This window comes from Globicephala melas, chromosome 2 (assembly GCF_963455315.2).
Source record: "Globicephala melas chromosome 2, mGloMel1.2, whole genome shotgun sequence".
NCBI lineage: Eukaryota > Metazoa > Chordata > Mammalia > Artiodactyla > Delphinidae > Globicephala > Globicephala melas.
In genome coordinates this window covers 12,904,117-13,048,295 of record NC_083315.2, presented here as the reverse complement: position 1 = coordinate 13,048,295, position 144,179 = coordinate 12,904,117, and the positions used below count along the sequence as shown (strand labels likewise).

Below are 144,179 nucleotides of genomic sequence, written 5' to 3'. Positions count from 1 at the left end.
GATTATATAACTATAACTAACCATAATTAAATATATGTATTCCTGCATTCAAAGAGCTTATAATTCAGTTGAGGATATAAGATCTAAACAGCAGACAAAATTTTAAATGAAATTAAAAGAAAAACTGTACATTATAAATGCAACGGAGGTTGAGAAAAGAAAGCAGTTAATAGGTGCTGGTGTATTCAAGTAAAATTAAAAGGAGAGGGCAAACTTTAAGCAGGCAGTTAGGAGATAACAGGATTTCAGCAAGAGACTTAAGAGTAGCAGGCTTCCCTGGTGGCGCAGTGGTTAAGAATCTGCCTGCCAATGCAGGGGATACGGGTTCGAGCCCTGGTCTGGGAAGATCCCACATGCCACGGAGCAACTAAGCCTATGAGCTGCAACTACCGAGCCTGCGTGTCTGGAGCCTGTGCTCCTCAATGGGAGAGGCCGTGACAGTGAGAGGCCCACGCACCGTGATGAAGAGTGGACCCCGCTCTCCACAACTGGAGAAAGCCGTCGCACAGAAACGAAGACCCGACACAGCCAAAAATAAATAAATAACTTAATTTAAAAAAAAAAGTAGCAAGTGGTCTCAGCTGGAGGAAGAGAATAAACCAAATAACAGAAGTGGAAGTTAACAGGGTTTGTTTCACCGGCATTAAGGAGTTTATCCTGGGAAGAGTAAAGGCTCATTTTGGGAGTGGTGGGAATTACATTTCAATAAACTATTGATACATTAGTTATCCAAATGAAGGAATCTACTGAAAAACAAGTCAGAGGAGTTCAGATTTGACACACAAAAAGTAGGAGCCCACTACAGGTTCCTGAACAAAAGACTAGGGATAAGAGTATATTTTTAGGAAGCTTTTCATCAATGACTTAAATCAAAATATAATTAATTAAATCAGTATGAGCCTCTACCTTTGCAAAGATGATGTTAAAAGATGACAGAAAGGAAGCAAGAACCTCTTAAATTCCCTTTGCTGAGGTTCAGTTATACTGTCTTTACTCCACCAGAAAGAATAAAAATTAGAAAGAAAACATTAGGAGAGTGAGTCCAAAACAGGTGGGAAGAGAGTAGGAAGCAGCTACTTTCACAATTTAATATGAAAAAGATATAGTGATTGAGTGCCTCCTATTTGCAAAATACTTTATACGAAGCAGCCAAACGTCAGTAAGATCCAATTCATGTGACCAAAAAGTTTACAAGATAGTAGAAGTGTTAAGGAATGTGCATAGACAGTTTAATAAATGTCATAACAGTCAGAGGTGCAGATAAATCCCGTGAATGTTCACAGAAGGGTGAATTCACCTGTCAGGTACATGAGTCAGAGTGGCTTTCATGAGAAGAGGCCACATGTGTTGTAAATCTCAAAATGAGTATGTTGTCAGAAGAAATGGCAAGAGAGGCTCAGAAAGGCAATGTTTTTCCTGGGTGGTCTTGTGTCTGCTAAAAATCAGAAGTTACTGTAGAAGAGCAGGGAGAATGGATTTTGGAGCCAATACATGGTTTGTATAGAGATTGTAGCAGGAAGATGACATCTGGCTAATACCCAGAATATATGTGTGTCCTGCTGCCCAAACTGGTTTGGAGTATGTGATTCCTTAGCAGGAGTGTTCTGGCTAACGTATTAAAGAAGTTGCTCAAGTGGGAGAGTATGATGGATGAGTTATGAGGTTACCAAGATGGAGAGAGATGAGAAGAACAATTTATCTTCTGAAGAAGGGCAGAACATATTGTGTGAGCACACCGCAACATTTTCCATTCTTGGCTTTGCCCTTTAGGGTACCCATCCTCTTTTCATATTCAGCCCTGAATGCTATAATCCTCATTTCCTCATTCCCTTTGCTATCTTTGTATCTTCTTCCGTAGAAATTAAAACTCAAACTTCAGGCTTGGCCATACTTTTGCTCCAAACCTTCTATTATCCAGCTGCAGTGTTGACATACTTAATCTCCTTTATGTGACAAGTAACAAACTCAACTAGCTGGAAAACTTCAACGCAAAGAGAACAGACAACTCTTAAACGATACAAACCACAGACATTTCCTTTGATTCCCATTATTCCTTCAGTAAAGACCTTCCCTGTCCCCAAATATCAGTTGGTTTCTCACTAAAACCGACCACAGAGCAATCTCACTTTATGCATATTTACTTAACAAAACATTAACATCTAATTCATTGGGTTGAGAGTTTAATTTGCATACTCTCAAGCAACAATTTATTATTATTAAAAACCACTCGACCTTCTAGAGTGGGCTACGAAGACTTCCCTAAAAGTCATTTCGTTTTGCAACTGATTTTCTGAATATTTAATAGCACTCAAACAGGGTACTAAATGGGCTATTTGTTTGTAAAAAGAAACAATGCCACTTTATACACTGCTGTCAAAGTTTTGATAAACAAGTATAATATGGTCTTGAGAAACACATGAATCTCATTTATAGCAAAATAAGATTTTCTTGTGCCTCTTCCAAACAATGGCAGTGATTTTCCACTGAATTTCCTCCTGATGCTTTTCTCAGTCTCCTCCATCGCTTCCTCCTTATCTCCCTGAGCTCTAAATGTTGATGTATCCCACGCCTAGTTTCTAGTAAGTGTTCAATAGATAAAAGTTGAATGAATAAATAGGTAAACAGTGAGCATTTATGGCTAGCTAGGGCAAAAGCATAATTAACGAGGATGCTTTCACGAAGGATAGACTCAGGGGAAGCCACCATGCCTTTCCCCTCTTTGTGGTCCCAGCATCTTTACAGAGTGTCTGTTATATTAAAGGTATTCCATAAATACTACCTGAATATTTATTAGAGAGCACAGGCTGAAGCTGGATTGCCTGTGTTCAAATCCCAGCTCTTCAACTTACCAGCTCCGTAACCAAGGGAAAAGCATTTAACTTCTCTGTGCTTAGTATCTTCATAAAATAAGAATAATAAGTATAATAGTACAGGCATATCTCAGAGATACTGCAAGTTTAGTCCCAGACCACTGCAATAAAGCAAATATAAAGTGAGTCACATGAGGGACTTCCCTGGTGGCACAGTGGTTAAGAATCCACCTGCCAATGCAGGGGACATGGGTTCAATCCCTGGTCTGGGAAGATCTCACATGCCCCGGAGCAACTAAGCCCATGCACCACAACTACTGAGCCTGCACTCTAGAGCCTGTGAGCCACAACTACTGAACCCGTGTGCCACAAGTACTGAAACCCACGCACCTAGAGCCCATGCTCCGCAACAAGAGAAGCCACCGCAGTGAGAAGCCCGCACACCCCAATGAAGAGTAGCCCCTGCTCACCGCAACTAGAGAAAGCCCGCGCGCAGCAACGAAGACCCAATGCAGCCAAAAATAAATTAATTAATTAAAAAAAAAAGAAAACCACAACCTTTCTTAAAAAAAATAATAAAGTCACATGAATTTTTTGGTTTCCCAGTGCCTATAAAATTTATGTTTACACTATACTGTAGTCTATTGTGTGCAACAGCATTATGTCTAAAAAAATGTACATGCCTTAATTTAAAACTATAAGTGTTAATTTAAGGCTAAAAAAGGCTAACCATCATCTGAGCCTTAAGCAAGTCATAGCAGTAACATCAAAGATCACTGATGACAGATCACCATAACAAATGTAATAATGATGAAAAAGTTTGAAATATTGCAAGAATTACCAAAATGTGACACAGAGACATGAAGTGAGCAAATGCTGTTGGAAAAATGGTGCCAATAGACTTTCTTGAGGCAGGGTTGTTACAAATCTTCACTTTGTGAAAAATGCAGTATTCACTAAGTGCAACAAAGTGAAGCACCATAAAGTGAGATATGCCTGTAATTTTATATGGGTTTAAATGAGTAAATATTTTTAAAGCATAGTAACCATTAGATGAAGGTGGTGATGGTGGTCCTATGAAACTCAAAATGAAATAAGAATATTCCGAATGAGCTAAAACCACCTAAGCTTTTTAAATGTAAAAAAGTTACATGAATTTGATCAAATAAGCAAATTACAGCATGTCACTCCCCAACTGAAAAATCCATAAATAACTACTACAACCTCCATGATAAAATCCAAACTTCTAGCATTCAAGGCTTACAATTTGTATCCAAAATTTAACTTGAAAGTCAAAAAGATTTCTTTTCAAAGAACAAGGTAAGGAATTTTTCAGAAATGTATGATGATAAATAATGCCTCCTATTTTTATAGCACTATATGATTTTCAAAGAGCTTTTACATAGCTGACTTGTTTATAACCATGGCCATATTAAAAAAGAAGCCGAGACAGGCATTATTACCTTCATTTTGGAGATAAGGAAGGTAAGATTCAAAGAGAAAAAGTGATTTGTTTGAGGTTTCATAGCTGACAATTGGTGTAACCAGGACTAGCAAACTGAATCCCCTGATACTGAATTCAGGATTGCTTTCACCACAACCCTCTATTGATAAACACTGAATTTAATGAGTGAGTTTTGCATCCCTTCTAGTGTTTATCACATGCTAGGTATATGATAGGTGTTTAATCCATATTTACTAATTGCTTAAGGTAAAAAATAAATATATTTATTCTTTTGCTCCAACTTACCAGAACCGTCATAGAAAAAAGATAATTCGTACCATTTAGCAGAAAGTAAACAAAGCCCCAAATCTTGCTAACTTTTATAAAAATTGCTTCAGTACTTTTCTAAGGTACAAAAGCTACTGTAATGGGCCCATGATTTCTATCGATATTCATATTTACTATTTGTCTTTCAAACAGGAAGACACCTGATCAATCTCCCAGGAGTTCTGCAAGATTATTGCTTGGATTTTGTGACCTGAGTCATTTTCTTTTGAACCAAAGAATAAATCATCAGATCTTATAAAATCTGTGTTTCCTCTGTATATACTATTCCAGCCCCTCTTCTGTATTTGAAGGGTCAGAGAGATTTGACTTTAAACTGGCTTACAAAGGAGTTTAAAATCTTATGCTTTAACATTCCATTGCTACTCCTAACATGTTCTAGGTAGCATATAGAAACTACAAACTATAAAAATATAGGAAAGAGTACGATATTTATATTCAAGACCTTATGTTTGAAAATAGTCACGTTTCTAACTGAGCTATGAACAACAGCCTTCGAAGAATTTGGCACATACTGTAGATTTTTATCTTTTCTATTTCAACCACACCAAGAAGTAGTTTCTCTAAAGCTTAGAAACACCCAGAGAATCTCTTGTTTTTCTAAGCCTGATATGAAGAGGCATCACGAACAAAAACTTTTGGGGGAAAAAAGTAAACAAAAGAAATTTAGCCTTTTGGCCCTTTGGATAATTTAAAGGAGCAAGCACAATCTTTTGTGAGTCACTTGTCTGCTGTGGTTGATCTCGCCAAAGGGGTGGAGATATTTCCTCTGGTTGTGCCACAGCCTTGCTGACACTCCTATGATGATCATGCCTCGTAGAGGGAGCTGCCCCAGTGAAATTAACCAGCAGGTTTTAAAACATTAAAAACCAGGAAGGCCACTTTCTTCAGCCTCTTCTCCCTGACCTCCATCAAGAACATAGGATGAAAACCGTGATCCAGTAAAGGGGGGGGGCACACCCAGTGTCCACGTTTAGTGGACACCACGTCTAAAACATTGGGCAGAGAGTACATTTATATCGTGGTACAGGCTGCTCGTGTAAACTGTTATTCTCTGGCACCTACACACTAGGGCGGGAGTCCAAACTTGTGAATGGGCAGAGAGCCATGCCAACAGATGGGCCCAGCGATGACAGCCAAGGGACTATGTATGTGCATCAAGTATAGGTGTTGAGAACAGGAATTCCAACTGAGAAGATCAAAATGACTCCCTGTCCCAAGCTTATGGTTAGGAGCTTGTCAATTCATGCCTTGTTTAATATAAATGGACTGGAATTCCAGAGAATTGACAGATTTTGAGGAAAGCTTCCATTTATTTTTTTTTTGTAAAAATATAAATATAAAAATCACTTGGACATTTGCAGGAAATGGTTTGGTGGCATTTTGTGAGCAGAAAATGTTTCAACTTCTCCAGAAGTTTTCATGATTTTTCAAGTTTCTCTTAAAGAAATATAGAATTGGACACTTTGATAGAAGTAGCTCATTAGTTTCTCATACACTATTAAACTCTTTAAGTGCATTCAGCTCTGTAATTTCAATGTCTCGTATAATCCTTTAGGAAATTTATCCTAACAGATCAATGAAATCGAATTTCCTAATTTAATCATCTGTTAAACCTCAAAAATGCCTGAGATCTACTCTACTTTGTTTTTGACATAGGAAAGATCATTCAGAGGGGATACTTTCTTGGTGTTTTAAGTTTTGCTTTCTAAAACTAATTTCAAAATCTTAAATCCTAAAGTTATATGATTCAAATCATAAATGGGTGGAGAGGAGATTCAGAATCCCTTAGATGGCTCACATGAGCAGAGAAGGGAACATGTGGCCTGTATTACTTCTCTATGCTTTTTCCTAAGTAATAAAATTAGGGAATCGGACTAGACCATCTCTCAGGTCCTCTCCAGCTACAAAATTCTCTGTTTCTAATAGGAACAAATGAAATGGTGCTGTTCTTTCGAAACAGGAATCAAACTTTTGAGTAGAAGTTTCACTTGGTGGCTGTTATGACCCCAAAAAGAGGGCACAATGATTCCCCTACACAGCCCAAGTTGCCCTGGATTCCTAAGCATTTTAGAGGCAAGGAAGTCTAGATTCATCCTCACTCTTTCAAAGACCCTCAGAAACAGGTTTCCCTGATCATCCCAAACTTCTCCATAAGAATAAATGTTGTTGTTTGAGAGAGCATACTATATGGTTTTAGAATCTCTGAAAACACCTCTGATTCAGAGAGGAACAGTTTGCAAGCCAGGGATTTAAATAACCAGCTGTAGGTTATAAAGCACTTCTTACCGAATCAACTGGTCATCAATTAGTAAGAACTCAACAAAACATGACCTTGTAAACTATTTTTTTCTTTATGCATTCCATTAAAATTTTTTTAGGGACTTCCCTGGTGGCACAGTGGTTAAGAATCCACCTGCCATTGCAGGGGACACGGGTTCAATCCCTGGTCCGGGAAGATCCCACATGCCGTGGAGCAACTAAGCCCGTGCACCACAGCTACTCAGCCAAAAAGTTAAAAAAAAAATAAAAATTAAAAAAAAAATTTTAAAACAATTCTTAAGAAATTAAGTTTGAATGATTTTCATGCACTGGACATTTCTTAATAAATTACACTCCTATATCTGTAAAAAATATTTTAAAATTTTGTACTGAGGAATAATGTAACAGAAAAGGCCATGTATCATAAAAGTATGGTTCATGAACTTTCATCATGAACTGAATACACCAGTGAAAACAGCAACAGATGAAGAAACAGAACATCATCACAGCCCATGAGGCACCACTATCTTCCAGTCACTACCTCCTCATCCCCAACCACTGTGAGGAATTCTATCAACATAGGTTAGCTTTGACTGTCTTTTAAACTTTATTTAAATGGAATCATACAGCACTCTTTTTGTGTCTGGCTTCTTTCACTCAATATTATGTCCATGAGATTCATCCATATTATTGAAGGTAGTTTTATTTATTTAAATTTATTTTTTATTAATTTATTTTTGGCTACGTTGGGTCTTCGTTGCTGCACGTGGGCTTTCCCTAGTTGCGGCGAGCAGGGGTCTACTCTTTGTTGCGGTGCGCAGGCTTCTCATTGCAGTGGCTTCTCTCGTTGCGGAGCACGGGCCCTAGATGCGTGGGCTTCAGTAGTTGTGGTGCACAGGCTCAGTAGTTGTGGCTCGCAGGCTCTAGAGTGCAGGCTCAGTAGTTGTGGTGCACGGGCTTAGTTGCTCTGTGGCATGTGGGATCTTTCCGGACCAGGGCTCGAACCCGTGTCCCCTGCAATGGCAGGCGGATTCTTAACCACTGCGCCACCAGGGAAGTCCCAGCATGTAGTTTTAGAATGTGCATTCTCACTGCTGTAGAGTAATCCATTTATCTACATGACTGTTGATAGGCGTTTGGCTAGTTTCCAGATTTGGGCTATTACAAATAGTATTCCTACAGATATTTGAATGCGTGTCTTTTAATGAACATGTGTATGCATTTCTTTGAGGTGTATACTGAAAGGAAGATTTGCTGGGTCATAGGGTGTGCAGATGGTTCAGCTCTAGCAGGTATCACCAATTTTCTCAAATAATTGCAACCAGTGTATATATCCACCATTCTATGAGAGTTCCTGTTGCTCCACATCCCTGACAGGACTTAGTACTTATGTCTTTTTCAGTTTTGCTCTTCTGGTGGTTATACTTCTGTGTGTGTGTTTAACATTTTTTTAAATTGAGGTGAACTTCACATAACATAAAATTAACCTTTTAAAAGTGAACAATTAAGTAGCATTTAGTACATTCACAATGTCCTGCAATCACCATTTCTATCTAGCTCTAAAACATGTCATTACCCCAAAAGAAAATTCTGTACCCATTAACTATTCACTCTTATTCCCTGATTCCCCCCCACCTGACATGGTTGTCCATGACAACCACCAACCTGCATCCTGTCTCTACGGATTTACATATCCTGAATACTTCATACAAATTGAGTCATACCGTATGTGACCTTTTTCTTCTGGCTTCTTTCACTTAGCATAATGTTTTCAAGGTTCGTTCACATTGTATGAGCACTTCATTCTTTCTATAGTGCAATAATATTCCATGGTATATATATACCACAACTTGTTTATCCATGCATCCATGGATGGACATTTGGTTTTTTTCCCAAATTGTGAATAGTGCTGCTATGAATATGTATGTACATATATTTGGTTGAATACCACTTTTCAGTTCTTTTGGATAGGTATATATAATACCTAGGAGTGGAATGTCTGTGTCACATGGTAATTCTGTTTAGCTTATTAGGGGACTGCCAAACTTTCCATTTTAGATTCCTACCAGCAATGTACCAGGGCTCCAATTTTTCCACATCCTTGGGAGAAAAATAACACTTCTCATATTCTGGATTTTTAAAATAATTATTATTATAGCCATAGCCATCCTCGTGGGTATAAAGTGGTACCTCATTGTGGTTTTGATTTACATTTTCCTAATGATTAATGATGTTGAGCCTCTTTTCATGTGCTCCATTGCCATTTACATATCTTCTTTGGAGAAGTGTCTATTCAAGCCCTTTGCCCATATTTTAATTGGATTTTTTTTGTCTTTTTGTTGTTGAGTTGTAAGAGTTCTTTATATATTCTGGATATTAGGCCCTTATCACATATATGAGTTGTGAAATTTTCTCCAATTCTATAGGTTATCTTTTCACTTTCTTGATAGTGTCCTTGGACATTAGCACAAAAGCTTTTAATTTTAATGAAGTCCAATTTATTTTTCTTCTTTTGTTGCTTGTACTTTTCATGTCATATCTAAGAATCTATTTTAAATCTAAGGCTATAGAGATTTACCATTATGTTTTTTTGGGTTTTTTTCTGTGGTACGCGGGCCTCTCACTGTTGCGGCCTCTCCCGTTGCGCAGCACAGGCTCCAGACGCGCAGGCTCAGTGGCCATGGCTCACGGGCCTAGCCGCTCCGCGGCATGTGGGATCTTCCCGAACCGGGGCACGAACCCGTGTCCCCTGCATTGGCAGGCAGGCTCTCAACCACTGCGCCACCAGGGAAGCCCTTACCATTATGTTTTATTCTAAGAGTTTTATGATCTTAGCTCTATATTTATATTATTGATCCATTTTGAATTAATTTTTATATATAGTGTGAAGTAGGGATCCAGTTTATTTCTTTGCATGTGGACCAGTTATGCCAGAAGAATATGCCATTTGTTGAAGTTATTCCATTTGTTGAAGAGCATGTCCTTTCCCCATTGAATGGTCTTAGCACCCTTGTTAAAAATCAGTTGACCATAGATGTATGGGTTTATTTCTCAATTTTATTACATTGGTATATGTCTATCCTTATGTCAGTACCACTCTGTTTTGGTTACTGTAGCTTTGTAGTAAGTTTTGAAATTGGGATGTGTGAGTCCTTCAACTCTGTTCTTTTAAAATATGTATATATATATCTTTTATTTTTTTGTCTTTTAACAGCCCCTTGCAATTCCATATAAGTTGGAGAACCAGATTTCCCATTTCTGCAAAAATTATCATTGGAATGTTGATAGAGATTGCATTGAATCTGTAAATCACTTTGGGCAGTGTTGCCATCTTAACAATATTAAGTCTTCCATTCAATGAATGTGGGCTGTCTTTCCTTTTATTTACAACTTCTTTAACTTCTTTAAGCAATGCTCTGTAGTTTTCAGTGTACAAGTCTTTCACCTCCTTGGTTAAGTTTATTCTAAATACTTTATCCTTTTGGATGCTCTTGAGAATGGAACTGTTTTCTTAATTTCCTTGTCCAGTTGTTCATTGCTGATGTATAGAAACACAAATGTTCATATGTGTGTGTGTGCACGTGTGTGTGTGTTGACCTCACACTTTTACAACTTTTCTGAAATTTGTCTGTTGGCTCTAGTTTCTTTTTTCTTTTCTTTTTGGTACAGTCTTTGAGATTTTTTATATATAGGATCATGTCATTGTAAATAGAGGTAGTTTTACTTCTTCCTTTCCAACTTGGATGCCTTTTTTTTCTTTTTCTTGCCTAATTGCTCTGGCTAGAACTTCCAGCACATTGTTGAAGAGTAGCAGTTAAAACAGTCATCCTCAAATAAATAAATAAACTTATTTTTTTAAAAAAACAGTCATCCTCATTTTGTTACTGATCTTCTGGGGAAAGTTTTCAGTCTTTCACCATTGAATACGATGCTAGCAATGGGTTCTTCACAAGTGCCCTTTATCATGTTGAGAAAGTTCCCTTCTGTTCCTAGTTTTTTGAGTATTTTTATCATGAAAGTGTTTTAGATTTTGCCAAATGCCTTCTCTGTATCAATTGAGATGATCATGTAGAGTTTCACCTTCATCCTATTAAAGTGGTATGTTTTGTTGATTCATTTTCTTATGTTGAACCACCCTTGCATTCCTGGGATACTTCCCACGTTGTCATAGTGTATAATCCTTTTAATACGCTGTTGGATTTGGTTTGCTAGTATTTTGTTGAGGATTTTTGAATCTATATTTATAAGGAATATTTGTCTGTAGTTTTCTTTGTGGTATCTTTGTGCAGCTTTAATATCAGAGTAATACTTGCTTATTGTATGAGTTAGTAAATGTTTCGTCTTCTATTTTTCAGAAGAGTTTGAAAACAATTGGTATTATTTCTTTAAATGTGTGGTAGAAACAATGTGGTTTTAATTGTATTTCCCTATTGTTTAAAGATGTTGAGCATCTTTTCATAGGTTTATTGGCCATTTTTACATCGTCTTTTGTGAAAGTCTGGTTAAGGTTTTTGTCCATTTTCCTGTTGGTATTCTGTCCTTTTCTTTAATTAATTAATTAATTAATTAATTTTTGGTCACGTTGGGTCTTCGTTGCTGCATGTGGGCTTTCTCTAGTTGAGGCGAGTGGGGGGGTACTCTTTGTTGTGGTGCGCGGGCTTCTCATTGCGGAGCATGGGCTCTAGGCACATGGGCTTCAGTAGTTGTGGCATGCAGGCTTCAGTAGTTGTGGCTCATGGGCTCCAGAGTGCAGGCTCAGTAGTTGTGGTGCACAGGCTTAATTGCTCAGCGGCATGTGGAAATCTTCCTGGACCAGGGATCAAACCCGTGTCCCCTGTATTGGCAGGCAGATTCTTAACCACTGTGCCACCAGGGAAGTCCCTGTCCTTTTTTGAGTTGTAGTTTTTATATGTTCTGGATGAGTCCTTTGTCAACATGTGTATTGTTATATCTTCTCCCACTCTATAGTTTGCCTTCTCATTGTCTTAAGAGTATCTTTTGGTGAACAAAATTCTTAATTTAATATAGTCTTATTTGTCATTTTTTTCTTTTTTGGTTAGCCCTATTTGTGTTGTGGTTAAGCCATCTTTGCCTACTCCAATGTCATGAATATTTCTCCTGTGCTTTCTTCTGAAAGCTCTGTAATTTTACCTTTAACATGCAACCTACCTGTACCTTATTTTTGTGTAAGGTGTGAGACAAGGGTTAAGATAGTTTTTTTTCCACTTAGATATCCAATTGACCCAGCACCAATCCTTTTCCTACTGGCCTGCAGTGTCCACCTTGGTCAAAAATTAGGTAATTGTACATGTATGGGTCTTTTTCTGGATTCTTCATTCTGTTCTATGTGGTGGTTTGTCTATCTATGCAGGAATACCACATTGTCCTAATTACTATAGCTTTGTAATATAAATCCTAGTATTTGAAAATGAAACCTTCTTCCTCCTCCAACCTTGTTCTTTAAGATTGCCTTGGGTATTGCTCACTCTTTGCATTTCCGTATTAATTTTAGAATCAGCTTCTCAATTTCTACAAAGCAAAAAGTCAAAGCTAAATGGGATTTTGATTGGGAGTGTGCTGTTCATAGGGCTTTGGAAGCTGAAGAAAAAGAAAGGACACATCTAGAATTTAAGAAGAAGATCAGAAGAAACATTGTGTGTTCAGTTAATATTTGTTCAGTGCCTGATTTTGGCCATGCCCTCTGTGAGGTGTGGTGGTGTGTGGAGAGACACTGATAAACAAGACACCACCTACACTTAAGGGGCATTCTAGTGGATCTCTGAATTCCTCACTGAGACTCTCCATAGAATTGATGCAGTCTGTGTGTTGCTTCTTAATCATGACAGTTTTATAATGGGTGAGACCAGACACCTGCTGAGGCATTTTATGATCATTTGTAAATGTCTTCCTGATGAAACTGAGAGCTTTTCAAGTCCTCATGAGGTTCACTTAGGAAATAGAAGCTCAGAGTTTACTGAATTCTTAATATGTGCCACTGAGTATCTTATAGATTTTATTTAATTCTCATGACAACATCACCCAACAATGAGGTAAATATTATTATCCCCATTTATACAGATGAAGAAACTGAGTCTTAAAGGGGTTGAGTACTTTCCCCAAGATCATACAACAAGTATATTACAGATCTAGGGTTGAAACCCAGATCTTCCTGATTCCAAAGCCAGTGCTCTTAACCACTATAAATCAAAAGTAGAAATGATATAAAATGACTTATCCCTATGATTTAATTCCTTGCAGCAGATCTGCATGTGCAATGTTATAATAGAAGAGCCATGATATGAATGGAATCTTCAACAAAGATAGACATATATGAATTTGTTGGTGTTTCTACAGTACTTTGGGGGTGGGGTGGGTGGGGTAGGGGGAGACAAAGTATCCAGAGTGATAGGGAAACTAGGATCAGTTATCTGGCCAGGTTGGCACTGAATGGAGTAAAAATCCAAGCAGTTTTGAAGGATGGGACATTGGTATTACATGGTGCAGGTAACTATGGTCACCTGGCATAAAGTGCTCTTTCATACAAGGCACTGAGAAACCCAAGCCCTATTCGCAATAAACAGCATAAAAGATGTGAAGGATTCAAAGACTGCAGGGCAGGATAGGTGCTTCTAAGGGTATTGGAGAGCTTAAAGAAAGAAAATGGATTTTATCAAGGACTCAAACTAGGGACTTTCTATGATTTTCCTTAAAGAATCTCTTATCTATCGTGTAGCAGGGCTGATAGACCTCAAAACAAATGCTGAGACTACTGAAAATTGAACATCCACTTAGATCTTGTGAGTTGTCTAATTTCAGTACCAGGTGAAGTACCAGCCTCACCAGATCCCTCATGTTCAAGTTAAGATGCTGAGTAAGAAAGTGTAGGACTTGAGAACTGAAGTATGAATACATGGGAGGATTAGAAAAACTCAGAATAAACTGAAACTCCAACCCCATGGAGCTTCCCTTGCCGACCGAAGCGGATGACTCTTCTTGCCTTGCTTGAAGACTCTGTAAAGATCTGATCTGAGAAATATTTTCTTCATGCCTTACCTCCTCCACCCATCATTGTGTCTGTCTCTATGTCTATCTAGCTATATGGTTACATATATATGTATGTGTGCTTACGGGTGTGTATATATAACTATCTATAGTCACACATACATATATAACTACACACATGTATACATATGTAACTATATGTAGTTATGTAAACATATATAATTATATACACATATATACATAAGTAACTATATATGTCATATATGAAATACACATATTAGTATATAGAATATATATAGTATGTAATAACATGTATTATATACATCCTATCATGCCTTGGAGGAGATAGGCTATAATAACAAAATCCAATAAAAGAAATACCAACTATACATCAAAAGAATTGTAGGATTATGCTAATTTATATTGGTAAACTTTGGAAATGGATTCTGAGGGTGTTAGGCTAAGACTAAGGGACAGAATTTTAGGTCAGACTGAATTTATTGGGTGTATTGACACCAGCAGCTGGGAATGGGTCTAATGGTTTTCCCAGTTGGTTGACTGAAACCTGGCTAAGTAAAGTTGAGCCACCAGAAATTCCTTGATATGATGTCAAGGAAAAATACGAATAGCAGAGAGAGAAAAATGTTGGAGTGGATTAATGATGCAGAGGCTGCTCTCATAACACCTGTGTCCCCTTAGTGGGTCCAGAGATACACCTTGGTGAGGGGGATACCAACATCGAAGAACAAGTGAATGAACATTGTACTGGCTGTTTGATGTAGCCTGGGCATGTGTTGGTTGAAATGGGCTCCTGATTTCATTCCCCGATGAACTCACAATGGGAGTCCCAAGGTCCCAGGGTAGTATCACCAGGGCAAGGTGTGTGTGGCAGCAGAATGGGAGTGGTAAATAGAGTGAACCCTACAAGGATTTTTGCTAGTGGCTATTTCAGTATCCAGTCCCTAGAACCAAAATAGGTAGTTGGCCCACGAAGGGCCTATCTGATCTAAATAACAAACATCTTCCGAGTCTGGTGTAAGAGACATGCTCTGAGGCTTGGCGGTGGGATTTCAGAGCCACTCACCTGATTCCTGAACCTGAGTTGGTTCAGTGACCCAGAGTGTCTGCACTGAAGGGGGAGTGAGGACCCATGGAGGAAAAACGTGCCACAACGACACACGTATGTACTGTGAATCTTCATCCTGGACTTTCCCAAAAGTACCTGCGGGTCATTGATCAGGGAAAGAGTACACTGTAAAGGCAAATACCTAGATGCTTGGGGGATTATTGGAAACTGGCTCAGAACTAACTCTAATTCCTGAATGAAATTGTGGTTTACAGGATAGAAAGAGATTGTTCCCTTACTTCCTTTAATCTTAGCTGGAATACAGCCTTCCCTGGCCACTCTATTTAAGAGTGCAAACACCTCCCCATCTAGAACTCCCTATCCCGCTTCCTTGACTTATATTTTGCTCCATAGAATTTGTTGCCTTCTAAGGTACTATATTATTTAGTTAGTTTATTGTCTGTTACTTCCTTTTAGAACATAAGCTCCATGAAGGCAAGGATTTTTTTCTGTTTTGTTTCTTGCTGTGTCCCATGCAGCTAGAACAATGTGTTGCATAGAATCGACACCTACAATGCAGTTATTGAATAAATTAAAATGAGAAATAAAGTTCTGATCTGTGTTTGTCTCACATAAGCCCAGTAGGACCCTGATTTCATTCATCTGTTGCTAAGTGCATAAAGGAATAGATGAACTGAAAGACGGAAAGAGTGACTCCTTTTCATAGCAAGCAGGAAGGGCCACATTCAGATCCCTTGGAGCATTCCCTGTTTGTCCCTCTACACCAACAAGTCACCAAAGAGCAATTCCCCATACCTGAGGGGTCACAGAGATAAAGGCCGTCATAACAAACCTAACAGATGCAGGGATATGATTCTTTTCACTTCACCATTTAAGTCACCTGTACAGTCAGTGAAGCTGATAGACATTTGAAAAAGACAGCATATTATCAAATATGTAATTCAATCAAAAATTTGGAGAAGTAGACAGTGAACTGATATCCATGGGATTCACTGATGCCTCACTCAGAAGTAGCTGGCCTTATGGAATGGTGGAATGATGATACGTGTTCTTGACAGATTGGTCTGTTCTCTTATGGGATGCAGCAAATGTTCTTAACCAGCAACCAATTCCCCCACAACCAAAGGGGTGAAATACACAACTGGGCAGATGCTTGTTACTCTTTTTTGCTACTCAATATCTGAACTCTTTCTCTGTATTTGTAGAACTCTTCACTTTATGACCACCTTTTAAGCTGAAAATGTGAAACACTTCTTTTTTTTCAGATTCTGTGCACCTAAGTGAGAGCTATCAGTCAGATGCATCTACCAGTTCAAAGTCTTGGGAACCAGCAACACAAAAGACACAAGGGTCGTGGTGCTCTGGTAACAGATGCCAACTGTGGCTGTTTCCTGAACCAACAAAGGGCACTAGTTCCAGCAGGACCCTCCTGTGGCCAGTCAGTGACAGGATCTGCACGCAGCTATCCTGTGTGCAGTGCTGTCCTCCATGGAGCAGTGCTGTGGGTGATTTGGGGTGGTGTTTCCTGGCTGGGTGGCCACCATGCAGTGGTGTGCTGAAGCCAGCTTTCCCCACTTGTAAAAGGTGATTGCTAAATTTTCAGGAATTTTGTGAGCCAGTCATTAAATGTAATATTAAATTATATAAACTTACAATTAAATAAATTATATATAAAAAGATAATAAACTCAAAACTCATCCTTTTCTAATTATTTTACTATATTTTACTGTTATCTATGGACTTTAAGCTTATTTACATCTATTGCATCTGTATCATACATTTCTTCCCGATTCCATGCTCACTGACATCACACTGGGAGCTTGGGCATCAGCCATCTTGGGAGTATTTACACTATGGAAACTGGCACGCACCAGAAATCAAGGCTTGATTTGTTATTTTGTTGTCTAGAATTTGATTGTCTAGAATTTAAGTGATGGAAAAATGTTAATACAAATCAAAAGTGTGTCATGTTTATAACCATTAATTGTAAATAACAGAGAAATTAAGAAAACATGTTTTTTTCCCAGAGAGCTGGTTTCACTCCCCAAAAGCCTCATTCTCTGATCTTCCCAGAGATTCTGAGAGCAATCTACTATCCTTTAAAAAAAATCTTTTTCTGAAGAAATCAGAGTATGTTTCTAGAGACTAAGAAAACTGATGAATACACTATCTGTAACAGGATAGCACCTTTTCAGTAGCATGTAACAAAAATCTCTACCATGAGCCTACAGTGTTCAAGGGAAGGCAGGACTCTGCCACTGAGCCTCAGCTTGTAACAGGAACATTCCAATCCTTTGAACAGTAGTTCAATTCCTGTTTAAAACTGTTCATCTTTCTATACATCCCAATTTAGCGGCAACATCTCTTCCGCATCTTATAACATACACCTAGTGTCCCCAAACGCAAGTTTGTATTTTGATGTAGGACTATTTTACATATTTTTGAGGAATTTAGCTACTCTATTAAAAGTCACAAACATTTATTGAGTGCCTACTACTTACTGTGGCAGCAGCTGTTGAAGAATAAAGAGAAGTTTCGTGTGGTCCTTGAAGAACTTTATCATTCAGTACTAGAGATGACACATACACAACGGCTGTAATTCAAAATGAAACGTTAGGAAACATAAAAGGGGTTCAAATTTCTGTGAAACCTAATTTCAGCAAGATAACAACTAAGCAATCGTACCATCTATAACAATAAGCCAAGCTTGATAATGTGTCATCCAAATAAAAGTCTTAATTGTTTTTTTCAACGTGAAAGAGAGGAGCCGGACAGACCTGGGCTTGAGAAGCTCCCCGGCAATTTGCTTGCTCTATGTACCAGTTAATAGTCCAACCAGGGAAGCAGGACCGCTAGGAGTGATATGGACTAAGGGGTTCATCACAGGGATTAGACATTATACGACTGTGGGAGAAGATGTGATAGCAGAGGTCTGTGAAGGACGGGGAAGGTGGAGGATCAGATAAAGTCACTAACCTGTGAACATGAATGGGAGTCTCTCGAGGGCTCTCCGGAAGGCCAACTCCTCTGCTGCTGGCCCCGAAGCCACCTGCCTGCAGACTGGCAAGACAGGCTGTGGGGAAGGAAAGCTGGAGGCAGACTGGTGGGAGACAAGCACACCTGCTTGTAGTAACACAGTGTGTTGGCTTTATACATGTCTCTCGCTGCATCTAATCTGGCCCAGGATCGAGAGCACCTGAAGGAGGAGATTGGCCGCTGCTGAGGGAGCTGCTGCCTCAAGCCAACGAGGTGAGCCAACGAGGACATCAGCAGCAGCCTGCTTTGAGGGTAATGCTGCCGCTTCATCCTGCATTTCGAATGTTGCACAGATTTCTCCTGGGGCCAACTTTAGACAGGAACCATACGAGTCAAGGAATTTGGAGAAACCTAACTGCAGTTTAGCTAAACTGACACAGTATCAAGCCACCATTCTATGTTACCTCAAGTAAAACCACCTTAGCGTCGGTTTCCTCATTTGGGAAAAGGAAATAATTGGGGATAGTGTAACAACTGGGAGAGTTGTTGTGAGGCTGCATATCTCAAGGCATAGTTCATAGTATCTAGTATGTAGTCGATGATTTATCTTATGAAGCAGATCATTTTAAGGCCTTTAATGCCAGTTTTATAGTATTTCCCTCTATATTTCAAATTACCCTCTTTTGATGAAATTATCACGATGATTTGCTTTCTTTTTTAAAAGAAATTACGTTTAATTTTCTTGAAATATATTTCAAAATTGTATGTCATTTTCCTCTGGATAGAAATGATTTTTAATTTTATTGAGAGTAAAATTCATATGCAGTTAACATTTATATTTATGGCCCCAAACTTGAAAATAAGTATATGATTTAGCCACCAACAGCCTGGTCTTCAACCTATACTGATAAGAATTTTTAGATCCCTCCAAAATAATTGTGATCCTCTCTGATCTATAAATTCCAATTAGTATAGGCTGAATACCAGGCTGTTGAGACAAACTTATGCCAAAAAACAACAACAAAAATATTCCTTATTCATCAGAAATTCTCATTTAACTGAGCATCCTATATTTTATATGGCAACCCTCTCTGATTCTCCATTCTTCTAAGGAACCCTGATCTCACTAATCCAAAAATCTCTTCTACTGTTCTACCCTCTCATACTATTTTTGCTGTCAATTCCCATAGCAATTCACTTCACACTCAATATATCCCAAGATGAAGCATGACCTTAACCTCTAAAAGGGCTACCTTTTCCATCATGTCACATCTGTCTGCACTCTTGACATTCTTCTCATCTCTTCAGATAGAATCTTGGGTTCATTTGTGAGTACCTCTCTCCATCTTTACCAACTTCCAGCCAGACACGACTAAGTTCTGTCAATTCCTTCTTTAAAGTGACTTCCAAGTGCTCCTTTCCTCTTCCTTTTTACTGCCACCACCCCTCCCCTGACTGTCATCTGCTAAACAGTCCCTTTAAGCCCAGTCTCCTTTTTTGATCCTGTCTGAATCCTACTCATCTTCCTTAAACACTGCTGTCTCACTGTTCTCTGCTGCTCAAGAACTACAGCTGCTTGCTCTTGTCTATTGTATTAAGTACTGTAACTAATGTAAAATGTTTTGCTCTTTGAAGAACAATGTTAAGAAAATAAAAAGACAAGTGGCAATTCTCTCAAGAAAAAAATACGTAAACTAAATAGTATTACATCACCTTAAAAAATAAATGTATAGCTAAAGACCTTAAAACAAAGAAAACTGCAGGCCCAGATGGCTTCCCTGGTGAAATCTACTACATATTTATGGAAAAAATAATACTAATTCTACACAAACTTTTCCAGGAAATAAAAGAGGATGGAAGTCAGTATTACCCTGATACCAAAAGGAGACTAAGATATTAGAAAAAAAGAAAACTAAAGACCAATATGTCTCATGAACATACACACAAAATCCTCAACAAAATATTAGCAAATCATACCCAGCAATATATAAAAGGGATAATACAACAAGACCAAGTAGGCTTTACGCCACAAATGAAAGTTAGTTCCAAATTTTAAAAATCAATCAATGTAATTTACCATATTAAGACTAGAGGAGAAAGACTGTATGGTTATCTCAACAGATACAGAAAAAGGCTTTGAAAAAATTCAGCATCTATTCATGATTTAAAAAAAAATCCTCTCAGCAAACTTGGTTTATAAGGGATGTTCTTATGTTCCTCAACCTAAGAAAATATACCTATAAAAAACTTACAACTAACATCATAGTTAATGATGAAAGACCAAAGGCTTTCCCTAAAGATGAAGAGCAAGGGAAGGATATCCACTTTCACCAATCCTATTCAACATCATACTGGAGGTCCTAGTCAGTGCATAAGGCACGAAAATAAATTAAACACATACAGATTGGGAAGGAAGAAATAAAATGATCTCTATTAACAGAAGACAGGCTTGTCTACACAGAAAAAAAATCCCAAATGGAATCTATAAAAAGCTACTAGTACTAATAAGTGAGTTTAGCAAGGTCATAGGCTATAAGGTCAAAACCAATTGTATTTTTTTTTTTTTTTTTTTTTTGCGGTACGCGGGCCTCTCACTGTTGTGGCCTCTCCCGTTGCAGAGCACAGGCTCCGGCCGCGCAGGCTCAGTGGCCATGGCTCACGGGCCCAGCTGCTCCGCGGCATGCGGGATCCTCCTGGACCAGGGCACGCACCCGTGTTCCCTGTATTGGCAGGCGGACTCTCAACCACTGCGCCACCAGGGAAGCCCTGTATTTTTATATACTTGCAATGGATACTTAGAAAAATGAAATTTTAAAAGGTATCATTTAAAATAGCACCAAAAGCATAAAATATTTAGGCATTAATCTAACAAAATATGTACAAAATCTGCATGCCCAACTGTGAAGCACTGATGAGAGAAATCAAAGGAGACATATATATAAAAGTAGAGACATACCATTATCAAGGATTGGAAAACTCAATATTATCATTTCTTCTCTAAGTTGATCTACACGTTCGATGTGATCCCAACCAAAATCCCAGCAGTCCTTTCTGTAGAAGTCAACAAACAGATTCTAAAATTTATGTGGAGAAAGCAAACAAAATAGAACTGCCAAAACAATTTTGAAAAAAAAAAAAAAAGAAGTTGGAAGACTCACACTACCTGCTTTTAAGACTTGCATAAAGCTACAGTAATTAATACTGTGTCAGTATTGGCAAAAGGATAGACACACAGATCAATGTGTCAGAAAATACAGAAATAGACCCACATATATATAGTCAACTGAATTTTCACAAAAGTGGAAAGGTAATTCAATGAAGACCGGATAGTTTTCCAACAAATGGGACAAAATAATTGAATATCCACATGCAAGAAAACCCCAACTTAATTCATATATCACACAATATATAAAAATTGACTCAAAATGGATCACAAACTCCTAAATGTGACATCTAAAACTGTAAAACTTCTAGAAGAAAACCTAGGTGAGAAAGCTTTGTGACCTTGGTTAAGGAACGGTTTCTTAGCCACAACACCAAAAGTACAATCCATAAAAGAAAAAAATGGGACTTAATCAAAAATTAAATCTTCTGCTCTTTGAAAGACACTCTTAAGAAAATGAAAAGACAATACATAAAATATACACAGAAATATCTGTAAAAACATATCTGATTAAGGACATGTATACAGAATACATAAAGAACTCTCAAAACTCAATAAGAAAATAACCCTATAAAAAATGGGCAAAAGATTTGAATTCACACTTCACTAATAAAGGTATACAGATGGCAGATAGCACATGATAAGATGCCTAATATCATTAGACATTACAGAAATGCAAATTAAAACCACAGTGATATACTACTACACACCTGTTAAAATGTCTTTATTCATAATCTCCAAAAACTAGAAACAATCTAAATGTCCACCAACTGGTGAATGAATAAACAAACTCTGGTATATCCATACAATGGAATACTATTCGACAATAAGAAGGAATGATCTACTGATACATGCATCAACATAGGTGAATCCAAAAATATTATACTTGTTAAGAGAAGACAGATGCAAAAACTGCAAACTGAATGATTCTATTTGTGAGACATTCCAGGAAAGACAAAACTATAGTGAGACAAAGTAAATCAATGGTTGCCTGGGATCAGGGGTGGGGCAAGTATAATGACTGTAAAGGGGAAGACGGAAAACTTGGGATCATGGCAATGCTCTGCTTCTTCAGTGTGGTGTGGTTACATGACTGCATACATTTGCCAAAACCCATTGAATTGTTCAACACTTCGGAATTGTCGAGTTTAAACCTCCATATTCTAAACCGTTTGTCCTCCATTCCACGGTAGGTAAGGGTTCTTTTTTAATACATTTATTTATTTATGGCTGCATTGGGTCTACCGTTGCTGCTCATGGGCTTTCTCTAGTTGCGGCGAGCGGGGCCCACTTTTCCTTGCAGTGTGCGGGCTTCTCATTGCAGTGGCTTCTCTTGTTGCAGAGCACGGGCTCTAGGTGCGCGGGCTTCAATAGTTGTGACTCGCGGGCTCTAGAGCACAGGCTCAGTCGTTGTGGCTCACGGGCTTAGTTGCTCCGCGGCATGTGGGATCTTCCCAGACCAGGGATAGAACCGGTGTCCCCTGCACTGGCAGGTGGATTCTTAACCACTGTGCCACCAGGGAAGTCCTTCCTTATTGTTTTAAGTTTACTTTATCTTCTCGATGCCTTATGAAGCATGTGGCATTGCAAAGATGTTCCAAGCAGAGCCCAAAGGACCACAAGTTATGCATTACTCTAACTAGAGGATGAGACAGCAACTCACTGACAGTTGCTGTAACAACCAGAAAGGTTTAGATCCCATGAGCTTTGATATACTTTATGAAGGCATTGTAACTTATATAACTTTATAATGATCCTTACAGTTAAGATAAAAATAAATAAGAGATGTTCCAGAGGAAAACGTGAAGATGTATTGATTTTGCTCCTGGATACTTTCTAATGAGTTGCTAACCAAAGGAAATGGTTTAAGAAAAACTAGGGTAAGAACCAGTGGGAAGAGAAGGAATGGCCCACTAGGCCTTCGGAAGATGGAGGTGTTTACAGGATGGCTGACCATAACGGACACCGGCCTGGATTCTGAGATTCCTGGGGGACCAAGAGATGAAGGGTAAGATAATTATTGTCATCAAGGTCTTTGAGGGTATCTTATGACGGTTGCTATTAAAAGAGAGCTCTGTCAGACTCACTGTAAAGAAGTGCTAGGCAGCCCAGAAGGTTTTTATTTAATTTTCTAAGTAGGGGCTTATGTGCTTGGGGTCCTCAGATGGTTGTATCATGTGCACAACAGCTGTAAATCTGAATGGAAAAAATCTATGCCAGTGAAAACCAAATTCAAAATTACATAATCACATTATTTGGTTATAATTGCATGCATGGAGCACATGCTAAGGCTGGGCTCTGAATGCTTTGCACATACTTAGGCTCTGAACGCTTTTCAAGAGCCATATGAAAGAGATGCCATTATTACTTCCATCATACATTTGAGAAAAATGAGAAGAGAAAATAAGGTCAAGAACTAGAAGCAGGTAGGAAAGGAATTTAAACCCAATTTTCTCTGACTCCATGTTCTGTACTGCCTTCATTCATTCAATAAATATTATTGACTGTCTGTCATGTACCTGGTACTCGTCTAATCAAAGGACTCTTTTTAAGGACAGCAAAGTAAAAAAGTAAAGAAGTAACAACCATAAAGGTTTAAATTCCATGAGCTTCAGTATACTTTAAGAAGGCATTGTAACTTATTTATATAATTTCATAGTGATCTTTACAATTAAGATAAAAATAAACTTTTAAAGCAGAGTTATGAAAATCTCCCTATTTATCCAGAATATATCTCTGGATAAGTACTCCACAAAAGATTTTTTTTATTCCTTTTCAATAAATCTTTTTATCCTAATCAAGTATATTATTTGAAAAATTGACATTCCACTTGAAACTGGAGATAAATTCTAATCCTAAATTTTCCATTTAAACTCTTACATTTCCAAAATATTATTCATATAATTATTCAGATATCCTAAAGGAAAAAAAAAGAGTAACAACTATTTTCATTCAAAGAATGGCACGATATTATTCTAATACACAAAGTAGCATTATCTACTCTTCAATTATTGTATTTAGCTGGAATGATCAAATGATTATTTAAACTTTTTGCATAATGTAAAACTATGTCTGAGATTCTGATAACATCTCAGTGAAAGGTTTTCTTTTTCTTTATCATCTTAGGAATTATGTCGAGTGTGTTCAAATCTAACCAAGTCTTTCTCTTTACACTATTTTCTAAAACTTTAATAAAATAAAGGGCAGCTAAGAAAAAAAGCTTAAGACAAACACAATTAGATTGTCTTTATGCCATTTATGTCAATGGACAGATACTTAAGGCATAGCTAAAGGTTTAAGTCTGTTACTTTATGACATATGCTCCCTGCTACCCTGGCCATTACTTGACAGGATGTTTGCTTGCAAAATGACTATTTTCCTATAGTCACTCTTGATTTTAATATAACAGACTATCATTATGACTCAACTTGAACATTAGTCATCATAGAATGTCATAGTCTCTACAGACAAATATTGATCAGAGCAACTTTTAGAAACAGAATAAAAGCAAAATAAAATTTAAATGAATAAAAAAGTATTAGTTTGAAAATGCTTTTAGGTTTCTAAAAACACATTAATCATTGGTTAAAATATCTCACAAGCCTCTGAACTTTAGATTTTTATTAATGTCCACCTTGTTACAAAATTAAGGCAACCTTCAAAACCACAACATACATAGTAGAATATTATTTTCCTTCTATTATAATTGGCAAATGTAAAATCAATATTTCCATTTTACACTGTTGAAGGAAAGAGTCCTTTGTAGAGTGAATATTCTCTATAGAAATTTATAAAACAAAATATGTATCTCTTTATTGACACCACTGGTCTTATAAAACAATTCTTCCTTTCAATTCACAAATATTTTAATTCAATTACTATTTTTAAAAAAACAAGTTTTCTTAACTCTCTACTACTCACCTATATATTGTAGTTGGGCCTCACTAAAAATCTTCTGTCACCTTCAGATTTTAAGAAAAGCATATAAAAATTCAGAGTTTCCTTAGGCCTCATTTGGCCATGTATTACCATCTACATTATTATTCTTTACCAAATTTCTCCTCATTTCTCGGTCTATAATTTATAGAGCACTGCAAGTCAAATAAAAGTTGCCAATTATCTGATTAATTTTGATTTAGAATACTGTTGCTCCAAATGATCCAGGACTATTTACTTTAGCACAAAATAAAAAGTTGAGTAATTACCCAGATACTAGTAACTCAAGTCCAAGTTTCTAATAACATGGACTAAATTGCCCATATTAATACAACTCTCCCTTTCACCCTGTTGCCAGTCATTATTTTCTTGGTATTTTATGACATTAAAATGATTTTATAAATCTTGCTCCCCATTCCTTTCCATAAAGTACAGATTAGAATGCTTACAAAAAGGAATGTAGTTTTGAAAATTACACTTGAAAGAGTTAGAACAACTGTGGTTATTTATGTTTTAAACTTAATGAAAACAATCAAACACTTAGGGAGAAAAAAATGGAAATTTTCATCTATTTCATAGGCACTTGTTTTCACAACAGTCTAGAAAATTACTTTCTGAGCATTTACCATGGTGTAAAAATCAGTTATGTATAAACGATTTATTTTCTTACCAGAGGCGAGGGGGTTGTAGGGGGATGAATGCAACAGGTGAGGGAGATTAAGAGATACAAACTGCCAGTTATAAAATAAACGAATCACCAGGATGTAAGGTACAGCATAGGAAATATAGTCAATAATATTGTAATAACTTTGTATGGGGACAGATGGTAACAAGAGTTATCATGGTGATCATTTTATAATGTATAAAAATATCGAATCACTATGCTGTACACCTGAAACTAATATAATATTGTAAGTCAATTATACTTTAATTAAAAATAAATTAATAAAGTATTTTCTGAATAGTTCTATATATGCAAAAAATATGTGAGAGAATTGAACACAATTATTCTAAGGATTTTTTTAAAGTATTGTTAGACTGAACTTTGCATAAAATTGTTTCAAGTCTATGTTTTATTTTGACAAGGGACATAAAAATATGTACTCTCTTGAAAACACCATTCAAAACAACCATAATTAAAATGTTAAATTCTTAACCAGTATTATCTAAAATATCATGTGTTTCAAAATATTAAAACTTTCACCTAAGCCTTTCTTTACAAAGTAATCTCTCTTAATATATTAATTTTGGTTTAAATGTTTACTTTAAATGAGTTAAAAGCACATTTTGTATAGTTTCTTTAGTGTTGGCAATGTATTTAATTCAGATCATGCATTCTTATATATATAACTTCTCTTCTGAAATAATTCATTTGATAAATGATGGTCAAATCTTTCATTTTATAAGCAAGTATAGATTATTGTTACCTGAGTTTAGTATATAAAATACTTTTATTTTTTGTTTCCTCTTTTTTTAAATTATACTCCTTTAAACAAAATAAATATGAAATTTCAAATTTTAATATATAAAAAGCATGCTCTCAAAATATAAACTTTTAAAAAATGTTGGCTTTAGACAATAATATTCCATTGACTAGGCCCATTTGTTCCTTTTTGTTGTTGTTGTTGGAATTCATGGATCTGGTCAAAACTTCAGTTTCTAAGGTATGAGAAAATACAGTGTTAGAATAAAGTCCAAAACCAGGACCAAAAAGGAAGGGAATCTCTTAGATATTTTCTGTTGTTATAGTCTAAATGTAAGCCATGTTAAAACTGGTTAGGTTCTGGACATGACAGATGATCTTCTGGTCCATTTTGAGCATGACTGTGAGGCTTAGTTAAATTCAGTGGAGCTAAGAGAATCTTGGTGTAATGGACTGTGTCAGAGAAAATAAACAGTAAATAAGTTTTCTGTAACATTTCTTCTCTGGAAGGGAAAAACTTTCCTCCCTCCCTCCCTCCTTTCCTTCCTTCCTTCAAAAAATATTCAATCTCTCTCTCTCCCTCTCTCTCTAAAAATGTAAAATAACAATTTAAAGGACAGTCTGCATGCATATGGAAGAATTAATCAGATATATTTATCAAAGTAAATTTGTTTCAACATGTCCATGCTTCACTTTCATTCTCTTCTAGCTAACCCATGGGTCATTCTGGCTGATCCCAGATCAATGAAGTAGGAAATTGAAGCGGTGATCTTTATAAGTGAAGTAGAGAATAAAACCAACCTGTTGTTGAGGGGGAAACTGTTTATTATCTAAATTCTCTATTTGACAGACTTTATTGGATGGTTGGCCAGCTCCTAATTTTCATATCACTTCACTGGTGACTTAAGGAGTAAACTTACTTTTTATAATCCATACAAAAGATAAGTACATTGTAATAATTTAAAAGTAAATAGTTTCTATTTGTCCATGTAGAGAAATTCTAAGACACACAATTCAACCTGTTCTTTTCTCATTAAATATACTGTGGAGTATGATTGCCTTCCTTGTTTCTAATTTCTTTACCTTTAAATTAAAATTTGCCTTCATCTCTTGCCAAACTGCATGTTAAAAATTTTATTTCCTTTTAAGAAACCAATTCCTCATTTCTTCCTAGCTGAAGACTTCACAATTTTAGTCAGTACTACTCAGATATTCCCATGTGACATTAGTTGCTTGGCTTCAAAATAAGGGATCAAACTTCCTAAAGGAAGCCCTGAAGAGCAGACCTGACTTTTCCAATATGTAGAAAATCCTTTCAAACCCATAGACTGCTTAGATACAAAGATTTAATATTAAAAATTATCATTTGATACTTATGTACATTCTTTTAATATTACAGAATTATTTCATTCTGACTCAAGTAGCTAACAAAATCAAGGCAGGACACTCTTGATGATAGCTCCCAAATCTCACTTTAAAAATTCAAGAGTATTCTCCTTTTTAAACATCCTGACTATAGAATTTCCTATTTGCAAAGTTTGACAAAATTATAGTTTCTTAATTTCAAAGGAAATGCTTTGATATTTATCTTTTTAAGAAACTCAGTTTCTTAGTAGCATGATAATTAACCTGTTACAACTTAGATTTGAAATATTTATCATATACCACATTTTGAAGTTTTATATTTGATATTTTCCTGATGCAACTATCTGAAAAATGAAATTTAAAAAATAGTACTAAATGATGAAACTACTACTTAAATAGAAGTTGTGCTAATTAGTCTAAATGTCTTGAATAAAAGTTTTGGGGGAAAAATTCAAAACACTTGTGCAAAACCATAAGCATGAATTTTGTAGTACTTTAGAGAACATTGTATCATTGATTTTCATTCCTATGGTTCCAACTTCTTTAATGTGACTAGCATTTCACTTTTTCTCACATATTAAGGCACTAGCTCCATTGAAATAAATTTGAGTTTTATCAAAAAATCCTCATATACAAGATAGGCTATATGAATAAAGGAGGGAAAAGGTTGTATTTGCCTATATTAATTACTGTAGCAATGACCATTTATAAATTATTAGAGATTGGACTAAATGCTTAATTTGAAAATTAAACCTTTGTTGTTCCCTCTGAATGCTTGATGTGGTCTTTTGAAAACATGTGACACAAGACTCAATTTGAAACCACTGAACTCTGTAGTCATAAATGTGCAAAAACTTGACCATTCAAATTCCAAGACCCAATCTATGCCTTGCCAAGTTAAGATATTTAATAAAAGAATGTGTATAGATTTTATAAACTTCACTGAAATAGTTTTGACCTATACTTTCAAATACCGTATGTTAGTTAAGCATTCCTCCCAAGTGTCCATTTGTGGTTAAAGTAGCTTTAAAATAATAAATTCTATTTTTATTAATATTTATCTCAAGGCTTTAAGATCACTAACCACCAAAGAATCCCTGTGAGGGGGCAGAGAGAAGATGTTTCGTGTGTCTAGGTAATATTTAAGCATTTTAAACTTTCTTCTTTCTGGAAAGTGAGCAGGTATTCCACGTGCAGGGGTGGAATAGAACCCCGCAAGAACATAGTATGTATGCCAGTAAAAACTTTTGGATGCATGGGCATTTAAGCATATTGGCTTTTTTTTTTTTCCTCCCCATGGGTATTCAAGGAACTCTTCAATCTAAAGTAATACTTTCCCTCAGCTTCCTCGGCACAAAAGCAAAAGTACTTATACAGTCTAAAAAATAAATACTAGACATAAAAACAATTGCAACCAACAAATATACCAATGAGGCCTTTGGGAAAAGCTGACCACATAGATCCTGTAAATGCCCCAGCACATTTAAATTGTACTCATGGTGCAGAGGCCAATATTAAATTGTTTTCTAAAAAAGAAAAAGTTAACTAACCAGCTCAAAGGATACAATGTATTTTAAAACATTCTAAAAACATTTAAAAATACTTTCTCATCCTTTGAATAATTTGTACATTCTCAAAAAGAAAAACAAATTTAGCAGCATTATCTATCTTAAATTTGCAGTTTAAAAGGAAAAATACATTATTAACACGAAGATCATTGAACATCTATTTTGCTGTTTTCAGCTGCACATAATTGTTATTTTAAAAGGTTCTTTCAGGGCAAATTTAGTCGATTGGCTTTAAGGCTGCAGAATTGTTTTAAGTCTAGTGAAAGTTCCAATGCTGTTTTCAGTGATCAAAGCAAAAATTTTTAATAGTTTTTCCCCCATAGTTTCAGAATGTTTTCATACCTAGTTTTTCTAATAATATAGAATATATTGATTTTATTGCTGCAACAGAGTCTACATCTGTGTAATCATGCCTTTTAATAATTATACTTCAATGTATTTCAATGGCTTACTTGTCAAAGAAATACATGTATTATCTACATTTAAACAAATACTTAATCCTGTGCCTCCTACAAAGGGAGTTGAAATAAATGTAGCTACAGGAGAAAAATTCAGTTTTTCTAGTATCAGAAAAAATTATGGTGAAAATTTTTGTGTGAGCTGGAAATATACCCATCACTTGGGCCTAACACATAAACACATTTAGGTAGAAGACGACAAATGCCTTGTAAGAGAAAGGACTTACATATGTACAGGAGAGTAACATGACAGCTATTACAGAAACAATTCTTGTGAATTTCCTAACTTTTACACCCAGGAAGTCACATTTAATTGAATTACTTTCCTCTTTTAAAACAGCATTTAAAAATCTATGCTCAAGCATTATTGCTTTCCTTTTTGACACTAAATTGAGTATGATTACAGTTATCAACTCAAATTCTATTAGAGTATTAACAATCAATATTATGCAAGGTCATAAAATATGTAACACATGTAATGAGCTTGGGTGTTGTTAATATTGTTTAACTTTTACACAACTCTGCCCTGTAAAATATCCCTTATGCAAATCAGATATCTGGACATTTTTCAACTGACGTTTTACTACTGAGGAGAAACAAGGAGTTTAGAAAGAAAATGAGAGATGGGAAGAAAAGATGAACATGATTAATAGGTGTTTGTTTCATAAAGACTCTAGGGAGACTTTCAAATCCTTCACTGCTCCTATATGCTCACCGAAGTGGAGAGCTAGTTCACATGCCTTTCAAAGCCTTCAAAGGAGAACTTGAGTAGTTACTCAATCTTTACTGATGCTAAATTATTCCATTTGCGTCCTGTTGTTGTGAAATCAGGTGTTCTTTATGCATTGGTGCAAGGTTAAATGTTGACTGTATTCGTTAGAAACTTTTTTTTCAAATAAACACCTAAATTATGCCTCAAAAAGTGTTTCATGGTGAGTCTGTTTCAAATAATGCCTCCTAAGAGGCATTATTTGAAAGACTAAAACATCTTTCTCCTTCTTTATTCCGCCCCTCCACCCGGAAAGAACTGCACTTTGAGTTTCCTTTTTAAATTCTTTTGATCAAAAAATGCATAATCTACTTTGATGCAGTTTTTTGTTTTGTTTCAAGAATCACTCTTGTTCTCCAAATTCGTATAACTATAAAGGGGAAGTTAAACTTTATACAATATTTGAACCTTTAAAATGATGGGTATTCACTTCTGATAAAGATTTTGCCATTCTTAACTATTTACTAAGTTTTTAGTAAATAGTTTTTAGTTTTGCCATTTTACTAAGATAACTATTTGATAAAAATATGATAGCTTGACTAATTAAAACAGGACCCATAGATGCTGTGAGCACAGTAGCACAAAATTTTTATCAGTTTGCTTTTGAAAGGTGTTTATTTGTAGCTGCATCTAAAATTTTTAATAATTCTGTCCAATATGTTCGTGAATAAGATATTAATCCCTTAACTGTCGAAGTACAGCACCTACACACGCGCACTATATGTATACATGTGTACACACACACACACACACACACACACACACACACCACGCAGGAAGGAATCAATTGCCGTATTCCAGGAATGACAATGAAAGAGGAAAAATAAGCAAGAATTATAATTAGACGTCTACAGTCTCATTCACAGAAGGGCAGTGCTTGGGGGTTAAGCTCTTGAGTTAAAAAAAAGCCCCCAACCAAAAACCAACCAGTTGCCTCCGATTGGAGCTTCCCGCAGGCTTTCGCGCTGAGCGAGGAGTGGGGAAGGCGTAGTTCTCGGGGCCGGTGGGGGCCGGGATCCCGTCACCATCACCACCTCCCGAGGGGTCTTTCGGGAGCGCTCCCGCGGGCCCCGCAGGAGCCGGTGACAGTCCTAGGTGAGCGCCGAGAGCAGAGAAAGCGCCGAGCGCGTCCACAAAGAGCCCGGGCCGCCCCTCGCGCTAAGGCGCGGCGGCCCTAGCGGCGGGCGCAGAAGGAAGGACTGGACGGAAGCGGCGGCGGCGGCTGGCGGGTGGCCGGGGTCGCGGGCCGGGGAGCGGCCCGGGAGGCCGGCGGGGAGCCCACGGGTTGGGAGGCCCGCAGCCCGCGCCGCCGCCGCCGCCGCCGCCGCCGCCCCAGCCGCGTGCGCGCGCGGCCGCATCAGCTGAGCGCGCGGCGCGTGTCACGTGGTGCGCGTGTCGAAGGTCACGGCGCGCTCACAATGGAGCTCTCGGAGTATGTGCAGAAAGGCTTCCAGATGCTGGCCGATCCCGGCTCCTTCGACTCCAACGCCTTCACGCTTCTCCTCCGGGCGGCTTTCCAGAGCCTACTGGACGCCCAGGCGGACGAGGCCGTGTTAGGTAAGCCGCTGGGCTCTGAGCTGGATCGGCCTGGGTGGAGGGGCGCTCGGAGAAGAGGAGCGAGATGGAGCGAGAAGGGGAAAGCCCCGGGAAGAGGAAGTCTCCGGGGTTTGCCCTTCGCTCCGGACGGAGTGTGGGGATGTGGCTCTGCCAGAACCCACATCGGACCCTGAGCATTGTTCTCTCCCCAGTTGGCACCTGCACACAGCCAGCTACACGTTCCTGGCCTGATTTCCCCTCCCAGGCTCTTTGTTCCTTTGTAAAGCCGGTGTTCAAGTCTTGTTTGTGGCCTAAACATCTAAGGTTTTCAGCCTGGTCTGGGGCAAAGGCTGTTTGACACTTGGACTTCATCAGGGCAGCTCCCTGCAATTCAAGCTTTCAGTGCTAGGTTGACGAAGGTTTTAAAGGGTCTGCTTCCAAAGTAATTACTACGTCAAATAGTGTTGACATTTTTCATCTTAGAGAATACCTCAAGATCCTCTGATCATTCCAACACTCTAGTTCAATATGTTTTGCACAGGTTCCACGCCTAGACCCTTAAACTATGGTGCATAATGTTTTGTTCTGCACTAGTTATCAGGAGGCGAGTCTCTTATAAGTGGTCGGGTCAGTGATTGCGGAGTGCGGTGTCAGTATGGATGGAGGCATATTTTAAGACAGATCGCTATTACATGATTTTCTTAAATATAAATATCTCAACAATTCAAATTTTTTTCCTGTAGTTTCACGAGCTAAACACGTGTACAAAAAGTATGAAAGTGGAAGTTCTTTAAACGAAAATAGTAACCGCCACCTGGTTAATCTCAAAAAAAAAAAAAAAAAGAAAGGATGGCTGTCGAAACCTGAAAATATTTTGAAAATTGTATTTTATATTCTGAACTCGTTCCCTCTCCCCCACCTCCATGTGTTAATGTCCATGGAGCCAGTCAGCATAAAATTAATCTTTAGAAGGAAAGTTTATTCATTCTTAAATTTACACCATATAAAATATTTATCTTCTTATTTTCCTCGGAATTTACTCCAGCTTTAGAGTGACCACTGTATATTTTACTCTAGGACTATGTTTTTTAAAAAATAAAAGTATTAAGGTAAAGTAAAAGAAGGTAATTTGACCAGGTAATTGCATAATTATTGATGTGTGATCTTTATTGTTTTGCCATTGACCATGTTGCACATCTCATTTACTTATAATTTCCAGTCCTTATAGTTGAATTCTTCTTGTTATCTTGTTAGAGAGGGTTCTTTACCCAAATTAAAATCCCTTTTTAGAAACAGGACTATAAAGAATTTATTGTCACAGGCATCACTGGCAATTAATTTATTTTAGATCACCCAGACTTGAAACATATCGATCCAGTGGTTTTAAAACATTGTCATGCAGCAGCTGCAACTTACATACTGGAGGCTGGAAAGCAAAGAGCTGACAAATCAACTCTAAGGTACAGGATTTATTTAAATATCCATTTGTTTTCAAATAGTACCTTTATGATTCCAATTTCAGTTTTTAAAATGGAGACTAAACTTAGGCTTTTTTTTTTCTTTAGCACTTATCTAGAAGACTGTAAATTTGACAGCGAGAGAATAGAATTGTTTTGCACGGAATATCAGGTTACTTACTTAAATTTTTAAAAATTAACAATTACTATTTTTCTTCTACTCTGTTTGCAAAGACATATTTTCTTTCTTTTTTTTCCTCCCAGAATAATAGGAATTCCCTAGAAATCCTACTGGGAAGGTAGGTCCTGTATAAGGTGTCAAGCTGAGCTACTTTTTACTTGCAGGTATGAATGGAGAGTGTTGGTGTGAAACAAAACAGGACAAAAAAACGGGATCTAGACCAAAAGAAAAGGGGCTAAAGGGCAAGTGAAACAATTGCAGTTAAGCTAATGTTTTTAAAGATAAAGCTTATGGAGATAATTTTTAAAATGCTCTTTACTCTTCAGAACTTGAAAATAAAGTTTAACAATGTTTTAAATTCAGAATGGATTAAAATAGTGTGTGTGGTGGGGAGGTGATAGACACCATTGTTGGTGAAGATAAATACTAAAAGTTTTCCTGTAGCTATTATGTACAAAATTATCATTGTATCTTTCAGTATAGGCAGATCTTTCCCTCATATAACTGATGTTTCTTGGCATTTGGAATATCAGATAAAGGTAAAGTTTAACAAACTGTTTTCTAGGGGAACTTAGGGAGCTTTTTTAAAAAAATAAGAGTTAAAGACTGAAATCAATGTGTTGTGTTGTTTTAGACCAATCAACTTGATAAGATGTACAGACCTGCATATTTGGTGACCTTAAATGTAGAGGTATTTATACATAAGCCCTGTCTAAAAATTAAATGTGTAATGAAATTTAAAATTTCCTTGATTTAAATAAACAGCATTTTTTTCTTCCCTAGAACACTGATTCCCGATCCCACCCAGAGATTAGTTTTAGTTGCAACATGGAACAATTACAGGTACAGTATTAGGATCTGTGAATATGCCTACCTTTTTACAGATTTTTAATTGAGAATTATGCCTATGTAAAGTTCAAAAGAAAATTAACCATCTGTCAGTAGATAATGAAGGTTGGTTAAGGATTTAATGGTGAGGGGGCTTCAAAAGCAATATTTTAACGTAGGCTTCGCTTTTGTAATTACGATGTTACTAACAGAATTGGTCTGCATTTGCTGTTCCCTCCAATTAAAATAAACTTGTGTAGTGTTGAGTGTAAATTCCTTCTATTTGTGATAAGTGTGAGCCAATAGGACAAAGCAAAAGGAAGAGCTTGGCTTTGAAAATGTCTTCTTTGCTTTCAGAAATTGAATTAAACTCTCAAAACATGATTTTTAAACAGTAGTTGTAAATGACTTTTTATAAAGGAGCAAGTATACAAAAATTCTAAAACTGTTTATATTGCCAGTGTAAGACTGGGGAAATTAAAAATTACATTGATTAATGGACATGACAACGAATTTATTTCTTACCACTTAAAAAAATGAAGGTCATTGCTTGAAATTTTGATGAGATTGAATTTTTCAAAAGGGATCTCCTGCAGAGTCGTTTTAATGTAACCATTAATCAAACTTTAAACTTTTAAAAGATGTGAATACAGCATAATCTTTGTTAGATAACTTGAGAAATTTTAATTTTGATATACTTCGCCTGTTCAGAGGATTCAGTTAGAAACTATATCTCACATCTGAGGGCAAGCAGCCCATTTGAAGATGAGATATTTTAGAGGAAAACTTTCTATTGACCTTCTTTTAATTTTTTACATCTTTTATATTTTAGAAGAAAACCTTCTTTTGATAGTGGTTTGTCAAAGGTTTAAAATCTTTGTGAATTTTAAACTTGTTTAGAAAGTGTCCCCCGACTCTTTTCTTGCATCTTTCTCAAAGTTGGATACTTCTTTCTTGTGTTTTTATCCTAAAAACGATTCATCATACACATCTTCAGGACTTAGTAGGGAAACTTAAAGATGCTTCGAAAAGCCTGGAAAGAGCAACTCAGTTGTAATTTGGGGAAGTTAACGATCTGCCCCGGTCTAGAGGAAGACCAGGAACGCCTTGCCTCCGCCGAACCATCGTTTCTGCGAGCTGGATGTCTTCCTTTTCAGGAGAACAAATTTTTTCTTTTGGATTTGTGTCACTCATCAATTTTGACACTTTTTCTTTTACACTTGTGAAAGGGTTAAGAGGGAAAGTCTGCCAAAGTATTTGAATCATCTTTAGTATTATCCGTACACTGATCATATTCGATCTTTTCCAAGTCTTCCAAAAGGAAGCAGACAGTATTATATTCTGAATAAATAAATTGTTCCCACTAAAGAGTGCTGAGAGTTTGTTTGGATTTGAGTTTGTTAATTATTACTTTGAAAACGCAGACACGATTGGCGTTAACTTTTAACGATCGCCTCTTCTCAGGATTAAAGTTAAGCGTAGTGGGAAAGGATGCGATCTTCGGGGTTGCCTTAAGACCCCAGCTTCGGGACGTGGGGAAAGGGCGCGGTCGCTCCGCGCCGGGAGCTGGCCCGTCCCGTTACCTGTGCCCGAGGGCTCGCCCGCAGCCCGACCCTCGCCCGTGGGGCTCCGGAGGCCCGGCCCGGCCGGCCGGCCGGCCCCGCGCGGAGCCCCTGCCCGGAGCGAGCGGCTGCCCGCGCGCGCCCCGCCTCGGCCACTGGCGGGCGGGGAAGGGGGCCGGCGCGGCCGCGGGAAGACTGGGGCGGGCGCTGTTGTTTCCGCGAGCCCAACTCGGTCGCAGGTTCCGCGCCGCGGCGCCGGAGTCTGGGCCGCAGCCCGTGGGGCCGAGCGGGGGGCGGCGGCCGGGCGATCTCCTCGGCTGGAGCCCGCGGACGTGTGCACCGCGGGCGGAGGCGGGCGGCGGCAAGAAAGAAATAACGGGGGGTGGGGTGGGCTGGGCTGAACTGCTTGCGGGGCCGGAGCGATGCCCGCGCCGAGAGCAGGGTGGCGCGTGTGGCGCTGTGGAGAAATGTCTCCGCAGCCGCGCCAGCGCCGCCGCCGCGCCGAGCGAGGGGGAGGGGGCCGGGTCGCGCTGCTCCGAGGGGAGGGGGCGGCCGCGGGCCCGACTACACCGACACTAATTCCCAGGCCGCCCTTAAGGAATGAGGGGAGCACGTGACCCGGTGGGGGGGCGGCGGGGGGAGGGGGCGGGCGGACTCTGAGCCATTTTGGAGCCGGTGTCAGTTTCCACTCTGCCTTCAGCGGTGCTTTTTTTTTCCACCCTCCCCTCCCCCTCCTCAGCCTTCCTCCCCTCCCCCCGCCTCTCCGCACGCACACACACGGCGCCCCCCACCCCCCTCCTCCCCCCACGGCAACTATGAAATAATAATCGTAGTATTAAAGGCAGAGATCGGGGCGAGACAATGGGGATGTTGGCGAGGGAGCCCCGATCCGGATTAGAAACACCTCCCAGCCCCGCAGAATAATACTGATCGCGCCCCCTCCGCGCGCTCCCTCCCCCGAGTGCGGAGCGGGAGGAGGCGGCGGCGGCCGAGGAGGAGGAGGAGGCCCAGGAGGAGGAGGCGTTGGAGGCCGAGGAGGAGGAGGAGGAGGAGGCCGCGGAGGAGGAGGCCGAGGCGGAGGAGGAGGAGGAGGCCGGGCTCGGGAGGCAGCATGAGCCGAGCGCGGCGGCCGCGGCTCCTCTCGGCTGCGCTCGTTGCCCATTGACAGCAGCGTCTGCAGCTCGCTTCAAGATGGCCGCTTGGCTCACATTCATTTTCTGCTGAACGACTTTTAACTTTCATTGTCTTTTCCGCCCGCTGCGATCGCTTCTCGCCGGCTGCTTTTTCCGGGTACGTAGGAGGCGAGGCGCCTCCGGGACGGGGCCTGGGGGCGGCGGGGGTCGCGCCGGGCTCGGACCGGCCGCCGGTGGACTGGGAGCGGCCCCCCCGCGCCTCGCCCGCGCCGGCCGGGAGGGCGCTGACAGCGTGGGCGCCGAGCCCCGCGCCGCCGCCGCCCGCCGCCCGCCGGCCCCGCGCGCCGCCCGGCCCCGCGCGCCGCCCGCGCCCGCGAGCGCGCGCCCGCCGCCGCCCGCCGACTCCCGCGGCGCCGGGACCGACCCGCAGCCCGCGCCGCCGCCGCCAGCCGGCCTCGGCGCCGCTCCAGCCGCCGCCCGCTCCAGCCCGGACGCGCCGCGCGCGGCCCCACGTTTTAGTTCCTTTCTCCCCCAAGCGCCCCTCTACACCCTCGCGACGCACATGGCCCCCGAGAAGAACACTTCTATTTGCAGCTTCTGCGGCTCTCCCGGCCACGGCGCCTTTTGTTGAGAGGTAGATTTTGATGAAACGGGGACGGGTGCCTGAAATCGGGAGCTGCTTGGGTCAAGTGGCTTCCCTCCTCTCCCGAAGAAAGGGCTTTGGAGGGGTTTAAACAGCCAGAGAACGCCCCCATTTTATAGGGACGGGTTGCGTGGGGGGCAGCGATCCCGCCAAGGTGGATGTTAGGCTGGTGAGAGCCCGAACAAAAATGTTATTAACTTAAGTTGGAGGGACACTTGTGAGAAATTGGATGGCTTGTAAGATGGCGGTTCCCAGTTGTTTCCAAGGTCTCCTGCGTTTGTGTTTAAAATGGTAAAGTTTTCAAGGTGTTATTTGTTGGGAGTCTTGGATAAGTTCTTCAAACATTACTTGGGACGTGCTCACTGGGAAGTGGGCATTTCAAATTTGGAGCTTTTTTTGGAGTGATGATGGTGAGTGGACGTTAGTCTTGCAAGAGGTTTCCTCTCTTTCTTTCTTTTTTCCTCTTTTTGTTTTTTTCTCTCTCAGAGACTACAGTTTTTCTCTCAACCTCTAGTATGGGATGCACTTAGAACCATGACTCAAGTCCACAACGTTTTACAGGTTTGGTAAATGTCAGCTTAGGTCATGTGGTGAGGAGATGCTTTGGAAAACGAGCACTAAAAAGTTGATGGCATATGTTTACGCAGTCTTTTGGGTTTGACAGCCGTATAGCATGATCTTTTTCCCAAAGATTTACAGTTAATAATTGGAAGTAAACAAGTATAGAGACTTTGATCATTCCCAATTGCAATAAAAGGATTTAGTGGGCTTAGTGGTCACGGTTCAGTATTTGAAATACAAGCATGTATTAACCCCTTCCCTTAAAGTAGGCAAAATTCTGGGCATATTATTCAAATCCAAGTGTAGGTTGGTGATGCCTAGAATGTTATGAGTAGTTCAACCTATATTTTATAGGAAGCTTAACCCCCAAGTTCTGGAAACATATTATATGCTACGCTAAAGTCTTGAAACCTAAGGATGCCAATTGTTAACAGCATATGCTAATTTATGAGACTATATTAACATTTGAGTTTTATTTTAAGTAGAATCCCTTAGAGGTTGATTTTGTGGGCAAACATATATTTTTTTAATATTTGAGTTCATTCCCATACATCTGCCCCAAAGTGCAAAGGTGTTTGAAATAACCTACTTGTGTAAATTTACACCTGGTATCTTTAAAGCCATATAAGTCACTGTGTATGCATGTGTGTATGTATACACACACATATACACACGCTTCTGTAAGAAAAGTGAGCATTTAGTTGTACTTGAAAAATCCATTAATGTTCTACCATCAAGTCCTTGGATGTGCATTAAGTGCCCCCAAAGGTAAAATTCTCCCTAGAAGTCAAGTTAACCCCAAGTTTACCCATACTTGTATTGACCTGGGAGCCCCAACTGGGGTTATGGAGTTTATTTGCATGTGTTAGATTGCAATAGTCAAGCTGATTGTTAACATAAGAACTTGCTTCTGTTTTCCTTCATTTTGACATTACTGGTGTTAGGCCTCCAACTAAAGTGACAGCCCCAACTGAGTATGTTATAATGGCAAGTTTAAACTATTGAGTATTTTTTCCATTGTATGTTTGGTGCATTTTTGCTTGCTTAACTGGCAGTTCTGTGGTGGAACCTAGAAGGTTTTCCTTTCTAAGGTGCAAGAGATTGTTTCTGAAACCTTATCAAGCATGTCAGATGTTTTGGAAGTCTTCATTAGGTTCCCAGTACTTTCAAGTGGTATGTAAAGATAAAGAACTGATTCTTATACAAGTAACAAAGTGGTATTTACTAGCATGATAAATGGTTATAGGGTTGTGGTCAAATTCTTGTGAATTGAAGTAGAGGAGTTGTGTGAATTAAGACTTAAAATGAATTTGAAAGGGTTTTGGTCAAGTACATGAGACTTAAACGTTCAAAGCCAACCAGTAGATAACCTTTCACTGAGGTCTGATTGTTCTGTGTGTTAATATTTGTGTTTGTCTGGTGTTGATTTTATGTAAAGTAGAGGAGAAATAAAGGCAGCTGTTTTTATTGATGCCCCTTCCTGAACTTCATGATCGGTGGCGTTAGTGTGATGTGCTTTTGCAAGGGGACAGAAGTATCACCTTGCTAACTATCTTTCTAGTAAAGGTCCTGCTGTTTCATAAGGAGAGTTTTCTTTGAGAACCAAGAAGACTTGTCTTTAATCACCAAGTACAATAGAATTAAATATTGCTACTCTTTAGGGACACTGCTCCATCCACAACTCCTCTGTAATCCCACTTAGATTTATATTAACAATATGTTGACAATATTCCTCTAAACAAGTCATCCAAAGATAACTGAGGAGTCACACATGACGTTTTCTGGTTGAAGTCACTGGTTGCCACTGTGGTCACTTTTCATAAAAGAGGCTTTGTTTTGTTTTTACCGGGTTTTTTTTGTTGTGTGTGTGTGTTTTTTTTTAGTACTCTAAAACTTTTAGTTTCAGCCATTGAGCTGTGTTGATTAGTATTTCCCTCTCCTGCATTAAAATTCCCTGAGAATTAAAACCTCAGATGCATCTTCAAGTTTCACAAGTTCCTAGACTTCTGTTCAAGGCAGCTTTGAGAATGTGCTTCAGATAAGTCTGGAAGCTTAGTCTTATTTCAGATTCTGAAATGAATGAAGTGGGAGTAAGAAATGCATTTTTCAAGCATACTGCACGAAGTAATTGACTTCCCTGATTGTCCGCTATTGTATTGTTGCTGACAGTTCCCCACCGTGACTTTTCTATAACATACGATATCTGTTGGGAATAGCATTTCATTGTGTGGGGTTTGCATGGAGGTGAGGCTGAGAAAATGACATTTGTTTTTCTCTGCTCTCGGTGCTCTGGGTTGACAAGGTGTTGATTTAGCGTTGGGAATGGGCTGGTCACATGGTTCTTTACTTATTGTCACTGCCATCGATTCAGGTAGTTTTTCTTGCCTCTATCCAGCATAGCTCAGGTAAAACACAAGGCTTTGCCCACTTCTTGTCTGCTATGAAACAGATTTCAGTTTTCAGCCTTTCCAAAACTTTGTATCGCTCATCCTAATCTACAGAAGAACTTCCTATTAGAGAAGAAAGCTTTAAAGAGTTTCAGTTCAATAAACATCTCTGCAATTTGAGCCCTGACGGTTTCGGGCTAAGTGCACAGTTGGCAATTCTCAAAAGATCCCTTCATGAAATTTTTGACCTAGTGATTGCTAACAGGAGAGACCGAAAGAGTCAAGATCTGAAAGAAGCTCTTCGCGCCGAGTCGACGTGGAAAGAGGCCCCCAAGAGTGTCCGAAATGGCCGGAGTGCGGTTTGCATTTTCCTTTACCACTGCACGCTCCGGGGTCCCCCAGGCTGTCTGCCGGGTCGCCTCGGGCCAGAATCCTGCTCCCCAGCGCGGCGGGCCTCGTGGGGCCGCCCCACCCCCGCGCTGCGCGCCCGCACCCCACCCCGCCCCCGCGCGGCCCCGCCCCCGCGCCGTGCCGGCCCCTCCCCCGCGCCCGCCGCTGCCGCCGCCCGGCAGCCCCGCAAGCCCGCCGAAGCTACGGGCTCGGCCCGGCTCCGCGCGGAGTTGCAGCGGTGGCCGGATGCCAAGTGTAAGTGTAAGTTGCTATGGAAACCCCGACAGAGGCGAGTTCCGAATCCGGAGCGAGACGGAGCCCCGGGCGCCGCCGGATCCGCCCCTCCGCATCCCGGCCCCCCGGCCCCCGGGCGTCCGCGCGCTCAGGCCCCAGCCCGAGGCCGACTCGAGGTGCTTCTCCTGCGGCCCCAGCACCCAGCTCCGGAAATGCCAGGGATGCAGATAGAGCAGAATTTGCTTTCCCTTTGTATCCCGTCAAAACGTGCCTGGTTCTGGTTGCCGGAACCGCTTAAAACAACCAGAACCCCTGGGAAGCCAGGGCATGCTCCTGGATTTTCGATCGAAGATCCATAAGGAAGTTTTACCCTAAATTTGGAGTCCTGGAACAAGCCCTAGCGGTTGGTAAATATCTGCGGGGAGCGTGTAGCGTCTGCAGCAGCCGTGGGGCTGCTGGGCTGGAGGACAAATGGAAGAAAGAGACCCGAATGCTCTCAGCTCCCAGCCCCCACCCCAGACCTTTTCTTCTCCCTCCTGGAATGACCTGAGGAACCAGAGATTACTTTTCTTGGATCCTTTTTCACCTTTTCTGTAGAACTGATTGAGGTCTGATCAGTGAATTCTTTCTGTAGAAGACGTTGGGACAGTCCAGCTGCACAGTGTTAAACGAGTTTTATGAACTCCTTCAGCATTTCAGAGCATATAGTTACTGGGAGTTGGAGATAATCTCGAATCTCTTTCTGTGAATTATGGCCAATATTTCTTTGTCTTGCAGGATCTTTTATCAAAAGCAGAAATGCATCGAACAACCAGAATCAAGATCACTGAGCTAAATCCCCACCTAATGTGTGTGCTTTGTGGAGGGTACTTCATTGATGCCACAACCATAATAGAATGTCTACATTCCTGTAAGTACACAGTTTTAGACCTTTTCTTGTGTCGTGTATATTTAACATCTTGTCCTGAAATTTGAAAACTAACAATTCCCACTGTCCTTGAGAATGTTGGTACAAAATGAAGAAGTTGTTTTCCGCTCTTGCATTTAGTGACTTTTTGTTAATGCATATTTAATAAAATACTGTATAAATATAAATTGTATAAGTGTTCTCAGGATATTAACTGAATTTGTTTATTTAATTAGAAATGCCTTTTGGTATTTACCATTTTGTTACTACTAGTTCTCTATTTCTGACACACTAATTTTATTGCTTAGCATCTACTTCCTGAACTTTAAAAAATTTGTGTTTTTATTTCTAGTCTGTAAAACGTGTATTGTGCGTTACCTGGAGACCAGCAAGTATTGTCCTATCTGTGATGTCCAAGTTCACAAGACCAGACCACTACTGAATATAAGGTAGGAAAATGTTTAAAAACATTGTTTGTAATTGCATAATTATTGAATTTAGTGTTTATTTCTTCACACAAAATTTACCCTTCAGTCACCGTCTAATGCGTGTACTTTGTAGAGGAGGATAGCCCTTAATTTCTTGGCCATTTTAATGATGACTAACTTTAAACAGAGTTCAGTATTATTCAAGGGATTTTAAGATTTTTTAAAATCATTTTTAAAAATGGAATTAGTTCTCCATTTTTGCATTGCTTTATTGACCTTGTGACAGGCAAGAGTGCATGTGTTTAAACTGCTTCCATTCTCTCCTCTTTGTTCTCTTTCATATTAGCTAATTCAGTAATTTGGAAGGCACACTTTTCTTGACTTAGTGAAATGTGAAGAATTTATTAGTGAGTATAAAATAGAGTATTCTACTAATTAAAAAACAGTGCTACTACATAAAGAAGTTTTATCATAATTATCACGTTGATGTAGTTATAGACAGTGTTACAATCAAGTAAAATACTATAACAGAGAAAACAAAGAATGTTTAAAAACTTAATAAACATTTTTAGTTTTTGCCATATTAGTTGATAGTTTATTTTCTAATTTATTCTTTTTCAGGTCAGATAAAACTCTTCAAGATATTGTATACAAATTAGTTCCAGGGCTTTTCAAAAGTGAGTGACTTGCTTAAAAATGAATTTTTAAAAAGTATTTATCAGTTTTACCTGCTATGTTTAAGTCTTTTTTTTCCTCCTCTTTAGATGAAATGAAGAGAAGAAGGGATTTTTATGCAGCTCATCCTTCAGCTGATGGTAAACTCTTTAGAGGGGGAAAGACATTTTATTTGGAGGGAGAACTTATCCAGTAAATTATTAAAATTAAGCTTAAAAGTACCAATTCCATTCTTCTATATGTATAATATTTAATTAAATACTTAATTCTTAAAAATTGAATTTAAAAATGTCTTTATAGCTGCCAATGGCTCTAATGAAGATAGAGGAGAAGTTGCAGATGAAGATAAGAGAATTATAACTGATGATGAAATAATAAGTTTATCCATTGAATTCTTTGACCAGAACAGGTAAATTCTTTAGGAAATGTGTTTTATGCTAATATATTTATTAGATACATTGTTTGCCTAATAAATTATCTGTTTCTTAGATTGGATCGGAAAGTAAATAAAGACAAGGAGAAATCTAAGGAGGAGGTATGTTCCATGATACAAAAACACATAGAAGATGCATTGTTTGGATTCTAGATTTTATGAGGGTGTATGTTGCTCTTTAGCATATCCTAGGGTCAGATGTTGCTATCAAATAGAAGAAAATCATCACGTTTGTTGTTTAAGAGTGATCTGTATTCAATAGTTACTAGATAGAATTTATCTTATATATGATTACTCTTCTTACAAAATATTTTCAGTAATTAATGTTTAATGCTTTGATGTACTGAAGGAATCTGTTCATTTAGTATTTATAATAATAGCAAACTCAAAGTATAGCTGAGAACTTAGTCAAATCTCAGCTTTGGTATTCGTACCTTTTGTCATACTCAGACATCTATTTTTTTTGACTTTAAAAAAAAAATCTTAAAGTTAGGAATTTTAAAAAATTATTTTTTTTAAATATGCTCTTAGGTGAATGATAAAAGGTATTTACGATGCCCAGCAGCAATGACTGTGATGCACCTAAGAAAGTTTCTCAGAAGTAAAATGGACATACCTAATACTTTCCAGGTATCTACTTTATAGTCTTCATGCATTCTATGTAAATCTTTAAAAAAAAATTTCAATGACATTTTTCTTTTTGGATTCTAAACCCAAAAAAGCAACGGAATTTTTTTTTTTAATTTAGTACTTTATTTGGAAATCGCTCTTAAAATATTTGGTATGGATTCTGTTTTATGCTGTGAAAACAAATCCCTTACTAATTTCAAGAAATGTTTTCCCTCATTTGAAGTTTCCAGAGGGATTCTTTCTTTGTCCAAATGTGTGGAGAAAATGTTTTTTAAAAGCATTTTTGGATTCTATTTAGGTGGCCAAAAAAATCTAGATTTACCATCATTCTTTGTGACACTTAATAATTGAAGTGTTGTTTTTCAACAGATTGATGTCATGTATGAAGAGGAACCTTTAAAGGATTACTATACACTAATGGACATTGCCTACATTTATACCTGGAGAAGGGTAAGTAGCGTACCTGATGCTCGCAGGTTATTTTTGTAGACTGTACTTAAAGATCTAAGACTGATTTTTTTTTTCCCTCTTAACTTTATAGAATGGTCCGCTTCCTTTGAAATACAGAGTTCGACCTACTTGTAAAAGAATGAAGATCAGTCATCAGAGAGATGGACTGACAAACGCTGGAGAACTGGAAAGTGACTCTGGGAGTGACAAGGCCAACAGCCCAGCAGGAGGTATTCCCTCCACCTCTTCTTGTTTGCCCAGCCCCGGCACTCCAGTCCAGTCTCCTCATCCTCAGTTTCCTCACATTTCCAGCACTATGAATGGAACCAGCAGCAGCCCCAGCGGTAACCACCAATCTTCTTTTGCCAATAGACCTCGAAAATCGTCAGTAAATGGGTCGTCAGCAACTTCATCTGGTTGATACCTGAGACTGTTGAGGAAAAAAATTTTAAACCCCTGATTTATATAGATATCTTCATGCCATTACAGCTTTATAGATGCTAATACATGTGACTATCGTCCAATTTGCTTTCTTTTGTAGTGACGTTAAATTTGGCTATAAAAGATGGACTAGATGTGATATTCATATGGACGTTAATTGAAAAGAAAGATTATTTCTCGAAAGAATTGATTTCTGAGAAAGCAGGCAAGATGTTTTTCTGTGTGTTAGGACAGATGTGAAATGGTTTCTGTAACCATTGTTTGGATTTGAAAATCTTCTGCAGTGGCTATAAACATTGGGCCATAGTTTGTTAATCTCAACTAACGCCTACATTACATCCTCCCTGATTGTTCTTGTTATTATGCTGTTTTGTGAACCTGTAGAAAACAAGTGCTTTTTATCTTGAAATTCAACAAATGGAAAGAATATGCATAGAATAATGCATTCTATGTAGCCATGTCACTGTGAATAACAATTTCTTGCATATTTAGCCATTTTGATTCCTGTTTGATTTTTACTTCTCTGTTGCTGTGCGAAACCGATCAAAGGAAAGTAAACTTCAGTTTTACAATCTGTAAGCCTAAAAGCGGGTACTACCGTTTATTTTACTGACTTGTTTAAATGATTCGCTTTTGTATGAATCAGATGGCATTATGCTTATTGTACAATGCCATATTGGTATACGACATAACAGGAAACAGTATTGTATGATATATTTATAAATACTATAAAGAAAATATTGTGTTTCATGCATTCAGAGATGGTTGTTAAAATTCTCCCAACTGGTTCGACCTTTGCAGATACCTATGTTTGAGCCTTATCACCATAGGATATTTTTAATGTGGATATTTAATTCTAAATTTTGTTCCATTGGAAGCGATTGGCATATCGTAATACTGATTTTTCTCTAGTAATACCTGTTTACTTTTAAAATTAATAGTTGCATTAAAGAAAAACTTTTCACTAAGGAAATTGGAAATGCTTTCTTCATTTCCCATTGCTTATGATGGAATTAATGTGTTTTTAAAATGCATATTGATCGCTGTAATTCTAAAACAAATATTTTAAATAAACCAGCAAATTGCTGGAAGAAGGCATTTTATCTAAAATTATTTTAATATGTGGCATAGTGGAAATTTCAAACTTAAGAATTGCTGTTACAGTTATAAACAGTGGAATATGCCCTCTCTGTAACGTCTGGAAATAGAAGCAATTTATTGTGAGCTTCTACAGGTATTAGTTTTTAAATACAGTGAGCGTGTTGAATTTAAAGTATGAATATCCCCAACAATTTTCAGTTTGTGTTTTGCTTTGGTCGAACTTGTTCATCACCCATCAGTTATTTGTGAGGGTGTTTATTCTCTATGAATATTGTTTCATGTTTGTATGGGGAAATTGTAGTTAAACATTTCATTGTCCCCCGTCTGCAAAAGAAGCACAATTCTATTGCTCTGTCTTGCTTATAGTCATTAAATCATTACTTTTACATATATTGCTGTTACTTCTGCTTTCTTTAAAGATACAGTAAATGAAGTTTTATGAAACCACAAAATACATATATTTTTATTTTGACCTAAATTTGTACAGTCCCATTGTAAGTGTTGTTTCTAATGATAGATGTAAAATTAAATTTCATTTGTAATTGGAAAAATCCAATAAAAAGGATATTCATTTAGAAAATAGCTAAGACTTTAATAAAAATTTGATATGAAAAGCACAATGTGCAGAAGTTTTGGAAACCCTATTGTGGATTACAACAGGTAAAAGCTGAAGAACATCCATTGCTGTCTTAGTGATGTTGCTGAGAGTACATGCGTTGTTGTATAATTGCTTGAAAGCCCAATTGAAAGATGTATCTGTTTATTTACTCTACAATCTTTGAAGTAAAAGTTACCCATGTTTGCCAATTTTGGTGAATTTAACTTATTTTTCTAGGCTTTTCTTCTCAAGTTGTTCATGATGTTATCTAAGACAAGAAAAAAAAGTTAATGGAAGTTTCAAGTGATGTTTTTATTTTGGATATGACTGTGTATATAAAAAATGCAAAAGTATTTTTCAAAGGCTAAAAACTTAAAGTGCTAGTGGATTGTCATTTGACTTACACAAAACCAAGTCATAGGATCAACACAGAACTCAAAGATTTTACATCTCAACCTTTTTATGGACTTATGTTTGAAATTCCTTAGTAAAGTATCAGATATTGCATTTATGGCTTACCTAACACTATTTCACCATATTTGAAAACATGTCCATTTATTTTGTTTGAAAGAGGAATTTCCCCCCTACTCAATTTGAAAATTGCTTAAGCTTTAAAGGCTATTTCAGCTAAAATTTGTCTTTTAATAAAACAAGAGAGTATAATGTTTTGTATTTTATAAGCAGCCATCACGGGTTTGACAATTAGGCTTTAAAACTTTTGCTGAACTACCACTTAAAATTTCAATGTTACAAAAACCCATATCAAAGCTGCTAACTTTGTAACTCTTAGCAGTCAAGGCAGGGTGCGTGAAAAGTCGGCTTTAAGTTTGGCTTTTGCTTCTGAACAGTATTCTGGGATTCTATACCACAAAGTTAGAGCTAAAAATATTCCACAGAAAATGCCTAAATTGATTTCACAGATTTTGGCTTAAATGCAAAAAAAGAATGAGGCTGGTTGCTGTTGTATAAATAGTGATCTATCTTGCTTTACACATGCATACCACTTTACAAATACCTTTTTGCTTTTAAAATTGCCGGCCGTTAATTGCTCTGAGTTGAAAAAAAAAGTTGCCCTTCAGTTGACTTAACCTACCAACCATATTGCTTTGTTTCCTTATCCATATGTGCAAATGTTAGGACCTTTGGAGGTACAATGCAACAGGCAGAGTAAGCTGATAGGGGCTTTCCTTCATCCTTTCCTCTTATTCTTTTCCCAATATTGGAGTTGCAGTTCATTTGTGAAGTCTTTCCGTACACTCGTATAGGCCTATCAGAAAGTTTTGTTATGAAACCTTAATAGCAATGTAAAAGGAATCCATGTGAAATACTACTTGCACTGGCCAAGAAGAAATGAAAATGTTTGGTTTTTGAGAAATAGCTTAATGGTAATCTTTGGAGGAGATGGGATTTTAATTTTAGAAACAATTTGCACATGGAACCTAGTCTCCTTTAGAATCCTGAGGTGAAGGAAGTGTTATTTTTGTTCATTTCTCTTTATATTTTAAAGGTTTTAAAGATATATCTTTTCCTTCTGACATTACCCTGGAATGACAGTTGGAAATTCTGATTCAGTTTGGTGCTCCATGAAATGGAGGCTCCATGTTATTTTGAAATACAATGATTGTTTCTTCCATACAGTTTTACTCGCCTTTTATCCAAAACAAAAGGTCTTGATGAAATTACATTTTAAAGGACCCTTAAAAAAAAAGTATATACCTTTAAGACTTCTAAGTTTCAAAGAGCACAGAACGCAGCTCCAACATAAGGTTCTTGGGTTAGATAAGGTCACTTCGCTTGAGGATGTTTCTTCAAGTAAAAAATGAACAGTACAACAGGTGATTATTTCTAAGGTCGCTTAAAAAAAAAATCCGGATTCCTCCAAAATAAAACCTTGAATTAAACTGGGACCACAGAATTCAGATAGATGGGTTCTTTACAAGGAAGAGAAAGTATCACATATTAGAGCCTCCCAGTAGATCAGACTTGCGAAATGCCACCGCGAAGCCTGTCCATCTCCTTACAAATCTCAGGATCTCCCAGTTTTGATTATGAAAGTCTCCGAAAATGTTTACACAGTCGAGTGTTTCCTGTTTCCGCACTTAATTTTTTTTAACGTTTTTTCTTCTTTTGGTTCTTGAAACGGATTTCCTTTATTTGCACCAGTTTCTTTTTCTGAGTGTGCAATTTCTAGAGGTCTCACATGAAGACTTCACCATCAACTTTTTGTCTTCATCAAGTCGACGACATCAACAGTTATTCATCACTGGAAAGGCTACTCCAGGATCCTTATGAGTTTTCTGAAGAAGTTCAAGTGCCTGTGGAAAACTCACGCGAAGTCTCATTTAACCCCCTAAATGAATAGTAAGCACTACATAAAACTTCCAATGGATGAGTTAAATTACCCCCATTCTTCTGTTTTCTTAAAATATCCCTTCCAGAGGCTATTAGAAGGGAACTTCCCAAAATAGCAAGTGATGTTCCCTCACAGTCACCTACATTTCAGTTAAAAAAAAAAAAAGTTACTTCTTGCTCTGATTGTTGGGTGGTCATCAACTCCAAACTTCAAAGTGAACGTGATTTCAAGTTCCGTGCGGATTCGGCGCTCTTCAACTCTGTCCTTCTAAGTTAGCTAGAACCCAACAGACCCTCGGAAGGCTGCGGACTAGGGTACTCGGGAAACGCGTCGAAAATTGGGATGGAAGGAATGAGAACGTTACAGAGATGGATAAAGAAGTTACTGGAGATAGCGAAGCCTGTCCAGGAGCTCCAGTCTTAGGTCTAAGTGCCCCCACGAGTGGAAATATTCAAAGAAAACCGAAGACAGGAGCGCAGTGCGCGGCTTGCAAGATAAAGCGGGGGCGAGGGTAATTAGGGTGGAAAGAGCATCGGCTTAAAAAAAAAGAGAGAAAGAAAGGCTTCCTATGTTCGGGTGCCCGGTGGAAAGGGCACAGGACGCCCGGCCGGAGAAAATGACCTCGTTTCCCGGCAGCGCTGCCTTCCCGATTAGGGAGCCTTTACCAAAAGGACCGGTTACAGAGAAAACGGCCCTTCTCCCTGTTTTATTTTTTAACTAGCAGCTCTCCGAGAACCGCAAAGAGCGACAGCCCGGACCTCCGCCCCCGATTGCGCCGCGGGGTTCGGCCCGGCCCAACGCTCGAGCCCAGGCCGCGGGGCACCGGGAGGCCATTTTGCGCGTGCGCGGCGCGCCACCCTCGGCTCGGCGGACTCGGATCCCGCCAATTTTGAAAGCGAGATTCCCAGGCCTCGGCAGGCTGGGGAGGCGGGAAAACGAAGTCGTGTCTCCAAGGCCGGACCCGGTGGCGAGCGGCGGCGACAGCCGGGTGCGCGTGATCTCACAAGGCGGCCCCCGTCCTGCCGAAGGCCTCTCCGCCCGGCGGGACACCGAGGCGCGGCAACCGGCCCCTGGGCCGCGAGAGCTCAGCGCGGGCAGGAAAGTGTCCCACGTCCCGGGAGGCGGCGGCGTCGCCTGCAAAGCCCTCAGAAGCGATTCCTTGCGGGGCCATTCCAGATTATCGCCTCGCTTTGCCCTCCTCCCTCCGGCTGCTTCAGATCCTGTGCCCTTTCTCCTTAAATAACAAGGTGTCCTTGGAGTTTAGGGTTTTGTTGGAAAGACTGTAAGCCAAATTATTAACAAAATATAAAACTGCCATTTGAGGCTTCCCGAAGGCTAAGCTTCAGCCTACCCGAAGGGTCCTCCAGTTGAACTTGTTTAATGGGTAGAACGGGCTCTAATCCCCTGGGAAGAAAACCTGACCAGGTGAGTGTCGAGGAAGGGGTGGCTGCGCGATAGGAATCTTAAGATCTGGGCAAAGGACCACACTTCAGGACCCAAATGCGAAGCCTGGGGCTCCGGGCAGGGCGAACCTGGAAGGTCCGGTGCTCTCGCACTCCGGCGCCATTGAGACCCCGGCGGGGCAGAGGATCGGGCGGTTGGAGGTTGGGATATCGCCTCTGAAAGCCGCCGGGACGCAGCGGTTTCCAGCAGAGTCCGCGCCTGCCTGATCCCCGGGGCAGAAAAGCTTCTCTGACCCAGGAGTCCCACGTGCGCCCAAAAACGGGGAGAGGAAGGGACGGCTTGGGGAGGGGGACCGGGGTAACAGCAGAGAAATGAAAGCGGCCTAAAATGGGCGACGCCCGGCGAGTCCTCTTTATCGGCGCGGCAGACTGCAGGAGCCGCCATTTGGTGGCGGATTTCGGTATTTCAGTAGCACGTTGTGCTGAACGTCACAACTGGCTTGTCTACGTGGCAAGGTCGTTTCGGAACCGCCGTTTTTAAAAATGCAAATTTCCCCCAGGCCTCCCCCCTTCCCCGGAGCACCGACCCCTCCCCCACTCGCGGTGGAGGGCGCCGCGTCTCGGCTCCCCCTCGACCCGGGGCGGGGACCTCGGGGCTGCACTGGGCTCCACCCGCGCCCAAGGGCTAGTGTGATGCGGGGTGGAGCCCAGCGCAGGAGTAACGGGTGTTTTTCTCCCCGTTTTTCCCAGATTGCGAGCCCGCAGCTTTCCTCTCCCCTGCGGAGAATCTCATTTCCTTGGGGCGGTGACGGGCATTGTCTTTTTGCGGGGGTCGCGTGCCAGCCCTGGCCTCCCGCCTCACACCTCTCGGAAGCAAGGAAGAGAAAGGCGGGCCAGGCCTGGCGGAAAGGGACCCACCCGACGAGACGCGGCTCCTCGGGTAGTGTCGGGTTAGCATCCCGGACTGGCGCTTTCAGCTCGCTCCGGAGCCCCTGGGAGACCCGGGGAGCTACACACCTCTGGGGAGTGCCAGGACGTCGGCGTCCCACCCGGGGTCACCCTGTCTTACACGGTCTCCATTAAAAGCCCCCGAAGCGCGAGGTGCCTATCGAGAGGAGAACAAAGGGCCGAGGGGCGAGCGCAAGACGACTCGGCGCGCGCGGCTGCCCTTAGCTGGGCCCGACTCGGAGGCGGGGGCGCCAGGAGGGCCGACTCGCGGCCGGGAAGGGAGGCGGCGGGCGCGCAGCGGAGTCCGCAGCCCCCGCCTCCCCGGCGGACTGAAAAAGTCGTCTTTGAACCAGAGCTGCCATGTTGCATTCGCGGAGGACGCCAGTAATTTGACGCTCCCGAGGCAGCGACACCCCCAACCCGAGAGCCTTTCGGGGCCCTGCGTGCCGCACAGCAGTGGTCACAGCCCGAAGGGGCCGCGGGGCGCGGGCGGGAGCGCGAGCCCTGCGGGCGGCCGAGCCGGGGCGGCCGCGGCGCCGCCGCTTCCCCTCGCCACCTTCCTTCCAGGGGCTGCGGGGCTGCGCGCTCTGCACAGGCTCGGTTGCCAGTAGCAACCACACGACGGCGATTTGCAGCCAGGGCTGCAGCCGCGGGTACCGCCGCCGCTTAGTACATCTCGGTGTCTAGCATTTAGAACTCTAGGGGTTGCCCTCGTTGACATCTCTGGCCTCCACCCCTCCGTGTCCTCATCCTCCGAGACCCTCAGCTCCACTCGAAAGCTAGTTCTCCCGGCTCGGCCCTGCCCCCATGGCAGACAATAGACAAATAGGCTCCAAGCGCACGCTGCCGCGCAGGCACCTGAGCCCCCGAGATCCCGGCGCTCGGCTTCGTCCCAGCCCCAGGTGCCCTCGTCTCCAACTTGAGCCGAAATTCTTTGTCAATGGCCAGTCCATTAAAAAGCTTTTCTAGATATCAGCAATAAGGATGGTGGTAAAGAAAGAAGTCAAGATGCCCACTCCCTCTCTAGTAACATCGACACAAAGAGCTTAGGGTTGTGTCTGCCCTTGGTAAAGGTGGCTTTCCTCTGGGTTATAACCACAGGCAAACGCTACAGCCTTCCCTCTTCTTTGTCTACCACGAATATTTTGCACGAAATTCATAATATAACTGCTTGTGTAGCTCAAACATTACCTCCAGATACTTGTTCTTATACATAAGTGGATGGAGCACTTTTTTCTCCTTCATCTCATGTGATAAACCACACCAGACGTCAGCAGTAGGGATGCATAAAGAAAATGATTGACATTAACCCTTATGAATCTTTCTGCCTTTTCTAATGTCTGTGGCTCTAGGACGTTGATTTAATTTTTAACAGAACTCTTGTTAATGTTTTAAACAAGTTTTTATTGAAGAAAAATCTTAAATGTATCCAGCAAAATATTTTGATTAGCTAGTAGGATAACCCCGGGAAATACATGCATTGCCAAGTTTCATCGCTCTTAACAACTGACCCGGTTTTAAACAGCTATTAAGTTAGTGGAGTGTTCTTCCTAGATTGACATTTAATGTAAATCACAGATGTGCTGAAATTTTTAAGTTTAAAGCTCCTTGAGGACAAGCACCTGTCTTATTTATCTTTGTATGCTCCGGAGTCCCTTTAACATAACTCAACAAATATTTGTTGAATTTCCAGAGGATTCCAGAAGTTCAACAGCCCTTGTGAGAAATAAAACTTACTAATAACTACTATAAAGCTTGGATATCTTTAATGAACTCAATGAAAAGGTAAAGATTTTCCAAGCCAGTGGCACTAATCAGATATCCTCATTCGTGCATATTTTTACCTAATTATATTTCGAATGTGGTGACTGTACTAAAAAATATCTGACAGATGTTTCCAGAATTCTAAGAATAAGAACTTGTAACTTTGTTATTTTCCCACCAAAGGTGTCTGGAAATTGGTTAAATAGGCATAAGATGATATTTTAAAGTGACTTTCATACAGCACAGGCAGGGTGTTAACTGTCTTCACAGTTCAACAGGAACTCTTAAGGAACTACTATTGGATACTGCAAATCTAAGACAATGCAGCTTGAAATATCCTATTTAATTTAATCTTTAAAACATACTGAAAATAGTTAATATGTCTTAATCATATCTGATGGTAAACTCAAATCAACATGCCTCCTAAAATGCTTCTTAGGTATGATGTTATGAAAGGGGTTCACCTTTAAGCTTCACAAAACGTCAAGTTCATTAAATAAGACAGTTTACTTCAAAGAAGAAAGTTAGCACTACTTGGTTCCTGGGGGCAACATAATGACCTGTAGCTTGCCCAACACTCCCCACCTCCACCTGAAAAACACGAAAGCAAGGCTTTAGTGAAAAGTTCCTTTCTATGGTCTTTCAGGAAAGAAAAGCTCCAACAACTTGCTTTGGACCAAGTTAAAGAGATTATCTCCCTTTTTCATTACGACTGTGTCTTTCAGTGAATTGAAGGATAAGATCAAAGTGCATTCATATTCATGTGAATTATCGCTATTGACTTGAATAATGATGGATTTCATTGTTTTATTTAAACTGAAACCAGAAATGCTGCTGCTTTTGAGTCTACACCCCTAAGGCTGTAGAATTTCTTCTGAGGACTCAAAAGCCAAGCAATTAGGTCTGACAACCACGTCATTTCCATAATGTACTTCCATACAAAGGACTTTTTACTGGAATTGGTTACATTTCTATAGAATCTTACCATGCAATTTTTGACTCCTTTCCAACCTTCTGAACAAGACTCCTAAGTTCAATAAACACTCATCCAAAATACTTAAGTATAAATGATACTGGGAAAATGGAGTGCTGTTTAGAAAGCATCTAGCTGTTCATGAATCAGAAAATTAATGTTACCAGTAATTAACTCAGAAGAGTGTTTTTCCTTTGAACATGATATATTACAGTTTGTTTTCTAGTGTAACTGAAGAAGTCAGTCAGGGTAAGCTTGGGAAAATGTGTTTACCAGCTGTTTCTTTCTAAATATGCCTCATGACAGTTATCTTAAAATATATTCATTTGGGTTCTCTTCAAACTATGCCATCATTTTCTAATGAGAAAGAGGTTATGAGATCTGAAGGACTCCACTCACTTTTACTAAATAATCATTCTGCTCAAATTATTCACCAATTAAAATTATCACTTTGGAGACCACGTCTAAGGAAATTCATTAGAATAAGTTTACAACAGAATGATATAAGCAACCTTTAAAATAGGTTTAAGGAAATCCATTTTCATGAACTTAATATACACAATTCGTATAGGCTCTCTAAACTTAAAGACAGACCTTAGTGCAACCAAATCTATTATATTATCATGGTCTGCATTGGGTTCTGAGAATACACTTTCCAAGAAAGATAACTGACATCTTAATTGGTATCAGTCTTAGATGTTTGCCATACGTTTAAAGCATTATGCATAAGCATCATATTAAAAAAAAAATCAAGGTTTTTCCATCCAGTTATGCTACAAGAAGTCTCTATCTTAATTGTCCCCATTTGGTGTCCTTAGTATTGCAAGGCAATCTTTAAGCCAAAAGTTTTTTAGTAAGTTTGGTTCTCTGGGATTTGACCATAAATATACTGACATTACTTGTATACATCTAATTTTATCTGTAAACTTCCAAGACCTTCACCCTTGACTTATAATCAGAATGATAAGCAATTACGTATTATTTCACCGGGAAAAATAAAGCAGTCCTAGAATAAAAAGCATTTCTTTACTATTCATTTCCTGTTTTATTAATGGGAAAGGCATTAGTATTTTCTTCATATTGGTAGTCATTAATCTTTTCTTATGTGGTCCATATGAAAACCTTTATTCTTCGCTTTAAAAAATAAATATGAGGTAACACTGGAGAAGGACGTAAAGTAGTTCAGCTTTAGCAATATTCAGATGTTTCCTCAGAAATACCAAAAAAAAAAAAAAGGCAGGAGTTGTGTTGTATAGCTTACTTGGACTAAGGAAGATGCAAATCATAGCGCAAGTTATCTCCACTTAAAAAATGGGAAGCTGTGCCACTGAGTCTTCCAAGTCTAGCCTACGTTTTAGCGGAGCTCTCTCTCGGCTCTGATAATCTGTGGGGGGAACCGACGTGCAGGGTGGATAGACAGCCTGTGCTATTTTTGTGAAAGCACAAACCTTGAACACTGTCTTCTGTACTTTTGCAGTATTTCCTAGGAGTCAGAGCATACAGTCAATTATTTTTCAGAGTAATCAATGAGCAAGAAGTTTTGGCTTGAGATTTGATGTAGCGAAATGACGTCAAAAATTAAAAAAAAAAACAAACCAAAAACACGAGGCTCGCACATGCGCAGTGACATGCAGCTTTTTTTTCTTTCCTTTTTTAAAGTAAGGTTTGGGCTCCTCACTCAGCCTTTGGGATCCGGCCTGCGCCGCCGGGGTCTAGGGAGCTGACTGATGTAAGGTGGTGTAGCATTCCCACACCCCACTCCCGGCCAAGAGAGTCTGATCCCCCTCCCCCGCTAACGGGGCTCTCTTTTTTTAAGTCCCTGGAGGAGCAAGTCGGGGAAGCAGGGCCGAACGGAGCGGCCGCCGCGAGCTTTTCTGGCTGCGCAACGCTGCGGGGCCTTTGCTCCCGGGGTTCCAGCTTCCGCCCGCTCCGGGCTCGCCCCTGCGAGTTGGCCACACCATTCCCGGGCCCACGGGTCAGCCGCGCCGCGGGGAGGATCGGGCCGGGAGCCGTCCGCGAGAGCCCGCGCGGCGGTGCGGTGCTTGCTGGAGGCCTGGCCGGGGGAAGCAAAGCGAAAGGACAGAGGCCTTCTTCATCTTGCAACCCGCCCCCAGCAGACGTCGGCTCGCGGCATCTGCGGCCCCTTCCCTTCTGATCCCCAGGCCGGCGGCCCGCAGGGCTACGAGCAAGCCGAAGCTGGGACCTCCCCCCTCGCTCACACCCGCAGGCCCGCGGCCGGCCCCCGGAGGCCCCGCTGGAGGGGGGCCGCCCGCGCGTAGCCTGCGCCACGCTTCCGCACTCTGCCCCTCGGGCCGCGCGCCCCCGCCTCTTCCTCCAGCCGGCGCTCCCGGCGCTGGCGCTCCCGGCGCTGCCGCCCCCGCGGCCCCTTTTCGGCCCAGCCCAGCGACCCACGGCGGGGGCTTAGCGGCTTTCTGATTCGAACGATGGCCTGACCCCAACCCCAACAGATTCCCGCGCCCCCTCCCCGCTGAGAACTGCGCGGAGTGCGCGGGGGTGCCCGCTGGAGTCTGAGAAACTCTGGCCTAAAGGAAAAGCCGAGGACATCGGAGGAGCATCGTGTTCTTCCTTTTTCCTGCGGCTCCGACACCCCGTCCACATTGAACGCAGTTGCCTGCCTTAAGGCTAGCGCCGTCGAGCCGGGGACCCCGTGCCCATTGCGCGCGCGGAGACCCGCCTACGTCTAGCTTCGCAGCGTCGGCCCAGAACCTTCCGCTTGCGGCGGGCGGGGTCGCCGCGCAGCCCTGGCAGGACCCGCACATGGGGGATGCGTGAGCCGCGTCCTCCTGGGTCTTGGCCTAGATGCGCGCTTGGTGGGCTCCGGGTTTTTTTCCCTATGTGGCACCTTCCATCTTTTGTCTCTTGCGTCCAGTACTAATAAAAACGTGGGAAAGGAATAGCACCGACCTTGTCTCAGAGAAGTCCAAGGCCAAGATTTTAAAGGGGTGGGGGGCCTGGGGAGCGCTGAGAAGGAGTGGCTGACAGACTTCTATGGCAGGGTGCCTAGAGGGTATCTGGTGGTGCGGGGTTCGGATACAGCCTTAAAGGAATACTCACATAAGTCTTTAAAAAGAAGATATTCACATAACACACACGCACACCAAGCAGCAATAAATTGGTCTTTATGCATGTCCCACTGCCTTCGAAAATGTTATGCTGTATTTCAGGCATTAGAATCATCAATTTTTAGTATCAATCACTTTGTGCTATAATGGTGGCTTTGGAGGTGAACTTATTCGTGTGTGGAATCCCCCTAATCACGGTTTACTTTGGAAGTGGAAAGGATGAGTTCAATCTATGCATCCACTGAATTCCTGGAAAAGGAAGCCATGTACAGGCGTATCTTTAGAACTTTGGGGCCAGCAAAATCACTGTCATTTAAACATTTTATTGGCCTTAACACAAAGAAACGTAAACACTTTAAAGTCTGAAATATAAGGAGTTGACTTTAAAAGGCTTGAAAAGCAAAGAATAGGAAACAAGACACAAACACAACATCAGCATAGAAATGTTAATCTTCTCTTTCTGGATGGAAGTGTCCGAGTCTTTTCTGCTCTGCTGACAAACTTGATGGCACAACCGGTTGGTCTGCTAAAACCCAAATGTAAACTCCTGAGGCTTTTACTCAAAAGAGGAGCAGAGCAACATTTAAGATGTCATATGTTTGCTTTCATCATTATAGGTAATATTTTGAGTCCACTAACTTGGTTATGTAATACCTTTATTTTTCATTCAAGTATGTAAATATTATTAATTTTAGATTTGATGTTGGCAAAATGATTATTGTATTCTTATGACTTGCATAATTGCATGCAGTTGCCAAATGAATGCATATTTAAATACTACCATTATGTTTTAATTCTTTGGGGGAGGAGGGAAGGAGATTTCATATCTAGGCAAAAGTCAGCTAATTTTTCTTAAAAACAAGACACCTTTTATTAGTTAAGTGATGTTTTAGATATTCTCACTTCTTCCCCTAGGTTATCCTAAGTCCTTCTTCTTTGTTCCCAAGGCACTTAACAGTGCTGAGTGCAATAATAGCCCTTAAAACAGGGCAGGCTGCAGTATATGCTTATTTAATGAATTAAACTTTCTTTAGATGTCGATCTCCCACTAGGTTTCATGTCCTAGAAGACAAGCACATTCTGTTAGTAGTAGTGTCTGGCACACACTGATATTTAATGTTTTTGGCTTGGGAGAGGAATATATATACACTTGATTCATTCAACAGCAGTTTTTTAAATGTGGATATTAATATCTACTTAGAACATATAAAGCTTTAACTTTTAAAATTCTTCTAGAAGCTGAAGGAAAAGAAAACATGTCTGTTAAAATTAGTAAAATTTCTTTTAGGCACATGCAGAATATATTCCCATGATAATGGGTTTTTCTGAATTCCCAGAGCAGATTTTTAAAGAGAAACAGAACAGGATTTTTAAACTGGCTTTATAACGTTGTCTTTTTTGAGTCTCATTTTCATAAAAAGATAAATGCAGAAATGATTTTGAAATTACATGTGATTAGCTTTATACAAAAGGGGACAAAGTCTTCCACACAAATCTTTCTTGGAAACATTTTTGCAAGTTATTCAGACAATAAGTTTCATTCTCAATCAAATGTATAGTTTAATGTGTCAAGTACACTGTATATCTGTATTAAAGTCAGCTGGTACTTTAAGAAGAGTAATCTTAAATAGCACCTTTTCTTCCTTTTTTTTTTTTTAATTGAAATATCCCTTTGAATAGTTTTCTTTCTCACTGCTTAACTGTTAGAGGTGTGTATGTCATCTTGGGGCATTCAACTAGCTTTGTAAAACAGAATGGTATTTTTATTTTATAGTTAGTAAGTTGAAAAGTGAGTCAGAAAATATAGATTGGCTTTGTCAGTAAAAGTAATCTTTCAGTTTTGCCATATCTTATATTTGAATTACTAACAGTTCATTTAAGTTTTACAATTAATCTGTTACAGTTCTCCATTTAATTTTAAGGATTTTAAAAAAGAAAGCTAGAATAAAGAGCAAAGATCTAGCTTCTTTAGTATGTCCAGTTTCAGATATAAAGTAGGAATTCTATATTGTGTTTCATCAGGAACAATACAGTTTAACCCACAGGCACTGTTAATGACAAATACTCAGAATCTATAGTTAAAAATAATTTATATACCACTTGAACTTAAGTTTTCAAACTTTGTAGGGTTCCGTAAGTAGACTGTTACGTTTATAGGTTTAGCCTTTTTTTCACTATTAAGCTCCTATCTCAACACGTTTCAAGTAGAAAATACATAGTAAAAAGAATTACTAAAAATGGCAGCTGTAGTCACTTCGGAGTTTGAATTGTTAAAGGACTGAAACCAAATATGGAACCTTTTAGTTTTAAGGGGATTTCTTTTTTCACAATGCAACAAGGAACTGAAAATAAAATTACAGTGAAGGTGTATTTGCCATTTTAATTATTTGTTCAACTTGTCCCTCCCCCTGCCCCCCAATCTCTAAATTAGTACACACAAAAACTTTAATTCTAAAGGACCTGTTTCCTTAGGGAAATGTGGAGATCCCTGTTAAACTTTATGCCTCAGAGTTAAGTAAAGGGATTGTGGGTATCATTGGCTTCTGAACTCCGGAGCAGAAGACATGCACCTGTTCTGGGGGTGGTAGGGACCCGGCTGAACATACCTATTTCTCTCTCTGATTGCTAGTCCATTCCACAACTATTTGGGGCTTCACAAAATACCAGGACTTCATCAGAGAGCTCAAGTCAGAGTGAGATTTGAAAGATTATTATATAGGACTCACCCCAGCTAAGTTTGCATGCTCCCTTCTATTAAAGAAGAGATATCAAGAGGTTTCCTGTCTTGGCACTACTCAGCAGCAGCTGTGACTATCCGCTCACTTGACATCTGGCGAAATTGTAGTTTCTGATGGAGGAACATTTAAAGTTGAAACCTGTCACTGAAACATTTGGTATACAGTTTTCAGACACACTAGAAACCAGTGATAGACTACCTAACTTTTGTCAAAAGAAACTGGTAAAGAATTAAGGTTATGTCAGCAAGGGAAGTCTGGTTAAGATAATTTCAATCAAGGCTTTCCAGGTAAAGATTCTCTCAGTTTCTTTTGGAAATGTCCTTCAGCAACAGAATGAAGCCTAAATTTAAAAGACAAAGACAACATGTTTAAAAATCACATAAAAGTGAGGAAACAGCAAAGTTGGTAGTAATTTGGAGAAAGTCAAGGAAGACAGGACGTTTATCATATTGTTTCCTCGTCTGCTTTCCTCACTGAATCTCTATGAGTGCTTATTAAATGCTTTCAATACAGTATAATTAAATGTATGAACATAGCTGTCTTGACCCTCCAGGAATCCTGAAACCTGAAATGCCGGGTATATAAAAGCTGGACTAAAGGGGAAAACATTTGACTTTAAGGTTGTACTGACAGTAATGTATTTATCAGATTACACAGTGTCCTATATGAGATTTTTCTCGACCGTCGAAGCCCAGGCGACTCCATCGTAAAAGTTTGCTTGTCTCGCCGCACTTGGACCGGGTTCCTGGGCGCGTGGGGCTCCCTCCGGGTTCGGTCTGTGAAACTCCCTGACCTCCTGGCGGACTCCTGTGCCTATAGGGTGTGACCCTCGACGGCGCACTGCTCCCGCGGCCGCCGGGCGAGCTCCGCACGTCGGGGAAACAGCACAGGCTGAGCTCCCCGGTGGACTGTGACCGCGCACGGGGCGCCCAAGCACCGCGCCCTGACGTCACGCCCGGGACCGCCGTTGCCGCGAGAGGGCTGCGTTCCGGTTCCGGTCGGTTGCCCGGGAGACGCGGGTACACAGAGAGACCTGGCTCCCGTCGGAGTCCGAGCGGTCGCCACGGTCGCCCCCTCCGCGGACTCTCAGGCCGGGCGCGGACGAGCCGGGCGCCGCCGAGTTGGTGGCGAGGGCGCCATGAGTCAGAGGCAGGTGCTGCAAGGTAGGTCCGGGCGCCCCGACGGGGGGCGGCGGGGCCCAGGGGCCGCGGGCGGTGCGCTCCAGCGTGTCTCTCCCCGCAGTGTTCGAGCAGTACCAGAAAGCCCGGACCCAATTCGTGCAGATGGTGGCGGAGCTGGCGACCAGACCGCAGAACATCGAGACACTGCAAAACGCGGGTGAGCCCTCACCTCGCACTCGCGTCGCTCCACGCCCCTGACCTCGCCTCGCCCGTCGCCCCGCACCCCGGCCCCGCGTCCCTTGGTGCCGCGGCTTCGCCCCGCGCCTCCATTCCTAGTCTCCCTGGGTCCTTGGCCCTGCTTCGCCCCTCACCCCGTATCCGCGGCCCCTCGTCGCCCAGTGTCCCCGGGCTTCTCCTCGCCCCGGGTCCCCGTCGCCCCGCTCCCCAGCCGGCTGAGCTGTTGGGGAGCGGCAGGATGGGGACAGGAGGACAGCGTCCCTAAATTCCTCCAATCCACCGCGGAGGCTGTAGAAGCGTTCGATCTCTTTAGCGGGTCAAGTTTCCAGATTGGTGTGAGAGGGACCCGACGTCCCTATTTCCATCTTTATCGCAACCAAGCAAATGTCAGGTTGTCTGAATCTACCCTAATCAGACCCATTTTATCCGGATGCCCTGCCTTTGATCACCTTCGACTTGACTTTCTCACACCAAAGGAATTCCAGAGCAGTTGACCCGTTATTTCTTGTCTTGCATTAGCGAAAGAGCAAAGATATGCTTGAATATTTTCCAAGAGATTCCAAGTAGGCAGAGACCTAGCTTTGAGAAATCCTTGTGGTGCTGTTATTCCACGTCTCGATCCGAACTCATGTACACTCTACAGGAAGAGGAAGAGTGTATGCCTGTGTGTGTGATTTGCTTCTTATCTTTTAACATAAACAGAGAAGAAAATGGTGGTACCCTCCCCTCGTCTCTGTCTCTGATTAAGGATGATTCCACCACCATCTGAAGGTAGAATTTTATTGCTACTGTGTCATGAGAAATCTTCAATTTATGGGATGTGATCTTTAAAACTCATTAAATTAACACGGATTTGAAGAAAATTCAGAACATATTTCGGGGCAAGAATGTTTAGACATACTGTTTACTCTGTGTTTCTTTGAAGGGAATTACTACTGCACCTAGCTGGCAATTTCTTCTGTCACTGGGAGGGATTCTGGTGTTTATTATTGCATGTTTTTATTTTGGGAGGGGGATGTATTTAGAATAGGGAAAGTGTATTTTATAATCATTTAAAAAAACTTAATTTTGAGATATTTGTAGATTTACATGCTGTGGTAAGAAATAATATAGAGAGCTAGTGTACCTCAAAACTGTAGTATATCGCAACCAGAATATTGGTAAAAATCCAACAGTTTTTCAGTTTTCCTTGTACTTTAAGTGTATGTGTGCTTTTAGTTCTATACAATTTTATACCGTGTGTATCCATCACCACTATTGTCAAGATACTACTTTAATCACCACAAGGATCCCTTGTGATGCCTTTTTATAGCCACACCTATCTCCCTCTTGTTCCTAATGCTGGGCAACCACTAATCTGTTCTCCATTTTGAAAATTTCAGAATTTATAGTCTTTTGCTCTACCGTTGTTTCATGTGAATTCATCTTCTTTGTTCTGCACGTGTGTGTGTGCTTGTATGCATGCACGTATACTCCTCACAGTGCCCAGAACAGTGCTGGACACACAGAGTTTCATATATACTGACCATGTTAACTTCATTAGAGCATATTACATTTTTTGAATGTGCTTATTTTTGGATTTTTTTACCTTTCAGTCCTACTCAATGGCCTTCGTGAATGGACACTTGCTATTTACAAATATTTAATTTTCTGGACAGTATGTATACAGCTAAACTAAAACATGATTTCTTAAAAAGGGAAAATGATTGACATTCTTTTATAAATTTGATACTGAAATATGGATGTACAGATAACTCTTAAGATACAGAATATCATGTTTTAGTGTAATAGTGACAGATTATCTCTTCCCATAAGTATACAATGTAGAATATATTGTGGAATTTAATCAATCCAAACAGGCTAAGTCATCACCAAAGTATAAGTGACTTAGATATGGCATTCTTAAATAGCCACCTATTTCCGCTTATGGTCTGGCTTATGAAGGAATGGAATACAAAAGGAATATAACTTAATGTTTTGAAGTTATCTGCACTTGCCTAATATCTTGATGGAATGGTAAGATTTTTCTTTCCCCTGAGGAACTTATTTTAATGTATTTCATATTATCTAAATTCAACTTAAGCTCCCCTTTAATAACTTTAAATAGGGACAGATGAGTATTCCAATATATTTATTCTTTTAATTTAAAAAACCCCTGTAAGCTTTGTTATGAAAACTTCTCTTAATAGTCAACTTAACCATTTAAATGGTTTATTTTTAAAACATCACCATGGATTTAAAAATGCTTTTGAATGAGCCACAGTATGTGTACATAAAGTATATATTTTGATCAAGCTTTTTTTTTTTTTCAGTCAAGTGACTTCATTTTGGTATCATAAGATACCAGTGCATTTTATTCCTGACTTTGACATACTGTCTACATACCTGGGAGGGTTTTGTTTTCTCACTTGTCTTCCCTAATAAACTGTTTAAATACATATGTATCATAGATCCAAAATAATGTGAAAAAAAGTTTCCATATAGTATCATGATAAATCAGTAGTTTACTGGTTTAGAATTTTTAAATTCATTCAGTGTGAAAGGAATCTTAAAGGTGAAAGTTATCAATGAAGTTTTATTTCATTTAAAATCTCTGATCTTTCTCATTGTGTTTTTGATGTGCTAATGAGAGAATCTGCTCTATTAAATATGTCCAAAGTAATTATAAAACAAAGTGTTGCAAGATATCTTCTTCAGAGTATTTGGACAAAAATAAGTTTGAGTTCCAATCAAAATTGTTACTAGAAAGAACTGTGTACAATGTGTCTATAACCTAGAGTTTTTTTTTTTCCTCACTGAGATTTTGTTCTTTCTAAGTCAAAAGGACATACATGAAAACATTAAAAAGTTTAATGTTTGTTATAAAACCTCTTTATGCTCCCTCAAACCCTATATGTTTGAGCCATTACATCTTGCAGCTATTTAAAAATGAATTTGGATATTTCACCTCTTTGAATAATAACACATGACTTCAGTGGTAGTGATAATACATCGTTACTTGTACCAACTGTGGAATCTCAGCAATTGGAGGTGGTTGTTTAATTACAAAATATAAGAAAGGTGTTTTGTGGTATATTGGAGTACCAGGCCACTCTTTGGTTGTTTAGAAGGTCTTTTAAAATAAGCCAGTAAAAGCCTGAAGAACATGATTTTTAAACTGCTTAGCTGCACGAAATAAACTTCTTCTGAAGCAGCTATTTATATAAGAAAAGTGGGGGTAAAGTTTAAAATAATACTTTGTAATATTTTGCTTGTAATCTATATATAGCCAAACAGTAAACATGGCAAATCATAGTTATGCACATTTTCAGAAGAGTAGGAATAGAAAAGTTTGCCTATCACTTTAAATATGCACCTGTATGAAGCTAATTTCCAAATTGAGGCAATTTATTTGGTTCATAATTCAAGAAAATAAGTAATATATGTTGACATAAAATGATTTTAAATTGCATGTGTCTGGGGCAGGGTGAAAATCTTCATATTAATGATCTAGAACTTCAATTTGCTATGAGAAGGAAAAGCCTGTAGTAAACATTTATAATGTATTTAAAACACATCCTGGGAGGTACATGTACAATACCGAGATTCTCCTACAAAAACTATTGTTCCAAAGGATATTAGAACTGAAAAGATAATTAGTAAAGCAACTTCAGAAAACTTAAGCAATTATGCCATTTAAATTTGATGTATTTGCCAATATAAAAGGAGCCTTATACTTCTGAATGTATGATAATTAATTCAAAGCACTGACTTTTTCTTTAAGGATAGGGTAGGGATAGAGGCCTTTTCTTTTTTCTTTCTTTCTTCTTTTTTTCCCCAAATACTTAAGTGGAAAATGTTCCAGGGAGCTATAAAAATTCTGAATTTTTATGCACCTACCAATATGTCCTAAAAACAAAATTTTTCAGAATTTTATTCTGTGTCCCAAATCGTTGTTCCTCCATGGACATTTATCTGTTTTGTTATCTAAGCATTGGTACATAAGTAGAAAATAATGCAACCAGGGCTGGGATCTCACTGTTTTCTTAGGAAGAGTTTGATGACTAAAAAGAAAAATCCAAGCTGTAGATAAACCTGTAAGAGTGGGTTTTTGAAATGGCAGATTGTGGGGTTACATTTCAATGTCATAGATTAAATGTTTTTGAAAAGTTATTTTAGTGTTTCCTAAAAGCACTTTACATTCGTTGAATGTTTTTTCAAGACCTTTGCTCCTCTGACTACTAGAACCTTTTCCTACACTTCTTTGCCTGGTTAATTCCTACTCATTCTTTATGGCTCTGTTCAGATGTAGATTCCTCAGGGAAACCTTCCTTGAGCCCTCCCAGCGGGTTGAGTTTATTGATTTATCTTTCCCTGCTTCTAATAGTTCTCTTTCATAGTCCTTATCACAACTGTAATGGTTTAGTTTCTGCTTTCTCTACTAGATGTAAACTTCATGCCTAGCATAATGCTTAGCATAGAGCAGATGTTCAACATGTTTAAATAGAATGAAGGAAGGAGTAATTATTTTTCTAAGTGTTTTCACATCTCTTAGAAGATTAGATTCTTATAACAGCTCAGGTAAGTAGAGTAGGTATCTTGTTCACTGTGGTTAAAGCCCAAAGAAGGTTGGATAATTGCCCTCATCACAAAGTGAGTTAGTGGCCAAACTGGGACTAGGACCTGTTTCTTAATTGCTGTCTGACCTTGTGCTCTTTCTGTGTTACCTCAGAGGTATCAGGAAACTATTCCTAGATGTTCTAGGAGTTCCAGATAAACCTCAGTGTTAACTGTTAAAACAAGTCATCTATTTAGGCCTTTGGGTACCAGTGACTGTCCAGTAATTGTGCATAACTGCTTTTGAGGTCTCGTTGAGTACCATTATGGGATCTTGAGTGGAGGCCCAGATGCAGAGGACTAACTTTAATTGGTAACTACCTGGAGGTTTGAGGGAGTGGAAGTTGTATTTAGGGCTTAAACTGGCCTCAGAGCTCTAGAAGACCTTTTGGTTTCCTCTGGCTTCTAAGGAAAGTCTTATCAAACCAGAAGCTCTTTAAAATCACCTGGGGAAAAAAAAAAAATTAAAATCACCTGGGGAAAGTGTGTAATCCACTGGAAGTTGAGAACCAATAGAGTACTTGAGAGAGTTGTTGGACTGAGACCTGCTGTTATCAGGAAGGGTGCCCAGGAGACTTCCTCAGGGCCCAGGGAGGCCAGCTGCCCTGGGATTGACTGCCTGCTCTCCTGGGTGTTTTGAGAACATGTGAGGTAGAGTACAGTGAAGAGGGAGGCCCTTGATATTTGTTGGTTCGTTGATGTGAGTGTATACTCAACGCTTCCCTTTGTTCTTTATTTAATCACACTTGGTATGAAGGGCTTTTCTTCCATGTTCATTGGGGGCAGAACTTTGGGATTTCTACTGAGTAGATTTACTGGCCCTAGGAGAAATCCAGGGCCATACCTTGAGAAAACAAATTGGCCTTGTCTTGTAGTGGGTGGAATGGCCCATTTGAACACAAGTCAGACTTCCCTAATTTTCAAAGTGAAGTATTGGTTTTGCCATACACCCCAGTTTTCTATTATAAGGGTGGCTCAATTTGAAATTTATTGTTTATTCAAGTTCTGTTAAAAAATCTAGGTGAAAACAAATAATATTTGTGCTTGTGCATGTGTCTCCAAAGGAAATGATCTCTCTCCACTTTTCCATATATTCTGAGTTGTATCTCTGTGTCAAGTTAGAATCACTATTATATTATGTAAGTAGACTAGATTACATTAGTTTTCTATAAAAATGTCTTTGTAGAATTAGTCTAATAACTCTAAAAGTCCCTCTTTTTTTTTTGAGGGCTTATTTAAAAATAGATACTTAGACTTTCCCACAACTTTAAAAACCTATCATTGAAGATGTCCATTTTGCTGTTAAATTTTTTAATACAAAGATATACTCTTTTATTCAACCCATCTTTTATTAACTATTATGTTTCAAGTCAGGCCTAGGTATGATTTCAGGAAAAAAAAATTTGTTCCTGCTTCCTTTTATTTCACAAAGTGGTTCTCATTCTACTTTTGCTGCCACAAAACTCAGTGCTATGTTCAGAGTTCAGCTGTAGCAACTATCACTATATTTCTGATTTAAAAAATACCAGCCCCCGGCTCCACTCCATGGCTCTTAACTATTAACTTTGTATCCATATCTTTTAGAGTAAACTGTCTCAAAAAAAAGTAAACTAGGTAGAGTATGATTAAAACAAAGAATTTCATCTGAAGATAGATTTTTGAACTGATTGCCTTCCAAAAGTTTCCTCTTCAAATATTACCCATGAAACCTCTTGGAGCAGACAGTCCTTTTAGAACTGTCCTCTTTATTCTCTATACTGACCCCATTCCTAAACATTCCAATCTTCTCCAGGAAGATGGGTGTAATAGGTATATATTGTAAAAGAGAAAACACATTGACAGAAGAAGACAGAACTAATTTAAAATTTGCAGCTCTCTAGAAGACTTTAAATTAAAATAGAATTATATGTATGTGGGGTGGTTTTAGGTGAGGGGATAGTTTAAATGACTCATTTGAGTTCCTTAAAGCTTTATGAATTTATAATAATGACACTTATGTACCTGACCTCGTGTACCTAACAAAAGAACTATGAACACTTTATCCATTTTGTTATTTTAACTAAAATTTACCTAAAAAGAGAAAACTGCACATTAATTTTCAGAGTTTGTTCGTTCATCATTCAACAAACATTTACTGAGTGTCCAAGTGCCAGATGCATGCTTAGATGCTGATCATGCAAAAATTGAAGGCATAGACTCTGCCCGTAAGGAACTTATTTGCTAATGGTGAGATATATAAATACATACTTTTTGATAAGTGTCTGATATATAGACATACGGAACACATATGAAGGGTACCTAATCAGGTTTTAGGAATGAGGAGTGCTGGTCATGGGAGACTTTTAGGAGGAGGTGTTATCTGTACTTAATTTCTTAGGAGTTAGCTAGATGAAGAAATGGGAGAGGAAAACTGCATTTGGGTAGAGGGAACATTATGTGCAAAGGCAAATAGGCAAGAGAAAAGATGGTACTTGATAGAAAAGGCAGATGTTTAGGTATGGCTGGAACTTCTTGGGGTAATAGGACAAGAGAGAGGCAAGTCAGTGGCTGGAGAGGAAAACAGCCCTAATTATGAAGGACCTCATCTGAAGTTTGGATTTATCCTAAAACCTTTGAAAAACCTTTGAAAAGTTTTAACTAGAGGGATGGAGGGATTCATTTTGTGTTTTAGGGAGATGATTTTCACAGTAGTGTGGAGAATAGATTGGAGGGGATTGAAACAGGATCGGGAAGACCAGGTATCCATTTTTGCTATAGCAGTCATGCTGGATAAGAGGTCTGTCGGACTTGTGACTTAGTAGAAGGGGGCTGGCAGGGGCAGGTGAGGAGAGAGAGGAGTTCAAAATGACTCCAAGGAAAACTGTAATTCGAAAAGATACATGTACCCTAGTGTTCACAGCAGCATTATTCACAATAGCCAATGCATGGAAGCAACCTAAATGTCCATAGACAGATGAATGGGTAAAGAAGATGTGGTATATATATACAATGGAATATTACTCAGGCATAAAAAAAGAATGAAATAATGCCATTTGCAGCAACATGGATGGACCTGGAGATTATCATACTAAGTGAAGTAAGCCAGACAGAAAGACAAATACCATATGATACAACTTATATGTGGAATCTAAAATACGATACAAATGAACTCATTTACAAAACTACAAAACAGAAACAGACTCACAGACATAGAAAACAAATTTATGGTTACCAAAGAAGAAAGAGGGTGGAGGAGGGATAAATTAGTTTGGGATTAACAGATACAAACTACTATATATAAAATAGATAAACAACAAGGTCCTACTGTATAGCACAGGGATACACACACACACACACACACACACATCTGAATCACTTTGCTGTATACTAGAAACTAACACGACATTGTAAATTAAGTATAGTTCAATAAAATTGTTTTTAAAAATTGTTACAGCTGTCCACCTGGCAGAGGGTCCAGTACAACATAGGCACTCAATAAATGTTGAAACAGCTTTGGAATGGCAAACTTGTTGCCTGATGAAAGGCAGTCCTTCATGCTTTCACAATAAAATGACTTTTAGAAAGAAACAAAGAAACAAAATGACTCCAAGGCTTCTGGTTACTTAGGCAAATTAGCACTCTTCATTAATGGAGAAGGGATACAAACAGCTCAGGGGAAATGGCGATTTCACTCTGTAACAGTGCTGGGGTTGAAGTCTGTCTGGGAGATCTATGTGCCAGTGACTCTGGTAAGCAGTTTGGATAGATAGGGCTCTGGGGCTCAGGAGAGAGATCTGAAATGAAAATAAAGGCTTGGATATGTGGAACTTACATGTTCATTTGGAAACTATGTTAAAAGCCCATTTTATATTTCTTCACGTTAACTATAAACACGTAAGTTCTAATCATTTTTAACTGAAGTATCATGTAAATTGAACTTGCCATAACTTTTATGCTCTACATACTCACTCAGTATAAATCTCCCATATAGATGGTGGGGGCAGTGACCTAGTCAAGAGTCACAGTTGCACTGGACAAATCAGTGGAATTTCGGTTTAATACAGTAATCATGGAAGAGACCTACAGTAACGTTAATGGCAGAATCATGTGAATTCAAGAGATGGTATGCATTCTAAACCTAGCACAGAGGCCAGTTTTCATTGGTAAATGGGGCGACTGACATTGGAGAAATAGGAGGGCATAGACTCCCGAGCTATAAATAACATCTACCTGGTAGGATTGTAATGAGGATTAATGGGTTAATATTTGTAGATTTTTTTTAGAGGAGTGCCTGGAGATGCTCTAGAAGTATATGTTAAATAAGTGAGTACATACTGTGCTTCCTTGCCCTCTTAGAAGAGTTGCTACCAGTGAGAGGGTCAGTGATCTCTGTCTCATCTTCCTCTCACCCCTCCCCACTCAACAGTGACATGTCAGGTGTGGTAGTCCTTCACTCACAAATGACTGAATTGACAGTGAATCACCAAACAAAATTCAGAGGATACTGAAGTTAATGAGAATAAATTTAAAAGGAGAAAATATATTACCCTTGATCATAAGAGTTTCTTGAATCATTTATGATTACAGTTGAATTTTATGTAAAAAAGACTATATATACATTTTGTGATTCATTCTGACCATTTAAATAAATTATAAGGATCTTTGTGTGTTGTAAGGGATATAACACCTAAAATCATAATTGACTTTATAGTTATGGCAGTGAAAAAGTGTTTCACAGAAAGCAAGACAAATAGATATGTGATACCAAAATTTACTAATTCTTTTTTTTTTTTTTTTTTGCGGTACGCGGGCCTCTCACCGCTGTGGCCTCTCCCGTTGCGGAGCTCAGGCTCCGGACGCGCAGGCTCAGCGGCCATGGCCCACGGGCCCAGCCACTCGGCGGCACGTGGGATCTTCCCGGACCAGAGCACGAACCCGGGCCCCCTGCATCGGCAGGCGGACTCTCAACCACTGCGCCACCAGGGAAGCCCATAATTGACTTTATAGTTATGGCAGTGAAAAAGTGTTTCACAGAAAGCAAGACAAATAGATATGTGATACCAAAATTTACTAATTCTTAATCAAATGAAAGAGTAGTGGCCAGAGGTATATAATCATAGAGGATGAAAGAAATCAAATCAAGGCCTGAAAATTCTTCTCTAAAGAAAAGCAAGGGAGGAACACAAATATTTTCAAGTGAAAAATGACCAGTGAAGGAAAACGAGAACATGCTTTAAAACTCATCAGTGTCATAAAACTTGCTTCAGTAAAAATATAGACATGTAAATGTAATAACTTGTTAAAGAAATAAAAAAAACTAAAATCAGAGTAAAGCTGATGAGTGTAATTGGAATTACTCTGTGATAGGAGAGTAGGTAGTGCTTGTAATAGTAAAATCCAAGTGGATAGTGGTCTCTAGAGTCAAGACCACAAAGTGTTTCAATAAGAGTTAGATGTGCGTTCAGAACTGTGCTAGGTAATTTGAGAAATAGAAGAAAAGTGTAAAACATAAGCACTGCTCTAGAGATGTTCATTATTATACTGAGGAAGTAAGATTTATTCACATAAAATAGAGAACCACATAAATATCGAGGATGGCTACTGTGCTTTGCACAACTTCGGGAGTGCCATTTATATCATGGTCTATGTGAATGGCGTCCCCTGGATTTGTGCAGTATGCAGCCTGCCCAGCCACACATGGTGGGCCTGGGAATTATTCAAAGTCTTCATTTCCATTTATTTACTTCCCTGAGAATGAGTAGTGCAAACAATAAAGCTCCCCATAGCTTCCCATTTCTCTTAGAACAACATCACAGAAATCTTCATTTAACCTATAGCTAAACTTATCTGGCCCCAACCAACCTCTCCAGCTTTATCCCTTGCCGCGTCACCCCTCCCACTTTACATTTCAGACCAGTATAGATTTACCATGGCTTCTTCAACAGTCTGCAACAATCATGCATCCCTTGTCCAAGCCAGAAACTGGGAAGTATCAGTGATTCCTCCGTCTTCTTTACAATAATCAGTTTGTCTTTTAAATATCTCCTTAGACCTTTCACTTTTCTCTTTCCCTTTTGCCATTACTGTACTCCAGGCTATCTTCACATCTGGCCTAGGTTCCTATAATAGCTTCCTAAGTGGTCTTCTCTCTTTTCATCCTTTCTCCCCAGTGTAATCTGAGATGCTTCAGTACAAAGTGCAAATCTGATCTGTCACTGCACTGACATTAATGCTCAGATTAAATTTAGAATACTTAAAACAGTTCATTGGACCCTTCAGGACTTTTGTCTCTCTCTGTTCATCTCAGCCTTCTTTCTCCAACTCCTCTCTCCTCTCTTGTACTAAAGTCAAACTGTATTCTCAGTTTTGTCATCATATCAAACTCTTTTTGGTTCTGAGCTTCATTTATACAGTTTCTTCTGGTTGGAGTTCTCTCCAATCCCTACGCCTTCCAAATTTTTTCAGCAGAAAATCTGCCTGAGAGCCTTCAGATCTCAATTTAGATGTCAGTTAGCCTTTGCACCTTCCCTGTGTCCCTCAAAGCCTGGGTTAGATGCTCTACTGTGTTTTTGCAAAGCATCCTCTATTCCTTTAGTTGCACACATCATAATGTGTTGTTTATCTCTCATGACCCCTTTATGAGTTCCTTGAGGTCAGGGACAATTGTGTTTTAACACGTTGTAGATTCTTAATATTTCTTAAATGAATGGTGAATGAGCTATTCATTCCATAGTAATTGTAAAATACATCGTAGAAAAGGCTCAATCTGTGGGGCCGTGCAACCTTAAATATTTCTCCATTACAGTGTAAGGTACTGATTGATTAATGAGTCATCTATGTTAATAATAATAAAATGTTGATGAAAAATATGGTCAACATAGGGAATTGATTCCTTTAGAGCACTTTTATTTATCAGGCATCCAACTGGTGTTTATTTTGTCCTAGATAATCTTCCTAGCACTTTAGAAATTTTAGCTCATTTTAATTCTCACAACAGCTTTATAAGGTGGTCCTAGAATTTGTCACCATTTTACAAATGAGGAAACTGAGACACAAGTGGTTAAGTAATCTCGCTGAGGCCCCACAGCCAGGAAGTGGCAGAGCCCAGATTTGAACCCAAACAATCTCCCTCCAGATACATGCTATTAACCACCTCAGTCTTTTGTCTCTCAGCATAGGCAGTGATGTACCAAGTAGGGCAAGATTCCTTCTATTTCTAAAGCACGAAGTTTCTTTCATATTTTAATTGGGCCCCAACAGAATGTCTGAGTAACGTTGACGTTGATGGTTAAGGGTGAATCCTTTGCTGAGTATTGGTTAACTGTATGCAGAAATCACTTCTTCCAAAACTTGAATGAACTGTAGTAGCAGTTTCATAGTAAATGGATACATGGAAAGTAGTTTTAGATTAAAATAAAACGTATTGTTTGAGTTTAAAATTTTAAAGCTTTGTAAAATTTATAACAAATCTTTAACATATTTTATGTTTGTGATAATTTTGAATAAAATTGGAAAGTAAAAAATATTCATTTTAAGTCTAAGAAACAAGGAGGGGCCTCAAAGTACACTATCAAGAGAGTGAAAAGATGGCTCACAGAATGGAAGAAAATGTTTGCAAAGCATATATTTGATAAGAGCTTAATATTTAGAATATATAAAGAACTATAACCGCCACCAACAAAATATCCACTTCAAAACTGTGCAGAAGAGGGCTTCCCTAGTGGCACAGTGGTTGAGAGTCTGCCTGCCGATGCAGGGGACGTGGGTTCGTGCCCCGGTCCGGGAAGATCCCACATGCCGTGGAGCAGCTGGACCCGTGAGCCATGGCCGCTGAGCCTGCGCGTCCGGAGTCTGTGCTCCGCAACGGGAGAGGCCACAACAGTGAGAGGCCGGCGTACCGCAAAAAAAAAAAAAAAAAAAAAAAAAAAAATGTGCAGAAGATTTAAATCAATTATATTTCTTCAAAGAAGATAAACAAATAGACAATAAACACATGAAAAGTAGCTCAATATCACTAGTCATTGGAAAATGCAAATTAAACCATAGTGAGATACCCCTTCACACCCATCAGGATGGCTGTTATAAACAACAACAAAATATTAGTGAGGATGTGGGGAAATTGGAACTCTTGTAATTTGCTGGTGGGAATGTAAAAGGGTGCTGTCACTGTGGAAACAGTTTGGTGGTTCCTCAAAAAGTTAAGCATAGAATTATCATTTAGTCCAGCAATTCCGCTCCCAGGTATATACTCAAAAGAATTGAAAGCAGGGACTCAAATGGATACGTGTACACCACTGTTCCCAGCAGCATTATTCACAATAACCTAAAGGTGGAAACAACCCAAATGTCCATCAACACATGAATAGACAAACAAAATGTATATACATACAATGGAATATTATTCAGTCTTAAAAAGGAATGAAATTTTGATACATGCTGCAATAGAGATGACTCTTAAAAACATTATGCTAAGTGAAAGAAGCCAGATGAAAAAGGACAAATGTTGTATGCTTCCACTTATATGAAGTATCTAAAATAGGCAAAATAATAGAGACAGAAAACAGAATAGAAACTGTCACAAGCTGGGGGTAGGGGGAAATGGGGAGTTATTGTTTAATTGGTATAGAGTGTCTGTTAGGAATGATGAATAAGTTCTGGAAATGACAGTAGTGATGGTTGCACAACATTATGACTGTACTTAATGCCACTGAATTGTACACTTTAAATGGTTAAAATGATCAATTTAATGCTATGTATATTTTACCACAATTAAAACAACAAAACAAAAAAGTAACCAGGGCAACCAGAAATCTTTACTATGACTTAAATGAACCCAAAGAATTGTTTTTAATGGAACGAAGTTGAGATGTTAAATATCTTTATAAAACACCTCAGATTGAAGTAATATCTATATAAATTATGCACATGTAATATGAGAATGTTAGTTATTTTTTTTGTCTTTAGAAATGTTTGACCTTTTTTTCCTGACTTACGTATGCAATTGGCATGCAAAATTAAAGTGATTAGGGCTATGTTGTATTAAAAGGAATTAAGGGAAAGAGTTGTGATTATTTTGAGGCTATTCTATAATCTCTTCCACTAGATTATTAGTTTTTTGAGAGCATGAACTGCCTTTACTCATGTATGAGGTCCTATTTCTTGCCACTCGGTAAACCTTGATCTATTTTTTGAATGAATGATTAGCGAGGGTAGGATTAGCGAGGTTGTTTTTTGCAAAACTGGATTACAATGTAAGTATTAGAAGCAGTGTCTCCAGTATGGCACTGGAACAAGAAATACAGAAAAGAAACTCAAAGCTATAAAGTTGGGGGTGGGGAAGATTGTAAAGATTGTAAAGATTTAGCCTGTAGGTTAAATTTCAGAAACATTTTCACACCATTTAATCAATTTATATAGAGAAAACAGAATTGTTTTATAGATATTAGAGTATAATACAGGAATAATTTTTACTATTAGATATAATATTGGATTGGCCAAAAAGTTTGTTTGGGTTTTTCTGTTAGATGTTATGGAAAAACGCAAACGAACTTTTTGGCCAACCCAATATTAGCTAGTATGTGTTGGCTCCTTCAGTGGAGACCCTAATGAGTCATTAGCTGTTCACTAGAGACCTTGTCTATCAAATATTGTAGCGGTAATTCCGACTGTTGTAACTTACGGACTCTACATTTTCATGCATTCACTCACCAAGGATCAATCACCATGAATTCCTAATGGACAGACAAGTAAGGAAAATTTTCTTTTTATGTTATATATGCTTCTCTTTCCTTCCTTCTCTCCCTCCCTCCTTTCCTTCCTTGCTTCCTCAGTTCCTTTTGCATCATTATCTGTATATCTAGGACAAACCTGCAATTAGAGTAATAAAGTATGCTTAGCCTATGTAAGAGATAAAAACATGTCCCTGGGGACTGAGGACTATGAAGCACTAAGAGGCAATTCAAGGACTAGAAATTTGGGGCAATATTTTCTCTAATAAGAATGACCTTATTATTTTTTTTTAAGATTTTTTTTTTTGATGTGGACCATTTTTATTTTGTTTATTTATTTTTAAAAATTTATTTATTTATTTTTGGCTGCATTGGGTCTTTGTTGCTGGATGCGGGCTTTCTCTAGTTGCAGCGAGCAGGGGCTCCTCTTCGTTGTGGTGTGCGGGCTTCTCATTGCGGTGGCTTCTCTTGTTGCAGAGCACGGACTTTAGGCGCACGGGCTTTGGTAGTTGTGGCACGAGGGCTCAGTAGTTGTGGCGCATGGGCTTAGTTGCTGACGTGGACCATTTTTAAAGTCTTTATTGAATTTGTTACAATATTGCTTATGTTTTGTTTTGGTTTTTTGGCTGCGAGGCATGTGGGATCTTAGCTCCCCGACCAGAGATCAAATCCGCACCCCCCCGCATTGGAAGGCAAAGTCTTAACCACTGGACTGCCAGGGAGGCCCCAGAATGACCTTATTTAAACAGATATTTTAAATGGAAACTTTAGCTTTTAGTTTTATATTCAGAGATTTAAAATTTTTCAAAATTCTTACTGTCTGAACAAAGGAATATGATAGACCAGAAACATCTGCATAGAAGTCTAACTTTGATTTTGAATACTGGAATAGAAGGAAAGGAATTGTGTGTCATTTTATTGACCTTATTTTTCCTGGGCCAGATGCAGTAGAAAAAGGGAGGAGAAAATATACAAAGCAGAAAATTCCTTTGAGTATATGGACAAGTGAAATACATCTTTGGGGGTAGAATATCTTATTGCTAAAATGGCAAACTGAAAATATCCAACATTGGGAGACTTGTGGTGTGTTAGCTAAATATAGTAACTAATAATACATAATAATATAATAAGAAATATTATAAACTTAGATAAATTCATTCTTTAAATTCGTAACATAAAAGTTCAGAGTTCTTGCAGTTTAATTCAAAATTCTAGGTTGAATAACCCAGTATGGATTGATTTTCCATTTATATTTCAAAAGACAATAAGCCACTGCCTTCACATAATTATATCAAGTGAGGAGAAAAGGAAATACTCGAATCATCAGGGAAAAATAATATGAAACATATTTGTGATTCTCTTAAAACTATTCTGAGCATCCTCATTAATGTATTTATTATGAAACTTCAAATATATGTTAACAAATTTAGCTTTTCTTTTTTAGAGTATTGACTTGTTTTATTTAAAATGGTGCATATTCATTATAAAAAATATTAAGTTATACTCAAGAACAAAAACAAAAAAAACAACCCAATTAAAAAATGGGCAAAGGACTTAAATGGACAGTTCAACAAAGAAGATGTACAAATGACCAATAAGCACATTCACCATCACTGGTGATAGGGAAATAAAAATCAAACCACAAGGACATACCACTTCAAACCTATTAGGATGGTTATTCTAAAAAAAAATAACAAGCGTTGGTGAGGATGGGGAGAAATTTAAACACTTGTACTTTGCTGGTGGGAGTGTAAAATGATGTAGCCGCTGTGGAAAGCAGTTTAATGGTTCAATGGTGTGATGATTACACACCATTGTAAATGTATTTAATGCCTCTGAATTGTACATCCCAAAATGGTAAAAATGGTAATTTTTATGTTATGTATATTTTACCACTGTTAAAAAACTTAAATTGAGTAATAAAGCAACTACAAAGAAGAATCAACAAATTGTTTTATTTTTTATTTATTTATTTTTTTAAACATCTTTATTGGGGTATAATTGCTTTACAATGGTGTGTTAGTTTCTGCCTTATAACAAAGTGAATCAGTCATACACAAACCTATGTTCCCATATGTCTTCCCTGTTGCGTCTCCCTCCCTCCCACCCTCCCCATCCCACCCCTCCAGGCTGTCACAAAGCACCGAGCCAATATCCCTGTGCCATGCGGCTGCTTCCCACTAGCTATCTACCTTACTGCGTTTGTTAGTGTGTATATGCCCATGACTCTCTTAGATTCAACTTTCTAGAAGGAACCCATGTTAACGTTTGGTAGTCATTCTAATACCTTATTCTGTGCATTAAACTTTTTGTTGTGAGATATTACAGAAATTATCTCTATAAAAAAGTATAGAGAATAATATAAGCAACACTGATGCACATGGACATGCTGATTTGTTTAACATGAGCTGTGGCCTAGGCCTGAGGAGGGGCCTAGGCACACTTTGTGTGCCTGCAAAGTTAACCAGCCTGAGTGGGATGCAGACTTGCAACGGTGGCCTTCTGTAAAATGATCTAACCAAACCAACTTAGATGTAAAAATGATCACTAAAGGAAATTGGGAACTGCGAAAAGCCACAGGTCTCATCATTAAATGTTTCTGTGATAAGCATCATTATTCTCTGCTTATGTTATTTGGTAGTACCATTTATCTTACTTTGGTCTAATCCTATATGTTATTGTAAATGTTTTCCTTTTCTTTCTATTTCACATGTTTCTGGATATAACATTATAAAAGAATATTGGTAGTATGTATTTGCTTTTATAGGTCACTGGGGTATGTTTTTAAAGAAAAGATGTAATAACATCAAGTTGAATAGCCTGCTGTAAATTAAGTTTAGCAAGTCAAATTTCTAAACTTGTTCTAGTTTGAACTCTCGTCATTACCTTTTTTGTAATCTTAGACTAAAACACCGTCATTAAAGTACAAATAACAGTTGACTATTTTGCATATTTTATAGTAAGGCAAAGTTAATACAGAGTTGGAAGTATCCAGTAAAATGGCCCAAATGCAATCATGTTTCCCCACCTCCTCAATTTTCCATACATGTTACTTATTTAGTAAGTATCAAAAAAGAATGTCTGAATTGCTAACCTTGCTCCACCATTGTGTGAGAATTTCCCTAACCTTTCTCAGCCTCCATTTCCACATCTATAAAATAGACATGATAATAGGGCTTACTTCCTAGGTTTGTTATGAGAGTTCAGTGAATTAATATGGAAAATAAGTTCTTAAAACAATGCATGCACAAAATAACCTATAATATAAGCTACTTTTATTATTGTTGTTATGATGGTATTCCTACTATGTATTCAAGCCTAGAATGAATATTATGAGAGCTAGTATTGTGATTTATTTATTTGGAGATAATGTCAGAAATCTGAATTTGCAGCCCTTTATGAACGGGAGGCCCTAGCCAAATGGCCCTCCTAGCTCACCTAGCCCTGAAGTAAAGTTCAGTTGGAATCAGAGAAAAAAACATCGGAAGACTTGATTGAGAGGAAAGGACTGAACTGAGCCCTGAAAGATAGGATGTGCAAAGGCTGTGTGGGAGGGACCCAGCTCCCCAGCACCTGCCTCCCTGCCATGTGCTAGGTAGGCATTCTACTCTGTGCTTTACAACCTCTCTCTGCGTTCGTGACGTCACGCAGCTAGTGTTTGCCAAATCAGGGATTTAAACTCTGGTTCTCCAAAGCCTTTCTTATTTCCATGCTAAGCTGCTACTTTGATAATTACAGGTTGTATTATTCTGTGCCTTAGCCAGTTAGATGCTGCTTGATATCCCATTAGTTTTTAGTGCATGATTTTGTTGTTGTTGTTTTACTGATATATTCCCCTGAATTTTCCTATCTGCGTATATGCTGAATGGTATGCTTGCCTTTTAATTTAAAATTTGCTGATTTCTGTTTTCTCATAACTTAGGTGTAATGTCTTTGCTGAGGCCTCTTCTTCTGGATGTGGTCCCAACAATTCAACAGACTGCTGCTTTGGCTCTGGGGAGACTGGCTAATTATAATGATGACCTAGCAGAAGCAGTAGTGAAGGGCAACATTCTTCCACAGCTTGTTTATTCACTGGCAGAACAGAATGTAAGAATTTTTCAAAACTAAGTTATATGTTTTTTTGTTTGTTTTGGATTTAAAAAAAAATTGATAGTTTGGGTACAGTTGCAAGTTTGTAGGCATAGAATTATTAGGATGTTAATACAACCTTCAATTCTTTGAACTGCATGTAATAATACTTTTAGGGTATTTTACTTTGGGGCTGATAGGAAGCTTTTCTCCATTACTGTTAATATAAGGAGAAAACATATTATAATTTTTAATGGAATTATGCATAAAGCAGTATTTCTCAGCATGGGTTTATTCAAGTTATAGGATCAGTCTTACAAAGGTGTATGGAGCCCTGGGCAAATAAGTTATATACAATGGTGAAATCTGGTTAATGGACAATGTAAGAGACAGCTTTGAAGCAAGGGGAAGAGAAGCATCCAAAAGGAAGGAGAATACATGTAATGGAAGGTTTGCCAAAGCATTTTTTTCCAAGTATGAAAGCATGTCAGCCCTTTTAAGGGCCATATAAGAGCGCCTCCATTGTTTTTTTCATCCTGTCTGGTTCCCTCTATGTTTCTAACAATAGTTAAGGATCTTCCTCTACATAGGGTCTTGACTGTTCGTTCCATCCTGCTAGTTTATCATAACCTAGGGATGTATCTTTCTTGACATGTCTTTAAGATTAAATTCTTATTTGTTGTAACCAAAGGACAAACAATACAATTTTTAAAAATGGGGGCGGGGCTTCCCTGGTGGCGCAGTTGTTAAGAATCTGCCTGCCAGTGTAGGGAACACGGGTTTGAGCCCTGGTCCGGGAAGATCCCACATGCCGCGGAGCAACTAAACCTGTGTGCCACAACTACTGAGCCTGCGCTCTAGAGCCCGCGAGCCACAACTACTGACCCTGTGTGCCTAGAGACCGTGCTCTGCAACAAGAGAAGCCACTGCAATGAGAAGCCTGTGCACCGCAATAAAGAGTAGCCCCTGCTCGCCACAACTAGAGGAAGCCCGCGTGCAGCCATGAAGACCCAATGCAGCCAAAAATAAATAAAATCAAATCTTAAAAAAAACACACCAAGCATAATGAGATAGCACTGTACCTACTAGGATGGCCATAAAAAAGAAGAGAAGGAAAAAAAGGAAAATAATAATAAAAGTGTTAGTGAAGGTGTGGAGAAGTTTTGTAAAATCGTGCAGCTGCTGTGGAAAATGGTTTGGCACTTCCTCAGCAAGTTAAACATAATCACCATATGACCCAGCAGTTCTCCTCCTAGTTATGTTTCTGAAGGAATTGAAAACAGGTGTTCAAACAAAACTTGTGCACAAATGTTCATAGCAGCATTATCCACGATAGCCAAAAGAATGACTAGATAAACAAAATGTTGTGTATCCATACAATGGAATATTATCAGTTCATAACAAGGGATGAAATCATGATATATTCTACAACATGGGTGAACCTTGAAAGCTTTGTGCTAACAGAAAGAAGCCAGGCAAAGCTACATATTGTATGATTCCATTTATATGAAATAGCCAGGATATGCAGATCCATCGAGATGGAAGCAGATGAATGGTTACCAGAGGCTGGGGGGGGAGGAGGGAGTGAGAAGTGGCTGCTTAGCATGTGGGAGGTTTCTTGTCGGAGTGATGAAAATATTCTGGAACTAGATAGGTGTGGTTGCACAACATTGTGAATGCGCTAAATGCCATTGAATTGTACACTTTAACATGATTAAAATAGTAAATTTTATGTTATGTGTATTTACCAAAAAAAAAATCCTAATTGTTTAAAAATGTGCCTTATTTTTTTAGATTGGAGAGTAATTTGCTAATAACTGTCTTATCCCTAGGAGGAGTTACAGAAATTTTATTTTTCTTGTAGGCATTCCTTCTATCATCAAATGCTTGGACTCACCTCCTTCTCTGAGGGCAGGGCCTGTGTTTGGTGTCTCACATAGAAGGTTCTCAACAGAAGTTTTCTAAGTGTGAATGAGTACCCATTAGCTGTAAAGAGACAAAAAGTACTAGGGCAGAGGTGAGGAGAAAGTGAGAATGTGGAGCATCATTCACAGGCTTCTCTCTCCTTCCCCTACCAGGCCTTTAGCCCATTTCTCACAGGAGATTTAATATCTTCTTTATGAGGTACAAAGTCCTCTGGTTTTGCTTTTCCTTCCTTTTTTTTTTTCTTTTTTTTTTTAAAGGGTAATTCTTTTGGTGAAGAATTCTGGGAGAGAAGAGAGTTAGGGATTTGGAATGAGATCAGAGAGTGATATTCTAGGCACTGTAGTTAGTATTGACTATTGATGCCCAGTAAAGTGTGAATTTGAAAATTCTGCAATATAAAAAGTCAAATTAGCTTAAGGTAATGACAAGAAATGTGTCACCGTTATTTTTCCACAATTATGAGAAAATAATCTATGGGAAGCTACTCTAAAACTATTCTAATTTTTATCATAAAGTAGGAGATTTTTGGTTACTGACATGTAAAATTAGACTTTATAACAAATATCTTAATGCCTGTATATGTTGACATTTAAGAAACTAAAGAAATATATCAAGTCAAAACATCATTACTAACATAGCATATTTCTTATCTTGTCAATATATACTGATTTTGGAGATATAATATTTTAAAGTATACTTGATGTATTTTCTCTCACATAATTTTTTATTGAATCTTAATATTTTAGCCTGCATAAATAGAATGCTTTCAAAACAGATGCTATAGTCATCTAGTCGCTTTTTTTTGTAGTCACTGTAAAGAAATAGAAACTTAGAATCTAAAATAGGGCATTAATTGGGCTCTATTAATGAAAGATAGAGTTAGGAGACTGTTACTGTGTCATTATGCTAACCATAAAACAGGGAGTGTTATAGCCAAATACTTCCTCTACATCTAATTTTTTTTTTTAGCAATATGAAGAAAAACAGGTTAGTCTTGTGTTTCAGTTTTATTTCTTAATCTGATAAAATTTACACGTAGAACATATTATAAGTATGAAGTATTACTTGAAATTCACATAATGGTAAGTCATTAATATCTTTGTAAAAAAACATTTCTAAGAAGGGATAAATAACAACGCACTGTCGGGCTGGTTTATTTGCCAGGAGGAGTTTTAAAATGTATCATGAATATTTTGCCTTTATGTTTATCTGATGATTGCTAAGGGAGCCTCAGAACATAGTTGTTATTTCAGGATAACGTGGGACACCAGAAAGGTTAGTTGAGGTCATGCTTAGAGACTGAGGGCAAGTAAAGGAAACGAATTTGTTAGGTGACAGTTTAGTTGCATGCGCTAACAATCTAAGAGTTCCCATAGGGCAAACAAATACCTTTCACTGTAATGCACAAACATGAAATCTCATTATTTTATGAATTTGTAGGAAATATAATGTTTATATTTTATTTTATACAATTTCCAAATGCATGTTTCAGAGTAAAACATTTGAAATGTATTTTAAGGCTTAAATCCTTTCAGTTCAGTTAACTGAACAAAAGCAATGGGGGAAACATCAAAAAATCAAAATGATATTGCAGGATGTTTTTCATCTCTTATATTTAATAGCTGTTGAGCTTTTTTTCTTAGTTTTATTTTTTATTTTACTTATTTATTTTTTGAGCTTTTTTTTTTAATATATCAATGTCATTTTAATGTTGGTTTTGGTCTATTTTAACTTTTAGCTCAATTCACTTTGAGTTTTGTCTATTTATCCTTGTAGCGTTTTTACAAGAAAGCAGCTGCCTTTGTGTTACGAGCAGTTGGTAAACATTCTCCCCAACTAGCTCAGGCGATAGTGGATTGTGGAGCACTGGATACACTGGTGATATGCTTGGAAGATTTTGACCCTGGAGTCAAAGAGGCTGCAGCCTGGGCACTTGGCTATATTGCAAGACATAATGCAGGTAATGGGCCTTATTATAAAATAGGATTGTTAAAGTTTAGATTAATTAGGTAAATCTGGTTTTGCTTAGTAAACCATAGATATGAGAGGTCTTTTTTTTTTAATTTTTAATTTTTGGCTGCATTGGGTCTTTGGTGTGGTGCGTGGGCTTTCTCTAGTTGTGGCGAGAGGGAGCTACTCTTCATTGTGGTGCTCGGGCTTCTCATCGCGGTGGCTTCTCTTGTTGCAGAGCATGGGCTCTAGAGCACAGGCTCAGTAGTTGTGGCTCGTGGGCTCTAGGGCTCTAGAGCGCAGGCTCAGTAGTTGTGGCGCACAGGCTTAGTTGCTCCGCGCCATGTGGGATCTTCCTGGACCAGGGCTCGAACCTGTGTCCCCTGCATTGGCAGGCAGATTCCCAACCACTGTGCCACCAGGGAAGTCCCAGATATGACGTCTTAATGATATTTCTATATATTATGGGAGATAAGTTTCGAATGATGGCCAAGTTGTTTGGATCACAAATTCACCAAAAAACCTATACATTTCAGTCTTTATGTTAGTTAGCAAAAGAAAAATTTGAAGACAGAAAGGGAATCAGGGGGATGTGGGGAGAATGAGATATTGATTAGATTCAAGGACCTTGGTAAATCGGTTCCGTTACAGAATTGTTTGAGTTTGTCACCCCTCAGGGGACATTGGGTCTTCACTCTCGCTTATGGTAGGGTGTTCCAAGCCAGCCAGGAGCCATGTTGTATGAGTGAATATTGTTGAAAAGATATGGGCATGGTAACTTGCTAGAGCATATTTGTATTCAGCCCATAATCGTCAGGAAGGAGCACCTTTTCTTCTAAACTGAGCTCAATGAAGCCATCAAGAAGGGGCCAGGGGCTTCCCTGGTGGCGCAGTGGTTGAGAGTCCGCCTGCCGATGCAGGGGACGCGGGTTCGTGCCCCGGTCCGGGAGGATCCCACATGCCGCGGAGCAGCTGGGCCCGTGAGCCATGGCCGCTGAGCCTGCGCGTCCGGAGCCTGTGCTCCGCAACGGGAGAGGCCACAACAGTGAGAGGCCCGCGTACCGCAAAAAAAAATAAAAAAGAAAAAGAAGGGGCCTGGGCCTCTTGTGTGAAGGTTGTGCTGACACACCTGCTCAGTAAAAAATACATAGGGAACAAAATTGCTCCCACCACTTTACAGAAGTTGCTAAATAGTATGAACAAATAACACAACAAGAAAATAACAGTTTTAAGACAAACATATGTAAAAGTGTAAACTTTTCTGGTGATCAAAGAACTGCATATTAAAACATCAGTGAAAGTATCTTTTCCTACCTGTTATTATTTGGGGGGAAAAAAGAGTAAAGCAGAAATATAACCAAGGGGTTAAGAGCATTGTGGCCTTAGGACAGGGTCTGAGTTTGAGTCCAAGTTCTACTACTTAGTTGCTGTGTAACCTTGGACATGGCTTTTAAACTTTCTGAAACTTAACTTCTTCATCTGCAAGAGAGGAAGTACTACTTCAGAGATTCGTTGTGAGGACGATGAGATAGACCAATGCTTGGTACATGGTAAGTAATCAATAAATGCGAAGTATGAATACTGTATTAATACTGAAGGTCTGAGAGGGCATGATGATGTTTCTGCCCACTGCTGGAGGCACTACAAATCGTAGAAACTTGTGCAAAGGCATTTGGCAAAACTAATCTAAGCCACGAAAGAGTTCATGGCTACTCTAGAAAGCCTGATTTGGGAATTCTTCCTAAGGGAAGAATCCCACAGAATGAAGAAGCTGCATTCATGCAAATGTTATTGTAGTATTATTTCTAATATCAAAACCCCTCAAATATTTGGCAGGAATTTAGTGGTTAAATTATAGTAATTTACTTAATGGAATCTCACTCAACAAATAAAAGGTAATTATGAATCCTACATGATAACATGGAAAAGTGATTATAATGTGAAAAAAAAGACAAAATTGCACATTACAATTATAATAATATAAAAATAAATTTTTATGTGGACGTAAATTACAAGGACGTACATGTTTGTGCTACTAGGGTGATAGAATTAAGGATGTTTTTAATTTGTTTTCCAGATTTTTCAGTGTGTGTGCATGTATAAAATAATAGCTACCGTTTATCAAGTAATTACCGTGTGCCTGGCTCTGTGCAGTATGCTTTAGGATATTATCTCATTTTGGCTACAGATACACTTAGGGCAGGTATTACTCTCCCTGTTAAAAAGAGGAAGAAAGTGGAACTTAGGATACCTGAAGTCATGTTAACGGTGGAACTAAAATTTGAGTCTAAATCTGTCTTGACTCCAAAGCCAGATGTCAACCCCTGTACCATACAGTTTCATTAAGCACTCCTTGAAAGAGTTTTGAAGAAGAAACTCAAAACAGAAACAGGAAGTGGCTGTCCCATGGTTATGTTTAATTTGTTTTTTTTTAAAATTTATTTATTTTATTTATTTTTGGCTGTGTTTGTTCTTCATTGCTGCTCACGGGCTTTCTCTAGTTGTGGTGAGCGGGGGCTACTCTTGGCTGCGGTGCGAGGGCACTACTCTTCATTGCGGTGTGCTGGCTTCTTATCGTGGTGGCTTCTCTTGTTGTGGAGCGCAGGCTCTAGATGCGTGGGCTTTAGTAGTTGTGGCACGCGGGCTCAGCAGTTGCGGCCCGCGGGCTGTAGAGCACAGACTCAGTGGTTGTGGCACACGGGCGTAGCTGCTCTGTGGCATGTGGGATCTTCCCGGACCAGGGCTCGAACCTGTGTCTGCTGCATTGGCAGGCGGATTCTTAAGCACCGTGCCACCAGGGAAGTCCTTTAATTTGGTTTTTAAATGGTGACACTATTGGAGACAAAATAATAAAATGATATAAAAGTAAATTGAGAAAGAAAACTATTGTTTTGCTTAGAATGATTCAGAATTGGTATATGAAAATTATTTCTTTAATATCTGGATTTTGGTTTTCCAAGTAGCTTCACCTTAAGACTATTGTTTAACACTTGTTGATTGAGAAAACTAATTAGAAGCTGGTTATCATGGGGAAACTACATGAGTATATTTAGTTTTTTTTTTTAGTTTTTTTTTTTTATTGTCAGAGGACTTTACGGCAAACAGATTGTAACATGGGTATTTTAAAGAGTGGTGCAAAAGAGCTTTGAGGCCAACCATGCAGATATGCTCTGAGGCAGGTGCCCATAGGTAACCTTTCCATACCTCCCTTTTGTTGAACCTGAGGCTAAATGATTATAGTTCATAAATAGGCTCTGTCTTTGGGATTCTATTCCAATTTTTGGCTATAATCTGGCTCCCACATGGAATTCCCAGTGTAATTTCAATATTTCACAGTAGTTAGGGGCTTGGGACCCAGAAGCTCCCAGAAGAGATTACCGCATAGATTTCTCAGAAGGAAAGGGAATTGTTATCTAGTAAGCAGTAAGTCATCATTCACATCCTGAATATCAGTGAAAATAGAAGATTTACCTCCAAATAACCTGATTTCTTTCTTGGTGGTCTCTTAAAAGTGCAATATATTGAGATTAAAGGGATTCATTCAGTGTTTTCTTCTGGGTATTCGTGGTAAGTTGTTTGATTAGATAGTTTAAGAAATATAAACCTTAAAGGAGGTGCAAAAAATATGTACCTTTAAGCGCAATAAGAAAGGAACCTTTAAGGAAAAACGTTTGTGTATAGGAAACAGACATAAAGTAAGCATACAATTAGTAGAAGAGGGAAATCTATGGGCATCATCTGACTTTTCCTTATTTGAAAAAATGCAATTTCTAAGAGTTACTTCTATGTATAGATTTTAAAGCATTTTACAGATAACCAAGGGAAACTGGGGGCTATCCACCAGAAATGGTGGTGGTGGTGGTTTTAACTCGGGGCAAATGGTCTCATTAAATGTCCACGCTTGACTCAGCAGGTACGGAATACAATTGATAATATGTACCTCTTACTCGGAAGATAAATAAGCTACTTCTTTCTACTCTGGGCTCCTTAAGAAAGGTCGAGGTAGAATTCTTCTCAGACTGGTTGTCCCTCCTCCTCCGTCTTGCTACATTCTCCCACTCAGCAGAATTATTCTGGTTACATTTTTACCTAATCGGTGTCAAATCTCTCACTCTCTCCAAGGACTGGTCTTACTTTTGGAGCTACAGGGGGCGAGGCAGGAGGAGCGGTGGCCTCTGCGGCCGCGGTGCTCCCACTGGTAGGGCCCAGGCGGGGGCTTCCTCGCACTCAGGGCCCTCCTTCCTCGCTCCTCCTGGCAGCCTGGCTCTGGCCTTGCGCCCGCCGGTGGCACAGCAGCTTCGTGGAGGAGCGCCGCCAGCGAACTTGAGCGCAGCATGTGGCAGTCATCAGAGTACTTGGGACAGAGGTGAGAGCAGTGGCCTGGCCGCAGCCTGAGGAAGGAGGGGCCGCGTAAGTGTTTTGTAGGAAAGATCTTCCACATTTGGGCTGAAAACTAAGTTTTCAGCGTTTGTTTAGGAGCTTTAGCTAAAAATTCTGTCTCTTGTAAACTTTGCCTCCTGTAAACCTTTGCTGTCTCAGAATAAACTTTGGCTGTTCTCAGTCCTGGCAAAGAGGAATACGTTTGATTAGGTGTTCTAAAACATTTTAATTATTAACACATTATATTATATATATATATAATATTAACATATCATAGGTGAGGAAACTGAAATAGAGAGGTTAAACGATTTATTCTGGTCAGACAGCCATTTATGGCAGAACTGCTTGGCAATTACTCAGAACCCTTCAGAGAGTCTTCCTTTTTATAATGTGAGAAAGGCAAGTGTATGAAAGCTCATCGTTCTTCATTTTAAGCTCCTTGTAGTATCTGACAGTCTTGCCAGATACCTCTTTTTAATCCCTGATGACTGGTTTCCACATGTGTGACTATTCTTTCTCTCAGGGATATCATTTATATCCTAAATCAAATGAGAAATTTCCCTTCCAGCTCAGTAGCAGTCAGGAGAGGAGATTGCTGCAGCCACAGATGAGCAGTGCTTGCAGGAATTGGCTCATTCTGATACTACAGAAACATCGAGTAGATTACAACCCGTTTACCAAATAGATAACGTAAGGAAGAAATCCAGACAGAGCACGCTGGCCTGATTCTTTTCTATGTCATGTGTCAGTAGTTGCAGTACGCAGGCTCAGCAGTTGTGGCACGTAGGCTCCAGGGCCACGGGCTTCAGTAGTTAACGGCTTGCGGGCTAGAGTGTAGGCTCAGTAGTTGTGGCGCACGGGCTTAGTTGCTCCGCAGCATGTGGGATCTTCCCAGACCAGGGCTCGAACCCGTGTCCCCTGCATTGGCAGGTGGATTCTTAACCACTGCGCCACCAGGGAATTCCCTAGAAAATTTTAAATTATATACGTGGCTCACATTCCCATCTCACAGCACTGACTTAGAGTTCCTGTGCCTGTACTCTGTGTTTTGTGTGTGTAGGGGTGGGGGTTGTTGTTGTTAAAAGGCAATGTAGGGCTTCCCTGGTGGCGCAGTGGTTGAGAGTCCGCCTGCCGATGCAGGAGACGCAGGTTCGTGCCCCGGTCCGGGAGGATCCTGCGTGCCGCGGAGCGGGTGGGCCCGTGGGCCATGGCCATTGAGCCTGCGCGTCCGGAGCCTGTACTCCGCAACGGGGGAGGCCACAACAGTGAGAGGCCCGTGTACTGCAGAAAAACCCCCAAAAAACAAAAACAAACAAACAAACAAAAAGGCAATGTAGTGGTGATGCTGTGGTCTCAAAAAGTCACACTTAATATTCATGCTTATTAATCAGTGTAACTGAGCAGTACATGTGTAGTAAGTTAAGGAACATGGAACTAAACTTACCATTTGGGGAGAAGTAAATGATGAGTCCACTTGGAGCAATCACTTACTGATGTAAGGGCTGAAATGTACTTTATAAGTGGCCAAACTACCAGGCTCGCACATTGCTGATGGGGCCACATACTGATAACCCCCTTTGGAAAACAATATTGCAGTCATATTAGGTTGACCTTATGAAATTACCTATATTTGATTGGTTTTGACTTAACAAAAATAGCAGTTTCATGTGGTTTAATCTAAAAATATCAAGAACCTCAAAAAATGTCAACATTCTTCCCCTCAGGACCTTCACCTCTGTGCCTCTAACTTAACTAAACACATTCGTGCACACACATATGTGTGAATGTGTGTATGTTTGTCTAACCTGTAGAGTATATTTGTATCAGTGTAGGACCCGTGGTAGCCAGCCTCCCAAATGCCCCTCAGAGATCCCACGTCCTGGCATTCTCACCCTTGTACAGTCCCCTCCCACATCGTACCAGGATTGGTCTGTGTTACCACCAGAATGCTGCAGAAGTGATGGTCTGTCACTTCTGAGAGTAGGTGACCAGCTCTGCAGGATCGAGCCTTCTGTTGTGGGGTTCTCTCATCACTCACTCTGAGGGAAGCCAGGTGCTGTGACATGAGGACACACTCAGGCAGCCTGTGGAAAGGCCCATGTCATGAGGAGCTAAGGTCTTTGACAACCAGCAAGAAACCGGAGCTTCCTACAGCTACACGAGTGAGCTTGGAAGCAGATCCTACCCCAGTTGTGCCTTCAGATGACTGCAGCCCCAGCAGACAGTGTGACAGCAACTTCATGAGAAACTCCAAGCCTGAATCCCCCAGCTAGGCTGCTCATGGATTCCTGACCTACAGAAAATATGAGATAAGGAATGATGCTTTAAGCTGCTGAGTTTGGGTCATTTTGTATGTAGCAATGGATAACTAATAAATAAACGTAATCTTAATGCACAAAGAAGTTCACTGTACTGAACTTAAGAATGGCAAAGCCCCAAAGCAAACAAAACAATTAAGTGTCCTGAGTAGCTGGGGTGGGGGGGAGAGGTTAAGTAAATTATGGAATATTTACTCAGTGGGATATCATGCAGTTATTAACAGTGTTGGGCTGGCTCATCCTCAGGAATATAAGTGGACAGTGGAGGCCCACAGGTAGCTTCATTAACCACCCAGAGGCAGTCACCCCGAGAACTGCTGACCGGGGACCACTTGTATAAAAACACCCTGTAAACTTTCTAACCATCCAGTGCTTCGTTTCTGTTTCCTCTGTCCTTTGTGTGTTCTTGCAGAGAATTCCACTGGGGCACTGCTAACCCTTTACTGTTTAGCCTCCTCCGTCAGCCTGAGCTCCTCCAAGGCAGGGACTTGCCTAAAACTGGGCTGGAACAAAGAACAAATGCCAGTGAAGTTCGAAAGTTTGAATAATAAAATCTGCATTTGCCATCTAAGGATTTTTTTTCCCCCCCAGCAGAATGCAGATTGTAGGTGGAATGAAACTACGATTGTTGCAATATTATATAAAGCAAGTAAAAATTAATGGAAACATGTCTAGATACAAAAAGCGTATTTTGTAAAAAGCTGATTCCAAGTAATTTATTATTTTCTTCATACAAGAGCACTCCAGACCCTCTCTGTAACTTTGCCTTTTCCAATTCAGCTTAGTCTCAGCTGTTGAGTAAAGTATAAAACTAAAAGCTGCTAAAATCAGGGTTTTAAAAATGGCTTTGTATCTTATGCTACCTCTGCTCTTCCAAGGCCGTACCCAACTCTACCACTTCCCACCTTCTCTTTCTCTCGTCTCCACTTCTTGACTTTTCCTTTCCGTATTTTGAAGCTGTTTTTTATACTTGAGCCTTGTATAAGTGCGCCATCCATCCAGCTGATTGTAATTTCTTACTAAGGCCCCGTTAACTCCAGATCAATGGCTTATTTGAGTCACTTGACTTTTTAAAGAAGCTAGAATTATTTAACCTTCAAAGCATATGTATGTATGTGTGTTAACATCTCTCAGACACTCAATCCATATGTAAGGGTTAGACCGATGGCTCTGGAGATGGGGTGGAAAGAGGTGGCGTGGAGATAATGGGTAGGAAAAATGACACTTGTGGGAGCGGGGGATAAATAAAAATCATACATTAGATTTTTTCATAATAATATGCAAATTCCCGCCACCTTTTCTCACTCCGACATGTGATTGGAGATATCAGTTTCTCAGCTCAGAATTATAGCTCCAGTGAGCCATCGTTACCTATAGAAGGATATTGCCTCTCTCAGATGTGTTGGTGTAGAATAAAGGTTTTCTGGTAGCTGGCTTCCACGCCTTCCTCTTCCTAGTCACATCCCTGTGCAGTCTCCGCCCACATTGCACCAATGAAATATAGCAGAAGTGATGGCATGTCACTTCTGAGGTTAGATTATAAAAGACTATGGCTTTTGTCTTGGGTTCTCTCCTCTGGATCACTCACTCTGGGGGAAGCCTCATCATGAGCTACCTATGGAAGAGCCCAGAAATGGGGAGGAACTGATGCCTTCTTCCAACTCCCGTGGGCACGCTGGGAAGAAGATCCTGTAGACCCAGTGTATCCCGGTCAAGCCTCAGGTAACTGCAGCCCTGGCTGATGGCTTGATTGCAGCGTAGTGAGAGGTCACAGCCTGAACCATCCAGCTGAGCCGCTCCCAGATTCCTGACCTACAGAAGCTGTAAGATTATAAACGTTTCCTGTTTCAAGCAGCTAAGTTTGGTGTAGCAGTAGGTAACTAAACCAGTTGTAAACAGCTGGGTTAGACAAATTTCTTCCACTTTAAAAGTGACATTCCTAAAATCATACTGGCGTATGGTCAGTATATAACCAGTTTTGGCGATTACACCTCCATCTTTGTTTTTACTGTAATTTCACCAAATCATGAAAAATTTGGTTGAATGGGATGATTATATAACATAAGATTGACATCATAAGTGATAGCCAAATCTTAAATGTATTTTTTAACCCGTTTTATTTCACAAAGGTTTTGAAGTGATATAGCTGTGTTTTACAGCCAGATGCAAAACCAGCCTATCTTTTTTTTTTTTTTTTTTGCGGTACGCGGGCCTCTCACTGCCGCGGCCCCTCCCATCGCGGAGCACAGGTTCCGGACGCGCAGGCCCAGCGGCCATGGCTCACGGGCCCAGCCGCTCCGCGGCATGTGGGATCTTCCCGGACCGGGGCACGAACCCGCGTCGCCCGCATCGGCAGGCAGACTCTCAACCACTGCGCCACCAGGGAAGCCCCAGCCTATCTTTGAACTAAGAAATAGGGCCACCTAAATGCAAAGAAATGATGATTCATAACTTTATTTTTAATGAAAAAATAGAATAGAAATTTTTGTAGGGCTTAAAACCAGTGAGTTAAAAGCAGTGTTTGGAAAACGAAATTAAAAAGCAATAAAGTTAAAAGGAATTAGAGGTTTTTTTTTTTTTTTTTTGGCTCGCTGGCCTCTCACTGTTGTGGCCTCTCCCGTTGCGGAGCACAGGCTCTGGATGCGCAGGCTCAGCGGCCATGGCTCACGGGCCCAGCCACTCCGCGGCATGTGGGATCTTCCCGGACCGGGGCACGAACCCGTGTCCCCTGCATCGGCAGGCGGACTCTCAACCACTGCGCCACCAGGGAAGCCCTGGAATTAGAGTTTTTGAGGTGTTTGATTTGCCTAATTATTTTTGAATTAGTATGCTAAATATATATTATATATTTTATATATATATATATAATATATATATAGTTTTTCCTTCCTTTTTTTTCCTTTCGGAGAACCTCTTCATTTTGAGTCCTTTTTATGAGTTCTCATGATGGATCACTTAATTTTGCTCACATTCTTCCCTCTTACATCTCCATTATGAGCAGAAAAATTAGTGGAGTATCATAATATATGTTTAGATTAATCCTTTTTTTGCAGGCCAAGTTTTAGGTTTTCATCAGTTTTCTTGGAATTCACCTCTGAATTTTCTTATGTAATCACTATAGTGGTTCTTCCTTTATGACTCTAGAGTGTGTCTTCAAGAATCAAATGTAGAAAGAATGTCACCTTTCTACATCCAGAAAGTCCCCATAGCTCGTTTTAGAAGGTGTAAGGTTTAAGCCTAGGGTTGTAAAATGATGGACGTGTTTTATTTAGCCTGCACTATGTTGTCTTACACAGTGTGTTTTTAAGTTTCCAACACTTAAAAACCAGGCAATTTCACATTAAAAATCAGATGTCTGGCTTCTCTTGAAAAATCCAAGCGTCTGACAACGGTTGCCTATATTCCTACATGGCCGCGCTGGGCTGAAGCTGAGTGGTTGCTGCTCCTTGGAGCTGGTGCATATAGTTTTGCAGTTTACTGTGCTTCCCACTCAGTTATTTTTCTTACACCTGCTGGCTTCACTTATGTTAATTACTTGCCTGGGCCCTGTGTTTACCACTCCTGATCTAAACAAACCACTAACCATAACAATTAAGAGGAGGGGTTAAGGCCATTGTGAGCACTGTTAAAGCAAAATCACTTTTGCCTGACGCACCTAGTTTTATGTGTTACAGCCGTGCCTATTATATGCTGATGGACTTTCCGTTCTGTGCTCTTCCCTTCTGGTCAACATAAAGTCATCCCTAAATATTCCATTCATCCAGCTTTAGATACTAGTAATTTTATGAATGTTGTTGATCTTAAATGTCCTCCCTTTTTTCTGTGTCTCCTTTTGTTTTAAAAATTAAATCTAAAGTTGTACTGAGCTTGTCATGGTCCGATAGAGGTGGCTGCCTCAATTCCTTCACTCAGCAGTGAGGTATTCAGGAGGCCAAAGAGAACTAGCTATTTCTTTACTAAAAACAGCTGACCATCAGATTTGCGGACTGTATACCAGTTGTCTACATGCATGCAATCAATGGCTTTAATTATTATTTATGAATAAGGAAAGTGCTATTGTATAGTTTTATTTCTACTGACAATTTGAAGTCTAAAAAATTGTTAAAAATGAATAAGCCTTAACATTTAAAAAAATGTAATATTTTAACTGTAATAAAGGGATGAATTAAGATGAGGGAAAGTGTGAAAAAGTAAATGGATAATATTTCTAGTATATATTAGTAATTCTTCAAAGAATAATTATGCATTCTTTCCTAATATTTTGTTTCAAGGAGACATATTCCCACCATTTTTAAAAATAAGAAACTTTCTTTCATAGTGAGAAATAAGCTAAAGTGTTTATTTTTCTTTAGAATAGTAATGTTAGTATAGTTAGCCACAGCAATAGCTATATGTGTGGTCAAAGGACATGTTCATATTTCTTTTATTTTTTAAAAGCAATCACATTGAAGAAAATTTGTCAAATAGAGAAGAAAATATATCACCAATAGTACCATCAACCCCATCTAAATCTTGTTAGTATGTTAGTATAACATAAAGCCTTCTTTCTCTGATTTTTTTTATTTTTTACGTAACTACTTCTAATTTTGCTGGTTACCTAACAGTATATGATTATGGCACATGTTCTTGCATAAATAAAAGAAGATGTAGTTTTAAAAAATTTGTTTTTTGAAGATTCATTTAAAATTTAAAATGAGGTTAAGGAAAAAAAATGAGGTTAAGATATTTTCAGGCACTGAAGATAAATTAATTGGCTCTTTTTTTTCCTTGATCAAACCTTTTATGAGCATCTGTACATATCAATCTTTGATTTCCTAAGTTTAATAATTAATTAAACAACCCAGACTCATTTCCAAATTAGAGTTAAAAATGAATTCTTTGAGATTTCTCCTATAGGGAGTAACTTTTAAATGTACCAGATTTTTGTATGTGTTTTGGTTACTACCACTTTTTTTAGAGTAGAAAAGTAGAGAGAAGAAGAAAAGGGGAGCAGGAAGGAGGATGGGAAGCACTGCCTAAAACGGCACCCCATGTGTGTTTCCCCAAACTCTCCATGCCCCCAACTCCCAGCTCCACTCTGTGCTGTGGTCTGTTCACATATTCACCCTGAGCAGAGTCTGCTAGAACAGAACAACGTTTTTACTCTATTCTGCTTCCCCAAGATCTAGCCAAGTTTCTAGCACATAGTAAGCACGTAATGAACACTCAGTGACCAGAAAGGAGAGGAAAATAAGTACATACACCAAGCCTGAGAGAGGACAGAGTTGTATCAATATGTTTGGGGCTGTAAGTTACAGAATATCAGCTACAGGTGGCTTAAGCAATGAGGACATTTTTTTATTTCACATGACACAAAGTGAAGAGTCAGGGCAGTTCCAAGGTTGGTTATGCAGCTGAACAGTGTCTTGGAGGACCCAGATGTTTTTCATTTTTGTACTCGGCCATCCTCAGCATATTGGCAATTTCTTCTGTTATAGTTGCAAGATGGCTGTAGGAGTTCCAGATGTCATTTGCAGGCAGATGTGCCCATGTCCAGCAAAGAAGAGGCGGTGTTTCCTCCTGTGTATTTCTGTTTATTACAGAGGAAAACCGCTCAGAGATGCTTCTAGCTGACTTCTGCTCAGGTCCCATTTACCAGGATTGATTCACAAGCCCACGCCCTGACCGACAAAGGCTATGGGGTAGACGTCAACAGCGACTGGCACAGAAATACCAGAGGAAGCAACGGTAGGAAAGAGGAGAAGGATATACCACAGGAAAAAGAGCAGTGACAGAGGCAGGATGAAATAGCCTGTGGAATGTGTAATATAGTATGGTGTGCATTATTTAGGTCTATTATACTCTTACCTTTATATACACTGTCTTATACCCAATATATGAATGAAAGTGGTAGAACGGTATCATTTATGAATTACAATGTGTGCCACCCAAGAACAGAGCTGGGTTTTGTAGGACCATATAAATTGGAGATGTAAGGTATATGAAACTGCAAGTACAAAATTGCTAGGCCCCATCCAGGTCCCTGGAAGCTTCATTACCTTCAGGCAAACCTTTCTTTGGTACCCTCCCCAGCCTTCCCCTCATTTAGCATCACTGATCCAGAAAGAATGGAAAACAGCTTTGGATGGGAATGGGTAACAAGTCAGAAGAACTGAGTTTGCTTTATTATTAATATTATAGAGTTCAGGAAAAGGAGGATACGATACTCACTCAAGGAAAGCATAAAATGTATGGGAATTACAAAGATGATAAATTTTTTTAAAAAGAACTTTGTTTTTATTAATAGTTTTATTAACTGTTTATTAACTTTTAAAAAACTTATTTATTTTATTTATTTTTGGCTGCATTGGGTCTTTGTTGCTGTGTGCGGGCTTTCTCTAGTTGTGGAGAGCGGGGGCTACTCTTCGAAGGCTTCGTGTTGCGCGGGCTTCTTATTCTGGTGGCTTCTCTTGTTGTGGAGCACAGGCTCTAGAGCACAGGCTCAGTAGTTGTGGCGCACAGGCTTAGTTGCTCCGCGGCATTTGGGATCTTCCCGGACCAGGGCTCGAACCCGTGTCCCCTGAATTGGCAGGCAGATTCTTAACCACTGTGCCACCAGGGAAGCCCATATTAACTGTTTTTTAAACAGTTGTTTACTGCAGATTCTTTACTCTTAGAAACTGTATAAAAGTGAAAATACATAAATAGGTGAACTTCCCATTGTATTTCATATTTCACACTTGGGTTTTTTAATTGAAACGTATTTGCTAATCAGTGTAGTGTTAATTTGTAGAAGTGTGTCATCTGCACCCGTGTTGAATGAGTCTGACACATAATAACCTTCCATTAATACTTGTTTAACGAAAGAATGAATGAATCGTTTATGCAAGATCGGGACTTTTAAGATAATTATAATAATTGAAGGAAAACAAGTGTTGGACACTAACCTGTATTTTCTAACATTATTTCCTTTTAGAAAATGTGATATTACCAATCTTTTGAAAAATTAAAGACTGTATTTTCTTTAAAGACTAAGAGATATGCTGAATTGATAGCTTGGCTATTAAGATATAAATTGCCAAGGCGCTATAAATCTGAGAAAATGAGAGCATAATTTGAAAGAAAGAGATTATAGAAATGGGTATATGTGATTCAGCAAGAAAGGCCATGAGTACAATGAGAGTAGAAGCTGTAACTATGCACTGTTTTATGCTTCTCAACAGACAGTTTTTACACATATATTATATGGGTCTGCCTGCTTGTCTCCTGTTCTCTATAATTTTAAAATGTGTTATTTTTTATAGCTGTTATTTTTGGGCACACAAGTGAATCAACATGTATATACAAAAGATACTATTTCTGACATGTAAAATGCTTAAGATAAATTTATTTCTTTATCTTACATTAACATTTATATATATTAAAGCCTGTTCAGTTGTAGTTCTCATTTTTGAAAGTGTTTTTATATGTACAATGAAAATACACCTTTTAATATTGTACAAAGTTTTAAAAAAAATCTTTTAAAAGTACAGTAAGATGATAGGAATTTAAAAATCGACATTATTGGCACAAGATTCATGTTAATGTTTACTCATGTAAATAGCACAAAATACTGCCTAATTAGTGTGGTTGGTAAATTTTTGGTACTTTAATTTTCTCTGTTACTGTAAACCATGCATAAAATGCTTGCCTATTGAGAAGTGCAGAATTGTCAGAGCTTAAACAGCTGACATCTGCTTACTCTCTTAAAAAAAAAAAGAATAGGAAGCCATTTCAGCTTAATCTACCTCAAATGTGTTCATGTAAATGGAGGTCCATCTATTGACCTGTATTCTTTTCAGCTCAGGATTGGTCCACATGGTTCATGAAACCAGGAAGCCTGATTAGAAATGCAGATGTTGAGACAGTGAAGTACACCGTCCCCTTTTCCCTTTGCTGTATCTGTCAGGGTGAAAAGTGGCTTGTACAAGGGTCAGTCACCCATACTCACTTAATTACTTTTCTTGGACCCACAGAGCTGTCACAAGCTGTGGTGGACGCGGGAGCCATTCCTCTTTTAGTGCTCTGTATCCAAGAGCCAGAAATTGCTTTGAAAAGGGTTGCTGCTTCGGCCCTCAGTGATATTGCAAAGCATTCTCCAGAGTTGGCACAGACAGTGGTGGACGCAGGAGCAATTGCTCACTTAGCCCAGATGATCCTGAACCCTGATGCTAAGTTGAAGGTAGTTAAAAATAAAGAAACAAACAATCCAGGATTCTGATAATCTAAGAAGATGGAAATGTGTGCAGATTAATATTATACATTTTTAAATAATTAGTAAATTATCATGGAAAACAGATATGAAATATTGTGTATTTGGTCCTTTAATATGTGAAAACTGTGCTGTAAGGATTAGACAATAAAGATGTGACTGGGAAAAAGTATGTGCAACGCTGAAAACTAGAAGTAGCATCAGAATTAATACTAATAATTAAAGTAAGGAATCACGTAATGATTAAATCTCAGGGTTAGAAGGGACCTAAAGGTTTTCTAGCCCATTGTTATATTTAAGTTTCCTGTAAGAATTGCCATATTTACATTAATCTTTTCTATAGCTTTCTAAAATCTAATTTTCAGTTGATAGTCACCAATTATACTTTTATATTCTAATAGTTATATTCTGTAAGATTTAAAAATTGTCAATATTAATTAAGCAATGTAAAGTTTTACAAATGATATTGGCAATATCCCAAAATGTTAGTTCTGCTTGATTGTTACTGTACTACATTACTGTGTTTATCGTCAATTAACAATTTAAGTATTGTGTAATTAAGAAATAGTATTCATCCCAGGGTCATATTCTTTGACCAGCCTCAACTGATAAGAGATTTAAATAGTCAATAGTGTGAACTAAGATGTTTAACTTGGATATGAGGGAATTTAAGAAATTGAGTATTGAGGTATAAGAAGACTAGGATGTGAATGCCTCGAGACTCCTAGATTATGTTGGATGTGTGATTGTTTTTTCCTCTTTATAAAGGAATTTGAGTGTGTACGAAGCTGTTTAAATTATGTTTGAACTCCACAGTGGAGTCTATGTAACATTTGGGTTTGGTTTTTGCTCAACAGCGTCAGATCCTTTCAGCTCTCAGTCAGATTGCGAAACATTCTGTGGATCTAGCAGAAATGGTGGTTGAAGCAGAGATTTTTCCAGCTGTACTTACCTGTCTGAAGGACAAAGATGAATACGTGAAGAAAAATGCTTCCACTTTAATTAGAGAGATTGCAAAACATACACCTGAGGTAAAACAAGGAAAAAAAAAAAACAGCTTCAAAATACAACAGTATGGGGCTTCCCTGGTGGCGCAGTGGTTGAGTCTGCCTGCCGATGCAAGGGACTCGTGCCCCGGTCTGGGAAGATCCCACATGCCGCGGAGCGTCTGGGCCCGTGAGCCATGGCCGCTGAGCCTGCGCGTCCGGAGCCTGTGCTTCGCAACGGGAGAGGCCACAACAGTGAGAGGCCTGCGTACCGAAAAAAAAAAAAGAAAAAACCCAACAGTATGCAGTTAGTTTTAGTTTTTAAGTAAAACATCAGTTTGTTCACAGGGCTCAGGGACAGTGTCACATGTTGTGAGGGGTTCTCGTCCTCAGCACTGTTGACATTCTGGACCAGGTCATTCTTTGTCGTGAGGGGCCGTCCTGTACACTGTGAGGGGCCGTCCTGTACACTGTAGGGTGGATGTTTAGCAGCATCCCTGGCCTCTGCCCGCTGGATGCCAGTAGCGCCCCTCCCCCAAGTTGTGACGATCAAAAATGTCCCCACATATTACTAAATGTTTCCTAGGGGACAAGAGTGCCCCCACTTGAGAACCACTGGGTTATATCAATGGAGTTTGCGTCTGAAATCTCAGGTTTTAATCATTTTCTGCTTTCCATTTCTAGATTGTAGGGACCGTGGACCTTTGTTGTCCTGTCACTCTAGGTCAGCTGGGCGTAGTGAGAGATGGTGCCCCTCCAGGTTGGGAGAGACCATCAGGCCCCCTGACCTGGCGTAACTGCTCTAACAGCTGCTCTTGCACAGTGGTTCCTGCTCTGAGGTGTGAGGTGGGAAAGGAATAGAGACGAAGCGAACCTGGGTAGATTCTGAAGTTATGTCTTTTTCTGTGTATATTTTCACTAATCAGTTTCATTTCACTAAACTTTTAAGTCCTTATTCTTTTTTTTTTTTAAATTATTTATTTATTGGGATGCACCAGGCCTTAGTGGCAGCACACAGGATCTTCGTTGTGGCGTGGGGGATCTTTAGTTGCGGCACATGGGATCTAGTTCCCTGACCAGGGATTGAACCCAGGCCCCCTGCATTGGGAGCTCGGAGTCTTAGCCACTGGACCACCAGGGAAGTCCCAAGTCCTCATTCTTTATTTCACCCAACATCTTTATCTGGTTGAGATTGTTCAAGACTGGAGTGCAGTCAGCTAGAGATCATTGCTGGCAAAGGAAGGATAATGGGGCTAGACTATTTCAAGTCTGATCTCACCTTTCAGCATTCAGTGATTAATCCAATTCTTACTCACACCTTGTGATAGGGGGTTTCAGCAGTTAGCTAGTTATGAACTAGCCCTAGACTTAGTGTTTAGGTGAGGAGTTTTGACATCCATTATGATGAGGATAGAGTCGTGCAAGAAAAATTGAGCCACAGAGAGGGTCCTCACAGTGAGCATATTCTGTACATTAGAAATAGCAGGACTGTTACCCTTGTACACTTCTTTGATAAAAATAATAATTTCACTAAATGACATTTCAGATTTTACCAGACGTTTTTTACGTCCTAAAATTTAAAATTTGGCAATGCTGAAGTAATATTTAAAGATCATCTTACACTTTAGCTCTCCTTCTTTCCTCTTAGCTTTCTCAGCTGATAGTGAACACGGGGGGAGTTGCTGCCGTGATCGATTGCATTGGGTCCTGCAAAGGAAACATAAAGCTGCCGGGCATCATGATGCTTGGCTACGTGGCAGCTCATTCTGAGAACCTGGCAATGGCGGTCATCATTTCCAAGGTTTGTTCTTGCTTCCTTTTCCTCTGGTTATTGCAGTGAGATACTCTAAGACAGAACCACAGATCAATACTATCCCACAGAGTGTAAAATATAGCTGACCAGAGTCAAAGAACTACCAGCTTTCTTCAAGGCTTATTAGTAAGTTTCCCAAAGCAGTGCTTGAAGTAAAGTTTACTTGGCAGGAAGTTTAAAGTTTTACTCAGTGTTTAATATCAATAAAATGTCAACACCTCCGAGTGTTAGTATCACCTATATCTAAATACCATGTATTTGTATCTTGAAGGATTGGCTTTACAAATATGTAAAGCATACTTTGATTAAAGACAGCTATCATAAATGACATGCCCAGTGGTCATTTTGATTATTCCATACATTCTCCCCCTTCCTGCCATTTGGGCAGGATATGACAATGGATGGCTCTCTCTCCTTCAGCTTCCATGAGCTAATTTATCTTCTTAGACATGGGCAATTCAGAGCACATGTTGGATAGCATGTTTCTGACATGCTGTTTCCTTGCTCTAGGGATTTGGCCTTATCTCAATTTACGGCTTGGAATTAACCCACCAGATCACGTAGCCCTGGCTCATAGTAGGTGATCAAAAAATATTTGTTGAATGAATAAATATTGATCTCCTGAAGCATGCTTCAAAGGCTGCGTGCTCCCAGTGTCTCCGGCAACCCTCTAGGATGTGGGTTTCTTATCAGCATGGAAAATCTGCTGCTGTATGTTAAACAGAAGTGTGGATTTTTTTTTTTAATCCTTTGCTAATCCTCAGAATAAAAATGAGCCTCAGATCTTTATTTTCTACCTATTCCTTGATAATTCTTTACTTCACTCCCTTTTTATCTCTAGCTATTCCTTTTGTTCTTCTATTACCAAAGACTCTGATAGTGACTAGAGCAGTAGTGCTGCTTTCTGAAGGGTCACCATGGGGATGCGATCAGGATTCTTGATTCTCGGTTCTTTTGTGGATAGTCAGAAAGCCTACTGTAGGAAGGATGAGGAAGGAAGCAGCAATTGCTTTTGCTTCCTGTGTTTCTTCCCCAGACTAACCAGGAGGTGCTCCCTGCCTTTGTTCTGGGGCTGCTTCTGGCCTCTCCCATCTGGTTTGTCTTCCATTTAACTGAAGATCAAGGTGGGGGCACCAGCAGTTTGAGGCAGACCATGCAACACTGCCTCATCCTTTCCCGTTCCGTGTAGTACTCTCAGGACTGAGAACACCTCCAGTCTAAATGATACTTTCTAATGTTCAAAGCACATTCAGTGCTCCTTGTCTCATTTGCCGTTCAAAACAACTGAGGCCAGTAAGTCAGAGTGCTGGGCATGGGGTAAAGGGGGCTGGCTGTCTTCTTTTCCTCCTGCTTCTTCAGTCTTGGTATGTCTCAGAAGTATGGACTTTCTGGAGAGTTACCTCATTCTGAAGATAGAAAGATTCTGACCTTTTTTTTTTTTTTGTATGGGCAGACACATTTTTAGTCATAAGAAGGAAGTCAAAGAAATATGGCAGATCTCTTCTTTAAGAAATTGGTCTTAAAAACCTAATTTAAAGGTGGAGGGAAAAAAAGTATATATGATCATTTGGCCTTTGCTGCGGTAGCATGACCCATGTGATAGTGGCTTTTGTGGTGCTAAATTTTAGGTGATAATTCTTCTAGTCTCAAGTTAGTTAGAAAATTATGCCTATACAGAATGAATTATAATTTGATTTGGTTATTTGACTCTTCCTTGGGTATATAAACTGTGATGCATTTGAGGCCCTTTAGTTAACTCTGTTTTGATTATTTAGATAAAATTGAAGTTTGAAGTGCAAGATATAAGCATATGCCATCTGTGTAACAAAAGTACTCATCCTCCTTTGACATTCAATCATGTTAAAATGGGCAAAACTATCATTTAAATGTTGACAAAAATTAATGGAAATTTACTATTTCAGAAAAGGTTTTAGTGACTATATTTTACCTAAAATTTACTTCAATAGGATTCTTGCTCATATTATTCATTTGATTTTGGATCTATAGTAGGTATTTTGTTCTCAGATCTGTTATACTTGGTGAAAAGTCAATTTTTAAAAGGATTCTAAATTAACTTTTTTAACAAGGGAAAGCAAAAGGTTTTATTTTTATTTTTTTAACATCTTCATTGGAGTATAATTGCTTTACAGTGGTATGTTTCTGCTTTATAACAAAGTGAATCAGCTATACATATACATGTATCCCCATATCTCCTCCCTCTTGTGTCTCCCTCCCACCCTCCCTATCCCAACCCTCTAGGTGGTCACAAAGCACTGAGCTGATCTCCCTGTGCTATGCGGCTGCTTCCCACTAGCTATTTTACATTTGGTAGTATATGTAAGTCCATGCCAATCTCTCACTTCGTCCCAGCTTACCCTTCCCCCTCCCCATGTCCTCAAGTCCATTCTCTATGTCTGCGTCTTTATTCCTGTCCTGCCCTTAGGTTCATCAGAACCATTTCTTTTTTTTTTTTTAGATTCCATATGTATGTGTTAGCATACAGTATTTGTTTTTCTCTTTCTGACTTGCTTCACTCTGTATGACGAACTCTCGGTCCATCCACCTCACTACAAATAACTCAATTTTGTTTCTTTTTATGGCTGAGTAATATTCCATTGTATATATGTGCCACATCTTCTTTATCCATTCATCTGTTGATGGACACTTAGGTTGCTTCCATGTCCTGGCTGTTGTAAATAGAGCTGCAATGAACATTGTGGTACATGACTCTTTTTTTTTTTTTTAGTGGTACGCAGGCCTCTCACTGTTGTGGCCTCTCCCATTGCGGAGCACAGGCTCCAGACACGCAGGCTCAGTGGCCATGGCTCACAGGCCTAGCCGCTCCGCAGCATGTGGGATCTTCCCGGACCGGGGCACGAACCTGTGTCCCCTGCACCCCTCAACCACTGCGCCACCAGGGAAGCCCCATGACTCTTTGAATTATGGCTTTCTCAGGGTATATGCCCAGTAGTGGGATTGCTGGGTCATATGGTAATTCTATTTTTAGTTTTTTAAGGAACCTCCACACTGTTCTCCATAGTGGCTGTATCAATTTACATTCCCACCAACAGTGCAGTAGGGTTCCCTTTTCTCCACACCCTCTCCAGCATTTATTGTTTGTACATATTTTGATGATGGCCATTCTGACTGGTGTGAGGTGATACCTCATTGTAGTTTTGATTTGCATTTCTCTAATGATTAGTGATGTTGAGCATCTTTTCATGTGTTTGTTGGCAGTCTGTATATATTCTTTGGAGAAATGTCTATTTAGGTCTTCTGCCCATTTTTGGATTGGGTTGTTTGTTTTTTGATATTGAGCTGCATGAGCTGCTTGTAAATTCTGGAGATTAATCCTTTGTCAGTTGCTTCATTTGCAAATATTTTTCTCCCATTCTGAGGGTTGTCTTTTGGTCTTGTTTATGGTTTCCTTTGCTGTGCAAAAGCTTTGAAGTTTCATTAGGTCCCATTTGTTTATTTTTGTTTTCATTTCCATTTCTCTAGGAGGTGAGTCAAAAAGGATCTTGCTGTGATTTATGTCATAGAGTGTTCCGCCTGTGTTTTCCTCTAAGAGTTTTATAGTGTCTGGCCTTATATTTAGGTCTTTAATCCATTTTGAGTTGATTTTTATGTATGGTGTTAGGGAGTGCTCTAATTTCATTCTTTTACATGTAGCTGTCCAGTTTTCCCAGCACCACTTATTGAAGAGGCTGTCTTTTCTCCATTGTATATTCTTGCCTCCTTTATCAAAAATAAGGTGACCATATGTGCATGGGTTTATCTCTTGGCTTTCTATCCTGTTCCATTGATCTATATTTCTGTTTTTGTGCCAGTACCATACTGTCTTGATTACTGTAGCTTTGTAGTTTAGTCAAGTCCAGCAGCCTGATTCCTCCAGCTCCATATTTCTTTCTCAAGATTGCTTTGGCTATTCGGGGTCTTTTGTGTTTCCATACAAATTGTGAAATTTTTTGTTCTAGTTCTGTGAAAAATGCCATTGATAGTTTGATAGAGATTGCATTGCACCTGTAGATTGCTTTGGGTAGTATAGTCATTTTCACAATGTTGATTCTTCCAATCCAGGAACATGGTTTATCTCTCCATCTGTTTTGTATCATCTTTAATTTCTTTCATCAGTGTCTTATAGTTTTCTGCATACAGGTCTTTTGTCTTCATAGGTAGGTTTATTCCTAGGTATTTTCTTTTTGTTGCAGTGGTAAATGGGAGTGTTTACCTAATTTCTTTCATATTTTTCATCATTAGTGTATAGGAATGCAAGAGAGTTCTGTGCATTAATATTGTATGCTGCTACTTTGCCAAGTTTGCTGATTAGCTCTAGTAGTTTTCTGGTAGAGTCTTTAGGATTCCTATGTATAGTATCATGTCATCTGCAAACAGTGGCAGTTTTACTTCTTTTCCGATTTGTATTCCTTTTATTTCTTTTTCTTCTCTGGTTGCTGTGGGTAAAACTTCCAAAACTGTGTTGAATAATAGTGGTGAGAGTGGGCAACCTTGTCTTGTTACCGATCTTAGTGGAAATGGTTTCAGTTTTTCACCATTGAGAATGATGTTGGTGGTGGGTTTGTCATATATGGCCCTTATTATGTTGAGGTAAGTTCCCTCTGTGCCTACTTTCTGGAGGATTTTTATTATAAATGGGTGTTGAATTTTGTCGAAAGCTTTTTCTGCATCTATTGAGATGATCATGTGGTTTTTATCCTTCAGTTTGTTAATATGGCATTATCACATTGTTTGATTTGCATATATTGAACAATCCTTGTATTTGATCATGGTGAACGAACGTTTTAATGTGCTGTTGGATTCTGTTTGCTAGTATTTTGTTGGATTTTTGCATCTATGTTCATCAGTGATATTGGCCTGTAGTTTTCTTTGTGACATCTTTGTCTGGTTTTGGTATCAGGGTGATAGTGGCCTCGTAGAATGAGTTTGGGAGTGTTCCTCCCTCTGCTATATTTTGGATGAGTTTGAGAAGGATAGGTGTTAACTCTTCTCAAAGTGTTTGATAGAATTCTCCTGTGAAGCCATCTGGTCCTGGGCTTTCGTTTGTTGGAAGATTTTTAATCACAGTTTCAATTTCAGTGCTTGTGATTGGTCTGTTTATATTTTGTATTTCTTCCTGGTTCAGTCTCGGGAAGTTGTGCTTTTCTAAGAATTTGTCCATTTCTTCCAGGTTGTCCATTTTATTGGCATAGAGTTGCTTGTAGTAATCTCTCATGATCCTTTGTATTTCTGCAGTGTCAGTTGTTACTTCTCCTTTTTCTTTTCTAATTCTATTGATTTGAGTCTCCTCCCTTTTTTTCTTGATGAGTCTGGTTAATGGCTTATCAATTTTGTTTATCTTCTCAAAGAACCAGCTTTTAGTTTTATTGATCTTTGCTATCGTTTCCTTCATTGCTTTTTCATTTATTTCTGCTCTGATCTTTATGATTTCTTTCCTTCTGCTAACTTTGGGGTATTTTTTGTTCTTCTTTCTCTTATTGCTTTAGGTGCAAGGTTAGGTTGTTTATTTGAGACTTTTCTTGTCTCTTGAGGTAGGATTTTATTGCTATAAACTTCCCTCTTAGAACTGCTTTTGCTGCATCCCATAGGTTTTAGGTCATTGTGTTTTCATTGTCATGTGTTTCTAGGTATTTCTTCCTCTTTGATTTCTTCAGTGATCTCTTGGTTATTTAGTAGTGTATTGTTTAGCCTCCATGTGTTTGTCTTTTTTACAGACTTTTTCCTGTAATTGATATCTAGTTTCATAGCATTGTGGTCAGAAGAGATAGTTGATAGAATTTAAATTTTCTTAAATTTACCAAGGCTTGACTTGTGACCCAAGGTACGATCTATCCTGAAGAATGTTCCATGAGCCCTTGAGAAGAAAGTGTATTCTCTTTTTTTGGGATGGAATGTCCTATAAATATTAAGTCCATCTTGTTTAATGTATCATTTAAAGCTGGTGTTTCCTTATTTATTTTCATTTTGGATGATCTGTCCATTGGTGAAAGTGAGGTGTTAAAGTCCCCTACTATGATTGTGTTACTGTCGATTTCCCCGTTTATGGCTGTTAGCATTTGCCGTATGTATTGAGGTGCTCCTATGTTGGGTGCTTAAATATTTACAATTGTTATATCTTCTTCTTGGATTGGTCCTTTGAGCATTATGTAGTGTCCTCCTTTGTCGCTTGTAGTAGTCTTTATTTTAAAGTCTATTTTGTCTGATATGAGAATTGCTACTCCAGCTTTCTTTTCATTTCCATTTGCATGGAATATCTTTTTCCATCCCCTCACTTTCAGTCTGTATGTGTCCCTAGGTCTGAAGTGGGTCTGTTGTAGACAGCATATATATGGGTCTTGTTTTTGTATCCATTCAGGCAGTCTGTGTCTTTTGGTTGGAGCATTTAATCCATTTACATTTCAGGTAATTATTGATATGTATGTTCCTATGACCATTTTCTTAATTGTTTTGGGTTTGTTATTGTAGGTCTTTTCCTTCTCTTGGCTTTCCTGCCTAGAGAAGTTCCTTTAGCCTTTGTTGTAAAGCTGGTTTGGTGGTGCTGAGTTCTCTTAGCTTTTGCTTGTCTGTAAAGATTTTAATTTCTCTGTCGAATCTGAATGCGATCCTTGCTGGGTAGAGTAATCTTGGTTGTAGGTTTTTTCCTTTCATCACTTTAAATATGTCCTGCCACTCCCTTCTGGCTTGTAGAGTTTCTGCTAGAAATCAGCCGTTAACCTTATGGGAGTTCCCTTGTATGTTATTTGTCATTTTTCCTTTGCTGCTTTCAATAATTTTTCTTTGTCTTTAATTTTTGCCAGTGTGATTACTATGTGTCTTGGCGTGTTTCTCCTTGGATTTATCCTGTATGGGACTCTCTGTGCTTCCTGGCTTGATTGACTATTTCCTTTCCCATATTAGGGAAGTTTTCAACTATAATCTCTTCAAATATTTTCTCAGTCCCTTTCTTTTTTTTTTTTTTTTTTTTTTTTTGCAGTCCACGGGCCTCTCACTGTTGTGGCCTCTCCCGTTGCAGAGCACATGCTCCGGACGCACAGGCTCAGCGGCCATGGCTCACAGGCCGAGCCGCTCCGCGGCATGTGGGATCCTCCCAGACTCGGGCACGAACCCGTGTCCCCTGCATTGGCAGACGCACTCTCAACCACTGCGCCAGCAGGGAAGCCCTCAGTCCCTTTCTTTTTCTCTTCTTCTGGGACCCCTATAATTTAAATATTTGTGCATTTACTTTTGTCCCAGAGGTCTCTGAGACTGTCCTCAATTCTTTTCATTCTTTTTTCTTTATTCTGCTCTGCAGTAGTTATTTCCACTACTTTCTCTTCCAGGTCACTTATCTGTTCTTCTGCCTCAGTTTTTCGGCTATTGATTCCTTCTAGAGAATTTTTAATTTCATTTATTGTGTTGTTCATCATTGTTTGTTTGCTCTTTAGTTCTTCTAGGTCCTTGTTAAATATTTCTTGCATTTTGTCTATTCTATTTCCAAGATTTTGGATCATCTTTACTATCATTATTCTGAATTCTTTTTCAGGTAGATTGCCTATTTCCTCTTCATTTGTTTGGTCTGGTGGGTTTTTACCTTGCTCCTTCATCTGCTGTGTGTTTCTCTGTCTTCTCACTTGGCTTAACTTACTGTGTTTGGGGTCTCCTTTTCACAGCCTGCAGGTTCGTAGTTCCCATTGTTTTTGGTGTCTGCCCCCAGTGGCTGAAGTTGGTTCAGTGGGCTGTGTAGGCTTCCTGGTGGAGGGGACTAGTGGCTGTGCTCTGGTGGATGAGGCTGGATCTTGTCTTTCTGGTGGGCAGGACCATGTCTGGTGGTGTGTTTTGGGGCGTCTGTGACCTTATTATGATTTTAGGTAGGCTCTCTGCTAATGGGTGGGGTTGTGTTCCTGTCTTGCTAGTTGTTTGGCATAGGGTATCCAGCACTGTAGCTTGCTGGTCATTGAGTGGGGCTGGGTCTTATCGTTGAGATGGAGATCTCTGGGAGACCTTTCACCATTTGATATTATGTGGATCTGGGAGGTCTCTGGTGGACTGGTGTCCTGAACTTGGCTTTCCCACCTCAGAGGCACAGGCCTGACACCCGGCTGGAGGACCAAGACCCTGTCAGCCACACAGCTCAGAAGAAAAGGGAGAAAAAAAGAAAGAAAAGAAGGAAGGGAGGGAGGGAGGGAGGGAGAGAATAAAATAAAGTTATTACAATAAAAAATAATTATTAAAAATAAAAAAATTGGGCTTCCCTGGTGGCTCAGTGGTTGAGAGTCCGCCTGCTGATGCAGGGGACACACGTTCATGCCCTGGTCCGGGAGGATCCCACATGCTGCGGAGCGACTAGGCCCGTGAGCCATGGCTGCTGAGCCTGTGCAGCCGGAGCCTATGATCCACAATGAGAGAGGCCACAACAGTGAGCAGCCCGTGTACTGCAAAAAAAATAATAAAAATTAAAAAGTAATTTAAAAAAAGAAAGAAGAGAGCAACCAAAGCAAAAAACAAATCCACCAATGATAACAAGCGCTAAAAACTATGCTTAAAAACAAACAAAAACGGACAGACAGAACCCTAGGACAAATGGTAAATACAAAGCTATACAAACGAAATCACACAAAGAAGCACACACATACACACTCACAAAAAGAGAAGAAGGAAAAAAATATATATATCATTGCTCCCAAAGTCCACCTCCTCAGTTTGGGATGATTCGTTGTCTATTCAGGTATTCCACAGATGCAGGGAACATTAAGTTGACTGTGGAGATTTAATTCGCTGCTCCTGAGGCTGCTGGGAGAGATTTCCCTTTCTCTTCTTTGTTCGCACAGCTCCTGGGGTTCAGCTTTGGATTTGGACCCGCCTCTGCGTGTAGTTTGCCTGAGGGCATCTGTTCTTCGCTCAGACAGGACGGGGTTAAAGGAGCAGCTGATTCGGGGACTCTGGCTCGCTCAGGCAGGGGGGAGGGAGGGGTACAGATGCGGGGTGAGCCTGCGGCGGCAGAGGCCAGCGTGACGTTGCACCAGCCTGAGGCGCGCTGTGCGTTCTCCCAGGGAAGTTGTCCCTGGATCACGGGACCCTGGCGGTGGTGGGCTGCACAGGCTTCCGGGAGGGGAGGTGTGGACAGTGGCCTGTGCTCGCACACAGGCTTCTTGGTGGCGGCAGCAGCAGCCTTAGCATCTCATACCTGTCTCTGGGGTCTGCGCTGGTAGCCGCGGTTCGCGCCCATCTCTGGAGCTCGTTTAGGTGTTGCTCTGAATTCCTCTCGTCGCGCACCCTGAAACAATGGTCTCTTGCCTCTTCATCAGCTCCAGACTTTTTCCCGGACTCCCTCCCGTCTAGCTGTGGCGCACTAGCCCCTTCAGGCTGCGTTTACGCAGCCAACCCCAGTCCTCTCCCTGCGCTCCGACCTCCGAAGCCCGAGCCTCAGCTCCGAGCCCCGCCCGCCCCGGCGGGTGAGCAGACAAGCCTCTCGGGCTGGTGAGTGCTGGTCGGCACCAATCCTCTGTGCAGGAATCTCGCCGCTTTTACCTCCTCACCCCTGTTGCTGCGCTCTCCTCCGCAGCTCCGAAGCTTCCCCCCTCCACCACCCGCAGTCTCCGCCGGCGAAGGGGCTTCCTAGTGTGTGGAAACCTTTCCTCCTTCACAGCTCCCTCCCACTGGTGCAGGTCCCGTCCCTATTCTTTTGTCTCTGTTTTTCCTTTTTTCTTTTGCCCTACCCAGGTATGTGGGGAGTTTCTTGCGTTTTGGGAAGTCTGATATCTTCTGCCAGCGTTCAGTAGATGTTATGTAGGGGTTATTCCACATGTAGATGCATTTCTGATGTTTTTGTGGGGAGGAAGGTGATCTCCGCATCTTACTCTTCTGCCATCTTGAAGGTCTCCTTCTTCAACCAAAATGCTGCTGCATTGACTTTTTAAAGTCACACAGGCAGATGTCTGGGGTGGTTGGTGATCCGTGATGTTGATAGCAAAGAAAGGATGTGTGTTCTAAGTGGTGACACTGAGGAGTCCAGCTCCCTGATCAGATCTGGAAATCCTTTGCCCCGGGGGCAACCTCGGAGAGCGTCCTGCGCCCCCCGCCACTTCCCCGGACTCTGGGGCGCCACCTGCAGCTGAGTCACCAGCCCGGCTGCGTCTGGGATGTGTGCGCCGGCCTCAGCCGGCCTCCCCTCAAGCAAAAGGTTTTAAAATCCTACGCATTTTTAATTTGTCACAGGGAATCTGGTTTTGCCTAAATACTGGTCTGTGGCATCTGTTTTTTGGTTAAATGCCTCTGTTTGGGGAATAAACGCTAGTGGAGTTATTTAGTTTAGTTGGATTGTTACAGATAATTAAGGTAAATTAGTTCTAGTCATTTTATTGACTTGAAAAATGACAGCCCCTGTGAAGTGCTCATTTATTGAACCGTTTAAGAAAAGGATCAAGACCAAAATGATTCCTTCTAACGTTTGAGAGACAGGGAAGACTCTTTAATCCTGCTCTGGATTCATAACTCTTGCTCTTTTGATCAACGCTGCAGGGTGTGCCCCAGCTGTCAGTCTGCTTGTCGGAAGAGCCAGAAGATCATATTAAGGCTGCTGCTGCCTGGGCCTTGGGACAGATTGGGAGGCACACTCCGGAGCATGCCCGGGCTGTCGCGGTCACAAACACTTTGCCCGTCCTGCTTTCTTTGTACATGTCGACCGAAAGTTCTGAGGATCTTCAAATGAAAGTAAGTGCTTAATTCTTGACTGTTTTAATGAGGCTTTGTTAGATTTTGACTCATTCTTTAAAATGTGTAAATTAAAATGTTTTCATTTTCATCATGGACAGTATCGCTTTTCTGAGTCAAGAAATAAATTTATCAGAAGAAGTGAGGTGACTCTTTGAAAATGAGTTACCCTTGTCTCTAAAAATCAGTGATATATTTTAATGAAAGTTCTCTGTAGGTACAAAGTTGTTTGTAAAATGAATGTCTGGTTGTTGCCTTCTACATTTCTATTGACTTTTCTTATGAAATAGGTTATTGAATAATAGGATTTTGGAGATAGAATTGGCCAGAGAGTACTTTAGTCCATTTTACATTAAAAAATTGAGTCTAAAGAAATTTAAGCTGCTTTCCCAAGGTATTCCTGAAGCATGAGCTACCTCTCCTAACTCCAAGTCTGCCTGATCTTTTAATTATGTCTTATATTTGTTCCTTAAAGTAAAAATGACTGTAAGATTCACTAAATTAAACATTTTTACATCATGCATTTAAAAAAAAATTAAGATTTCTAAAAAAAATGTTACTAGCTACTGAAATGATTCATAAAACATGAATATAAAGTAGGATGGGTTTGTAAAATAATTTTAGAATTTCAAAGAAAGAAAAATGCTTCCCAGCATACTGCCTATTAGGAAAACATGTAACTTTTGGAAAGCAGCTTTCAGAATTGACTTGGGTTGAGAGAAGTACACAGAAAAGACAATCAAAATAACAGTAAATTAAATTACTTTTAAATTTTAATTAAAACACTGAAGTAACAAATAGGAAAACACATTTGCTGGAACAACTTTAGGTGCTCTAACAAGGCAGGAAGTCTGCTTGAACTTACAGTTGAGAGAGTCTGAAAGCGATGTCGTGAGTCATTTATTTGGTTTATAAATTTTATAAAAGTGAGTTTATGTTGATTTGGTTATGTTTACATGTTTTTTCTCTACAGATTCATTGGGGGAAGTTGATTTCTAAGATTAACGCTTTTCCCGTTTTTATAAGACTTTCTAGATCAAAGCAATGATTTAACAGATTTAGGGCTTTTCCCTTACTTGTCTCCAATGTTGACTCCATTCCTTGGCGATGCTTGGTAGAGAGTAAGATTGACAATGTGCTAAGGTCTTTTCCTGTTTAACAATTGTGTGATTCTTTGACTTTCTGGTGAGAAACCACAACTCCATTTCCAGTTTTGAGTTGTCCAAGTACATCTGATTTACATACATATACTTTTATTTTATTTTATTTTATTTTTTTAAATGTATTTATTTTATTTTTGGCTGCGTTGGGTCTTCATTGCTGTGCGCAGGCTTTCTCTAGTTGTGGTGAGCAGGGGCTACTCTTCATTGCGGTGGGTGGGCTTCTCACTATGGTGGCTTCTCTTTGTTGTGGAGCGTGGGCTCTAGGTGCATGGGCTTCAGTAGTTGTGGCATGAGGGCTCAATAGTTGTGGCTCATGGGCTCTAGAGCACAGGCTCAGTACTTGTGGCCCATGGGCTTAGTTGCTCCGCAGCATGTGGGATCTTCCTGGACCAGGGCTCGAACCCGTGTCCCCTGCATTGGCAGGCAGATTCTTAACCACTGCGCCACCATGGAAGCCCTACATATAATTTTAACCTATGTATGTAGTTCTCTTTTTGTGGCATATTTCTTTAACCCATTATCATAATTGTCTTTCTTCCTCCCTCTTCCCTCTCCTCTTCCCCACTTCCTCCTCTTCCCTCCTCCCTCCTCCTCACTTCTCATCCTTCCCACCCTTACCTCTAGTAATCCAGGGAAATAAAAGATTACATCAGCTAGAGCATGAATAATTAATAGTGGAGTCAGTAGTAATTATAGTTTGAGAAACCCTTGCAAATAGTCTCTGAGGGAGCACTATATACTATTTACATGCTACCAAGTTTATATAACTTGGTTTTTAATGAGTTATTATGATATTATGTTGTATAAATATCACCAGAGTAAAATAAGTTTGATAACTTTACTTTTTGAAGTCAGATAATTTTTATCTTGTATTAGTTTAATAAAGGTGGTTTTATTAAAACATTTAGGTTTACTAATAGAAGATTCCTTTTGCCCTTATTTAATATAATATTTACTTTCAGGAAATACAGTGGGTATTAAATTAAAAGTGATTTATCAGTCTTTATCCTGTCAACAATCTTTCCAAGGCTTTAAATCCATCCAGATATTTTCTTATTGTAGGGACTTAATCATTCCTTTTCTTTTCTTCCCCAAGGTCTCTTGGATTCTATCAGTTGTTGTTTTAAAGGCTTTAGAGTGAAAGTCCAAATCTGTTTGATGTGACACTATCTCAGTAGGGAAAATGTATCCAAGAGCTTTAGGAACTGTCTAATGGTGTTTCTCATTTGTTACTCTGTAGCAGCTTTCAAATTATAAGGCCATGTTGAAGTTCATTTTGTCCCAAAGGCATGTCAGCTTCTGTAAGCATTCTCTAATTGGTTCTGATCCATGAGAGAGAGCCAAGGAGCAGCCCCTTGGAATTTCTTGCACATTTTCACATAGTCTTACTGTCTATACACCTATGTAATTTCAAATACCTTATAAAAACTGAAAATAATATATATCTTTTATATAATCAGCTTACCTACATATATTTTGATAATATTCAGGCAACTACACTTGTTTTGATTCAGAGGTATCATATCGAAATGTATCATCTTAATTTGGCATTTGGATGGTTATAAAACTATTCAAATAGTTATAAAACTATTTCTAAGATAATTATTTGATTTAATTATTGTATTCTTATTGTCTTGGTTGTTCCCCTTTATTTTTAGCAGCTTTATTGAAATATAACTCATATACCATATAATTTACCCATTTAAACTATACAATTCAATGGTTTTAGTATCTTCACAGGTGCAAACATCACCACAGTCTAATTTTAGAACATTTTCATTCTCCCATTAGCAGTCACTCCACATCCTTCCTGTTTAGCCCCAGGCAACCATTAATTTACTATCTGTCTTTGGGGATTTGCCTCTTCTGGACAGTTCATTTAAATGAAACCATACAATATATGTGGCCTTTTGTGCCTGGCTTCTCTCACTTAAAGTTTCAAGGTTCATCCATGTCATAGCATATATCAATATTTTGTTCCTTTTAATTGCCAAATAATATTCCATTGTATTGATATATACCACGTTTTATTTTTCTGTTCACTGCTTAGACATTGGGTTGTTTCTACTCTTTGACTATTGTAAATAATGCTGCTATGAACATTATTATGCAAGTTTTGTGTGGATGTATGTTTCCATTTCTCTTGGGTATGTACCTAGGAATGGAACTTGCTAGGTCATATGATAACTCTTTTTGACATTTTGAGGAACTGCCAAACTCTTTTCCAATGTGACTGTACCAGTTTACATTCCCACCAGCAATGTATGAGGGTTCTAATTTTTCCACATCTTTGCCATCACTTGTTATCGTCTTTGTTTTTTATTATAGCCATCCTAGTGGGTGTGAATTGGTATCACATTCTGGTTTCGATTTGCATGTCCTTGACGGCTAATGATGCTGAAAATCTTTTCATGTGCTTATTGGCCATTTGTATATCGTCTTTGGAGAAATGTCTAATCAGACCCTTTGCCCATTTTTAAATTGGGCTATTTATCTTTTTATTATTGAGTTGTAAGGGTTCTTTATATATTTCTGGATACAAATCCTTATCAGATGTATGATTTACAAATATTTTCTCCCATTCTGTGGATTGTCTTATCACTTTGTTGATGGTATTGTTTAGAGCACATTTAAAAAGGAAGTTTTAACGAAGTTCGGTGTATTTTTCTTCTTTTGCTGCTTGTGCTTTTGGAGCTATATCTGAGAAGACTTTGCCTAACACAAGGTCATGAAGATTTACTCCTATGTGCCCCCCTCATTTAAATAACTATAGCTCTTTGGGTCAGAATGCTTTCAGAATAAAATTAACTTTTGAATAAGAAACATTTTTCATTTTAAGCAGTTTTCATTAGAGATCATTCATTAAGGAAAGCAACAGTGAATAATTTTTTGTTACTCCTTTCATTTTCTGTGAAAAACAAGTGAAGTGGCACCAAGTGTTTGCCTAGAATTGACAGTTGTATTTTGTTAATTACTACGCTTATGTGTGTTGTTGAGATTAAAAAAAAATAGTATTGCTAGTCACTTACTGTGGTCTTTACAATAGCTTTGATCAGTGTGGCTGAAGTCAGTTTTTAGAAATATCAGAAAAATTAGTGAATGTAGAACTGTAGATGCTATGCTAGTTCATAGGAAAACCAGGCTCAAACTCAAGTTGCCCTAAGTAGATAGCCCATGACCCCTTCCCTCACATCATCATGTATTATATATGTCTAAGGATAAGCACTAGCTACTAAATGCTCTGACATTTAGCAAAATTCATAGTCTCTCATTCATTATTTCAAAGTAACACCTTACTTGATTTCCTGAATTAGGTAAATAAAAGGGTTTGTTGACCCCATGTAATTTCTGTACAATTCACAAAATGAAGTTGTAGGAACAATTTTAGTTTGTTCACAGCCATAAATAACCAAATATAAGGCACATTTTCTAAAGGCTTATACATTTTAAATCCAAAATATGACGTGATCTTATATGTAGAAAATCCTAAGGAATACACACAGACACACACATACACAAATACTAGAACTAATAAGAGTTCAACAAAATCACTAGGTATAAAATCAATATAAAAATCAATTGTATTTCCATATCTTAGTAATGAGTAATTCAAATATGAAGTTAAGAAAATAGTTTCATTCACAATAGCATCAAAAAGAATAAAATACTTAGGAATAAATTTAACAAAAGAAGTGTAAGGGCTTCCCTGGTGGTGCAGTGGTTGGGAGTCCGCCTGCTGACGCAGGGGACACGGGTTCGTGCCCTGGTCCGGGAGGATCCCACATGCCGCGGAGCGGCTGGGCCCATGAGCCATGGCCGCTGAGCCTGCGCGTCCGGAGCCTGTGCTCTGCAACGGGAGAGGCCACAACAGTGAGAGGCCCACGTACTGCAAAAAAAAAAAAAAAAGAAAAGTATAAGACTTGTACACTGAAAACTATAAAACATTGCTGAAAAAAATTTAAAAAGATCTGAATAAATGAAGAGACATTCCATGTTCACAGATTGGAAGATTCAATATTGTTAAAATGGCAATTCAATATTGTGAAAACCATCTACATATTCAATACAATTCCTGTCAAAATCCCAGCTGGCTTTTTTCCCCCCAGAAGTTGAGAAGCTGATCCTAAAATTCATATGGAAATGCAAAGGACTCAGACTAGCCAAAACAATCTTGAAAAAGAAAGACTTACACTGCCCAACTTCAAAATTTATTATAAAGCTACAGGAATCAAGATAGTGTGGTACTTGCTTACAGAAAGACATATATATCAATGTAGTAACTGAATTGAAAATCTGAAATAGACCCTTTTATGGTCAGTTGATTTTTCACAAAGGTGCCAAGGCAATTTAATGTTAAAAGGATAGTCTTTTCAGCAAACTGTACTAGGATAATTATTATATCCTCAGACAAAAATATTAATTTGGACCCATGTCTCATACCATATACCAGAATTAACTAAAAATGGATAATAGGTCTAAATATAAGAATTAAGACTATAAAACTCTTAGAAGAAAACATAGAAGTAAATCTTTTTAACCTTGGATTAGGCATTGATTTCTTAGAAGTGACGCTTAAAGCACAAGTAATAAAAGAAAACATTGATAAATTAGGTTTCATCAAAATGAAAAACTTGTATGCTTCAGAAGACATCACTGAGAAAATGAAAAGACAAGCTGCAGACTTGGAAAAATTACTTGCAAATCATATATTCAAGCAAGGACTTGTATTCAAAATATATAAAGAGCTCTTACAACTCAATAATAAGAGGACAACCCAACTAAAAAATGGGTAAAAGATCTGAATAGACATTTCACCAACAAATGATCAATCAGCACATGAAAAGATGTTCAACATCATTAGTGATGATAGAAATGCAAATCAAAACCATAATGAGATATTACTTTACAGCCACAAGAATGTAACTATAAACGGGCACGAGGTTTCTTTTGAGATGATGAAAATGTTCTAAAATTAGATTGTGGTGATGGTTGCACAGCTCTGTAAATTTACTAAAAATACATGGATTTTAAAATGAGTGAATTTATGGTATGTAAATTATATCTCAATAATGTTGTTAAAAAAATCTTAAACCCAGAACTTGACAAGTAAACAAAACCTTAATTAACTAATATACTAATATTTCTTTCATGCTGGATAATACAACTGATTATTAATCATGATATACATCCTGATCTAGAAGTTTATAGTCAAAACTCAAGTATATTTCTTGATGAAGGATAGTGAAGCTCAGTGGATTTCTAGTGTCATTAGAGTTCTTGATTAATAGGTTGGCAGTCTATCACCAGCTTGGAACTGTTAGAATTGGAGTAAGGCTGTCTGCATGGTACAGTGGATGTGCTCTCCGCTATCCCGCTGGTAGACCTGGTCACCAACAGCAGTTAAGTTCATCACAAGCTCTTCACTTCATTTTCAAATTCCAGGAACACAAGACATGAATTCTTGTCAAGCTTTCATTGATTACTTACTTTGGTATGTATTTTGCTTTGTATTTCAATAGAGTAAAAAAGCCATAAAGAACATCCTACAAAAATGCACCTATTTACCAGCTCTCGAGCCATTTCTGTATGATGCTCCTCCCAATATTCTGAAGTATGTGGTTGGACAGTTCAGTAAGGTAAGACATGCTCTCTTAGCCTAGAAGTGGGGGAAGAAAATTGAAATGGGGTATTAACTTGTTGCTTCTGCTGGGTCAATATTTTCTTCTGTAAGATGGGGGCAGGGTTTTACTACTTAACTTTCACCTATCATATTGACACGGAAGGTAAAATAGGTTAATAAAATTAACATAAGCTTATAAAATTCACACATAACTAATTCACACTTTCTTCTTCCTCACATTTTCCTCACAGCCTCTGTACTGTCTTTTTTATGTTCTTGGAGAGTAAAGAGTCAACATATAAAAACCTCATAGCGCAGATAATTTATACTGAGAAGTAACTTTTGGTAATTTTCCCAGTGTCTGTTAGTTTCACTCATCTGGGAACACTGCGAAGATCTTATAAAGAAAAGGTAAAAGGTCTCTGAGTCACTGAAATATTTTTTGCAACGTGCATGCACTTTACCGGAGATGCTTTGAGACAGTCACTTGGAGTGTATTGACTTATTCTGTGAACAGTTTTAACAAACGTGGCTGTCATATTTCTTAGACCACTGCAGATTCAAGGTAGTAAGGTAGAAAGGTCAAGCTGCTGGAAGGGGCTCAGCCAGTGGGACTGACTGCTGAAAGCAGAGGCTGAGAGAGAGTGAGTGCATTCTCACAGCTGTGGATGGCCAGGAGGGGGACCCTAAACTATCAACTGTGTTCAGGAGGTTGGGTTTAAGAAAACAGGGTTGTTGGAATTAGTATCCCACTGTGGCCGTGAGCCCAGGCTCTGGAGCTGGGGTGCCTGGATTCCCCATTTACCAGCAGCAATGCCTTTAGCAAGTCTTGACCTCTCTAAACCTTAGTGTGATTACCCATAAATGGGGTTAATAAAAGAACCTATTTATAGGGTCATTGTAAAGGTTAATGAGATGTTATATATAAAGAGTTTAGCTTAGGGCTTCCCTGGTGGCGCAGTGGTTGAGAGTCCGCCTGCCGATGCAGGGGACACATGTTCGTGCCCCGGTCCGGGAAGATCCCACATGCCGCGGAGCGGCTGGGCCCGTGAGCCATGGCCGCTGAGCCTGCGCGTCCGGAGCCTGTGCTCCGCAACGGGAGGGGCCACAACAGTGAGAGGCCCGCGTACCGCAAAAAAAAAAAAAAATTATGTGGCAAGTGCACAGATAGGGGTTTAACAGAATTCCATGAGAGAAGAAAAGTACCCAACTCATCCTGCGAAAAGAGAATAGGGCTATCCCAGAGAAAGTTTCTTAAAGGAGGTGACATCTGAGCTGAGTCTTAAAACATAAGCAAGAATGGGAATTTCCTGATGGTCCAGTTTCCACTGCAGGGGGGACTGGTTCGACCCCTGGTTGGGGAACTAAGATACTGCATGCCACGTGGCGTGGCCAAAAAAAAAAAAAAAAAAGATAAGCAAGAGTGAGCCAAGTAATGGGGGAGGTGTGTGGAGGGTGGAAGGGTATTCTAGGAAGAGGAAACAGCATAGGCAAAGGCAAGAAATGGTTTGGACACACCCTTTGAGATTATTGAAATAAAATTTAGCATAGAGGTTGGTAGGGAAGGACGCTGGAGAGGTGTTTAGGACCTGAGTCACAGAAGGCCCTCTGTGCCTTGTTAAGGAGCTTGGAGAGACCTTCAGTTTGTATAAGAGAAGAACAGATACTGCTTTACCTTGTATGTATATGAGTGGCTCTCCATTATCTTTGCTCCTGTTCATTGCCTTTATTCCATCTCCACAACATAAAAAGTTAAGAAATTTCTAAAAAGGCTGCATTTTACTTCCAATGATCAGCAAATTTAGGCTCATTATGTTGCAGGTATATTGGACATAAATTCTCTTATGTATTTCCTCAGATGTATTATTGCTTTTCAGTAGTAAAAATCCAACTTGGAAAAGAAAAGCTGACATTTTTGTGTGCTTCACTTTTCAAGGTGCTGCCGCATGATAGCAAAGCTCGACGACTTTTTGTAACAAGTGGTGGACTTAAAAGGATTCAAGAGATAAAAGCAGAACCTGGATCTCTCCTTCAAGAATACATCAACAGTATTAACAACTGTTACCCAGAAGAAATAGTAAGGTGGGAAAAATGGACTTTGAGAAGGTCAAAGTTATAATGTAGTTTTTCAGTTCTCAAACCTAGATTTTGTATCTACTGTGTCAAAATGTGGACTTTGAAATAGCACATAAGACCAGTGTATACTTCTACTTCTCTCTTGATCTCTTTTATCCCTCAAATTAAATTATGTTCTGAGTGACACATACATTTCCACATCAAACTGGAATGCCATTTGAGATATTTCTGTACTAATTTAATACATGCTTTACTAAAGAGTACCCAAATACAGAGTTCAAAGTAAATCAACAATCTTTAATATGAACCTGATTTAGAAAGAGTCTGATTTTCATAGTTCCCTGCATATTATTTCTCTGCCTTAAGCTCCATTCATATCGGTGAGAGTATTACAAATAAGAAAGAGATGTTGCATGGCAAAAAGAAAGTTACTATCTATATTTGAAAAAATTATATTTTTTATGAAATGCAGATGCTTCATAGTAATGTAGCAGGAAGTTTTTCTCAAGATTAATTTTTTTAATGAGGTTGGTTTCAGGGCATTAAACCTAAGCCTCAGTCCCTGTAAGCCTAAAAGAGAACTCTACCACTAAACCTCAAATAAATAAAAACAAAGTTACCAAGTACAGATAGAATTATTAAGCAACTGAATCTTGAAAAATGTCCACAAAACATGCAGAATTAAAGGCTATATTTATCTATATTTTTCTAATACTACACTCATTTCTTATTTTCTCTTAATATTAGAGATTACAAATTCCAATTTTTAAAATTTGTTATAATTTATATGTTATGTAAACTATTCTTCCTATTTATTTTTCTTCAATTTATTTATTTTTTAAACTTTTTATTTTTTATTGGCATATAGTTGATTAACAGTGTTGTGATAGTTTCAGGTGTACAGCAAAGTGATTCAGTTATACATATACATGTATCTATTCTTCTTCAAATTCTTTTCCCATTTAGGTTGTTACATAATATTAAGCAGAGTTCCCTGTGCTATACAGTAGGTCCTTGTTGGTTATCCATTTTAAATACAGCAGTGTTTACATGTCAGTCACAAACTCCCTAACTATCCCTTCCCCTCACCCTTCCCCCCTGGTAACCATAAGTTCATTCTCTAAGTCTGTGAGTCTGTTTCTGTTTTGTAAATAAGTTCATTTGTATCATTTCTTCTTAGATTCCACATGTAAGTGATATCATACGATATTTCTCTTTCTCTGTCTGACTTAACTTCACTCAGTATGACAATCTCTAGCTCGGTCCATGTTGCTGCAAATGGCATTATTTCATTCTTTTTAATGGCTGAGTAATAGTCCATTGTATTTATGTACCACATCTTCTTTATCCATTCCTCTGTTGATGGACATTTAGGTTGCTTCCATGTCTTGGCTGTTGTAAACAGTGCTGCAGTGAACACTGGGGTGCATATATCCTTTTGGAGCATGTTTTTCTCTGGATATATGGTCAGGAGTGGGATTGCTGGGTCATATGGTAGTTCTATTTTTAGTTTTTTAAGGAACTTCCAGACTGTTCTCCATAGTGGCTGTACCAATTTACATTCCCACCAATGGTGTAAGAGGGTTCCCTTTTCTCCACACCCTCTACAGCATATATTGTTTGTGGATTTTTTGATGATAGCCACTCTGACTGGTGTGAGGTGATGTCTCATTGTAGTTTTGATTTGCATTTCTCTCATAATTAGTGATGTTGAACATCTTTTCATGTGCTTCTTGGCTATCTGTATGTCATCTCTGGAGAAATGTCTATTTAGGTCTTCCACCCATTTTTTGACTGGGGTTGTTTGTTTTGATGATATTAAGCCACATGAGCTGTTTATAAGTTTTGGAGACTAATCCTTTGTCGGTCACATCATTTGCAAATACTTTCTCCCAATCTGTGGGTTGTCTTTTCATTTTGTTTATGGTTTCCTTTGATGTGCAAAAGCTTTTGAGTTTAATTAGGTCCCACTTGTTTATTTTTGTTTTTATTTCCATTACTCTGGGAGTATTCTTCCTATTTAATATCAGTGGTTTTTAATACATATGGTAACATTGATTTTAAAAGCACGAAAATAATTTTAAGATTGAAATTTGTTTTATATTCACATATACTCTGCCAGTAAATTCTTTCCAGAGGTGTACAAATTCATTCACTTTGGGGAGGTTTATGAGAACTTCTTGACCAAAAGAGTTCCAATAAATTAGCTTTGAAAGTATTAATATATATAAAATACATCAAAGGAGTAGTATATCATAACATGTATATATACTATGTATAATATATAAATAAAATAACATACCAAAAAGGTTGTATAACATATAAATATGTGTGAACCCACTAAATGAAGGAAATATGAAAACCTTTTATGAAGAAAATAAAGTTAATTTTTGTGCATGGAATGTATGTCCCTTCAGGAAGAATGCTATTTTACATAAGTTTAAAATAACTTTCTATGCAATTTTCTAACATAAACAGAATTATAGAAAAATGGAAGAAGTGAACTAACTGGTCCCCCAAATGGAGTGACCTATTAGAATTGACCAATGGTAAGGTGCTTTCTTGAATAGAAGTCTTCTTTCCACTAATTTCTAGGATTAGTTTACAGGGCACTAGGGGAAATAAAAAACTCTGTCGTGTTAGAATTTGATCTGGTTCTTTGTCAAAATACCATTGTAAAATTTCCACTTCTCATATTCTGGGATCTGGCTAATTATCATGAAGAATTTTGGTTAGCTGGCTAACTTTTTCAAGTTTCTGACATATATTTTTTTAAAGCATTGGGCTCTATAGAACTTAGAGGAGTTTTATAGAAATCTCTGAAAATTTGCCTTCCTATGAAAGCAGACAAATATAATCTCAAAATTGTTTAATTTTTGCTGTCGTAATTCTCAAAAATGACTTGGTGACTATTTTAGAATTATTCTTTGTAAGACAGATTATCAGTGGATACATTCTCTCAGCTGTTTTCAGCCTAAACATTTATTTCAGTTGCCTTCTGATTTTAGTAATCTTTAAAAATGTTTAATAAAGGTGGTTGGTATGATGAGAGGGAAGGCGCCCAGGACAAGATGTTAGAAGACATAAGTTCTAATCCCGGGCCACTCCACAGCTGTTGTCTTCTGGATCTCTGCCTAAACCGGGGGGCAAGGCATGCATACAGTCTTCCGTTCAGCCCATTTCTGGTGTGATAACAGGTATTACAGTAACCTAAATTCTACATGGGTCTAGGATGAGTTAACTCCCCTATATTCTTAAAGGCCAGGAAGAAGTAGGGTGATAGCCAGAGGAAAGGCATTTCCAGTTCTTTTTTGGAGGTTCATTTTGGTTCTTTCATGAGGAGTATGGCTAAAAGCTCGGACTTAGGTATCAAACAGATCTAAGTTCCTATCTCAGTCCAAACGACTTGCTAACTGTGACTTTGAAGATATTACTTAACCCTCTTAACCAGTTTTCTCATGTGTAAAATGTGAATAATTACCTACTTCACAGAGTTGCTATTAGGATTAAGTGAGAGGCTATTAGGATTAGCCACAGGGTTCACAGATAGGAAGAATTCAATTCAGTAAATATCTGTTATTGTCCTCAGTGGGCACCCCTCTTCTTTTTCTTTTTCTTTTTTTTAAAGTTGAAATACAGTTGATTTACAACGTTGTGTTAGTTTCTGGTGTACAGCAAAGTGATTCATATATATATATATATATATTCAGATATATTCATATATTCTTTTTCAAATTCTTTTCCTTTATGGTTTATTACAGGATATTGAATATAGTTCCCTGTGCTATACAGTAGGACCTTGTTGTTTATTTATTTCATATTTAGTAGTTTGTGTCTGCTAATCTCGAACTCTGAATTTATCCCTTCCCCATCCCCTGCCCGCACTGGTAACCATAAGTTTGTTTTCTATGTCTGTGAGTCTGTTTCTGTTTTGTAAATAAGTTCATTTGTATCATATTTTAGATTCCACATGTAAGTGATATCATATGGTATTTGTCTTTCCCTTTCTGGCTTACTTCACTTAGTATGATAATCTCTAGGTCCATCCATGTTGCTGCAAATGGCATCATTTCATTCTTTTATATGGTTGAGTAGTATTCCATTGTGTGTGTGTGTGTGTGTGTGTGTGTGTGTGTGTGTGTGTATACACTAAATATTTATCTGTTCATCTGTCAATGGACATTTAGGTTGCTTCCATGTCTTGGCTACTGAAAATAGTGCTTCTATGAATATTGGGGTGTATGTATGTTTTCAGATTATAGTTTTGTCTGGATATATGCCCAGGAGTGTTATTGCTGGATCGTATGGTAGCTCTATTTTTAAGTTTTAAGGAACCTCCATGCTGTTTTCCACAGTGGCTGCACCAATTTACATTCCCATCAACAATGTAGGAGGATTTTTTCTCCACACTCTCTCCAGCATTTGTTATTTGTAGACTTTTTAATGATGGCCATTCTGACCAGTATGAGGTGATATCTCATTGTAGTTTTTATTTGCATTTCTCTAATAATTAGCAATGTTGAACATCTTTTCATGTGCCTGTCGGACATCTGTGTGTCATCTTTGGAGAAATGTCTACTGAGGTGTTCTGCCCATTTTTTGATTGGTTTTTTTGTTATTGAGTTATATGAGCTATTTGTATATTTTGGAAATTAAGCCCTTGTTGGTCGCATCGTTTGCAAATATTTTCCCCCAATCCATAGACTTTTCATTTTGTGTACGGTTTCTTTTGCTTACAGAACCTTATAAGTTTGATTAGGTCCCATTTGTTTATTGTTGCTTTTATTTCTGTTGCCTTGGGAGACTGGCCTTAGAAAACATTGCTACAATTTATGTCAGAAAATGTTTTGCCTATGTTCTCTTCTAGGAGTTTTATGGTGCCATGTCTTATATTTAAGTCTTTGAGCCATTTCCAGTTTATTTTTATGTATGATATGAGGGAGTGTTCTAACTTTATTGATGTGGCTGTCCAGCTTTCCCAACACCAAGGAAACAGATATTCAGGTACAGGAGGGTCCCAAACAAGATAAAGCCAAACATACCTACACTAAGGCATATTATTCTTGTTCTTTTTTCTATCCATGTTAAGTCACATTATTAGCTAGATCAAATTTAACATTATAATAATAATGGAGAAACTTATGTAGCAGCACATGGCCACTTATTTTTTCACTATTTGTTTTGATGATAAATGCATAGCAAGCAAATATTTGTTTCATTTTTGCAAGTATAAAAGACATAAATAAAGATTGTTCTGATTAGATTTAAATTGCTTTTAATTGCTAAGGTAGGGATTCCAAACTTTTTCCTGATGAGAAGCTACTTTTGAATTCCTTAGCGACCAAAGGACAGACAGAAAAAGCAAGAAGAGCTGCAATCCTGCAGCCTGTGGAACAAAAATCACATTCACAGAATAATAGACAAGATGAAAAATCAGAGGGCTATGTACCAGATGAAGGAACAAGATAAAACCCCAGAAAAACAACTAAATGAAGTGGAGATAGGCAATCTTCCAGAAAAAGAATTCAGAATAATGATAGTGAAGATGATCCAGGACCTCGGAAAAAGAACGGAAGCAAAGATCGAGAAGATGCAATAAATGTTTAACAAAGACCTAGAAGAATTACAGAACAAACAAACAGAGGTAAACAATACAATAACTGAAATTAAAACTACACTGGAAGGAATCAATAACAGAATAACTGAGGCAGAAGAACGGATAAGTGACCTGGAAGACAGAAAGGTGGAATTCACTGCTGTGGAACAGAATAAAGAGAAAAGAATGAAAAGAAATGAAGATAGCCTAAGAAACCTCTGGGACAACATTAAATGCAACAATATTCGCATTATAGGGGTCTCAGAAGGAGAAGAGAGAGAGAAAGGACCAGAGAAAATATTTGAAGAGACTATAGTCGAAAACTTCCCTAACATGGGAAAGGAAATAGCCACCCAAGTCCAGGAAGTGCAGAGAGTCCCATACAGGATACACCCAAGGAGAAACACGCCAAGACACATAGTAATCAAATTGGCAAAAATTAAAGACAAAGAAAAATTATTGAAAGCAGCAAAGGAAAAATGACAACATACAAGGGAACTCCCATAAGGTTAACGGCTGATTTCTAGCAGAAACTCTACAAGCCAGAAGGGAGTGGCATGATATACTTAAAGTGATGAAAGGGAAGAACCTACAACCAAGATTACTCTACCCGGCAAGGATCTCATTCAGATTCAATGGAGAAATCAAAAGCTTTACAGACAAGCAAAAGCTAAGAGAATTCAGCACCAGCAAACCAGCTCTACAACAAATGCTAAAGGAATTTCTCTAAGTGGAAAACACAAGGGAAGAAAAGGACCTACAAAAACAAACCCAAAACAATTAAGAAAATGGTCATAGGAACATACATATTGATAATTACCCTAAATGTGAATGGATTAAATGCTCCAACCAAAAGACACAGGCTCGCTGAATGGATACAAAAACAAGACCCATATATATGCTGCCTACAAGAGACCCACTTCAGACCTAGGGACACATTCAGACTGAAAGTGAGGGGATGGAAAAAGATATTCCACGCAAACGGAAATCGAAAGAAAGCTGGAGTAGCAATACTCATATCAGATAAAATAGACTTTAAAATAAAGAATGTTATAAGAGACAAAGAAGGACACTACATAGTGATCAAGGGATCAATCTAAGAAGAAGATATAACAATTATAAATATATATGCACCCAACGTAGGAGCACCTCAGTCCATAAGGCAACTGCTAACAGCTCTAAAAGAGGAAGTCAACAGTAACACAATAATAGTGGGGGACTTTAACACCTCACTTTCACCAATGGACAGATCATCCAAAATGAAAATAAATAAGGAAACAGAAGCTTTAAATGACACAATAGACCAGATAGATTTAATTGATACTTATAGGACATTCCATCCAAAAACAACAGATTACCCTTTCTTCTCAAGTGCGCACGGAACATTCTCCATGATAGATCACATCTTGGGTCACAAATCAAGCCTCAGTAAATTTAAGAAAATTGAAATCATATCAGGCGTCTTTTCTGACCACAACTCTATGAGATTAGAAATGCATTACAGGGAAAAAAACGTAAAAAACACAAACACATGGAGGCTAAACAATATATTACTAAATAACCAAGAGATCACTGAAGAAATCAAAGAGGAAATCAAAAAATACCTAGAGACAAATGACTATGAAAACATGATGATCCCAAACCCATGGGATGCAGCAAAAGCAGTTCTAAGAAGGAAGATTATAGCTATACAAGCCTACCTCAAGAAACAAGAAAACTCTCAAATAAACAATCTAACCTTACACCTAAAGCAATTAGAGAAAGAAGAACAAAAAAACCCCAAAGTTAGCAGAAGGAAAGAAATCATAAAGATCAGAGCAGAAATAAATGAAATAGAAACAAAGAAAAAGATAGCAAAGATCAATAAAACTAAAAGCTGGTTCTTTGAGAAGATAAACAAAATTGATAAACCATTAGCCAGACTCACCAAGAAAAAGAGGGAGAGGACTCAAATCAATAAAATTGGAAGTGAAAAAGGAGAAGTTACAACAGACACTGCGGAAATATAAAGCATCCTAAGAGACTACGGCAAGCAACTCTATGCCAATAAAATAGACAACCTGGAAGAAATGGACAAATTCTTAGAAAGGTATAACCTTCCAAGACTGAACCAGGAAGAAATAGAAAATATGAACAGACCAATCACAAGTAATGAAATTGAAACTGTGATTAAAAATCTTCCAACAGTGCTTCCCTGGTGGCGCAGTGGTTGAGAGTCTGCCTGCCAATGCAGGGGACACAGGTACATGCCCCGGTCTGGGAGAATCCCACATGCCGCCAAGCAGCTGGGCCCGTGAGCCATGGCCACTGAGCCTGCGCTCCGCAATGGGAGAGGCTGCGACAGAGAGAGGCCCGTGTACCGCAAACAAATAAATAAATAAATAATTTTCCCACAAACAAAGTCCAGGACCAGATGGTTTCACAGGTGAATTCTATCAAACATTCAGAGAAGAGCTAACACCCATCCTTCTCAAACTCTTCCAAAAAATTGCAGAGGAAGGAACACTCCCAAACTCATTCTATATGAGGCCACCATGACCCTGATACCAAAACCAGACAAAGATACTACAAAAAAAGAAAATTACAGACCAATATTACTGATGAATATAGATGCAAAAATCCTCAACAAAATACTAGCAAACAGAATCCAACAACACATTAAAAGGATCATACACCATGATCAAGTGGGATTTATCCCAGGGATGCAAGCATTCTTCAATGTATGCAAATCAATCAATGTGATACACCATATTGACAAATTGAAGAATAAAAACCATATGATCGGGGCTTCCCTGGTGGCGCAGTGGTTGAGAGTCCGCCTTCCGATGCAGGGGACACGGGTTTGTGCCCCGGTCCGGGAAGATCCCACATGCCGCGGAGCGGCTGGGCCCGTGAGCCATGGCCGCTGAGCCTGCGCGTCCAGAGCCTGCGCTTTGCAACGGGAGAGGCTGCAACAGTGAGAGGCCGGCGTACCGCAAAAAAAAACAAAAACAAAAACAAAAAACCATATGATCATCTCAATAGATGCAGAAAAAGCTTTTGACAAAATTCAACACCCATTTATGATAAAAACTCTCCAGAAACTGGGCATAGAGGGAACCTACCTCAACATAATAAAGGCCATATATGACAAACCCACCACAAACATCATTCTCAGTGGTGAAAAAATGAAAGCATTTCCTCTAAGATCAGGAGCAAGACAAGGATGTCAACTCTCACGACTGTTATTCAACATAGTTTTGGAAGTCCTAGCCACGGAAATCAGAGAAGAAAAAGAAATAAGAGGAATACAAATTGGAAAAGAAGAAGTAAAACTGTCACTGTTTGCAGATGACATGATACTATACATAGAGAATCCTAAAGATGCCACCAGAAAGCTACTAGAGCTAATCAATGAATTTGGTAAAGTTTCAGGATGCAAAATTAATGCACAGAAATCTCTTGCATTCCTATACACTAATGATGAAAAATCTGAAAGAGAAATTAAGGAAACACTCCCATTTACCATTGCAACAAAAAGAATAAAATACCTAGGAATAAACCTACCTAGGGAGACAAAAGACCTGTATGCAGAAAACTATAAGTCACTGATGAAAGAAATTAAAGATGATACAAACAGATGGAGAGATATACCATGTTCTTGGATTGGAAGAATCAATATTGTGAAAATGACTATACTACCCACAGCAATCTACAGATTCTGTGCAATCCCTATCAAATTACCAATGGCATTTTTTACGGAACTAGAAGAAAAAAATCTTAAAATTTGTATGGAGACACAAAAGACCCCAAATAACCAAAGCAGTCTTGAGGGAAAACAACAGAGCTGGAGGAATCAGACTCCCTGACTTCAGACTATACTATAAAGCTACAGTAATCAAGACAATATGGCACTGGCACAAAAACAGAAACAGATCAGTGGAACAAGATAGAAAGCCCAGAGATAAACCCACGCACCTATGGTCAACTAATCTATGACGAAGCAGGCAAGGATATACACTGGAGAAAAGACAGTCTCTTCAGTAAGTGGTGCTGGGAAAACTGGACAGCTACATGTAAAAGAATGAAATTAGAACACTCCCTAACACCATAAACAAAAATAAACTCAAAATGGATTTGAGACCTAAATGTAATACCGGACACTATAAAACTCTTAGAGGAAAACATAGGAAGAACACTCTTTGACATAAATCACAGCAAGATCTTTTTTGATCCACCTCCTAGAGTCATGGAAATAAAAACAAAAATAAGCAAATGGGACCTAATGAAACTTCAAAGCTTTTGCACAGCAAAGGATACCATAAACAAGATGAAAAGACAACCCTCAGAATGGGAGAAAATATTTGCAAATGAATCAATGGACAAAGGATTAATCTCCAAAATACATAAACAGCTCATGTAACTCAATATTAAAAAACCAAACAACCCAATCCAAAAATGGGCAGAAGACCTAAATAGACATTTCTCCAAAGAAGACATACAGATGGCCAAGAAGCACATGAAAAACTGCTCAGCATAACTAATTATTAGAGAAATGCAAATCAAAACTACAATGAGGTATCACCTCACACCAGTTAGAATGGGCATCATCAGATAATCTACAAACAAGAAATGCTGGAGAGGGTGTGGAGAAAAGGGAACCCTCTTGAAGAATTGGTGGGAATGTAAATTGATACAGCCACTATGGAGAACAGTATGGAGGTTCCTTAAAAAACTAAAAATAGAATTACCATATGATCCAGCAATCCCACTACTGGGCATATACCCAGAGAAAACCATAATTCAAAAAGACACATGCACCCCAGTGTTCACTGCAGCACTATTTACAATAAGCAGGTCATGGAAGCAACCTAAATGCCCATCGACAGATGAATGGATAAAGAAGAAGTGGTATATATACACAATGAACTATTACTCAGCCATAAAAAGGAACGAAATTGCGTCATTTGTTGAGACGTGGATGGATCTAGAGACTATCATACAGAGTGAAGTTAAGTTAGAAGGAGAAAAACAACTATCGTATATTAATGCATATATGTGGAACCTAGAATAATGGTACAGGTAAACCGGTTTGCAGGGCAGAAATTGAGACATAGATGTAGAGAACAAACGTGTGGACACCAAGCGGGGAAAGCGGCGGGAGGGTGGTGGTGGTGGTGTGATGAATTGGGCGATTGGGATTGACATGTATACACTGATGTGTTTTAAATTGATGACTAATAAGAACCTGCTGTATAAAAAAATAAAATTAAGGCTTCCCTGGTGGCGCAGTGGTTGAGAGTCCGCCTGCCGATGCCTGCCGATGCAGGGGACACAGGTTCGTGCCCCGGCCCAGGAAGATCCCACGTGCCGCAGAGCAGCTAGGCCCATGAGCCATGGCTGCTGAGCTTGCACGTCCGGAGCCTGTGCTCCACAACAGGAGAGGCCACAACAGTGAGAGGCCTGCGTACCGCAAAAATAAATAAATAAATAAAATTAAATAAAATTAAAATTTAAAAATATTAAAAATAAATCAAATAGAAAAAAAATCCCAGCAATTCCTAAGAATTTAGAAACAGAAGCCAATTTTACTATTTTCTTATTGTTTGTAAAAGTAATTATCTTAAATGACTTAAGAACACAATATTTTAAATATAACTCCATTTTTGGAGTACATTCTGAAGACAAACAAATGTACAAAGAATCAAAAAAAAAAGTCTACAGATAATGTATGCTAGAGCGGGTGTAGAGAAAAGGGAACCCTCGTGTACTGTTGGTGGGGATGTAAATTGGTGGAGCCACTATGGAAAACAGTATGAAGTTTCCTTAAATAAAAATAGACCAAAAAAAAAACCCAAAAGAATTCCTTAGCATCAGACAGATTCCAGCTGGAATGAGATTTCTGACAGTTAATGGGTAACTTGATGTACTTATTTATGGGTCCATACACTGAGATACATACGTGGTCTGCATGCATTTATGAGAAGTTAGGTAGTGATAAATGTACACCCTGCTGAGAGGGTGAGAAGTATAAGTCCTGAGCACATTTCCTTCCCCGTGGGGGATCCTGGAGATGTGGCATCGCTGAGGTCCCTGGAGAGACAGGTATACAGTGGCAACTAGCTTGGCAATTAGCCAGGTAAAACCTCAAGAATTATAGGTAGGTCCTAATTTATTTATTGGGGACCTTTATTTTAAAGCAATACTGTCCAACAGAAATATAGTATTAGCCACATATGTCATTTAAAATTTTCTAGTAGCCACATTTTAAAAAGTAAAATGAAACAGGGTAAATAAATATTAATGATATATTTTTGTTAGCCCAATATATCTAAGCTTTATAATTTCAATTTGTAATCAGTATAAAAATTATCAATCAGCTATTTTACATTTTTTGTACTAAGTTCTTGAAATCTGGTGGGTATTTTATCACTTCTAGTGCATCTCAATTCAGATATTAAATTTCATTGGAAATACATGATCTGTATTTAGATTATATAAAGTTTACGGTTGAAAAAGTAGATTCACAAGTTGTTCCAAGCACACCTAAAATTTTTCTAATAACTAATTGAATATCAGTTATTAATATTTTTAATTAAACTTAAATATACAAATTCAGTTCCTCAGTCATGTTTCTAGGGCTCGAGAACTACATGTCACTAGTGGCTACCATATGAAACAGCACAATTTTTAAAGTTTTGGTTTATTCTAAATCCACTTTCTCCCATTTCTAGAAAAAGTACCTATCTCATGTCTAACACATTTATAAGACCCAGGGAGGTGAGGCCTGCTTAAAATTTGTGACTGACTCAGAGAGAAACAGTTGTAACTTCCTTGGTTTAGGAATACTTTGAAGAGACTCACTGTTGAGGGACAATTTTTTTCAAGGGTAGGAGGCCTTTGGTGGAGATACATTCTTTAAGGTAGCTCTTTATGTATGCATGTATCTGTTTATCTATGACTGCCTATAAGCACACTGTTGAGAAAACACAGTTTTATCCATGTTAACTTGACAAATTGTGGAAGAAATTAATGTAATATAAATTATGAGTTTTTAAGTCAAGCATCTGAGGATAAGTAAAGCTTATTAACAAAGGATAAAGCAAGTCTTGAATATTAGGTTTTATTTGGAGAAAACACCTTAGGAGGTTTAATTACTTTGAATGTTTTAGAAAATTTTAAATTATACTTACTAGATTTTTATCCATTTAGCATATTCTAGAATGTCTGACAAATTTTATTTGACATACTTTTATATGCATATAAATTCTTTTCATGGTATGTGAAGCATCTCACAATGCATTAATCAATATATATAATACTTTTATACTATATATTTTATAAAATGATAAATTTATACATGTAAATTTATAGTACTATAGATGCCCAAAACCAACGAAAAGGATTTATTTCCTAGGTTAGTATGATGAAGTATTTGTAAACTATTTATTAAATAGCTATTTAATGTGAATTATACTCCCAGAAATTTTTGTTTTTATGGGTAGCCAGATCTGATTAAAACATATGTTGAGGGCTTCCCTGGTGGCACAGTGGTTGAGAATCCGCCTGCCAATGCAGGGGACATGGGTTTGAGCTCTGGTGCAGGAAGATCCCACATGCCGCAGAGCAACTAAGCCCACGTGCCACAACTACTGAGCCCGCAAACCACAACTACTGAGCCCTTGTGCCACAACTGCTGAAGCCCGTGCACCTAGAGCCCGTGCTCCGCAACAAGAGAAGCCTCCACAATGAGAAACCCGTGAACCGAAATGAAGAGTAGCCTCCGCTCGCCGCAACTAGAGAAAGTTCGCGTGCAGCAACGAAGACCCAATGCAGCCAAAAATTAATTAATTAATTAATTTTGGAAAAACATACGTTGAGAATAATCTGTAGGGTAGTAAGAATGCGGAAGTTGATTAGTAATGATAGACTGTGTTGTCTAACTTACCAAAAAAACCTATTAGCTACAATCATGAAAGCAACATCAGTCACTTGACATAATGAAAACAGAGTCTCTGTAATAAAATACGTTACTGGATCCAAGTTCCTGGCTTTGAAAATACACCTTTGCCATTGCATTGATATCCCTTAAATGTTTGCTGTTTATCTGGCAGTCTTGTGAGCTGTCGTTCTCTTCCTTGATCATCTCTACGCTCATGCACAAAGCATTCCTGGAGCATAACTGGTCAGTGTACTAGAGGTTTCACTTAGAGAATTATTTCAGATAAATATCTTATATTAAATCTTTTTTGCCTACTGTGCCGAATCTTTTCACAAAGATCTAATAGAAAATTTTCTTTTTCAGGTATTATTCCCCTGGATATTCAGATATACTTCTGCAGAGAGTGGACAGCTATCAACCATTTACTAACTGAGAAAAGTTACATTTTTATACTTGAACTCACAGCAGAGTAATTATGAATGATAGTTGTTAAAGCTCTTTCTAAATATTTGAACTAAATGCATTCTAGATTTATTCACTGTGAAAAACCTTTGGATATTTTCTAAATTTATGGAATACTTTAAAAATTAGTGGCTTGAATGTATGAGGAACTCTTCATGGTCATTTGCATAGGATATGCTCTAAAGGTAAATTTTTAAGACATTAAAGGATCTAAGGCATTAGTTATTGTTCCATTAAAGACCACACACACACATACACACACACACACACACACACACACACACACACACCCTTCCAACTAGATACAGATGAAAGATGGTGTTCAAAAACTCTTAATTATGGGCTTCCCTGGTGGCACAGTGGTTGAGAGTCCGCCTGTCGATGCAGGGGACACGGGTTCGTGCCCCGGTCCGGGAAGATCCCACATGCCGCGGAGTGGCTGGGCCCGTGAGCCATGGCCGCTGAGCCTGCGCATCCGGAGCCTGTGCTCCGCAACGGGAGAGGCCACAAGAGTGAGAGGCCCGCGTACCGCAAAGAAAAAACACCTCTTAATTATTTTGCCAATTCCTCACAGGCACAGGCAAGGAAGGCTGGCCTTGCAAATTCCACAGTAGGATATCCAAGGGAAGTACTAGCTGAAAGAGGACGCTGATGACGAAGTACAGGGCATTTGAAAAACATACTGATGCTGGTTACACAAATGTGTTAGCCGAACACATGGAATCTATTGATAACCTGCCAGGTTTTCCTAAAATTTAGGAAGTCTCCTCTTCATCCTAAGCTTCCTAAACCTCTTCTTACCCTACCTAAACTGTTCCTTACCTTTCTTGGGGCTGGACGAGGTAGAAGTCAATATTAAGCACTATACTATTGCAGGCATGCTTTCCATTTTCATTGAAAGGTTTCTTCTTAGTCTAGCCCTGCTCATGAATAAACAAGGAAGCAAACAAATAAAATGGGTCCTCAGCGTTCCCTTGTCCTAGCTTCACATTCCCAGGTTTCAAAAGTCAGATTTTCAGGGATTTAAGGAAAAATTTGAAAAGAATACTGTCCGACTCAGAATTTACATTTTCACAAACGGAGCTGAAAGGAGGGTAAGAGGGAGTTGTGATAAAATTTTCAATAAAAACAGCACTAGAACTGTCCTTTTCATTTTTCCTATGTAGTGTTTCTGACCTTGGGGAATATGTGATTAGACTCAAGAGTCTTGGTTAGTTGGCAACTGTGTCTTTTTTTTAATCTAAAGGACATTCTTTACAGTGATCTCCCCTGGAGGCCTGGAGAGGAAGTAAATGGTAACCAGAGAGCCCCTTGGACACACTGTTTCCAGTCTGGTTGGCCTTCAGGTTTCCTTCTCAGACTCTTTTTTTTTCCCCTCTAAAAAGAAACCTACCCATTTATTTTTGGTATTTTCTGGATTCATCTCTGTCATCATTTCCTAACAGTACATAGCTTTGTTGTATATTTTTAAATTTCATCATACCCAAGATTACTCCATTTCTTTTTGCCTTGTATCAGTCTAGAATTGCCTGCAGTTTTATTGAAAAGGGCCTATTTTGTTTCCTTGCAGTAATCTCTTAGATCCATTGCATAAGAAAATGTAATCTTTATCCTCAGTTTTGTAGCTTCCCTTTCTCTCCTTCCTGCCTGCCCAGCTTCTCTTATGAACCTTTTAACAAACTGAGAAAATAAAGGTGGTTTCCATCTTTCTTCATTAATAATGACAGAAATTAGTCCATCTGCTCTAAGACCTCCTCAAATGTTATGGGAATGGTGTATTTCCTATTATGTATTTCTTACTATTGTATGTTGTATTTGAAATTTTTCACTTCTTAAATCATTTCATACTTATCAAATAGTTTTAAGCTAAGAAAAATAAAAATATTTAGTGGAATTTGAATGGGTGCTTTAAGTTGTTCATATGCAATTTGGAAAATATATGCTATGCAATGTTTCTTGACATAAAACACTTAAAGCAAAATGAAGCTTTCTTTATTCTTTGCAAAGTCTATTATGAGACTTTTAAAAAAATATTTTCTATTTGTGCTAGAGGAAAAATAGTGTCTCTCACTGATGGTATTCTTTGTTATTTTCACTCCTGGTTTGAATTTTGTCAATTCCAGTCCTCTGTTTCCCCTCCCCACCCCCTGCAGTTTATTTAAAATTCAACTATCATTAGGATATCTCATTTAGCTTACATGAACAACAGTTTATTTTTATCATTTCAGGAATAGAATGGTTGAATCTTATTATTGGTTGAACCTTATTATTATTCATTCAGTTCACCTGTTGTGTATCAGTGGTACCTGAAAGGAGATGGTGAAAGTTTGGGTTCTGATCATGTCTGTTAAATAGTAAAGGTGATAATACTTGCTCAGCAGACTCATAAGGTGCCTATGAAGATAACTTGCAATGATGCATGTAACAATTTTGTAAACTCTTCTGTGCAAACCAATATGTGATTTATGGGCAATCTGACAGCCAGTGACAGATTACACATTTTGGCCGGCAGTTGGGCACACCAGGCCCCATACTCTTAGATCAGTAGAGTTTATTCCAGATGATTTATTATAAAGAAAAGCTAAATTTCCTGCCCTCATGGAGTTTTCTAATATAAACACATTTGCCCAGACAGAGGGAGTAAAATAGGCACAAGACACTGAACACCAAACAGGCATATTTCATTCAGTATGTAAAAACAAGTGACAACCTCATAGTTACAGGAGGTTGACCTGTTTTTCTAACCTTTTCTCTCAAACTATCCCCTTAAAGACAGGATTAAAGATTTGCTAGTTTCTAAACTTGATTTGAGGTCCTGCTTAACATAAACCCTGACCTTAAATTCCTGGGTGAGGCCATCTCCAATCCAAGATGTCAAGTTTAGAAACTAACCTTGAAAGAATGAAGGATTTGTCTGTTGTGTTTTTAGATCTCCAGCCCTTTCCTTAAATTCATAAACCCTGACCTTAAATTCCTGGGTAAGGCCATCTCCAATCTAAGATGTCAAATTTAGAAACTGACCTTGAAAGCATGAAGGATTTGTCTGTTGTGTTTTCAAATCATCTAACTTTAAGTAAGGTGCTAGCAAATGTTGAGGCTTGTGTATACTGTGGCTTATTTTGCCACAAAATTCACTGTATAGAAAATACCGGTTTGTAGCTCGTCTGTTTCGGAGATTAAAAGGATCAAATGACAGTCTTAATTGTAACTATTACATTTACCCATTGGTTAAGGCACTTTGGACTTTTTCTAGGTTTAAACTGGCTTTTATTTTAATTATTTTTTTAATTGTATAGTTGATTTACAGTGTTATATTAGTTTCAGGTGTACAACATAGAGATTCAATAATTTTATAGATTATACTCCATTTAAAGTTATTATAAAATATTGCCTATCTTCCCTGACTGTACAATATATCCTTGTAGCTTATTCGTTGTATACATGGTAATTTGTGCTTCTAAATTCCCTACCCCTAACTTGCCCCTCCTCCCTTCCCTCTTCCCACTGGTAACCACTATATCTATGAGTCTGTTTCTGTTTTGTTGTATTTATTTCTTTATTTTTTTTTTAATATTCCACATATAAGTGATATCATACAGTATTTGTCTTTCTCTGTCTGACTTATTTCACATAGCATAATGCCCTCCAAGTCCATCCATGTTGTTACATCAACTATTAGCTTGTTTTACCTTGTTTGTCACTGACAGCTGTAAGGAGGGAAGGAGAAGAGGAGGAATTTGGCCATTGATTTGCAGCATGTCTTACTGACAGTTAAATACAGTGGTTTGTTCTGTTTTCTGCCACTCGAGGGTTATTTAATTAAATTCATGACCTAGGATGCTAACCAGCCCCACATCTAAAATAATTGCTTCTCTGTTGGTGAGATGTAAAGCCGGGATTGATTTCCCCCTGACTGATAGCTCTCCTTTCTGAGTCATGAATGTCATCTCCACTCTCTTCCCCACATAATTTGATCTCTGTATTTGATCCCTATTTACTATACACTTCGCTAAACAGATGTCTGAGTAATTAAAATCCCACATGGGCACTCTCATCAGTGAGTTACATCTATTTAACAGTCAGCTTAGAAACTTCTCACCCTTGGCTCTTCTCCCATCCTGGTGTCATCTGTCACTGGCCTTTAGCAGGCTTTAAATATTAGAGTTCAAACCTGCTGTGTTTGTTTGCCTGCGTTCATAGAACCTCTCTTTTTGTTTTCTGATTGCATTTTCCTCACAAGTCCCTGATCTCTTTCTCCTTCAACTCACCTGGATTTTCTGTACAGTTTTCTACCAGCATTCAAAATTCTCATTGGATGAATCATTCTATATTTTATTCGTGCCAGCACCAGCAATTAAAAAAAAAATCAGAACAGTGCTGTCAGAACCATGGATTAAGAGTGCCTTTTATTTTTTTCCCCTGAGGCATAGCCAAATATTTCAGTTTGAACAATCCCCCCATTTTTAAAAACTATTTGAGATCAAATCCTGGAAACCTGTTTGGTGGCTACAGCTCACTGAAGGATTTTGATGGCCAAGAGTTATAGAACGAAAGAATGTGGGTTTGGAGCAGGAAAAGGAAGTTAGGAAGGACTTATTACATGAAATTTACTCACTTTTGAGAGAGGATTTAGATAGAAATTTATTTATGAAAACGTTTGTACTTAGACAATGTTCTTACGATAAATCTTATACTGATATTACATGCAACTTGAGGTTAATGCTGTAATTTACAATAGGTTAAAGAATTCCCTTTGCAGTTGATGACACGTATCAATTTTAGGAACATTTTGAAATGAGTATAGAGTATATATTTTCTGATACCTATCATTTGAGATGAACAAAAACAGATAAATGAGTGGGCAACAGTCTTATAGTAAAAGGATTCTTTATTTTCCTACTTTTAAATAGAGTTAGTTCCGGTGCATTTAATTAACATGGATCATTTTATAGATGTAAGTTTATCAGAACATGAGAGTTTCTTGTGAAGTTCCTTTGTGTTCACAACACTGGGAAATAAATAAGGTGATCAAAGAACAAGCAACAAGTTCAGAGGTTAACTAATACTGTTTTAGTTCTATGAGAGCAAATTCTAAAAGTATTTGCATAAACTTTATTACCATGATTGTATTTTAAAACTACATGAAAATCCTATTGTGCAATGGACCTTCATTTTGGCTGTTTAGACATAACTTCTAGTCTTGTTAACTAACGAGGGCCAGGCAAGTAAACAGGGACATGAATTAACAACAGTATTCTTGGACAAATAGTGACATAGAGTAGAGCTAGTATTTCAGGAAGGTAAACGAGTTCGACATGATGAGAATGCTGTGGGTGTGATTTCTTTCACTGTTTATCATCCAGCATCATGACAGACCTGATGGCTGGTGAGCTAGAGTGATTTTCATTCTCCCCATGCTAGGATAACCTCCCCTTGCCTGTTCCCCAGCTCCCTTCCCCTCCGTTGTGTTTAATCTACTTAAAGTTTAGGGCACTTCTTTCTCTGATCCAAGCCTTGCTAAGTCTTTGTTTTCCCTCCAGTCATTCCTTATCACATGTCCATCCATGCTCTTTCTTCAGAGTATATATATATTAAAAAAAAGATGACTAATTCCAGTAACGCATTTCTGGCTTCCCACTGCCTTGCTGTAAATCAGGGAGAATATTTCCTGACCTCCTTACAAAGTTGTGAGGGAGGACAGATGTGCTCCTGTGGATGAAAGGGCTTTATACATGGTTACTTGTGGCCAAGGGGTTTGGGCTCCAGCCCCAGCTGCCTGGCTCAAATACAGTTTCGACCACTCCCTTGCTGTGTGAGCTTCAGCGAGCTGCTTAACGTTTTCCGTGCCTCAGTTTCCTAATGTGGAAAATGGAGACTGTAAAAGTACCTAAGTCCTGAGGTTGTTTGGTAATGGTTACATGAGACAATTCATGCATATTGTGAAGTCGGTACATGCTCAAAACAGTCTCTGTTTTGAGCCCCCAGAAGGTGTTAGCACAAGTGCAGGCATCTGTGAACTTCCTCACAGCCTCCTCTCTCCAGCGGGGCCTCTGTGACCTGTCCTCATTCAGGCACTGCAGAAAGCTAGGTTGTATCCCTTGGGCGTGGTCTGTGACAGCCGAAGATGGGGCAGGATGTAAGAATCCTTCCTGGTTGAGCACACGCATTTGAGGATCGGCAGGTACTTTTAACAACTGCCTCTCTTTCTCTAAATCGTGTTCACTCGGTGTCGCTTCTCCTCTAATGACTTGTTTATGTCGATATTTCAGTTTGCTGCCTATTTGTACTTAAAGCCACAAAGATACATCTTTCCTAATCTGGAAAATGGGGATAGTAAGAGTAGCTACCCCTGCGTTTGCAATGAGATAAATCAAGTGAACCCCTTCAGAGGAGAGAGGAAAGCACAATATTCTAGGGGTGCTTTTGAAAAAGAAAATGGAAAAAAAAGCATTTGTAATCCAAATAATATCACTTTGTACACATGAAATGAGGTGGAAACAAACAAAACATACCAAAAGCAAAAACCTTGCATTCTAAAACTGGGACAAATGATTCTTCCGAATGAACTCTCTTCTTCAAAGTGGTTCCCTCTGAACTCATAAGACATAACCCATAATACAGTGATGCTGTTTTGACCCAAAAGGTGTTGGGATTTCTTCTTTGAAAAGGCTTTTAAGGACCTTGTTGCAAATACTAACTCTCACGGCAAATATCTTTCTACTTCTTGACTTTTAATTTAATATTGTTTGTAATTTTTGACATACAGATGGTCTAAATGCTTATGCAGATACATCTATATATCTTGTATTTCGTAGTTTTTTTCCCACTCAAAATCCCTTATTTAAGGGACTCATATTTTCTTTTAGTTCTTTCACAGTTTCGTTTTTACATTTGTCCCTTTGATCCATCTGCTATGTATTTCAGTAAATTGTATGAAGTGAGCATCTAATCGACTAAATTACTGGCCAGTTTTGAATAATCTATGTCCTCCTCGTTGGTGAAGCTTCATTTATTGGCATATAAATTTTCTTTCAGGGCTTTTTCTGAACTATTAATCTATTTGTCAAGCTTTTCTCAGTAGTTCAAAATCATTGTAATTATTGTGGCTTTATAACATGTATTAACATCTGGTACAGTGACTCTCCTATTATCATTCTTCCTTTTCAAAAGTATTCTGGCTACTCTCCTGCTTTTTCTTCCAAACGGAAATTAATTTTTTTCAACTTAAAAAAAATCTTATTAGAATTTGGGTTAAAATCACAAACAAAGGACTAGATACATTTATCTAGAAGCATAACAGATTTCTCAATCTATTTAAATCTTTTTGCTTTCATGCTTTTTCTCTTCTCTCTTCTTTTGTATCAATCCCTTCCAGGTGTTGCCAATATTATTTATATTTTAATAGAATCTTTAAAAAATACATATTTCCCTACAGGTTATTACTGGATCTGGAAAAGTTACTGGTTTTTAATAGTTATTTTATAATAGCTTTTTAATCATGTCTTGAGTTTTCTAGGCAAAAGTATCATCTGCAAATAAAGGTAACTTTTCTTCTGCCTTCAATATTTTACCTATTTCTGTTTCTTGTCAGAATTATTTCAGCATAATTTTAAAGGATAGTACTGATAGCGGGCATCTTTATACCTGATTTTAATGAGAATGTCTCTCCTGTCATATCATTGAGTATGGAAATTTAAAAATACACATGAAAGTAGGTTGAATAGTAAAATGAACTCTCATGTGCTCATCACCTACCCTCAACGATTCTCGATATTTTTGCAAACATTTTTAGAGGGATTATAATTAACCCAGACTAATTTTTAGATGCTAATTTGGAAATATCTATTCAGAAATGGATCCAGCAATTCCATCGCTAGGCATTAATCCTATACTCAAGGATACTCAGTGTAACTGTATAGAATTGCAGAAAACTAGAAAATGTTCCCCAATAGGGGAGTGAAAAATTATGGCACATTCATATAATATGTGAACTGCTACATAATTCACATATTCATATAATAAGTTATGAAAATTTTTGGTAGATCTATGTGCTGATATGGGAAGGTGTCCAAGTTATTGTATACAATGAAAAAAATCAAGTGCAGAACAATACGTATAGTAAGAATCTATTTGGTTTTTTCAAAGGGATGGTCATATGCTTTTATGTTCATGGAAGATTTCTGGAAGGACATGTAAGAAACTGTTAATGAAGGTTATGTCTGGGAAGGAGAATAAGGAGTGATGATGGGAGGGTGAGGAATTACTATACACTTTCTCTTCTTCCTTACAGTTTGGCTGTCTTACCATTAGCATTATTATTTTTATAGAACCTTATTAAAATATATGATGCTGGCTATTGGTTTAATATTTACTAAGAGGTCTTTTAAAAAATTTAGTTGTTGTAATCAGGAGTAGGTGTTAGATTTTTATCATCTATTGAGATAACAAAGTTTTTTCTTATATGGCCTAAATGTATGATTTATTATTTCAATTATTTTCCCATTATTAAAATATCTTGGCATTTCTAGGATAAAAGCTACTTGATCATGTTAAAAATTACTTATTTCATTGAATGTAATTTGCTGATAGTTCTGGGGGGAATTCTGGCATTTGATTTCTTATGTGACTTCATATTTTTTGGCTATTCTTTTCGTACCACAGTTGATAGGTTTTATAATAATTATATTTGCTTCATAAAATGGATTAAATTTTAATATATTTATGCATGCAGAAAGGGAATTACATGTCCTTCAAAATTTCCAAGAATTTGCCTATAAAATCTCTAGGGTGAGCCTTTTTTGACTTCTCTAGTTTTGATCTACTTAGTTTTTCTAACTTCTTCTTGATTAAATTT

At 39.0% G+C, this 144,179-nt stretch overlaps 3 protein-coding genes across 6 annotated transcripts; all 3 read left to right on the top strand.

The window, feature by feature from the left end:
- Nucleotides 1–32,001: 32,001 nt before the first annotated feature.
- COMMD3 (COMM domain containing 3) lies at nucleotides 32,002–35,982 on the top strand. Its single transcript, XM_030837148.2, has 8 exons — nucleotides 32,002–32,165; nucleotides 33,493–33,604; nucleotides 33,710–33,773; nucleotides 33,866–33,900; nucleotides 34,261–34,321; nucleotides 34,417–34,473; nucleotides 34,566–34,625; nucleotides 35,608–35,982. The coding sequence occupies exons 1-8, from the start codon at nucleotides 32,027–32,029 to the stop codon at nucleotides 35,665–35,667; spliced, it is 588 nt and encodes a 195-aa protein (XP_030693008.1). The 5' UTR covers nucleotides 32,002–32,026; the 3' UTR covers nucleotides 35,668–35,982.
- A 975-nt stretch (nucleotides 35,983–36,957) lies between these two features.
- BMI1 (BMI1 proto-oncogene, polycomb ring finger) lies at nucleotides 36,958–47,205 on the top strand. 2 transcript variants are annotated; one of them, XM_030837143.3, is made up of 10 exons: nucleotides 36,958–37,462; nucleotides 42,298–42,430; nucleotides 42,780–42,876; nucleotides 43,477–43,532; nucleotides 43,620–43,670; nucleotides 43,831–43,939; nucleotides 44,020–44,065; nucleotides 44,495–44,593; nucleotides 44,963–45,043; nucleotides 45,135–47,205. In XM_030837143.3, exons 2-10 carry the CDS (start codon nucleotides 42,319–42,321, stop codon nucleotides 45,462–45,464), a joined length of 981 nt encoding a protein of 326 aa, XP_030693003.1. In that variant the 5' UTR covers nucleotides 36,958–37,462; nucleotides 42,298–42,318; the 3' UTR covers nucleotides 45,465–47,205. The 2 variants fall into 2 exon arrangements, with proteins under 2 accessions (XP_030693003.1, XP_030693004.1); XM_030837144.3 differs by lacking the exon at nucleotides 36,958–37,462 and adding an exon at nucleotides 37,797–37,939.
- A 14,274-nt stretch (nucleotides 47,206–61,479) lies between these two features.
- On the top strand, nucleotides 61,480–135,536 carry SPAG6 (sperm associated antigen 6). Of its 3 annotated transcripts, none has more exons than XM_030837222.2 (11): nucleotides 61,480–61,608; nucleotides 61,688–61,783; nucleotides 80,029–80,195; nucleotides 83,880–84,063; nucleotides 98,746–98,951; nucleotides 99,839–100,012; nucleotides 101,616–101,768; nucleotides 112,296–112,487; nucleotides 119,170–119,286; nucleotides 121,207–121,352; nucleotides 135,227–135,536. In XM_030837222.2, exons 1-11 carry the CDS (start codon nucleotides 61,584–61,586, stop codon nucleotides 135,294–135,296), a joined length of 1,530 nt encoding a protein of 509 aa, XP_030693082.1. In that variant the 5' UTR covers nucleotides 61,480–61,583; the 3' UTR covers nucleotides 135,297–135,536. The 3 variants fall into 3 exon arrangements, with proteins under 3 accessions (XP_030693082.1, XP_060149663.1, XP_060149664.1); XM_060293680.1 differs by lacking the exon at nucleotides 61,480–61,608 and adding an exon at nucleotides 62,506–62,574 and having other exon boundaries at nucleotides 61,690–61,783; XM_060293681.1 differs by lacking the exons at nucleotides 61,480–61,608; nucleotides 61,688–61,783 and adding exons at nucleotides 62,474–62,574; nucleotides 76,091–76,124.
- The last annotated feature ends 8,643 nt before the right edge of the window (nucleotides 135,537–144,179 follow it).

What these genes read in the sequence shown, in the direction of transcription:
- COMMD3 (XM_030837148.2), top strand. Translation starts at nt 32,027, where the DNA reads ATGGAGCTCTCGGAGTATGTGCAGAAAGGCTTCCAGATGCTGGCCGAT. An exon ending in TGTTTTGCACGGAATATCAG is followed by an intron (nt 33,774 to 33,865) that starts GTTACTTACTTA and finishes TTTTCCTCCCAG; the next exon opens with AATAATAGGAATTCCCTAGA. An exon ending in ATTTGGAATATCAGATAAAG is followed by an intron (nt 34,322 to 34,416) that starts GTAAAGTTTAAC and finishes GTGTTGTTTTAG; the next exon opens with ACCAATCAACTTGATAAGAT.
- BMI1 (XM_030837143.3), top strand. Translation starts at nt 42,319, where the DNA reads ATGCATCGAACAACCAGAATCAAGATCACTGAGCTAAATCCCCACCTA. An exon ending in AATAGAATGTCTACATTCCT is followed by an intron (nt 42,431 to 42,779) that starts GTAAGTACACAG and finishes TTTTATTTCTAG; the next exon opens with TCTGTAAAACGTGTATTGTG. An exon ending in AGCTCATCCTTCAGCTGATG is followed by an intron (nt 43,671 to 43,830) that starts GTAAACTCTTTA and finishes ATGTCTTTATAG; the next exon opens with CTGCCAATGGCTCTAATGAA.
- SPAG6 (XM_030837222.2), top strand. Translation starts at nt 61,584, where the DNA reads ATGAGTCAGAGGCAGGTGCTGCAAG. An exon ending in ATTCACTGGCAGAACAGAAT is followed by an intron (nt 80,196 to 83,879) that starts GTAAGAATTTTT and finishes TTATCCTTGTAG; the next exon opens with CGTTTTTACAAGAAAGCAGC. An exon ending in ACCCTGATGCTAAGTTGAAG is followed by an intron (nt 98,952 to 99,838) that starts GTAGTTAAAAAT and finishes TTTGCTCAACAG; the next exon opens with CGTCAGATCCTTTCAGCTCT.